General features: G+C 41.1%; 4 protein-coding genes across 5 annotated transcripts in view; 3 read left to right on the top strand and 1 right to left on the bottom strand.

Annotated features, from left to right (window-relative positions):
• LOC308378372 (coagulation factor XIII A chain-like) overlaps positions 1–11,066 on the top strand; it is an 11,609-nt gene extending 543 nt beyond the window's left edge. The window contains exons 2-15 of the mRNA XM_080855266.1: positions 75–264; positions 2,173–2,349; positions 3,418–3,660; positions 3,859–3,977; positions 4,275–4,382; positions 5,115–5,292; positions 5,824–5,962; positions 7,113–7,222; positions 7,356–7,444; positions 7,530–7,683; positions 9,218–9,493; positions 9,766–9,926; positions 10,123–10,259; positions 10,603–11,066. Coding sequence (XP_080711392.1) covers positions 99–264; positions 2,173–2,349; positions 3,418–3,660; positions 3,859–3,977; positions 4,275–4,382; positions 5,115–5,292; positions 5,824–5,962; positions 7,113–7,222; positions 7,356–7,444; positions 7,530–7,683; positions 9,218–9,493; positions 9,766–9,926; positions 10,123–10,259; positions 10,603–10,744 — 2,199 coding nt within the window. The 5' untranslated portion in view covers positions 75–98 and the 3' untranslated portion in view covers positions 10,745–11,066. The remainder of the gene's footprint in view (positions 1–74; positions 265–2,172; positions 2,350–3,417; positions 3,661–3,858; positions 3,978–4,274; positions 4,383–5,114; positions 5,293–5,823; positions 5,963–7,112; positions 7,223–7,355; positions 7,445–7,529; positions 7,684–9,217; positions 9,494–9,765; positions 9,927–10,122; positions 10,260–10,602) is intronic.
• Positions 11,067–20,903: 9,837 nt separating this feature from the next.
• nrn1a (neuritin 1a) lies at positions 20,904–24,760 on the top strand (the record flags this gene model as incomplete). The annotated part of the gene is made up of 3 exons (XM_080855673.1): positions 20,904–21,036; positions 23,304–23,448; positions 24,532–24,760. The coding sequence occupies 3 exons, from the start codon at positions 20,904–20,906 to the stop codon at positions 24,758–24,760; spliced, it is 507 nt and encodes a 168-aa protein (XP_080711799.1).
• A 58,312-nt stretch (positions 24,761–83,072) lies between these two features.
• Positions 83,073–128,125, bottom strand: fars2 (phenylalanyl-tRNA synthetase 2, mitochondrial). 2 transcript variants are annotated; one of them, XM_080855629.1, is made up of 8 exons: positions 128,110–128,125; positions 120,188–120,286; positions 115,170–115,823; positions 114,830–114,992; positions 114,538–114,669; positions 105,323–105,483; positions 100,768–100,919; positions 83,073–83,724 (listed from the first exon to the last, which is right to left on the bottom strand). In XM_080855629.1, the coding sequence occupies exons 3-8, from the start codon at positions 115,803–115,805 to the stop codon at positions 83,586–83,588; spliced, it is 1,383 nt and encodes a 460-aa protein (XP_080711755.1). In that variant the 5' UTR covers positions 115,806–115,823; positions 120,188–120,286; positions 128,110–128,125; the 3' UTR covers positions 83,073–83,585. The 2 variants fall into 2 exon arrangements, with proteins under 2 accessions (XP_080711755.1, XP_080711756.1); XM_080855630.1 differs by having other exon boundaries at positions 83,073–83,721.
• A 247-nt stretch (positions 128,126–128,372) lies between these two features.
• Positions 128,373–143,969, top strand: lyrm4b (LYR motif containing 4). Its single transcript, XM_080854909.1, has 3 exons — positions 128,373–128,470; positions 137,791–137,911; positions 143,115–143,969. The coding sequence occupies exons 1-3, from the start codon at positions 128,385–128,387 to the stop codon at positions 143,181–143,183; spliced, it is 276 nt and encodes a 91-aa protein (XP_080711035.1). The 5' UTR covers positions 128,373–128,384; the 3' UTR covers positions 143,184–143,969.
• Positions 143,970–144,179: the final 210 nt, after the last annotated feature.

The following is a 144,179-nucleotide window of genomic DNA, read 5'->3' as shown; positions in this document are numbered from 1 at the left end:
CTGCTAGCAAATTGTATCTCCTCACACTTTTGTAACAACAAATTTCATCTTACTTGGTGTTGACTCTTTCCTAGATCCTATCCTGCACAACTGCTCCCATGTCCACCATGTCACATCCCGAGCCCAAGCCTCTTCCTCGACCCAGCATGACCTACCGTGGGAGAAAGAATGTCCCCATGGGCACCTCTGATGTTGACCCGGAGGATTTGCCTGAATTTGAACCTTTTGAAGGGGCTGTTCCTCGTGGACCACTAGATCGGGGCGGTATGCCATACTTTATAGAGCATGTTTATGTTTCTGTGTGGAACAAAAAGTTGTCTGAGAAAAGGAATGAAAGATATGGTAGCACTTTACCGCACTAAGTGGCTAGTATCATGGCAACAAATAATCGGTACAAAGTAGACACAACTCATAATAGCCCACAAATTGCTCTAAGGAGCAGTAAGTTAATGTGGTCTATAACTAGCAAATTAACTACCTAAAAGATAGTTAAAAAAAACTTTGAAAACAGCCCAGATGATAAAAAGCGTTCTAACATGGTTACTGTTTTCTTTTGGCTATTTATTTGGCAATGTCTTGCTGATGTCATGCAGAGAGGTACATAGTGTATATCCTGGAGGGCTAGTGGGCATGACGTGTTCATCTGCCCTTCACATGACTTCACTTATTCATCTGCCATCCAAATCAATTTGAAGGACAAACAGTAATAGCAATTGTTATGGAATCAAGACTAATAAAATGCTAATAACTTGCAGGTGATATATAAATATTAAACAACTGCCCATTTACTTAACTGCTTAATGTCAAGGAATATGTCAGTAACTTGCAGCAATATAATGCAGTCCATGGAAGATTAAGAATAGGGTCATTTTTAAATGTAACCTATACAAAACAGTTCAGTCAAAGATTGTATGTTGTATTGAAATTCAGGATTTTCCTAGTCATTATCCCGAAACAAATTAACTACGTTTGAGGATATAACATGGAATCAGGGCTGTAAAATACTGAATGTCCTGTTTATATTTCATTTCACTCATTTCTATGTAGTTTGAAGAGACAGTGCCTTATATGTTATAGCCTAGTTAAATGGAATTACAGCGGTGAAATGCAAACCTTTTTCCATTTTATTTCTCCGTTATCGTATCGAACATTGGATTTACGACCTCAATACCATGTCATTCCCACATAAGTAGTTATTTTGTTTCTGGGTAATGATACAAATATTATTTTGTAACATTTAAAATGTAGCCTAATCTCGTTATCAACATGTTTCTGTTAGGCTATATGACCAACATAATAGGCTTCTACTGCAAATGGCAGTGAATAAATAAATAAGCTCTAAACTAAATTGCGTGGATTTAGCCATAGTGGAATAGAATGGACACATCTGCATCCCGTAACAGTAGGCTACCTCCACCTCAACACCGTTGAAGTTATAGGTCTGCGTTTACTGGACTGTGTGTTGTTATGTGCAGTTTAAGTGAACTGCATTACCCAGAATGCACTAGGCATACAGGCTGTAGACGTGATGGTTACATGTTGAAATTCGCTCCAGTAAAGTTCGAGCAAAGTAGTATTATAAAATGCACTATACGGCATAGCAGACCGGTGTCCGCTTTCCGCGTAGACATGATTTTGATCAATCTCAAGTTGCTTTCGCGTTGCCTGTGGATTCTGCATAGGCCTTATAAGGAGCTGGCGGGGCGTTTATCCTACATGTAAATTCAGGTGTCAAAGAAACGCGCGTTCAATTTAAGAACCAGTGCCCTGGTTTTTGGAATGAGTTTGCATTTAGTCACATTTGATAGAATAAGGAATTGCCTGTGTCAATTGGTCTTAGGGATGCTTTAAAAAAGAGGATGTCTTGGTAATTTCTTAGCAGTAGCGATGTGTGGTAAATTGAACAGGGGATGCCCGCCTTCTCACTTTCTCCAAAAATGCAAATACCAGCATATGGTAATACGGTGCTAAACATAGGCTACAACAATACATGTGTTTGTCTAATCACTTCACAACACGATTGTTAGATGTTCAATATAATACAGTTTCAGTTTCATTGTCCAAATCAATTCGTAACTTACTATAAAACATAATAAACAGTACTGCCATATCAATTATTCATTAATTTATTGAGAGTTTTTTGTGTAAGCCTGTTCTATTCTTCATCTCCAGATACATTGGTAGTGCAGAGTGTGGATTTGCACATGGACCAAAACAAAGCAGCACATCGGACCAACCACTTTAAACATGACGCCCTCATCATACGGCGGGGTCAGGTGTTCACCATGACTGTCACCTTCGACCGTGCGTACACTCCAAAAGATGAGGTTGTCTTGGAGTTTACAATTGGTAAGTTTTGTTGTTTTGCAGCTTGTGAAAAGCAGCACAAAGGGCGAATTCTGATAGTGCTTTACTGCTTAGAATACAGTTTTGACTAAAGACCTTTTTAAAAATGTAAAAAATTAAATCAACGTGTATTTTATATTTAAATTTGTATTTTAATTTTATGACGAGCATTTGTCTGATGAACCGAAAAGGACAACTTTAGGTTGGGATGTTGAGTAGGCTACACTGGAATAGAGTTCACTTTACGTTGGGATCTTGAGTAGGCTACGCTGGAATATAGTTCACTTAAGGTTTGGATGTTGAGTAAGCTACACTGGAATAACGTTCGCAGGGTTGGGATCTTGAGTAGGCTACACTGGAATAAAGTTCACAGGGTTGGGATCTTGAGTAGGCTACACTGGAATACAGTTCACAGGGTTGGGATCTTGAGTAGGCTACAGTGGAATAGTTCACAGGGTCAGGCAGCAGTGCCTGTTTCATGAACATTTGTATGATGAACTAGAATAGTTCTGTTTAGATAGACTGACGTCTGGGCCCAATATGATTAGCACATAATGCTAATGCAGTCATACATATGAAGACATCCTCCTTAGAGCTCCCTAAATCTAGTGAGAAACATGACCAGAAAACAATGATAAGAAGTCCTACTTCCACTTTCAAGTAGTTCCATCTGCTGTAGGGGCAGTGTGATTAAGGTGTGATCATGTGATTAAGGTTAGAGATGCATGTATGTATAGTTTGCTATTCAGCATATCGGTGGGTCTCTAAAGACAGTTATGATTGAGAAGAGAGGGAGAAACAGAAAAGGGCTAGATGAATAATGCACGATTTCACCCTCTCAGGCGAACCCTTATTAACCCTCATACAAATTCAAATAGCTTGGTAGAATTGTGGGTAGACATTTGTGATTCAGGTGTTGTATCAAATATCTAATGCTCATTTTAGGCTGTCCTTTACTTTTAGTTACTGTCACAGATTTTTACGCTCACTACATTAAGAAATCATTAAAGAAATTGAAATGCCTTTGAAAAGTGCAAATTAATTTGAATGTCTAGCCTTGTCCTTCCACAGGTCATAACTTCCTCTCTGACAAGGAGACTTACATCTCGCTGAATCTAGGAGCCAGTACTGGGAATAAGTGGGAAACCAGGAAAACTGTGAACGGGAACACAGTAACCGTGGACATAAAACCTGTAGCAGACTGCATTGTGGGAATGTATTGCTTCAATGTGATCGTGATAAGTATGGGGGTATTTCGGACCAAGAGAGACCCCAACACAGACTTTTACATGCTGTTCAATGCATGGTGCCCAGGTAAGATTCAATGACAGCATGTCATCATTACATTACATTACACAGTTTAAGTACAGCTAAAAATATTCATCACAATTGTGACCGTGCAAGTTTAATGCCACACACAGATCATAAAAGAAATTAAAAAAGCAAAGAGCACTTCAATACTCTTCGTTTTCTGCTATGCTATAATCATACACTGTTTTTCCTTTGATATAGAGGATGAAGTCTTCTTAGATAACGAGAGTCAGAGGACAGAGTACGTTCTCAATGAACAGGGAATCATCTACAATGGAGAAACTCACAATGTGTCCCAGAGGCCATGGAACTATGGACAGGTGAAAAACAGAGAACCATGACACACTGTTATTATCATTTGTTTTGATGTTCAGTATCAGTATTCAGTTCGGTACCACTTTTAAGGGTGGATGGAACTGAATCAAATTGATTTTAATTTACTGCGGATGACTGGAGCTTAACTATAACGGAATTGGGTGAAGACTTCAAAGGCATTTCACCACAATTTTCACTTGCATTTATATTTAAGAAATGGATTGTAGGTTTTGTATTGATCATGCCCTACACAATCTTTGAATGTAGTCTGCATCTCTAAAGCAAGTGATTCTCTTGAGCAGCACAAACGTGGTGTTCTGGAGGCCTGTTTCTTCGTCCTGAACGCAACAGAAATGCCACTGGATAACAGAAGATATGCTTGTAATGTCGCCCGGAGGGGATCTGCAATTGTAAGTATGACCTAGATTTCTCAGATGTATAATAATGTCAGGATTTAAATGTGCTTTCAGAGTTGGCTGTTTACTTCTAGTTTTAGGCTGTATTTTGTATGGAACAGAAAAAGATCTAAAAAAATATACCACCGGTTATCAATACTCCTAGCGCACATCACCTTTGCCTCATTATTCATTATTACACAATAGTCTTTCACATCAATATAGAATCACTCTTTCAGTGCAAAGACTCTTTAGGGCTGTGGAACAACCTTTGTGTGGTAGAGTCAGCTGCACAATTCCACTTAGAACATATAGACCTTACCAGGCTTATGGTTGTATGGCACAAAACTGAAGACATAGTTTTGAATTGACATTGTTACTTGTCATTAATACAGAAGACCAGGCAATTACAGTAATTACATAGGGGGAAGGATTGAAATTACTGTATCATCACTGCCTGATGATGACACCATGGGATTGTTCCTTTCTGTACATCCTTTTTTGTGTTTTATTTCTTTTGACACTAAAGCTATCCGACACAGATACAATAGGGCCATCATTTTACAGCACAATGAACATTTAAGTGCACTCTTCCTCTTCTACATACTGAATGTTGTTGCTGTCTCTGTTATATGATATGAATGGGTACATAATAATGTCAATTATCAATTATTTGAATTAGTCACCGTTCAATTATGATTGTTTGTTAACATGTTTTAAATCTGCTGACATAATATACTTGCACAGATGAACTCTCAGGATGATAACGGGGTGTTGGTGGGTAACTGGAGTAGTGACTATTCCATGGGCACAGCGCCCACTTCATGGACTGGCAGTGCAGAGATCCTTCTGAAGTACAAACACCAGAACGGCATTCCTGTGAGTTTTGCACAGTGCTGGGTGTACGCTGGCGTGTTGAATACCTGTAAGTTTGAGAACTGACTCCATCTCTTGTCTCTATTGTGAAACTTTACACAATTTATAAAAAAAATGTCAATACGGACAACCAAACAAACAAAACAGACATCCAGGAACCGGCATGCATTTCCTAAATTCGTATAGTATTTCAGTATTACATAATTTATTCCTCATGTACTGACAGTTTTGGGGTTTAAAAAGAAACAGATTCTCTAAATGAATGAATACAAATGCATGTTTGTGGGAGCCCCCTTGGATAATATTTTCGCCCCCTCAGGGTTTGCTGTATTAACTGTATTGTTTCAGGTGTCTGCAGGGCAAGTTGTTGAGGTGTCTGGAATTTAGCTCTCTGGTTTCAAACAAAAAAGCTAAAGATGTTAAAATCCAGGGGAGTAAGGATGCTTAAATCCATGGGTCCTGGAGTCAGTAATATACCTCCTCAAGTAATAAGTAGTGAGGTTATATTTGGCAAAGGCTACATATAATTTAAAAAAAAAATCTTAGCAGCTCTTTTCTATATGCTACTTCTCCTTCTCAGTTTTTCGGTGTCTGGGGATCCCATCCAGGGTGATCACCAACTTCAACTCTGCCCATGACAACGATGGAGATCTAAAGACTGATATCTTTGTGGATAAACATGGAAGGATGGACAGGCGCCGCACTCGAGACTCAATCTGGTGAGAACATTACATAGAATGATTATGCTGACACATGGCCAATGCTGTGTTTCATTGTATCCAATTAGACCAGTTGTTTGCAAAGATTACAGGGTGATGCAAAACAGTGGAATGGCTTTCTCAACCTTAAATATATTCAATTGAATGCACTTCAGTTTTATTAATATAGCACCAATAACAATTGAAATTGTCTCAAGGCGCTTTAGAGGAACCCAGAGCCTGAACCCTGCTACAGAGAACACTAACGGCACAAACATGCCAGCGACAGCAGCGGAATTCTAAATCCCATTAATTTCTTGTAGAAGAGCGACTTGGGCTAAGCAAGCAAAGAAAGTTGGGGAAAGTTTAATCCTATGCGAATGAGGAGCGTTTTAAAACTCCATTTTAATGGTAGAGAACAGGTTAATAAACAGGATAGACACAAAAAGACATTTCACGTTGCACTGCCTAGTTAACTAAACATCAATTTTATTATACTATGGCATACCACAGGCGTAAGGGTTGGGGGGGTTAGGGTTGAGAGTCCCCCTTTAAACCTTTCCCACATAAAGGCTTTTTAACTTATAACAGAGGTTCTCCCCTGGAACAAGCAAACACAGTAGGTTGATTTTGTAAGAACCACTGCTGGCCATTGCTAACAGCTACCTGTCCAGCGGCCGAAGGTCAATGCATGATTTGTCTTGTCTGGCACTCTGATGAAACTGCTTAATTGCCAAAACAATCTCTTGAGCAATTTGACTCCAATTTTGTTATTAATAACCACCACTGATATGCTTGTGGCTTGTCATGACTAAAATGATAACTAAACATTGTAATTCAATGACTTATCTGAGTTCACAAACGAGGCACTTACATCTACGCAAAATAATATACATACAAATGTATATTGCTAATGCTAATGTGAGTAAAATGGCCTGGTAAAATCAAAATCATTAGACTCACGCCCTATTTCTTTCCTTCTTCTTTCTGCACCATTCCACATGAACAAGGAAGAGGGAAACCCCACTCCATCTTCATATTCCAAAAGATGGTCCTCTCAAGCCCTTAAATCCTGAATTTACCTATGCTATGCTTCTAAACCAGCATGTCCTTCAACGCTATTTATCTACTGTGTACAGAGCTCATTCTAGAACTGTGTCTGTATCTAAAGGAATTACCACTGCTGGAATGAGATCTGGACGGCAAGGAGGGACCTGCCTGGAGTTTGGAAAGCTCGGGTATGGCAGGCGGTGGATTCCACACCTCAAGAAATGAGTGACGGTGTGTATTAATCTTTTTGTCAATTCACCAGTATTTCCGAATACCTTTATCAGAAATGTACACTCTAAATACTGACTAAGGCAGGTAAAAAATGTACTATATAATGAAAATATAATTTTTTCTAATATTTCAGGAGAATTTCGATGTGGCCCAACCTCTGTTAGAGCCATCAAAGAGGGAGAGCTGTGTATGCCTTATGATGGCTCGTTTGTCTTTGCAGAGGTGAAAAATGTATTCTACTTTAGAATTGCTAATCCTTACTTTCAGAGATCTCTCCTTTTATCTAAAACGCTTCTTTCCTCATCAGGTGAACAGTGATCTAGTGTACCACAGCACCAACCAGTCTGGACAGACGGAGATAGAACGAGTGGACACGGCCTATGTAGGGACGAAGATCTATACAAAAGCAGTTGGTTCAAATGGGTTTGAAGACATCACACTTACCTACAAATATGAAGAGGGTGAGTTCAAACAATGTTATACCCCCGTGACAAAAAATATTGCAAATGTACAGGATACATAAACATGATTTGTATTAGCCTATTTACTATTAATGTTAAATGCAGAAATCTAAATATAGAGTAGTATATGAAATATTGTGTATATTAAATACAGACAAGATCACTCATACAAGGGGAAACTAGTGCAGTAGTTATACTTCTGGCACGACCCCACTCAGATTGTTCACCTTTAGTAGGCCTAATCACTCCACGTTTGATATTCTTGTACAATGTCAACTTTCCGGTGATTCAAAGTGAGAGAGCAGAATGGCAGGCAGAGACTTTACAAGGTTACAATTGACAGTTTTCAAGAGAGGAAAGAGGGCAAATGGGGTCGGGGAATGTACAAATTGACATGTATTGTGACGATAGATGAGTGTACAAATTAAAGTGCACAAATAGCCTTTCTGACTCAAGTTTGCTGCAAAGTGACAGTATGTGTTGCTGGGCAACGCTTGACACTGAAAACGCTGGTTGGAACTATTTGGGGTGGAGAATGAATGAAACTAAATTAAAGTAGATGAAAGAAACCCGCTGGAGTGCTTTCACGTCTTATGCAGAGCAGTTGCCATAGCACACGGAGATGCAGTTTGTGAGTATGTGTGTGTGTGTGTGTGTGTGTGTGTGTGTGTGTGTGTGTGTTCGAGAGTATATGTGTGTGTGTGTGTTCGAGAGTATGTGTGTGTGTGTGTGTGTTCGAGAGTACGTGTGTGTGTGTGTGTGTGTGTGTGCGTGTGTGTGTGTGTGTCAGAGTATGTGTCTGTGTGTGTGTGTGTTTGAGAGTATGTGTGTGTGTGTGTGAGAGAGTATGTGTGTGTTTGTGAGAATGTGTGCGTGTGTGTGCGTGTGTGCGCATGTCTGTGTGTGTGTGTGTGTGTGTGTGTGTTTGTGAGTATGTGTGTGTGCGGTGTCTCTGTGTGTGTGTGTTTGTCAGTATGTGTGTGTGTGTTTGTCAGTATGTGTGTGTGTGTTTGTCAGTATGCGTGTGTGTGCTTGCGTGCGTGTGTGCCTGTGTGCGTGTGTGAGTATGTGTGTGTGTGTGTTTGTGAGTATGTATGTCTGTTTGTAAGTATGCTCTCAACTTTAGGAGGCCATCAGTATCCTGGGACACTGGTGAGCTTTGTTAAGGTTCTGTATGTAAATGTACCTCGTTCAATGGACACAAGGAAATCATCAGCTGAAATAAAGGCTTGAATTAATTCACAAGCAGGGAGGGTTAGGGTTAGGGAGGGGAGAGAATCAGAAACATGGCAGACCTCTGCTGGCAACTGCTGACACCATCACCAAGTCTATCATGTTCATCCAACTAAAACAATTGAATGAAATGGGAACCACATATAGATCCCAATGTTTAGATAGGAATCCCATATAGATCCCAATGGGAACCACATATAGATCCCAATGTTTAGATGGGAGTTAAATAAAAGCTGGACATCTACCAAAAACGAATCCTATTCTGTACCTTCCAATAACACTTTTTTACTACAACACACAGGAAGTGCCGGTAATCTTGCAGCCATGGAACGGGCAGCAAACTTAGGTTGTGTAGGATACCGTTCTACCCCCCAGCCAACTAATCTGACAATTGAGATAGTGGTACCTGCTGTGCAGCTGGCACAAAACTTCAACCTGATCCTTGAAGTTAAGAACACAAGCACGGAACAGCAGACTGTTGATCTGACTGCAACCTGCAATGTCACCTACTACACCGGGGTCAGCAATGGCACCTTCAAGGAATACAGACAGACTGTCTCTCTAGGGCCATCAAGCAGTGAGCAAGGCATTTGTTTCTTATTGAATGTGGTAGACACATGTTTATAAAAGTTGTAATGGCTATCTATCACTAGATGTGATGAGATGGGAGAAATGTATCTTTATAAAGTAAGCTCCCTTTCTAAGAATCCAGTAGACAAACCTTTATATAATATCTTTTAATTATCATTGTGTAATATCTTTAGATTTTAGTTCTCATGTCAACTATTAGGCAGATTTAAGGATAGCCATGAAGGCATTTTTGTCTCTTGTGCCACCAATCTTCTGCAGTTGAACAGGTGACCATCGAGATCCTGGCAGTTGAGTATATGAAGTATATGGTGGACCAAGGCACCCTCAGCTTCACCTGTGTGGGCAAAATCCAAGAAAACAGCCAGGTTGTTACAGCATCTAGAGTGGTCAGGCTGGAAGTCCCATTTCTGAGTTTAAAGGTTTGCACATCTACCAATCTTCTCATTAGGGTATTCAGCCACATTTTGTTTGCACAAATAGTTGTTAATAAAATATTCCTAACGCATGACTATATGGTGTTTCATCCATGCTCGAACAGAAATGTAGTGTTTCTATTTATTGGCATTTGAATGTAAAGAAGAAAGATGTATTAAAGTTAATGTATCTGTCGTATAGATTGATGATAAGGTAAGGGTGGGCCAGGAGATGTCTGTCACCTTGCAGTTCACCAACGTCTTCCCCATCACGCTTACAAAAGTGTGGCTACGCATGGAAGGCCCTGGTGATAGCGGATTTAAAACCAAATATTACAAGTAAGCACAAAACTAAACACATTTAACATTTACACAAATACCATGCATTTTACCAATCGTTGCACATAAATGAAACTTTCAATTCAGGATTTTTTGACTTGGGTCCTATTTTCCCCAAATTTCTTCGAAATTGGCCCAGTATTGAGTTAGAATACTATAAACGGCAACCACAAAACAATGTAATTCCATGGGGCAAGCATCTGTGTCTGGGTAAACCACTTTCTGGCTCATAATGTTATTATAAGTGTCTGACAACATGGAAAGGACCCCTACAGAGACTTGTTTCTGTTTACCAAACTGTAAGGAAATAAACTGAAATGTATTTCTCTCTCTCTCTCTGCAGTACTATCAACTCTGGTGCCTCTTTAACATGGAACGAGTTGTTTGTCCCTGATGTGCCTGGAGAAGGGAGAGTGGAAGGCTGTTTGAACTGCCCCCAGCTCTCACAGGTCTGCGGCATGCTAAACTTCTATGCCCAGCCTTAAAACAGCCCTGCAAACAGCAATCAAAAGAAGATCCCTTGTATACATTTAACTCATATTCTAATCAACATTTGCCATGCTTAACTTTTATGCCCAGCCTTGAAACAGCCCTGCAAACAGCAATCAAAAGAAGATCCCTTGTATACGTTTAACTCATATTCTAATCAACCTTTGCCATGCTTAACTTTTATGCCCAGCCTTGAAACAGCCCTGCAAACAGCAATCAAAAGAAGATCCCTTGTATACGTTTAACTCATATTCTAATCAACCTGTGCTACTTTGTTTGTTGTCAAATACGAAATAAAATTCATAACCAGCAAACCCAGTCTGTCTCCTCCAAACTTTGTCAATAAGAGTTTCCAAATGATTTGGAAATTGTTGATATACTAAAGAGATTGTCTTACGTGCTTTTTAGGTAGGCTACGTATAGCGCTATAGCGCTCCATATTTGTGATATCCTTAACGATCTACAACAATGCCAAAGGTAAACACCATGTAGTGAGTTACACTTTCTTAACAATAAGGTTCTTTCTTCTCAAATGCTAGCTCTTTTCCTGTTATTAGCTTAAATTATATTAGGACTTGGAGTTGGCTTAAACTAACTAACTAACTAAATAAATATGTAGTTCTGTAATAATCATACCTACGATATGCATAGATCGGGCGGTGTGCTGGTAGTCAGTTAATATTGTAATAAATGTAGAATGCCAACCCAAACCCACATGCAAGTTGAAATAATGCCACCATAGATCAAGTAAACAAATCACTGTTACCATGTTACCAAAAGAGTATCCAATTCTGCACAGACGTATAGGCCTAATACAGAGCTGGTCCAAGGAGAAAACACATGCATATAATATATTCAGTGAGACTCTTCACACTCATAGGTGGGGTTCAAGCCTTACTAGTTGAGTACCTGTAAGGTATGGTGCAAGACAAAAAAAAAGGAAAGTGTATGGCTTTAGAAGTGGTTATTATCAGGTAATTTTCATTTTATAAATGAGGAAAATTAACGTAAATGACATTACATACGTAGTATAGCTCCCTGTAAATTGCCTCAAAGTACTGGCCTATGGCCTGTAGACTGCCATGGGACACTGAAGCTGCCTTGAAAATATGGGGAAAGTGAACTCTGAGTAAGCCAATGTCTTTCTGGGAAATATTATTTTGGGAATCATAATCATATTGAACTATTTGATTGTGACCAGTTCTCAATCGAACATTGCAGCATAAGTGGACCTCCGTCCAACCCAACCCTATGACACAGAACCAGATCCTCCCAGGCCACAGACAACACGCATGTTTTATCAGTTTATCAATTTACCCAAGGAACACAAGATTGTAGGCACAGAGCCATTGCATAAAGAAAAAAGCCCACTAGGGGGCAGTCATCAAACCCACTAACATCCAACCATTTCCAATACGATAACCTGTCAGGAAAAAATCCTGAACTCTGCTAAGTTGTTTGAATTACTTAGAATAAAATGACACCACAAACCAGAGCAAAGTTTTTAACAGATCTATTACGCTCAGCGCTAGAGCGGAGAGGATTTTTATGCCCTCTTGGCACCTCTGAGCTCTTGCTCCTGGCGCAAGACCTTTTATTAGAATTCAGTGCATAGGTTACAAAATACATTTTAACCCCTCCCCTGTCCGGAGTTGCCATCTGGCCTCTGTCCTTCTAAGATAAGAAACCTTGCTTAATTAAAAACCAACAGTCACGAAAAGTTTAACAGAACACCTGGCCTCATCAATCGCCATTGCAATCTCAATGTAAACATTCATGACATTAGTTTCAGTTTCACAATAGTTGGTTTTCCCAGCGTTGGAGACGTAGTTGTAAATACCTTAACTAAACAATGCCTTTCTAAGATAACTTCAAACAACCCCCTCTCTCAAGAGACAGCATTCCATTGAACAAGACAGAGAAACAGGGCACATAACCAACAGCACAGAACACTTTAGAAAATAGCAGTTATAAGAATTTCCTTTAAGTCTAACACTTCATGATAATATTTAATAATTTCCTTCACATAACCCCATATGAACATGGCAGAAGAGAACAGGCCTTCCCCCAGGAATTAAACAGTATGCAATCATAAATCCAAGCCCTACCAATACTGATTCCACAGCAAAGGTATCCAGCAACACGTCAGTACACACACGAAAGTTGGGCGCCCTCACTTACTAGACATTCACCAAATATCAGTAGATGTAAACCTTAACCCTAACCCAACCCAACCCACACACAAAAGAGTTCCAAACCCTTCCCCAACAGCCTGTAGCAAGAAAGAAATAGGTACTTGTTACTCTGTCCCAACCCAACCATTTATAAAATCCAATGTTGAGGCAATTCTAATAAAACAATGAACTTGAACTATTCAGACAGACTCAGTGGCACGCCCAAGTACAGAGGAACACAACACACACAAACAGCCACTCGGACTGGCTTACGTCTTCATTAAGCGGCGAGGTCCAATGGCAACTCAAGGAGCAGGATAATGAAATAAAGAACCTCCCTTTGACTGGCAGCAGGAGAGCATTGAATAGATAAACCTGCAACCAGTTCATGCAATGCACTCCTCAATAGTTTTTCATATCGCGGCCGAAGCAGCATCCAGTGGCCTTCCTCAGCCAGTCTTCAACCCAGCTGCAACACAGAAGCGATCAGAACACAGTAGGTCAAGAACACACATATCCCTGGGAATACTTAGTGAGCGTTGAGTTGCAATCCCCAGTGTCGTTTGAGCAGATCCTAGCTCCTGGTCGAACTTCCGTGTTTCATTCCCCAGTCGATGCCTCCATCCCTACTCGTCAGCTTAGATTACCCTCTTAATATATCCCAACCAAACTCCCCACTGAAGCCCATCAAGCCAACTGTGGCGTTATTGGTAATTAGACACTGGGCTACGACCTAGCATACGTTTCCCAAGAGACCATGTGTGCTGTGAGCTCACGTTTTCAAGGCACATCCAGTGACCGGTGAACTGCCATGAGACACTGAAGCTGCCTTGGAATGTGTGATGTAGGTTTATGGGGGAATTTAACGTTCTAGATGCCTAATCTGATTTGGTTTACTAGACTAGTATGCTCAATCCGAGTCACTTTATTTCCCATTTACAATGACAGGAATGTGTTCGAATTTGCAGGCTGCACTTTTAACCTCAGACTGTGTATTTACAGATTCTCAGTCCTGACATTTGGAGAATAAGCCCCAACCTATGTAGTGTTTTTCCTGTAGCTCCACTCCAAAGGAATGTTTCCACACAGTTGTTTTTGCATCTCTTTATTCCGGGAGATCTGCAGTTCTGCTTAATCAGAATAAAGAAAAAGTGGATATGGTTTCATCAATCAGATATTCCAGCTAAAGGATATGCAAAGCAAAATAGGAGTCCCTGTTCACCCAACACAAACTGCTTGGCAGGACAAGTCAGTATACGGAAAAAGGATGAAACGGGAAATTACAACTTATTTACGTTTAACAATGACGAAATTCTTAGAAATGTGCCATCAATCACTGTTAATAGTGATGGCATCTCTAAATTCGTCACTATAAAAGTCATTGTTTATATACAAATTGGGTGTTATACAATATAAGTAGTCAATCATATTAAACTGGCACAAAATCTCTATCTAACTTTTTCATATTTCATGTAAGTTACTATTACAACAGCTTTTTCACTACTTATGACTGGATTTACGAAAATTAAGAGATCAGTTTCTCTGGTTTTACTATTTATTGGTAAGTGTTTGAGTAAAATTTACATTTAATTTTTATTCTATAAACTGCTGACAACATTTCTACCAAATTTCAAAACGAAAATATTATCATTTAGAGCATTTATTTGCGGAAAAATTATAATTGGTCAAAAGAACAAAAAAGATGCAGTGTTTCCAGATGTCGTATAATGCAAAGAAAACAAGCTCATATACATTTTTAAACAACACAGTACACATGTTTTAACTTAGGAAGAGATCAGAGATCAATATTTGGTGGAATAACCTTGATTTAAAATCACAGCTTTCATGTGTCTTGGCATGCTCTCCACCAGTCTTTCGCATTGCCATTGGGTGACTTAATACTAATCCTGGCGCAAAAATTCAAGCAGCTCGGCTTTGTTGGATGGCTTGTGACCATCCATCTTCCTTTCGATCACATTCCAGAGGTTTTTAATGGGATTCAGGTCTGGAGATTGGGCTGGCCATGACAGGGTCCTGATGTGGTGGTTCTTAATCCACACCTTCACTGACCTGGCTGTGTGGCTTGGAGCATTGTCCTGCTGGAAAAAACACTCCTCAGAGTTGGGGAACATTGTCAGGGCAAAAGGAAGCAACATTTCTGACACCCAAATTATGATTTGATTAGCTTTTGATTATGATTAGCTTTTTAATTACCTTTATTGTTAACACTCACCATTCGTAACGACTGTCTTGTAGTAAGTTTTAGACCAAACTTTTATTTTGACATGTTATCAACCACCATACCCAAAAACCGGATATCTTTTTAGGCTGAAGTAACGCTGCTCAGACACTGGTGTCACTACACGATGGTAGTCCATTACACAATGGTAGTCGCGCATGCTCAGTTGCTCACTGCATGATGGTAGTTGCCAGCCGATGGTAGTTGTGCATGCGTCACTTTGCTTGCTACAGCTTGTGGAACTTCGCAAAAGACGATATACTTTAAGAAGCTTGGCCATGTAGCTATACAACTGAAAGTTCTTAACGTTTGTAAAATAAAGAAGTTAAAGATATATTGGATATCCCAAAGTCTTTTGTTCTCCCTGTAAAGTTAAATTGACGCTAGCACATCAATGCTTTAATTGTTTTACCTACTGCTATATTTTCTCACTTCTTCATCATACAAACTATTTGCCTTTTACCCTGACTCCGTCTCCACACTTTTAATAATAAAACGTTTCATTAAATATACCCACATTATGCATTAAGACAACCCCATCTGTTGACGTTGAGTCTTGTGCCATAAACCGTTTGTGTCTGAGCATGCGCAGCATGCGCGACTACCATCGTAGTGGACTACCATCGTGTAGTGGACTTCCATCGTAGTGGACTACCATCGTGTAGTGGACTTCCATCGTAGTGGACTACCATCGTGTAGTGGACTTCCATCGTGTAGTGACAACTGGTACCAAAATCGGTCAGACACCACCCACTAGTACACTATCTTTACAGTACTATTCTTCCAAATCACTACAAAGCTGATTACTAAATAGTAGCTAGCTAACATTAAAATAGTCCGCCTAACTTGTGACTGCATTAGGGAACTATGTTAGCTACAAAAACATGCCAAATAACTTATGCTGCACTGCATAACTGCAATGACTGACAAGTGACAAGTGACAACCAGCAGGCAGCAGTAGGTGACGGTCTCACTTAATGATAGAGTTACAAATATCTTCTCTTATCGCCATTGGAAATTCGATATTAATTGAATTCATCATCATAGTCATCATGGCAAGAAACACACTATCTCTCTTCGAATCCCGGGTTAATCACAAAGCTACTCCATACTTACTGCTTCAACTCCACTCTCCCGTCATGCTCACTCTGTCCCTCCTCGACATCCCTGTAATATTCCTGTTTCTCTGCATCTCAGCAATTGCTAGAGGTCAGGTACTGTAGATGTTGAAGCTACTGATGCCCCTGCAGCAAACATGATTGTTATTTTTTCACATTTGGTGGCATTGACATTTTTTTGGCCAACAACATCTCCCACCGCCTTTGCGCTGTTGTGTATCCATTTTGTACGTCCTCGTCCATCCACAGATTTTACGCTCTGAGCCACAGCATCTCACATGAGAAACAGAGGAGGAGGGTCCTAGTAAGAGATGTGCTTGGGGCAGCCCAGTGTCAGAATAGAAAATGAACCAAAGACCTGCTGCCCCTGCTTTATGGGTCTGTCGTTGGCCTTTTTTTATTATTATTAAAGTAAATGAAATTATATCCGGCCCAAGGTGCGTCGACTCTCTGGGAAAGTGCCCGACTTTAGGCATCTTGTTGTTGTTGATGGTATAAGGTCATGTGAAGGAAAGATGAACACACCTGTCGTTCCTGCTAACAACCCAGGCTAAGCTATGTAGGCCTAGTTCTGTAGGTCATACCACAATCTAAAAAATGTAAGAAAAAATGTTCACAGCATGAAATGTCACCAAAAGACACCAGTTTAGCATTCTAGCAAGCTTTTACCATTACCAGCTGTGCTGTTGTTAGTGTTTGTCAGGTTTTGAAATGCCTTTTATGTAGTTAGCTTGTTAGACCAGGACTCCTTCCTGCTGCTTTAAGTAACCTGTAATTCATTTTAGAAGCACAATGACTTCAAAATCTAGTTTTTATGTTGTTATTTGTAAAATGTTTGTATCATGATTTCAATCATGTTCAATGCAAAAAATCTAGCACTTCACTAGCCAATACTTTGTCGTTTAATAGGTCAAAATTTCTCAAAATTTGACATGCTGAATCACTACCACCTTCTTTGAATGCACAACTAATTTTATGAAATGTTGTTCATAGGGGACACTGTAACGTCAGAGCGAGCTTTATACGATGATGGACAGATGGCTTGAGTTGAATTAACGGTAGATTCTAAATCGTACCAAGATGGCGGCGTCTCAATAGTGGGAGCCCAATAGTGGGAAATATTTTATGTGAATTAAGCTATCTACACGACTTTTTTATGTTTACATTGACTCGGTTAGTTGTGTATGTGCAACACGAATGTTGCAGAGTATTGTAGGTCTTAACTGGAGCTCTCTAGACCATTATTGTTAGGTTATTGCTAACGCTTAGACCAAACATCCATTAAAACACATAGTAGCTAGCTAGCCTCGCTGCTAATAAGTATAACGTGTGCATGCATAGCTCACAGATATTGACAGCGCATTCATTTTGAAGAGGAACAGAGAAACGCGATTAAGGCATTTGTCGATCGAAAAGATGTTTTTGCCATCCCTCCTACGGGATCCGGTAAAAGTTTAATGTATCAGATGGTCATACTACGTTGCTCTGATTGGTTCCAGGTATCCAATTGAGCGAAGAGGCATTTTCTTTCCTGGTTCGTTGAAACACGCCCCATAATCACAGCTCAATGGAGCCGTATCAGACTCATATTCTGACTAGAATTATGAGTATGACATCGTCAGGCTACCCTAACCCAAAATGAAATCCTAAATTGATAATTGTCCTAATTTAATATGATAAAAATCGCCCTTTCAAAAAATCAACCATCAGTCTCAGTCATCAAGCGACAAGCTACATACAGACTGGAGCTGTAGAGCTGTAACCTTCATTTTCAAAATGTTATTAGCGTACAGAGAACTCCCAGCAAGCTCTGACAGTCCACCTCTGTCCGTGTCCTTTTCTTACTATCTAGGGACACAGGCTACTTTCCCACTGGCGCACAAAAACTATGAACTACGAATATGAATACCAAACTCTGATCTCTCAATCACTGACAATGACATCATTGACCAATAACACACAAAAGCACAAGATAGTGCCCTGCCTTCCCTTTCCACACACAACCACACAATACAGATCTGATTTGCCATGTAGGAAAAAAAAAAATTAGTATGTGCCTACCTGAAGCAGTGTTGTGGGTGAGTCACTAAACCACGAGTCCGAGTTACCAAAGAAGAGTCAGTCGAGTCCCCATTACCTTTGTTCAAGTCCGGGTCATCAATAAGCTATTACATGGAATAATCATGAATAAAGATAATGTGCCCTTCATTAAATAAAATAATGTGTGGAGAACATCACACTGCCTAGGCTTGTTTACATTGTCAATTTAAATGGCAAATCTGACAGAATTTGAAATGCTTCTTACGGCAAATTCATTCATTTAGATTAATTCATAATTAATCATGCAATTAATTAGATTTGTTTTAAATTGATTGACAGCCCTAGTATTCATATAACTATCAATATCTTATGCCAAAAGTCCTTGAGTTGGGGATGGGCCATATGGATACAAAATCATATCTCCGTATTTTCATGCTGAATACTATACTAATTGTAGTAGAAGATGCAAGCTATGGGCAAGGTGAACCTCATATGCAAGTATTTAAACACCCAATCATTGTTTCATGACTTATAAAAGCTTCACTTCTTTTACAGATCTAATGGTGTGGTTACCAATATTAGTGTAGATGCACCTTCTTCTGTTAAACGAAAAGCATGTTTGTTTTAACTAACCCTATAACACCTGTTGTATCAGATTTGCTACATGAGTTTTTGAGATGTCTACATCATCAAGATCAATACTTGTCCTGAAATCCTGTCCTTTATCCTGAAAATCCTGTTTTATACAATCTCACACATGTCTCCTGCCATCTGGTGGATTATCCGTGCACTGTAGGCAGCAGTGGGCCGTTGAATGCTATATCCAAAATGGCTGTCTTCTTGTAGTAACTCACAAGTATTTGGCAGGAAAAAGCTTTGGCAATTTTTAACAAGTTACTGTACGAACAACCTTTAGGCTATATTGTTACTATTCGAATATAAAGATGTACTTTATAGAAGCAACTTATAATTACAAAATATGTCATACTGTATTTTATAGTTAAATAAATATGTTTGTATAAAATATATTATTATTTGACTTCCTAGTTTCACTTAATTCTGTTTCTCCATTCTCTCCCTTTATGTGGTGGTCATATTGTGCGTCTCATAATATCCGATCGCTACAAAGATTACAGGAACGTTGTTTGGCTTAAATGGACACTGACAACTAAATTCACACCGATAAATGGTTTAAAGTCGAAGCAAAATTCGATTTTTTTTTTTCTGGAAACTAATCGTTAATAATTCATGTTTTTGGATTGAGCTTTCTATTGCCAGGGAAACTTTTCAGAGATCTCTGAGTAGCCATTAAAAGCGCAGGTACGCCTTCAGCAAAAGCCCAAGGAAACTTCTTAGTAGGCCTATTCCGCTCACAAAGCCAGGAGTGGCTTGGGAAGAAAGAGACATCAGACATTAAAGTCATCGGCTCGCTACAGATTCTGCTGACGTCAACGTGAAACTGGACAATATATAGGCTAGGCTATATTTTTATACAGAGCGTCATTCATTATAACGACCATTTCAATGTTCATCGGGGTGTAGGACTTCCCACCAGCTCTGAATTTTAAACACATCGTCATCAGTCTTATAGACTATGTGAGCGATTTCAATTTTCAGGGGGAAAACAGGCAAAACCCCATCCCTCAGTGTCACGATGTTCAAACAGTACGAGTAAGAAACACCCAAAAGAGGTGTGTGTGTGTGTGTGTGTGTGTGTGTGTGAGAGAGAGAGAACGAGAGATGAGATGAGATGAGTGTGGGTATAAGACGTTGTCATTTCGCATATGAATCGTGCCAACAGCTTTAGACTTGTGCTGATGTAATCTCTTATCTGCAGGTTCCTCGTAGGCTACTATGTCCTGACTTCACACTGAAACGCCCCCAGTAGGCTACAGTAGGATATATTTCGTGATCACATATTTGTGTCCTTGGTGTAGGCCTATGATAGGCATAGAATACATTTGGAGTGAAATGTGTAAATCACACCACAATGACCGCAAACAAAGACCCATTGCTCTTATCAATGGTTAGAAAACTAGATGAAGTAGAGGCGAACACAGAGGTCGAATTGGACTTCGTTTGTTCTCCACCATATAAAAAAATCATAAGGGCAAGACAGCCGAAATGTAATGAACACAACTCTACAGTAGACAGTGAGCCACTGCGTAGCATTATAGATTGTGGTCACCGCAGAGTCGAGGCTTGCACCTGAGACTGCAGTGAGGTCTTCGGTGTTCACGCATGCCTGTGACCTAGATGCGGGTAGCCCCGCAGTCTCTTTAATCACCGCGGTGTGTGCGTGTGTGTGTGTGTGTGTGGGGGGGGGGGGGCTTAACGGGTTGTAGGGGGTTCTCTTGTCTAGCAAGTGAGAAAATGGAGAAAAGGGGAGTCCAACAATCACTTTTACGTCAACCGTGCGATGTGCGATGTGGGCGTGAAGCAGAGAGAGTAAAAAAAACGAGGCATCACCGCCCCCGCTTTACGGGGTGCACCACTTCCCTCCTCTGTGCCTCAACGTGTAAAAAGGAACAGAGGAAGGGGACGACTCCGTGAAACCACTGCTCGAAGTTGACAGCGATGTTCAATGTTGGGTCTTGGCGATCATTTTTCCTCCCAACTATTTAAGATCGGTATACCGTATAATGGTTTTACATCACGTAGGATGGGATTAACTTTGAGGGGAAGATATATTTTGTTGTTTCTTGCTGTCCAAATAGGTGAGTTACTGCCATTTCGATACTTTGCTGATGGCACTGACAATGTGGGCAACTATAGGTTACGCTATTTTGTAGAAACGTGGAAGACTGTTTTGCTGTGAAAGACAAATGAACCGGCATTTCTCAAAATTATTCGCAGTGTTTAGGCCTAGGATGATTGTTTTTCATTCGTTTTAAATAGGCCTACGGTAAAATAACGTAAAGCTATGATCTACTCTAGTGAATAGGTGTTCAACGAGGGCTTCTTATGCGAAAATCGAACGGGCTTTATTTTGTCACAGAAAGCTCTATCAAATTCCTGCATACCTTGATGATAATCCCTTTTACCACTCATTTGAAAGTGCGACTGTACCATGCTTAAATTGGTTTATTTTATTATTCTATATCCGGGGCCGATTGGGTGTCCTGTCAGTCTTTACAAAACTGGGACTCTCCTTCTAATAATGCACGACCTATTGCTGCTGGCACGGAATGCCTTCCCCTCTCAATAATCCGAGGGACGTGGCTTGGGAGGCATCAATTATTCAAACCACAACGTCCATTAGAAGAACCTTCCATTGCCCTAATAATAAATTATTTGTGAATGAAAAATGTAATGTCAGAAATACTAACAGCGTCTACCACGGATAGTAGGCTACAGGAAATTAAATGTGTCTCATTCAGTGATTTTCAGATATGATATGTTCGGATTAAAAAAAAAGTTTGACAATCTAGCGTTTAAATGTCAATATGCGTTTCGATAGCCTAGACACCACACCTAGATAAAATAGTGTTGCCTATATGAGGCGAACGGTTCACGTCTTGCAATTTTTTTCCAATGTCAAATCCTTTCCCCTTTAGATCCACTAGCCTTCTTTCACGACCTTAAAACTGTCGCAAGTGTAGGCTATAGCCTATGCTCAATAACTGCGATGATAGTGATATTGAAATTTTGAAATTGATTTTCTAAATGTAGGCTATTTTTTTGCGCTGATATAGCCTACCGTTGAAAATATTTGTGTCGAAGGTTTTTTTGTGTGCCATAAATATGTATGATGTAGGGTGGTTTGTCGGCTATGCAACGGTCAGCATACCCACTAGCACAATGACTAAGTTTATCGAAATATTAGGCTACATTGTGTTAAGTTGACTTTCTCTAAATAGGCCATGGACACCAATTCAAAATGGGTCTATTGTGTTAAATATGTAGGCCTATGTGGAGAAAATACACTATTTCCAGATCCTTGCAGATGAAGGCACTATTCTTTATATTCCTCAATTGACATAAACATAAAAAAAATCTTCAGGAATAGTTTTCCGTGGAAATTGTCAACGCTGTCATGAGTTTGTTAAAAAAAATCTAAAGCAGAGACAGAACGATCACGGCCCAATGTTACATAAGAACTATGCCGCATATGCTCGTAGCGTAGGCTATAGTCTGCATAGGCTACGAGTGTGACATCATGCAACAGATAAGATGAATGATGCCAGTTAAAGACAGAGAGTGTCTGTTACATCTCAACACTGTACAATGAGTGTATGCTTCAACACAGACAATATAACGTAATTGTCGTAAGAGTTTTTTAATCGTTCCATGTATTAGCATATACCTTTCAAATGCAAAATGTCCTGTTCTCTATTCTCTATAAAGAAATAGGCCTAGATCAGTCAAACCAAGAGCATGATTCATCCCCCCTATCAGCGCTATCGAGTGGAGGACTTTAAACAGCTGTGTACAAGCTTCATGCTTCGCAGGTTACTTAAGTAGACAGCACGGTCGCTCTGACCAATTGACGGAATCCTTTGCTTAACGAACCACCCATCTCCTCAAAAAGACAGAGCATCTTCAATGTCTTTTTGTGTGCAAATGAGCATGTCTGAAACCGTCCCTATTTTGGAGATGTAGACATCGTATCGCCCATTCAAGCACGCACTATGCGCGCGCGTGTGCACACGCATACACACGTGAGGCTCGAGCCCACCCTTTTTACACAACACACTGGTCAGAGTATTACCTCATTGTCCATGTGGCTGGGACTGTTAGTCTGGATTGAATTTAATTTCTATATATATATATACAAAAAATATCAATTTATTAATGTGGGCTATTGGGCAATATGGTAACCGGTAAATTTGCGTAAATTAAAATATTGTATTACATAGGCTATATGAAAAAAATAGTGTTTGATTTCACAAAATGAGCCAAGGTACCACGCACAACATTTTTAAAGCTATCCCCATTTCTCCTTTTCACCTCCATCGTCTTCCTCAACATCTTTTTTTCACAGCATATCTACTGCAGGCAGTAAGGGCAGCAGGGAAATGTGAAACCGTATTCAAAGGCTTCTCCAACTGCCTTCTTGAACTTGGAGAACACATGGCCAACTATCCACAGGAGTTGGACGAGCAGGAGAATATCCAGAAAATCTGCGGGTGAGTTGAATATTGAAATAAACCCAACCGAATTAGATATGAAGTAGGCGGGGGTTCAAGAGCGGGAGTAGCCAGATGGCGTCAGGAAGCTACAGTGTTCTTTTCGACAGCGCTTGTATGCAGCAGTACATACTGCGATCCTAATTAACAGCAAAGGAAGCAGGTTGTGTGACGGATTTGGTGTCCACGGAATACAACACCATGATTTTTTGTTTGGGGGTTGTAAAACATGACGGATTAATTTCAGTATCTCTCTTACTGAGATTGCTTATTAGTAGCAATGCGATATGCAGGCTATTGGTAGAGCGTGCGGGTGTGCGTTTTGGGGGCGGGGTTGGGTGGGGTGCGGGTAGCGTGAGGGAGAGGAGGCGGAGGGAGAGTGCGGAAAAGCCACATGATGCGAGAGAATCTCTCAGGAACACCCGTTAAGGGTTTCCCGTGTCCCTACCCTCTGCCTGCGCAAGAGGACAGTGACAAAATAAGACAAGTGAGCCTAAATTCCACATATGACCACCAAAACATTTAAATGTAGGTAAGTATATTTTGGTTGACAATATGCGATATTTTTTGGTGACATGGTGATCTAGAATACACAATAGCCTTCAAATCTGTTTATAAAATCTGAATAGAGGCAGTAAAGAGCAGAATTCGTTTTAGATGCTTCATTTCATGAATCATTACATGCTAGCAATTATGTAGGCTAGCTAATAGATACACTACAATATATAAAGGCATCTTGTAATGCAATATTTAAATAAAATAGACAGATCAAGTGCGTTTCCCCAAATGTTTGAATCCTGATGATTTTAAAATTGCGTCAGATAGCCTACCTAATGCCTGTTAACCGTTAAATGCGGCATTTAATTAAATAAACCTAGGCCTATTTGACGTTCATTCTTTTTCTTATATTTCTTCTTGTTCTTTTTATTGTAATTATTATTTAAAAAATACTATTATATGTTGCTAGTAAGCAGGCCTATCTTGGTCTTTGGAATAATGATAATTTGGCTATTGTTATTTGAATAATAATCAGTCGTGAAATCGAGGTGTGTGTGTGATCACTGCCTAACATTTGGCTTACAGATTCTGGGATGGTTTCCATTCGTGTGCTACAACTGCGCTTGCAGACTGCCAAGAGGGAGCGACAGATCTCTGGGAGAAGCTTAAAAAGGAGTCAAGAAATCTGGAGTTCCGAGGGAGTTTGTTTGAACTCTGCGGTGGCGCGAACGGCGCGTCCACATCAACCATACCTTCCGGCCTTGCTATACTTCTAACAGCCTTTTCTACCCTGGTGACATGGCTTATATTCTAGCAACCACCCCCCACCCAAACAAAAAAAGGTAAAAAAAATAAATAAAAAAAAAACAGAATTAACACGACAGAATAAATGCAACCAAGAAAAAGAGTAAAGATTAACACAACCATCTCGGAAAAACGCTGATGAGAAGACAAACTAACACGCAAATGGATATCTACATCTTGCAGAGGTGACGGCCGGATTTTGCGTGACAACAACGTACCGCCTCCACTGAGTACTCCAGCATACTTGCATCAGCTACAGAGGGGGACAGCGTATCGACATGGGCACACAGCCTTATTAAATATTCACCGAGTATTGAGTTGAAATTATTGAATTTTGATGGCCTTCGCTCGCACACGTCGTGGAATCAACATCAAGTCTACAATTAGACTATTCGTGTAAGCAATGGCTTCATCGAGGGTCTAATAGCACATTTGAAATAACACATGAAATTACAAGCATGCCTGTACTAAAATTTGAATCAGCATTTTGCTTTCGGTCGGCATCCGTATCAATTCCTTTGGGTTTCTTGAAATATGAAATATTCAAATTTTGTATGGTTCTGTCAAGCCAAGTATAAATGGACATGATGTGTTGAAGATACGACGTATGGACCTGATGTTATGTTCATAAGGTTAATAGATTGTAAGAAAATACCCTTACATTTCTAAATCTGTCTAAAGCTGAAACTCAGGAAGGACTACATTCACATGATGAGGGTATAGGCTACAGAGCACCCTTTTCATTGGGACTATGAAGGTAGAGTTAATGGTTGGGAATTATATTTATGGAAGAAAAACAGTTGGCCTAACTAGTACAACACTACATTCAAATTGACCTAAAGCCAGACCTGCATGGGCAGCTGTGATGGGGTATTTCTTTTGTCATTTATGTTCTAGCACAATTCAACTTTTCAGAGAAAACTGAGTAGGGGTACCCTTCATTTGAAATGAGTCTAATACTAAACTACTTCCAAAAGTACCGTAGCAGTATTCAGATCTCAGCACATTAGCTGACAGAAGTAACAATTTGCTGGATATATATTTGATGTTGCCAAGGCATAGATCCCGTTTCACTGCCTTCAGAAGATATGTGTATTTTGTTTGTATGTTCGTCCATTTGTTAAAATACAAGTAAATAAGAGACAATGTATGTGAAATGAATTTAAGAGAGATTATTTAAAAAGGTTTTAAAACAGTCATTAGCTAGCCTAATAGACATACACAGGTATAAAATCAGATTCTTAAAAATAACAAGATTAAATAAAAACCATTACTGTTTAAAAGAAGTGTGATGTATTAATTTAAGCCGTCTGATCGACTTAACATGTATGATAAGTAACCTGTTTGAAATATGTTGTATGACTATAAAACAAGAGATGTTGCATTTGCTATCTGGCAGGACTCGGCTAATAAGCGAGTATGTAAATGTAAGAGGCACGTACACAATTGCGCGTGCGAATACTCGCGCGCACGCACAATCCTAGAGAGAGATTCTTTTTTTTTTTTTTTTTTACTCCTCCAGTCGTTTCACATTGATCGAATGAACAAGAAAGGTGTTAAGCTTGTATTAAACCTGAAACTTAAACTGGACCTTCTTTCCAGTTCCCTTAAATATTCGACCACATAATCTGAGAGGAGGCGATATCAGTGAGTTCGTTTAAAAAGGCCAACAGACGCAGGTTAGCTACCGAGTAGGCCTATTCTAGCCCCGACATGCAACCGGGTGTAACGTCTTTGAAAAAATACATCTATACGACATCCATAAAGAATTAAAAGAGCAAAATCTGAGATAGCATCTTAAACCATTAACATGAACACCTTAGACTACATTAAAATCCATTATATGTATTTTGTATTAGCCTACTTTTTTCCTTCGATGCAGCCTAATCACGGAAATTGCTCACTCATCAAGGGGAAAACAACTTCTGACGCGGCAGATCTTCGCAGTTTTTTTTTTTTTTACTATGAAGAGGAGGTATTGTCGCTGCCAAATGTGAGGACCCTGCCTGATGTGAGTCCGCCGCTGCCTGATGTGAGTCCGCATGCGCAAACACAAACGGTTTACGGCAGAAGGCTCAGGAGCAAACTATCCAAGACGTGCATGCTCATACATGGTTTAATATCAACGTATCTGGCTTCTCTTAACGCATAATGTAGGTTTATTTAACGTAGTGTTTTATAATTTTGTCAACGGTTTACAGCATAAGGCTCAGTGTCAACATATGGGGCTATGTTGTATTACTGTTACTAGTAGGCTAATGAATGCACTGCTTAACTAATAATTCAAAAAACATGAAGCTTAACATCATAAACCTTGGTGGATTTCAAACGTAAACAAATTCGCTTGTCATTCCACTTCATGCTGTAGCCTACACCACCAGCATTACCTGGCTCGTTGTACTACAATAGTGTCGCAAAGTTTGCGCATGCGGACTCACATCAGGCGGGTCCTCACATTTGGCAGCGACAAATGGAGACAAACATACCTCCAGGTATGTTTGTCTCCATTTTCCGGCACATCGGCCGCGCTTAAGGACCACGCTGCTATCGGTCAATCTGCAATTGCGGCTTCCGGGTTAAAAAATAGCCGCATTTTCAGCACTTGCATCAAGTTTCACTCGATAAAATGGTACACAGTTAGTCGATAAAAAGGTATGTAATGACAAGAAACACAACTAGTAAGTTTCGGTCGTTTACATTTATTCATTCAGCAGACGCTTTGGCACTGTGACCAACTGACACACAACTAGTACATAACTTTCAGTCATTCTAGCAGACGCTTCAGCAGGGACACGAACCTACAATCTTCTCATTACTAAACTGCTTCTCTACCCACTACACCACTGTCGGTTGATGATAGTGGAATTATTTATTAGGTAATAATTGTGCGGCCCATAAAATTAATTATTATTTTTTATTATTAGTTAAGGCACTGCACAGTTGATATGGGCATGGCCCTTACATCTACGGACCAGTTAAGGCACTGTATGGGTAATATTGGTATGGCCCTTACATCTACGGACCAGTTAAGGCACTGTACAGGTAATATTGGCATGGCCCTTACATCTACGGACCAGTTAAAGCACCGTACAGGTAATATTGGTATGGCCCTTACATATATGGAGCAGTTAAAGCACTGTACAGGTAATATTGGCATGGCCCTTACATCTACGGAGCAGTTAAAGCACCGTACAGGTAATATTGGCATGGCCCTTACATCTACCGACCAGTTAAGGAACTGTACAGGTAATATTGGCATGGCCTTTACATCTACCGACCAGTTTAGGCACTGTACAGGTAATACTGGCATGGCCCTTACATCTACCGACCAGTTAAAGCACCATACAGGTAATATTGGCATGGCCCTTACATCTACGGAGCAGTTTAGGCACTGTACAGGTAATATTGGCATGGCCCTTACATCTACGGACCAGTTAAGGCACTGTACAGGTAATATTGGCATGGCCCTTACATCTACAAGCTTTCTGCAGGTATCGCGATCAGCACCAAGGACAGTGTAACACGCCCTAACATGCATATTATACTGTACAGCTTTTAACTTGCCTACTGGTCAGTAGATGTAAGGGCCATTCCAATACAACCTGTACAGTGCCTTAATTGCTCCGTAGATGTAAGGGCCATGCCAATATTACCTGTACAGTGCCTAAACTGGTCGGTAGATGTAAGGGCCATGCCAATATTACCTGTACGGTGCCTTAACTGGTCGGTAGATGTAAGGGCCATGCCAATATTACCTGTACGGTGCTTTAACTGGTCCGTAGATGTAAGGGCCATGCCAATATTACCTGTACAGTGCTTTAACTGCTCCGTAGATGTAAAGGCCATGCCAATATTACCTGTACGGTGCTTTAACTGCTCCGTAGATGAAAGGGCCATGCCAATATTACCTATACAGTGCCTAAACTGCTCCGTAGATGTAAGGGCCATGCCAATATTACCTGTACAGTGCCTTAACTGCTCCGTAGATGTAAGGGCTAGGGATGCAAATGATTAATCGACTTTAGATTAATTGTCGATTAAGAGGTTGCTCGATCAAAATGTATTAATCACGATTAATCGCTAGAGGGCGCTAGCGCGATAGACCGGTTGGAAACAAATGTTCTCTGTGTAATGCGGTATTGAAATACATTAGTTCCACTAGCTCACTCAGTTACCATTTGAACACCGTGCATGCTTCTGTCCTGCATGGCACCACCAGTTCACCTGGTCAACCTAAAAATCACAGCTACACTGTATTATACCTTCTCTCGCTTACTGCCGCGAGTTATGGCTTATAGTCTTAAAACTCAGGTTAGCTAATAGCTCGTTAGCGGGCTAGCTCACTGAGACTTCATAGAGTTAGCTACCTAGCTCGTTAGCGGGCTAGCTCACCTTGCTATGAATGTGAATATCTCTGTCTACTCCCGCGCTAACGTGTGCCCGCGAGTTTGGCTCATGAGAGTAAGTAAGTAAGTAAGAGTTGAGTTGGCTATTTAGCTTGATAGCGGACTAGCTCACTCAGGCTTAATGATTAGATACCTAGCTCGTTAGCGGGCTAGCTTACCTTTGCCTGATGGTTTGTCATTAAGAATGTAAAGTTACTCTATCCCTCACTACCGTGAGCGCAAGTTAAACTTCAGAGAGTTGTGTTGGCTATTTAGCTAGTAATAGCCTAGATGCAGTTTCTTCATAATCTATAGGCTCAATAATATTCTGTTTGGCTCTATTTAATTTCTTCTATTCTTTTTTGTTTTATGTCTGTTTCAAATGCAAGAACTGAGCCAGTCCATAATTTATTTCTTTTTTTTTAAATTAATGAATGGATTTTGTTATACCATAAAAAAACTTTTCTGCTTTCTTTTCCTAATGCATAATTACTTGAGGAATGTATAATAGAATATAATAGAATTATCATAATGTAATATAATAATAATAGGGCCTATTTTTAAAGGCCCTATTGAAGCACTGAAACTCAGGTGAAAAACGCCGCTTATCAATTAATCGAAAGTCGATCGATAAGATTATCAACTAATGATTAATGAATTAATCGATAATTTGCATCCCTAGTAAGGGCCATGCCAATATTACCTGTACAGTGCCTTAACTGGTCCGTAGATGTAAGGGCCATGCCAATATTACCTGTACAGTGCCTTAACTGGTCCGTAGATGTAAGGGCCATGCCCATATCAACTGTGCAGTGCCTTAAATAATAATTCATTTTATGGATGCACAAATATAATCTAATAAATGATTGCACAAACATCAACCGACAGTGGTGTAGTGGGTAGAGAAGCAGTTTAGTAATGAAAAGATTGTAGGTTCGTGTCCCTGCTGAAGCGTCTGCTAGAATGACTGAAACGTATGCACTAGTTGTGTGTCAGTTCCTCTCCCTGCCAAAGCATCTGCTAAATGAATATATGTAAATGTAAACGACTGAAACTTCCTAGTTGTGTTTCTTGTCATTACATACCTTTTTATCGACTAACTGTGTACCATTTTATCGAGTGAAACTTACTAATTGTGTTTCTTGACATGCAAGTGCTGAAAATGCGGCTATTTTTTAACCCGGAAGTCGCAATTGCAGATTGACCAATAGCAGCGTGGTCCTTTAGCGTGGCCGATGTGCCGGAAAATGGAGACAAACATACCTCTGAAGAGGCGGCATACCGGAGAGCTGCGTTTGACAACAGACAGCAATGAAGCTTCCTTGTACCGGACTCTTTGGGAACTTGGAGACATTTCAGGCTTTTAGAGATAGACCTATTCCCTTCTAGATTTCAACATGGTAATTAACTAAAGACGCAAACACAAACGATAAACATATTTGAACAGTTTCCGAACCTACACACACAACTAGTACATAACTTTCAGTCATTCTAGCAGACGCTTCAGCAGGGACACGAACCTACAATCTTCTCATTACTAAACTGCTTCTCTACCCACTACACCACTGTCGGATGATGTTTGTGGAATTATGTATTAGGTAATAATTGTGCGGCCCATAAAATTAATTATTATTTTTTATTATTAGTAAAGGCACTGCACAGTTGATATGGGCATGGCCCTTACATCTACGGACCAGTTAAGGCATTGTATGGGTAATATTGGCATGGCCCTTACATCTACGGACCAGTTAAGGCACTGTACAGGTAATATTGGCATGGCCCTTACATCTACGGACCAGTTAAAGCACCGTACAGGTAATATTGGCATGGCCCTTACATCTACGGAGCAGTTAAAGCACTGTACAGGTAATATTGGCATGGCCCTTACATCTACGGAGCAGTTAAAGCACCGTACAGGTAATATTGGCATGGCCCTTACATCTACCGACCAGTTAAGGCACTGTACAGGTAATATTGGCATGGCACTTACATCTACCGACCAGTTTAGGCACTGTACAGGTAATACTGGCATGGCCCTTACATCTACCGACCAGTTAAAGCACCATACAGGTAATATTGGCATGGCCCTTACATCTACGGAGCAGTTTAGGCACTGTACAGGTAATATTGGCATGGCCCTTACATCTACGGACCAGTTAAGGCACTGTACAGGTAATATTGGCATGGCCCAATGTAAACGACTGAAACTTCCTAGTTGTGTTTCTTGTCATTACATACCTTTTTATCGACTAACTGTGTACCATTTTATCGAGTGAAACTTACTAATTGTGTTTCTTGACATGCAAGTGCTGAAAATGCGGCTATTTTTTAACCCGGAAGTCGCAATTGCAGATTGACCAATAGCAGCGTGGTCCTTTAGCGTGGCCGATGTGCCGGAAAATGGAGACAAACATACCTCTGAAGAGGCGGCATACCGGAGAGCTGCGTTTGACAACAGACAGCAATGAAGCTTCCTTGTACCGGACTCTTTGGGAACTTGGAGACATTTCAGGCTTTTAGAGATAGACCTATTCCCTTCTAGATTTCAACATGGTAATTAACTAAAGACGCAAACACAAACGATAAACATATTTGAACAGTTTCCGAACCTACACACACAACTAGTACATAACTTTCAGTCATTCTAGCAGACGCTTCAGCAGGGACACGAACCTACAATCTTCTCATTACTAAACTGCTTCTCTACCCACTACACCACTGTCGGATGATGTTTGTGGAATTATGTATTAGGTAATAATTGTGCGGCCCATAAAATTAATTATTATTTTTTATTATTAGTAAAGGCACTGCACAGTTGATATGGGCATGGCCCTTACATCTACGGACCAGTTAAGGCACTGTATGGGTAATATTGGCATGGCCCTTACATCTACGGACCAGTTAAGGCACTGTACAGGTAATATTGGCATGGCCCTTACATCTACGGACCAGTTAAAGCACCGTACAGGTAATATTGGCATGGCCCTTACATCTACGGAGCAGTTAAAGCACTGTACAGGTAATATTGGCATGGCCCTTACATCTACGGAGCAGTTAAAGCACCGTACAGGTAATATTGGCATGGCCCTTACATCTACCGACCAGTTAAGGCACTGTACAGGTAATATTGGCATGGCACTTACATCTACCGACCAGTTTAGGCACTGTACAGGTAATACTGGCATGGCCCTTACATCTACCGACCAGTTAAAGCACCATACAGGTAATATTGGCATGGCCCTTACATCTACGGAGCAGTTTAGGCACTGTACAGGTAATATTGGCATGGCCCTTACATCTACGGACCAGTTAAGGCACTGTACAGGTAATATTGGCATGGCCCAATGTAAACGACTGAAACTTCCTAGTTGTGTTTCTTGTCATTACATACCTTTTTATCGACTAACTGTGTACCATTTTATCGAGTGAAACTTACTAATTGTGTTTCTTGACATGCAAGTGCTGAAAATGCGGCTATTTTTTAACCCGGAAGTCGCAATTGCAGATTGACCAATAGCAGCGTGGTCCTTTAGCGTGGCCGATGTGCCGGAAAATGGAGACAAACATACCTCTGAAGAGGCGGCATACCGGAGAGCTGCGTTTGACAACAGACAGCAATGAAGCTTCCTTGTACCGGACTCTTTGGGAACTTGGAGACATTTCAGGCTTTTAGAGATAGACCTATTCCCTTCTAGATTTCAACATGGTAATTAACTAAAGACGCAAACACAAACGATAAACATATTTGAACAGTTTCCGAGCCTATAGCTACTTCCAGTCACTTGGTGCAGGCTATCAATAGGGTAATTAAATAGTTTAGATTTAAATAGCATGTTCAATAGCATAAAGGGATTAAAAATATTTTCACAGTCAGGTCAGTCAGTCACAGGTATTTTTGAATTTCAGTGATGAAACTTGTTCAAGTACGGAATGAGGACATCAGAGCTACCAGAATTAGACCATTTGTCAGCAATTTCACTAGGCCATAACGTCATAAATAAAGCTTAATAACAGGTAGGACGGACTCCTTTCTTCTAGCATCAGATACACTCTTTATGAAACTGTAAAATAATATTTAAATGTAACACAGAGTGTTAAATACTGAAATTAACTAGAGAAGTCTTATAACCCGAGGGTTATTCAAATTCAAGTTTCAGGTCTGCAAAATTATACTATCACAATTTCACTTCCTGCATACTGAGAGGATTCCCTGTCATTGATATGGTCACTGTTACAATGAATGAGATAAATTGTTTTGATTTCTTATGAAAATGAAAAAATACTACTCTCATTGTGACTACTCTCATTGCCTGAAACCCCTTTGAGAATTAGTAGCCAAACCAAGGCGCCTTTAACCCAGGAGGTCATTTTGTAGTTGTCAGACTTTGTCTATAACCAAATGTGTTATCGCCAGTTTCTAACAGTGCTTGTTTTGTCAGTGAATTAGCAGCACGATTAGCTTGCGGTGTGCATGGTATGTTCTATGACAAGCCATTACTATTCAGACATTTAGCCCAATCAGACCATGGATACAACAAATTCAGAAAGGGATACGATGAATATATGTAAATGTAAACGACTGAAACTTCCTCGTTGTGTTTCTTGTCATTACATACCTTTTTATCGACTAACTGTGTACCATTTTATCGAGTGAAACTTACTAATTGTGTTTCTTGACATGCAAGTGCTGAAAATGCGGCTATTTTTTTAACCCGGAAGTCGCAATTGCAGATTGACCAATAGCAGCGTGGTCCTTTAGCGTGGCCGATGTGCCGGAAAATGGAGACAAACATAACTCTGAAGAGGCGGCATACCGGAGAGCTGCGTTTGACAACAGACAGCAATGAAGCTTCCTTGTACCGGACTCTTTGGGAACTTGGAGACATTTCAGGCTTTTAGAGATAGACCTATTCCCTTCTAGATTTCAACATGGTAATTAACTAAAGACGCAAACACAAACGATAAACATATTTGAACAGTTTCCGAGCCTATAGCTACTTCCAGTCACTTGGTGCAGGCTATCAATAGGGTAATTAAATAGTTTAGATTTAAATAGCATGTTCAATAGCATAAAGGGATTAAAAATATTTTCACAGTCAGGTCAGTCAGTCACAGGTATTTTTGAATTTCAGTGATGAAACTTGTTCAAGTACGGAATGAGGACATCAGAGCTACCAGAATTAGACCATTTGTCAGCAATTTCACTAGGCCATAACGTCATAAATAAAGCTTAATAACAGGTAAGACGGACTCCTTTCTTCTAGCATCAGATACACTCTTTATGAAACTGTAAAATAATATTTAAATGTAACACAGAGTGTTAAATACTGAAATTAACTAGAGAAGTCTTATAACCCGAGGGTTATTCAAATTCAAGTTTCAGGTCTGCAAAATTATACTATCACAATTTCACTTCCTGCATACTGAGAGGATTCCCTGTCATTGATATGGTCACTGTTACAATGAATGAGATAAATTGTTTTGATTTCATATGAAAATGAAAAAATACTACTCTCATTGTGACTACTCTCATTGCCTGAAACCCCTTTGAGAATTAGTAGCCAAACCAAGGCGCCTTTAACCCAGGAGGTCATTTTGTAGTTGTCAGACTTTGTCTATAACCAAATGTGTTATCGCCAGTTTCTAACAGTGCTTGTTTTGTCAGTGAATTAGCAGCACGATTAGCTTGCGGTGTGCATGGTATGTTCTATGACAAGCCATTACTATTCAGACATTTAGCCCAATCAGACCATGGATACAACAAATTCAGAAAGGGATTCGACAAATTGAGTAAAGGATTCGACAAATTGAGAGATGAGAGAGTAAGAGGGACAGATTTCCCTTTTACACAAATGTACAGTTTCCAATTTAACATATATTCTATATCATAGTGGAACTGACTTGAACTTGGTCAACTTTTGCCAAATACAGTGCTGATCACTGGACAATACTTCCATTTGAATGGGGGTCAAGTCCAGGAGGCCCCCCTGTTGAAACATGGCAATTCTGCCAAATTTTACAAAAAGCCCGTAAAACAGCAATCCTTTTGAAGTGCTTTTGTGAGAAAAGGTATTCAATATTTTCAAAATTTGATATCATATTTGGAATATTTGATAGCTTTTAAAACAAAATTATCAAAACTAGTAAATCTACTGTTAATTTTTTATTTCTCAAATTTGGTTGGAGTAATGCGTCATGAAACAATGACTTAATTTCATTCATTTGTTGTCACATGATCTGCAAACTGTTTTAATAAGCAGTTGATATGGAATTGTATTATATGATGGTCAGTGTGTGCTGCTGTGGTTCAACGATTTGTTGAGCGTAGTTAATGATCAATCGCAAACATGGACATAAAGTTGGTGGTTGGAACTATTTGTCTCAACCTATGCTGGCCATCTGGGTTCCCTAAGCGGAACTGTTTGGGGTGTTGAGGGTGTTTTTAGTTCATCAGTATGTGTTCATCGCACATGAACTTAAATGCTGGCTAGAGTCAGCTTTTTGTCCCATAGACTAGGTCACATTAAATCTAGCCTATAAGATATTAAGATTTCTAATCATAGCTAAACTTTTCTTGCCTGGTATGCATGCATTCCTGATGCGGCTAATGTTCCAGTGTTGTAAGAATTAACATGTTCAACAATACAAGATGTCGAAGAGTCTTTTTCTTTTTCTCTTCGGCCCACGTTTCCTAAAGCCACAGTTCAAACTATCAAGGTGACTATGGCGGTAGGGACCATCAGGTAGCGGCACAGGTGTGTGGGATCATTTCTAATAAGTAACACAAGGAATATATCATCAGGACTCTTTCTAATAAGTAACACGAGGAATACATTATGAGGACTGCGCAGGATTGGGTGCTGGCACAAATAATTGGTGCCACAGATTGTAGCACGAGATACAGGACAATAACAGGAAAACATCACAGATTGTTGCATGCGATACAGGACAATAACAGGAAAACATCACAGATTGTTGCATGCGATACAGGACAATAACAGGAAAACATCACAGATTGTTGCATGCGATACAGGACAATAACAGGAAGACACCACAGATTGTAACTTGAGATACAGGACATTAACAGGAAGACACCACAGATTGTAACTTGAGATACAGGACATTAACAGGAAGACACCACAGATTGTAACTTGAGATACAGGACATTAACAGGAAGACGGAAGGATCCGCTTGGTTTATTATTTTTGTTAAGCACCACTCAAGTCACCACTTTTTTCGAGTCTTGATAGAAATCAGCCCAAACAGGTTTCGGTCATATGCCTGTATCAACATGTATTTCAAAGAAACAATGGGATTGTAAGTGTGATACGTGATGAGCTTGTAATAAGAAGGGGCATAGCCCCACAGAGCTTTGGATTTGTTACTTGAACCTTGTGTTGCTTGAAACTTTCCCTGCTGCAGTGAATAAAGTTGCTTTCTCACACCTGAGTTGCCTGAAAAGTTTCTTCTGTAATGTTTCTTACGGACTTTCTTACGGACCAACGTGAGAAAAAGATCTGGGCCAGATTCTTGAACGCCTGAAAATGTGTTCTTACGAAGTCGAAGTGTTCTCAGCTGTGCTCCCCCAAATGAGGTTTCTTAAATTGAAATCGTGTTCTCGTGCACTTTGCATACATACACTCCCGGCCAGGTCCTTATAAGTACACGTAACTGTAGTGATTTGTGCAGTTGGAATCAACCGAATCCACGCGAAAGCAACTCATGAGAGTCATGTCATAGCAGAAAGCCAGCACCAGTCGAGTAAATGCAGATCTAACGTCACCGTTGCAGAGGTGGAGGTACTGTTGCAGGATGTAGATGTGTCCATTCTATTCCACTATGGCTATATCAACTTTTGAGTTAAATTGAGTTTAGTGCTTATTTATTTATTCACTTAACTTTGCAGTGTTCGTGTAGTCCTTTTATTTATTTTAGGCAGGGCCGGATTAAGACAATGGGCTTTAGGGGCTGCAGCCCCGGGCCTCGCCACCAGGGGGGCCTCAGGTTGTCCGATGTTGAGTGAGTCAACGTCACCGCGCATAACATTAGAAACATTCAGAGTGAAAAAAGGTATAATGTCTGGTCAAAGAAAGCACGAGAGTGGGGCCAAAAAACTGTTCTGTGGACCGTGACCCTCTAATCGCAAGTGCAAAGTAAGACCGAAGAAGATAAATTCACATTTCTAAACTTTGCTTTGGTTGGCACCACATCGCATTAAGACAGGGATAAACGCTTTTAATAACGTGCTTTCAAATACGATGATGCAGGTAACAAGCCAGGCATCCCGGTTCCATCTAAATAGGCCTAATAAAACGTAAATTCTTTCAGCAATTGAAGATGTATGAGTTCTTATCCTCACGCATATCGCTGCAGATTAGGCTAATTCATTGAAAATTGTAGACACATTATTTGCAAGCCAGTTAGACATAGCTAAGTGAAATGTTTTAGCTTAGCTATAGAATCTTCCATTTTCGCAGTCATGGTCAAATATAAGTGTAGAGGTTTTCACTGAGGTTTTTTGTCAGATCAGCAGGACTGAATAGGTTCTACGCTCAATCCAGTTTGTGAGGTATTGCGTAATCTGAGATCAGGCACAGCTCGTCGTTGCCCCATCGTCTTGCTGTCTTCTGTCTGTTTGACCAGGACATGCGCAAATTCAGCGATTTTGATTATAAAACTGCTCGAAATGATTGGAATCATGCAGAAAATACATTTATATCACAGACCAGTAGAAAATATTTATTTCCTTTGATCGTTATTTGTTTTTTTACTTTAATGATGACAGGTGAGGCTCTGCGTGGGCGCGGAGTCAAGCTGTTGCTTCACTGAATAGGCATATGCTTAATCAATTTGTTATTTCATTCCCTGGCTATTTAGCCTTGTTTTTGCTTTTGAATGAATGGAAATATGTATACATTTACATCATTGGTTTATTATTGTCTACAGTGTAGTCTACTTCACATTGAATCGAATCGTACTGAATCGTTTTTTATCAACATGCATCTTTTCTTGTATCGTATCGTGAGCATGTATCGAGATACGAATTGGATCGTCTTTTTCATTAGAGTTTTCCAACCCTAATTATTATTATAATGATTTAAATCCAGATGTCTGCAGAGTTGATGTGAACGCTGTAGTGTTCTAATGCAGTCATTCTCAAAGTGTGGTCCGTGGACCACTGGTGGTCCGCCAGTGCCCCGTATTGGTCCGCGACGGCCAAAAGCAAATTATTGCGACATTTCTAACATACAACTCAGAACGAAGAGAACACAGCCAGTAGCCTAATCTAATAAAGAGTTGCCTAATCTATTAACAAGGTCATGGATTGGTGGCTTAAGACAGGGACTATGAAAAGACAATTAAATGAGAAAGCCTCTGACACAGACAAGGAGAAGGTGCAACGACGAGATGGTTCAGCCTTATTGGGCATTGTCCTGGTTCAGCCTTATTGGGCATTCAAACAGCGTTTTTTCTCCAGATGCGGAGACAACAAGATGATAACTATATTCTGTGTTGTGTGACGTTGGATAATGACAGCTCTATATTCCGAAATGATGTCTACTAGGATGCATGTATTAATTCCATTTAATCCATAGGCAAGAACATTCATCTATACTGCTATTAAGTTCTTAACCCCTATGAAATACAGTGAGGTAAAGAGACATGTAACCTAATTTAGAACAGGTAAGTAGTGCATCTGTCTGAAATAATAAACACATAGGTATGCAGAACAACTCAATCTTTTAACTGTAACATTACTGTGCAATTTAACTCAGTGCAATCAATACAGTAACAGTGTATCAGAAGAAATAGTGCATATAATCAAGTCATCAATCAACGATCATCGAATCAAAGTACAAGTAACCAATTGTATGCATCACAAGAATCACAGTGTAGTATCACATTCTTAAGTATCAAAGTCTTTCAGCCAGGTAGGCTGGCGAGTACGTCGCAGGGGCCCAGGCTCAGGTGTTTCGTCAGGGGGTTTAGTGTCCTCGTGTGTAAGTGTGTGTGTAGTGGTCGGAAAGTCAGGAAGGTGGGAGGCATTCCAGGTATTTTCATTACTCAGTCTGTATGTACCCTCACCAAGCTTCTTACTTATTGTCAGTGGATCAGTGAACCTTGTGTGTCCTTTAACAACATGTAGTGGGTTTCTCACCCGCACTCTGTCCCCTTTTTGAAAGGCAGGAGGACGAGCACCAGGTCTGGCAACAGTGTATGTCTTCATTTTGTGCTGACGTTGGCTGACCCTGTGCCGTATGTCCATGTCAGTCAATGTAGGAGCAAGCGGTGTTGAAGCAGGAGGCAGGAGTGTCAGCTTTGTGCGCATTGGTCGTCCATGGAGAAGCTGGAAAGGGGAAGTCCCAGTTGTGGCATGCGGTGTGGCATGGTAGACATGCAGAAAGTCAGTCACAGCTGGTTTCAACGGCTGATGTTGTTGAATGGCCAACTGTCCAGTCTGTTTGAGCACTCTGTGAAATATCTCAATTTGTCCGTGGCAGCAGGATAGTAGAGAGATGAACGGTGATGGCTTATTTGTCTTTCTTGTAGGAAAGCAGCAAAAGCAGCAGAGGTGAACTGAACACCATTATCTGTAACGATGCTCAGAGGATTGCCATGGCGGCTGAACACAGTTGACAGGAAGGTGATCACAGCTTCAGTGGTAATAGTATGAGTGAAGGCAACCTCTGGCCATTTGCTATAGTAGTCGGTCAGTGTAATTGTGTACCTGCATTCTGGAGGAGCAATGTCGAATGGCCCCACTATGTCCAGAGCCACCTCCTGCCATGGACCATCTGGCAGAGGCACTGGTTGCAGTGGAACTGGGCGCGGCTTAGCTGTTTGGTCATTCAACTGGCATAGCTGGCAGGAGCGGATGGCACTGAGCACCTCAGCGTCCATCTTTGGCCACCAGTAGAGTTTGCATAATCGTTGTTTAGTTTGTACCATACTGTGATGAGACTCGTGTGCAATGGCAATCAGGTCAGGACGTAAGACTATAGGCACAATCAGTCGAGAGCCACGAAAAATTAAAAGTTCTTTGACTGAGAGTTCCAAGAGCAGCTTGTAGTATAGAAACAGGTCAGGGTCAAGGCCTTTGGGTGAAGGAGGCCATCCACGCGTGATCTGGGTGCAAAGTTTTGTGAGCTCAGGGCATGTAGCACAAGCTGAGTCGAGGTCAGTGGCAGACAGAGTGTGACGGGCAGTAGTCAGGAGAGCAACGTAATCAGGAACAGAGTCGTCACAGTAAACAGGAGCAATGGAGTCATCAGGTGTAGGTGTGGCGCATTCCAGCACAGAAGCAGGAGAAGTAGAGGCATCAGGAGCAGGAGAAGAAGAGGCATCAGGAGCAGGAGGAGTAGAGGCATCAGGAGCAGGAGAAGTAGAGGCATCAGGAGCAGGAGAAGTAGAGGCATCAGGAGCAGGAGGAGTAGAGGCATCAGGAGCAGGAGAAGTAGAGGCATCAGGAGGCAGGATCCTGTCGTGCGCTATGCGAAGCTGTAGTGCTGTCATGAGGTCTCTCCCCAGCAGTGAAGTCCCATTATTCACAATGTAGAATGTGCATGGAGCTGTGCGGCCATGTAGGGACACATTCGCAGACAAACAGCCAAGAACAGGGATGTGCATTTTTGAGAAAGACACAAGCCTGACCTTGGGCTGAGTCAGCTGAATGTGGCTGAAATGGCGCACGTAGAGGCGTTGTGGCAGGATGGATACAGAAGACCCAGTGTCGACGACTAAGTCCACTGTACAGGGTTGTGAGTGATGGTCATTTCCACTATGCATGTAATTTTTGTAGTACCACTTGCATCATGGTCTGTGTATAACACTAACACTTCAGGGAGTTCAACTTCACGCACTTCAGTATGGGGCTCTGTAGAGAAGTGTTTAGAAAAATGTCTTGTCTTGTTGCATTGCCTGCATGTTGCTGTTGCAGCTGGGCAGTTAGCTGCATTGGCTTAAGCTTAATTTATGCTCAGAGGTGCAAGCGCAGGCGCAAGACGCCCTTGCAAGCCCCAAGCACGTATTTTCACGTCTTGCGTGCGTCGGCCGATTTTTCTAGACTCTTGCCAAAATTTACACAACATTTACACAAGCCTGCAAGGCTTTAATTGGTCTGCCTGTCGGTTGACTATGTCCTGTCTGGATGTCAGTAACCCATCGCAGTGGCGATTTTCGCCTGAAATTTCTGGTGGGGCAAATTTGTTTGACGTGATGACGTTGTCTTAATAATAGAGGTAGCTGATTTTTATAAGCAGTAGGCCTATATAGACCAGTAAGATAAACTATGGGCTACATTTTGAGTGCCAGCAGGGAGCAGAAATCCTATTTCAAATACATTTCACATGCTTTAGCGCTCAGCGCGACACAAAGATGTTGCCTATAATACAGCATTAAAGTAAAATGATTGCAACAAATTAAAAAGATTAGACAGACACATAGCTCAAATAACTTGCATAATTTATTAAGCTTGTGGCACACGTGTGGCATACAAAAGGCACAACTGAAACAGATAACAGCAACAAAACATGCTGCTGCTAAATGAACAAAACTTTTCCATCAGCTCCCCAAAAAAAAGAAGGTTTGACTCACAGAATCGTGGTGTCTTTTTAGCCTGGTGTCGCCCTCGCACATCTTCTCAAAGTTCGCACTTCCCACAGAGCTTTATGCACGATATCAGCCTCCCCAGTACATAACAATGTTCAAAAATGTTCCGCTGATATGCACTATCTACCTGTGCCATGATGTTGACCTGCCCAAATTTCAGGGAGCAATTCATATGGGTTTTTCAGCTTTCTGCCAGATGCTCCTGGTCTTTCAATCCACCCGTTGTCCGAACTGAGTCTGCATGAGTACCAATTCCAAACAGACGGCATGGGAAACAGAACAGTGCTCGTTTTGATGTGATAGCAGTTAGCCATGTCTTTCTGTCATATCATTCCGTCTTGAAAGTTCAAGTCGCTGCAGTCTGACTGGCCCAAAACGTTTAATTTCGAATTTCTCTTCCAACGAAAATGTATTAAATTGCCCTCTCAACAAATAGTCTACATTATTCATTGTAGTCTGAATTGGAACACTTCCAAAATACTCAACAACTAGCGATAGCTAACTAGCAGTAACGTTACTGGCAAATGGTCTGTCTGATTGATATGATCTTTGACTATGTTTTTTTTTTCTTAGTCTCGGGGTACAGTTCTCGCGGGTTTCGCATTATCCCAGTCTATATTACGTAGAATACGTAGATTACGCAGTTTACGTCTAGGGGCAAATTTGAAATTGCCCCAGGTCTCAATGTTAACTTTGGCCTGTGTGGTTCGCGCTCATTGGTGTTTCTATGGTAACGGAGGGGCAGCGTGGGTCTTTGCCCTCCCGGAAACCGGAAACGGAATAAATAACGGAGACATATAAACGTTCATTCATGTCTATAATTCAGTTCAATTCAATTTTATTTGTATAGCACCATAACAATACAATTGCCTCTTGGCGCTTAACAGAGCCCAGAGCCTAAAGCCCCTTAGTGCATGCACAATGGCAACAGGGGCAAGGAAAAACTCCCTGTTAGGCAGGAAGAAACCTTAGGCAGAACCACGGCACAAAAGGGGGGACCCATCTGCTTGAGGTCGGCCGGGTGGAGACAGGAAGGGGGGAAGGGGGAGGGTTGTGTGGCAGAAGGGGAAAGGAAGCAACATGACTGTGTGGCAACACACAGTTCCAACATCATCCTGAAGTTTGCAGACGACACTACCATCCTTGGTCTCATCTCTAACAACGATGAGACCGCCTATAGAGATGAGGTAAGTGGCTTGGCAGAATGGTGCCAAGACAACAACCTGTCTCTCAACGTCTGCAAAACCAAGGAGATGATCATGGATTTCAGGAAGCTGCAGAGGGGGGGTCAGGACCCCATACACATCGAGGGAGCTGAAGTGGAGAGAGTCTCCGACTTCAAATTCCTCGGTGTGTACATCAAGGATGACCTAACCTGGTCCATGCAGGCAGGCTCAGCAGTCAAAACTGCACAGAAGCGGCTATACTTCTTGAGGAGACTCAAGAAGTTTGGCATGTCTTCTAAAACACTAACAAACTTTTACAGATGCACCATTGAGAGCATCCTCTCAGGCTGCATCACTGCCTGGTATGGTAGCTGCTCCGCTGCCGACCGCAAGGCCCTGCAGAGGGTGGTGAAGACAGCGGAGCGTATCACCGGCAGCCATCTCCCCTCCGTGCAAGGCATCTATAACACTAGATGCCTGAGGAAAGCACAAAAGATTTTAAAGGACAACAGCCACCCAGGCTACGGACTATTTTCATTGCTGCCGTCTGGTAGACGCTACCGGAGCATCCGAACACGGACTACCAGACTCACAAACAGCTTTTCCCCCCTGGCTGTAAGGCTTCTGAATCAGCAACACTGACCCACTGAACAGTCGCCACCTCCACCCTGCTCCCCCACTCATACAATACAATTCACTTCCTAGATATATTTGCACAATTTTAAAAACTTTTTAACTTATTCTTAACATGCCTCAATTCACACTTAAACTGCTGCTAGCCCTTCTACTGTACTCTTAATTGTTGAATGTTAATGCTATATTGTTATAATGGCATAGTGTTACAGAGCTATATGTTGTTCTTTAAATTGTTGTATGTTAATGTTACATTTTATATGTTTTATTGTCATAGTGTTATAGAGTTTTATGTAATTGTTTTGGTATATGTTATATGTATGACGTCTACTGCATGCGTAGATGAATGATGCTTGCCAAGTCGTACGAATTTTGCTGTGCTGAAGCAATTTGGTACATGCAATAATAAACACACTTTGACTTTGACTTTGACCTATGGTAAAAGCCAATAAGGACGTCACACAGCTCCGACAGAGGCATGTCAAGATGGCACCTGTTCAGTACAACAACTCCATCCGCTCTTTGACAGAAACTTCTTTTTATTCAGAGTACTAATGAAGTTAAATTGACCAAAAAAACAATTAGGACTAGACCAAATGTATCCATTCAACAGGTTTCTATAAAGGGAGGGAAATTGGAACGAAAGAAAGTCGTGGTCGTGAAGTGGCTAACGCGGTCTGTATTTCTATATACCACTGTCACTTTTCATAGGTTTCACAGTGTGAACTAAGTATGAATAATTTTTTATGTGATGACTTATTTTGCTTTTGTAAGCCAATACTTTCAAGATCAGTCAAGACATATTGTTGGTTTAGACGTATGTTGCCCCCTTCTTTATGTTGTTAGTGGACATATCATGTGTCCTGTTCAGCTATGTTACATCATACAACATTTGAGACATGTGGATAATGAAAAAGTGGGATCATTTAATGTGGAGCCACATCATGTTTGCTTATGAAGGCTCCTGAATGTAACTTTCTTCCATAGCGTTCCAACTGTAACTTGCTACTCTAGCTATGTTGAAAGAGGGGAAATATTACTGCTGGTTGGTTGCTGCCAATAGTGGACAAAAAGGTATTGCTGTATGAGTAAATCAGCTAACTTAATGTACCTACTGAATGGCCTTAATCATTATAAAAAAACTTGCCCCCCCGATATTTTTTTCAGGAAACGCCACTGCTGCTGGAGTATACATTATACCTTATTTATTGTATTCTCGTGTTTGCATTAGAGTGATAATTATGCTCACAAAACAATTAGTCTACCTCAGGCAGGATTTAAATCCTTTTACTACCAAGGTGCAACTTCCTAGGTGTGATACAATATGCGTGTTAGCCTACTAAGGGACAGAACTGTAAGCTATTCGTGAAGGCCCATAAACGTTAATTGACTGCAGACAGCAATTTTACGAGATAAGCCTATTTGAACAAATTAATATGTTAGATGACCTAGGAATTTCGAAGAAAAATATTCATGGATGAAATTGAGGTCTCTCAACTACTATATGTTTCCCATTGTGATAAGTAAGTTTGAACCATGGTAGTTCTTAACTTGGTTAATTATGTATTGAAGCGCATGGACTGTCACACCAGCACATATTAAAGAGGGGCAGATCACTGAGACTAGCGATACCCCAATTTCATCCCGGAATCATGTCTTTCCCCCAAAGTCCTAGCATATTCATTTGTTTATATAGGCTTGCATTGTAAAATTACTGCATTCAATTAACCTGTAAAGTCCATTAACACATGCCATGGGTGTGCCCGGATAAGCTTGTGCCATCTAAATCTATAGCTGCCACACCCAGCATGGTCAAACAAATGTTTGACATAGCTGCGAATTTAAAATAACTCTTAATATTATTTCTTAGACTTTTGAAATGAACAGGAAAACTAGATTAATGGACAGAGAGACCTCCTGTCACTTGTGATCAAAGGTCAAAGTTAAAATGAGTGTGGGGTAGTATTGGTGCAGGGATTGCCTTTATGCTATTCAGTGAGTCAGTGCTAGATCACAGCAAGCTGTTTCAAACTATGATAGTGTGGGATGTAGCTTATGTTACTCCTTTGTAGGAACTGAAGTAATAATTTGGGAAACACTTGAGAAACACCTTCAGAAGGTTTGAGCCTTTGTACAATGTTCAGGTATGTCTGAACTGAGAAACATAACCTCAGGTATGTCTGAACTCGGAAACATAACCTCACATAACCTGTTCAGGGCTCATAGCGTTGGATGTCCAGTGCTCATAGTGTTGGATGTCCAGGGCTCATAGTGTTGGATGTCCAGGGCTCATAATGTTGGATGTCCAGGGCTCATAGTGTTGGATGTCCATGGCTCATAGTGTTGGATGTCCGTGGCTCATAGTGTTGGGCTCATAGTGTTGGATGTCCAGGGCTCATATTGTTAGATGTCCAGGGCTCATAGTGTTGGATGTCCAGGGTTCATAGTGTTGGATGTCCAGGGCTCATAGTGTTGGATGTCCAGGGCTCATAGTGTTGTGCTCATAGTGTTGGATGTCCAGGGCTCATAGTGTTGTGCTCATAGTGTTGGATGTCCAGGGCTCATAGTGTTGTGCTCATAGTGTTGGATGTCCAGGGCTCATAGTGTTGTGCTAATAGTGTTGTGCTCATAGTGTTGGATGTCCAGGGCTCATAGTGTTGTGCTCATAGTGTTGGATGTCCAGGGCTCATAGTGTTGTGCTAATAGTGTTGGATGTCCAGGGCTCAAAGTGTTGGATGTCCAGGGCTCATAGTGTTGGGCTCATAGTGTTGGATGTCCAGGGCTCAAAGTGTTGGATGTCCAGGGCTCATAATGTTGGGCTCATAGTGTTGGATGTCCAGGGCTCATAGTGTTGGATGTCCAGAGCTCATAGTGTTAGATGCCCAGGGCTCATAGTTCTGCAAAGGAAATAAAGGCTGTCCTGAAGAAAACACAGGAAGGCTACTGTCACAGAAATATTTATTGATGGTTTGGTTACTAAAGGAGTGTGTGACAACATAGTCTGCATATGGGGCTGCATACCAGTCAGAGTGCCTATGCTGACCTCTATCCATTGAAGAAAGTGCGTATTACAGGCACAGCACATCATGGGAACCAGACCTAGCATAGTCTGTTTTTGGTAGGGTAAAAAAGGTTTGTACACAGTCCTGGCACTGTAAATGAGAAATATGGGACCCAGCCATAAACAATTCCAGTCAATCAAGAAGTTGCTTCAGGAGCATGGAAGGGGAGGGGTGTAATACAGGGGTGAAGATCCCATTTCATTGTAGGGGGGGACAATACATGGTCACATTTCAGAGAGTAATTGGGGGGGGGGGGGGGGGGTGCATTAAATGCACTAACACGAAATATCTACTCACTGACAAATAATGTCCAAAGTTCAAGATAACTTGATGCTCAAAATAAGTTATAAAACAGCTCAAGGGCGCTTCAATAGGGAATTGAACTAGCAACCTTCTGATCACTACACGACCTCTCTACCGCCTGTACCACTGTACCCATGCATTTGTTTCCAGCATTGCTCATGGACGCAAGAAAAAATTACATTAATTTACCTTGGGTTAATTAAACTAATCTGGAGAGGCACTGAGATGTAGACCTACGTTTATTAACTAGCATTAACCTGCCCCTGACAGGACAGTGTCCTCCTAACCATAGACATATATACATGTCTATGGTCCTAACTGTCTAGCTAGCCATGGTAACGGTGATAATTACCGGCATGCGTGTGTTATGGCAAGAGTTCACGTTGTCATGTCAATCCATTATTAAACTTCTGTATACTTACAGCATATCGATTGGAACTTCGTAAATGAAGTTTAGAAAAACTTCTTCTTTACATGTTCTTACTGTGTTCGAGAATGAGGAAACATATCGTGTTTCATAGCGGGAGTGACAGGGTAGAGAGGAGAAAACAATCTCACAACCTGACCGTGTACTGGGCAGATTGACTTAAACACAGAGCTCTCGGTAGCCCCGCCCATTGGAAACAGCATGTGAACCAAACCACTTTGAGGAATAGGGGGATCATGATTTTTCCACACTTAAAAAGCACTTTGTTTTATGTTTATAATAAGCACCGCTTGTGTCGTTGTGCGTTTATTTCATATATCTATATGTAAAAAAAAAAAAAAGATATTTTTTCCAATGTTTGTTGGGGGGGGGGGGGGCAAGGACAACTTTAGGGTAGGGGGACAGGTCCCCCCCGGGATCTCCGCCTGTGGTGTAATATGATTGACTGTTGAGCACAAATATCAACAAACTTCAGATTGAATTGTAGATTGCATTGTACTATAGACTATTGAGACGTTTTGAGTAGATGTATTAGATTAATGAATCATTAGTCCATATTGGAATGAGGTGATGTACTTTGAGAACAGGAATAGCTGTCAAAAGCAACAGTAACTGCTGTTGTTACAAAGACAACTAACTCAATAGTGGACTCGGCAAGGGTGGTGTTGAGTGTGAATGGGGCCTGTGTAAAGTTTGAATGGGGCCTGTGTAAAGTTTAAGGCAATAAAGACCAAGAGGGAAACTCAATGACATCAAATGTACCCCATTTATGTGGTTACAGCAACATTGAAATTTTGAGCAGATGCTGAAACACTCTGGGGAATACATGAATTAAAATAAACATTTTTGTAGTTGACTGTGAAAAACATTAGATTTGTTTTCTTTAATCAATCAAACCACCAATGAACTATGCATGTACAGGGAACCTTGGTAAATGTGTTGGAGGTTGTATTTGTAAACTTACAAGCTTTCTTGGAAAACAAACATTAGAGAAGATATAACTACAATGAATTACCTGTCATCCTGCTCTTTGGTGCATAGAAAGAGAGAGAGAGAGAGAGAGAGAGGGAGAGAGTTCTCTCAGCTCCAAAGCACAACTAACAGCTCATTGCCTGGGGAGTGTGCTAATGACTTTATTAAGTTCTGCCTTCAGAAAAATAATTGAATATATCAATCAAATTATTGTCACAAGTACACCTTTTAATAGAGGAGCTGCCTCGTCAGCACATTTCACATAGAGCGGTGGGATGGAGAAAGGTCATTATGGTGAAGAAGCAAGCAGGTGATTTGCACTGATATGATTGTTAGAGACTGATGTGTAGATGTTCACCTCACCCGAGAAATATCAGATACAATATGAACATTTCCCATATTACTTTTTGTTTAATAATTAAATAAACACCTCTATATGGAGAGTAACTCTTTCTCCTTTTACCTTTATCTTTCAACTTTGTGCTGATAACATAATTGTACATCATTTGTTAACTCAATATAATGATTGCCTTTCATCTAGTCTTAGGTCAACACTGACCAAGATTTGACTTACATTTAGAGACAATAGTGGTGCAAGCTTGTAATTTTTTTCGGTAAAATGTCCGCTCCATTTCCTGTTTCCTGTCTGTGATCCAGGGGGCGGGATAGATTTGGACATCCCAATCTGCCATTATCAGGATCACTCTGATCCAATCCGGCAAAGTTTTGAAATACCGGGATAGATCAGGTTGATCCGTGGCTGAGGACAGGGGGATTTGGTTATCCGGATCATTCAGATCTGTATTACAAGATTTGAAATACCGGCCCCTGACGACCATTGAATTAACATGTCCAAGAAGGGCAAGGGGGAGGGGGACCTTACCGCCCTTCATTCACTACATTGCAATCAGAGCCTTTGCTCCACTGATGTCCTATTATTTCTCTCAGGATTGTTTAATGTCTTTCTGAAGCCATTTAAGCTAACTAGCTAAAGGGAACTTTTATATAACCTTAAACGGTTTAAATGGCAGCACTGTCAGAACATATGACTGAATATCAAAAGGCTACCATTATTAAAACATAAAGTATTAGCCCTGGTTGGATATGGCAGCTTCTGTTGTGATTTTCGTCATATTTCTGTGGATGTTGAGTGAGTACTGAATGTTAGCAACAATTGCAGTAAGCTAGTTAGCTGATTCATAAGCATAAACAATAGCTTCAAAACATTCTCTCACTTTATAGTGCACTTTATAGTGCACTTTATAGTGAATTAGCCAATTACAATTTTCTGAAAATATCTGTTGCAAGCACAAAAACACATTTGGTGGAGACAGACCCTATATGATTACAGACCCTGTATGATTTCGGCAAGAGAGAAGTGACATTGACGAGTTGATCAGTTTTCAACGGAAAGTGCCGTGAGAGGAGCGGAAACAAACTTGCTACACTGAGGCCATTTTTCTGCTGCACTGAGCATTGTCTTCACTGCTTTACAATTTTCTGAAAATATCTGTTGCAAGCACAAAAACACATTTGGTGGAGACAGACCCTAACCCCAGATTCATTCTCTCTAACTGCCAACACAAATTCTCTCTTTATTGTAGGCTCCAATATGTCTGCCTGATTTATTTCCAGTTTGTGACTCTACATTTATTAAGGTAGTCATTCCAAAAATGAACCTTTGTGGCATAAACGTCACTTATCTCAATATCATCTTGGAAACCTTTCTTCTCTCTTGCTCTTTTAGGAATTAAAAAGTGACTGTTTTGCCACAACAGCCCCTTTGCATCTATAACAAGAGGAGGTGACCAGTATTGTAGCTGTCTTAAATGCATATGGGTGCCTCCTCTTGAATGTGCAAAATTCAGGGTGAATTTCAGGGTGAATTAGAGTTTATTTATGAAATAAAATTATTTAAACCTGATTGTCGATTGTAAAACGGTGTCATATTTAGGGCTGAAACTATTGAATGTTTTTGGAATCGATTATTCTATCTCTCTTATATTCTATTTTATCTATATTATTTCATCGTGTAATCATATAAAAAGTACTTTTGCGCTTTTAAACAGTAATATCAACAGTGCGTTACACAACATGACAGGCCTGGAGACAAGGAGTTAGAGTGTGTTATCTACACTTAATTTAATTATCATGTTGGAGGAAAAGTTTTAGACAACTGTCAAGTCACTCTTAATGTTCAATGATAAATAAGCCATGTAATTCCAGTAGGAACACAGCTATTCGCCATCCGCCATTCCACTAGGAACACAGCTAGGCTATTCGCCATCCACCAATCCATTAGCAACACAGCTATTCGCCATCCGCCTTTCTATTAGCAACACAGCTATTCGCCATCTGCCATTCCAGTAGCAGCACAGCTATTCGCCATCCGCCATTCCATTCAGCACTGAGCCATCTGCATGTCACCACTGTCCTTTTCTGTTGTGCTGTCGATAGTTCTGAAATCGCTTTTGAATTGCCATTGTGTTACCAGGGACTAGGGACACTATATCAAAACTGAAGCAGCTATATTGTGTGAAAACTAGGGACACTATATCAAAACTGAAGTAGCTATACTGTGTGACACACAATATCTTGTTTACCTTTAATCAAGGTCACCCTAAACTAAGGGGAGCACAGTTTCCCCACTTTTTCCCTTTCTTCAAAAAAACTATGGCATACAACATTTCATGTAATAAAACATTATTGACAATAGGTATTTATACTTTTTACATTTCGATGATTAGAGGTGTTGGTAGTGTAGTGTGTCTTAGGTTGAACTAGAGATTTGTCCCATGTGTTTTGCTGACTATTCAAAGCCTTGGCAGGTTTCCTTCCCTGAATTGGAGATGCAACTGGTAGGGTACATCACTGGGTCAGCAGAAATTTACTTTGGTTCACTGCAAAGTGGTGCAGCGTTTAAAAAATCCCTCCTATGTGGGCAGAGGAAGAAAATGCCAGTGCAAAAGGGGAAGAAAGTCTCCAAGGTGAGTTTGGAAAAGAAATAGAAGAATGGACTATTACATGAAACATTACATTGCAAAGGACTCTTCATCAGATGAGAACGAGTGTTTCTGCCATGTCTGTGTGGAACCGTTTTCAAACAGCCAGCCAAAGAAGACTTGGATTCAATGTGTGAGGCGCAGCAAATGGCCCATGCTACATGTAGGCCACCCCAGGAGAGACTATTTATGTTGTGCCAGAAGTATGGCTACCAGTTACACTGGCAGACCACAGGTCTTTGACTTAGATTTAGTCTGCCATGATTATTTATAGTGCCTGGATGATCTGTCATATTTAGTCTGTTGTGAATATTTTTGCTGTCCGGATGATTTGTCATAATTACAGTAGTCTGCCATGATTATTTTTACTGTTGGGATGATTTGCCATATTTATTTAGAAATGTTTTTGTTGGTGTTGTGTTCACTTTTCGATATGAAATAAAAAAAGCATTTACATATACAAATAATTAAATGTTCTTATTTGTTTAATAATACAATGTGACTTCTTACCCCCTAAATGGCAAAAATAATGAGTATTAACTGATGGAAACAATGACCTCACAAGTCGATAAAGGCATCATGTGGGGTTTCGGTGTCTTGACTGCCTTGAACACACTACAGTTAAAACTGCATGGTGCTTCAAACTGCAGTGGAAAGCTGAATTACTCTCACTGGCCCAAGATCCTAGCATTTTCATTCAGCATCATTTAAAAGAGGGGGAAACTGTGAGAAAAAATACATGCAAGTTAAGGCATGGGGACAACTTGGTTAATCTGTCTGGATGTCCTGTTTTGTGATTGCGAGAGGGTGTGCATGTTCTGTTTTGGGATTGCGCAAGAGTGAGCATACAAGCTTTAAAAAATATGAATGGATTCAGTTGCAAGCACAAAATAAGCACTGGTTAGGAAAGGAATTTGAGGTGGAAGGATCACACCTGTACTTTGCAATGTCATGGGCTGTGACATTTATTGGATGTATTTGTTTGATCTTAACTTTTACTGATAAAATGCCTGTCAAACATGACATCACAGTATGTTAAGTGTCAGCTTTTGCCCTCTCTCTGTCTTTCAGTCTCCATTTCACTATTTTTACAGCGAAAAAGTGCAGAAGGTTTTCATCATCTGATCAAGCATTTGTGTGAAGGTTGAAACATCTTCATTCATTTGTGTCAGGGTTGAAACATCTTTATTCATTTTTGTCAGGATCTGCAATCAGACATCCTCAGATGCTTTAAGGCATGCAAATCTTTAAAGGACTGCGATGCACCAGTTTCTAAAAATACCTGCCCTAAATTTGCAAAACTAACAGAGAAGGGCCACCAGAGACCAGTGCATACAGGCCTTCACCAGGCAGCTAATAACTCTTTCGGTAGTGATCTAAAAATATTTTGTAATAACAAACACTTATAATAAAATAATAAAGCTTTGCAGAAAATGCATGACATCATCTAAATGTACATCAATCCAAAGACTTAAACACCAAGAAAACAAGCAGGATGGTCAAAATTCATACTCTTTAAAAAATGGGTACAAAGGTAGATATCATGTAGTAGAGACTGATTCAAAGACGATTTTGTGATATTTTACTGACTGTCCATAAGTGATTTAGCTATAGTATTTCCTTTCTGAGTTAAGGAAGGTTTTGACAGCATATTGCTTTAACCTGGATTAAAACTCAGGGAGCCATCTTGAATTTGCCAACAGAAATACTCCCAAGCAAACACATCTGTCCTGACCCAGCATGGGTCCAGTGTAAACTCAAAATTGGGTCCCATACAGGCATGGGAATGAAATATCGGACCAAATTGGATCCAACTGGGTTTGACAGTGGGAACATCAAGAGTCAACCACCTTCGATCCCATGAAGGCAGTCAAAGTGGTTTGGGAAAAAGCCCTATTTGGGTTGCCAAAAATATATTGGAACATGAGCCCTGTGTGAGGGATGCCCAACGTCACGTTGTTCAGTGAAAAGGTTTCCTGAATTTGTATCAGGGTTTAACCACAGTGTTCATCTTTTTGTTTATTGTAAGACGGCCCAATGTCTTGTGTTTGATCCACATTGGGCAGTTTCAAATCACTTTCATTCTCAGCGAACTCACAACCACCCATAGTGATGTTGTTCAACTGTCTTTGGGTGTGTGGCTGTTTTGTGCATCGGATTCGAAAATGTGCATGTCGCTGGTTTTACAAACCTTAGGTAGCTCTGCAAAATATATCTGTCTCGAAGTGGACCATTTCAAGTTTCTATGGTTGGCTTTATAAATGTTCCTATTCCTTTCCTTCCGATGGGTGCAATGACAAGAAACACACTTGTGTTTGAACCAATCCCAACAGATATTGAGTCGTTAATATGTTCTGAATGAAAGACAAAAAGTCCTGAATGGACATGAAGATAAAGTTTGAATATTGCCTAAATATGATCATCCTTTTTAGCTATATGTTGGTGACCGTACAGCCCAATATTGTTGTGCATGCTATGCTATGCTATGACAATGGTGTATTTCCTTGAAACAAAAAAAAACATATTTCAGTGTCTAATTGTAAACAATGGCCTCAGAGATCTAACCGATCAACTGCTGATCAAACAAACCAATTAAATATGATCAATTAAGCACAAGACGCAGCACTCCACTATGTCATGTTTGTGATATCTGATCAAACACTGCCGATTACACACTGCAACACAGGGTTGTGTGGCAGAAGGGGAGTGGAGACAATAATCTAATGGACTATTTGGTGTTACATTGTGGGGTAAGGGCACTATGAATTAAAATTGGAGGCCATCGGGTATGGAAGGGGGTCAATGCCTTAATGTACTACAATGACACCAGTGGCTCAACACATTGTTTTTCTGAATGAATTCGCCAGAAAAGTGCCATAATGAAAAGCAATGGCCTCTATTGCATTACCATGACGCTACCTGAAGTGTTTGCTGAAATACAATCTGCTTTTTCATCATAAAATGCAGAACCTTCTTGAGGCGTCATTGGCCTTAAACACGGACATAGGAGGGTGCCCACCTGACCATGCCCGTATTAAGACTTCATGGTGCCCCTGGGCAACATTGACTTTCTGGTGCCCACCTACCCCCACCCTGCAGAACACAAACCATACCTACCCACAGGGGTGTATTGGTACTTGAGTAGAAATAGTTTCTTACTGCACTCAAGTATTATTTATCTGAGTATCTATACTTTACCTGATTGTTTTTTTTACACATACTTTTTCCTTAATACTGCTCCACTAGAGTTCCCATACATTGATGTAACCTATGTAAGGAATAATGCACTGGGAGCAATTCAGTTGCTACCGTTTACCCCCCTGAAGTGCGGTTATTTTCCATAACTCACTTGCTCCCAGTGCATTATCCCGCTTATATCACAGCTAACTTGCCAAAGTAATTCATTTATATGCTCTAAATTATGTTTAATGTAAACTTATGTTATTAGAAATCATGACTTAATATCAGTTAACTTAAATCTGCTGACATCACATAAACGCAGCCATGTTTTGTTAAGACAGCAGCCAACATGGCGTCTATATTTAATGCGAAAAGATGCTTTAATGCTTGCAAAACGTCTATTTCGTCAAAGGGTTTGAAGTTTGTTGACCTATTCTTAGGTTTGTTTTTGGTTATTTGTAAATGTAACATACATACTGTATATCAGTGGTTCTCAACCGGGGGTACGTGAAGGTAGTCCAGGAGGTACGTGAGATTTAATTTTTTTTTTTTTTTAAATTAGCCTCCATTCAAAAATTCTTTAAAAATAGTTTTTATACGGCTCTTCTGAATGTTCCAAAAGTTCTGTTGATTTGTATGGGCCATATGTGGGTTAAATGTCTGTGTTCGCAGGTTCTATTTCACAATGGGACTATGCTAGTCACAACTAATGGGATATCCTTCCACGTGCGGCAGGATGAGTCGAGGCAGAACTTCAGAGTATTTCAGATTTTATTTCAGAATTTCAGAGTATATCCGTGCAACGGATTTTTCCCTCGGCTAGATGAGGTAAGTAGGCAACGTAGAGTATTTAATTGTTGTGTTACTCAACTGGGTGAAGCTTGCTCCTCCCAAGAGTAGTCTGTGTTGTTTAGTTTTCAGACTAACTACAGTTCACCGTGTGACGAAGGTGAAACAATTTAACATACTGTTTCACTGCGTAGAGCTTGTCTTGTTAGTGCTTCATTACTAGCTACGTAGCTTGTGCTAGTGCTAATTCATTACTTACCACCTGTGACGCCCCGGCTCTGCTATGCCGTTAGGGGTTACACCTCTTCCTACCACTCTGTGGTTCTATGTGGTCATGTCAGCTTGTTATGCTATGTTCAACCTGTAGGAGGAACTGGAGAGCACAAGCTGTTGATGATGAGGGGCGGGGCTCCATGCCAATGGCCATCCCTATATAGAGGTGTCCCGGGAACCTCACACCAGAACTCTCTTCTACTCTAGCTGGACGTTGGAGCGCTGTCTAGATGTCTGATGAAGGATTCTCATTGCTTTAGTTATATGCATTACACATAGTCTTCCGTACTGACTTACATGACACTTTACTTTACCGTCCATCTCACTTACTGACTATTGTCTTGTTGTTAATAAATGTTAATTGTTTAGAACGTACCCGATGGTGTCCTGTCTTCCCTGTGTTATGGCTACTCTGAGCTAAGTAGTCATCACAGGTGGGGGCTCGAGCCGACTTTTAGGATCCGGTAATTTTCTGCTTCATGCAGTGTTGAAATTGTCTGCGTAATGCAGTGTTAAGGCCATGTTGGCTGTGATAGCGACATGTGGATATAATTCTAGACTATCCTACGGTCTGTGGTGACGTGAGGTGAGTAGGTCTAGTGGTAACTCGCGAGTGTTTTTTGAATGAAATTGTAGTAGTAGGCGTGGTTTGGGCCTTCTGTTTACTCGCTGGTTTGTTTTGGGGAGATCCGCACTGTCGGGGTAACGTTAATTTAAGGCATATAAGGAGAGAATATTGAAAACTCTGATCTAACATCAATATTCACATTTTTGTGGGGTGCAGTCGTGGGTTTTTTCGTAGTAGGGCAGCTTGTTACGAGAGCGAAAAGCTTTCCCCATTTAGAGCGCTTCCGCGCTGGGTTTTAGGTTCCAGTGACGGGAGTCTGGGCCGGCGGGCACCGCCGCTGATTAAGGCTGCATCGATTTGGTTCGGGATGGCTGGCATCTGACGGTATTGGTGAGTGTTCATTTATTTGTTCACTGATCCCCGGTTCTTGGGCTCAGTCTGAAGCTAGGTCAGTTTAGTCGGGGGGTAAATGTTTAGGGGGAATGCTCCGTGATTTGTTGGCCCTGCTGTGTAGCCGCGTTTTGCACCTTGCTGATTTGTGTGTTTGAATATTTGTTGTTTGGTTGTGAGAGTTAACTCAATAAAACAATAGTGAATTGTTCAGTGCTGTGTTGCACTTATGAGCGCAGTGGAGACATTTTTGGATGCTCCTTCGGAGAGCTTGTTGCTGCCGCTTACGGTTAAGGAGTTAATAAACGTAGCTGACTACTATGAGATTGAGATCACACTGCCTAAATCTACAAGGAAAGAACAGTTGGTAGATTTCATTCGGGAGTGTTTGAAAGCAAAAAAGGTCTTGCCTTTTTTTTGTACACCGGTTAGAGGACCAGATCAAACGCCCGGTCATAAGTTGAGTGCTGAGGCGTCCGCTATGGCGCAACCTACACTGAGTTTCGAACAGCAGAAAGAGCTTTTGCAGATGCAGAATGAGCAAAGGCGGTTAGATGCTGAAGAAAGGGAAAAGGAGCGTGTTTTGGAACAGGAGAAAATGCAGTTCGACGCTGCTGAAAGAAATAAGGAGCGTGAATTAGAGCACATTCGTCTAAACCTGATGGCAGCGGGGAAATACGGCAATTCAAAACAGCCAACCAGTCTGTCAAATATGGTTAAATTTCTCCCTAAGTTTAATGAACGCGACCCAGATGTCTTCTTTTCTTTGTTTGAAAGTGTAGCGAGTGATCTGGAGTGGAGTAACGAGGACAAAGTCTTATTGTTACAGACGGTTTTGCATGGGCATGCCCAGGAAGCTTTTGTCGCTCTGGGTGCTGGTGATCGAAAAGATTATACCACTGTTAAAAATGCCGTGTTAAAGGCATACAAATTGGTTCCAGAGGCATACCGACAACGTTTTCGAAACCAGCAAAAGTCGTATAAACAAACGTTTGCGGAGATAGGCAGGGAGCTGTCCAATTTGTTTAATCGCTGGCTTGCAGCTGAGGCTGTGGAGGATTTTGAGGCATTGTGCGATTTAATGATTGTTGAGCAGTTCAAGAACATCTTGCCTGAAAGGGTGGCTATTTATGTAGGCGAGCACAAGGTGAAAACGGTATCTGAGGCTGGCTCCCTCGCTGATGGATATTGTCTAACGCACAAGACTCATTTCCGTGAATTAACGCCGCGTAGAGATTTTTATCAGCGGGAGCAGCGCTCTAAACGTGTTAATACTGTCCCACGGTTTAATCCTGGTCCTACAGTGAGATATAACACTGCGTCGGGGGGTAAAGGGAATGATGGCAATGTTGACAATGTGTGTAATAAATGCCATAAGCCAGGTCATTGGAGACGTCAATGTCCTGAGTGGTCCCGTAATAGGCCTGGAGAAGGCATGGGCGGTACCAAAGGCGCAGGTTGCGTGTCTTCCGTTCGTTTTGATTGTGTGAGAAACGCACAAAACGTAGTTGGTAGGAATGCCTCCCCGTCCAAGGGTTCTATTTCAGGGGGAAACGAAAATTTTAATGTGTGCACAACTACTCCTGACGCTGATTACACTCCGTTCGTGAGTGATGGCTATGTTTCCTTGGTTGGAGACTCTCGTAGAGTGCCAGTTAGGATATTGCGCGACACTGGCGCCTCTTAGAGTTTCATTCGTCAGTCTGTTCTCCCCTTTTCTTCGGCATCTGACACTGATACTGTGGTTTTGATTCGAGGAATTGCGTTACATTCGTTTCCCGTACCGCTGCATAGGATTGAACTGAGTTCTGGCTTTGTTAACGGCGAAGTGATTATTGCTGTTCGTCCATCGCTGCCGATGGATGGCATTGATTTGATAATGGGCAATAATCTGGGACATGATTGTGTCGTTCCTTGTCAGTCTCCGCCACCCCCTGTGGTCAGTACAGGGGTGTTACTGTCACCTAAGGGGGACAAATGTCTTGAGGATTTTCCGGAGGTGTTCACTGCCTGCGCAGTGACTCGTGCTATGGCTCATGCACAGGTAGAGAAACCGTCGGACGATACAGGGACGTTGTCTAAATTGTTTATTCCTAATTTACCAGCACCTTTATCTGTAGATCAGGTAATTGATGCGCAGGTAAATGATACCACGTTGGAAAAGTATGTTGCAATGGCTACGGATAATCAGAGTGTGGGTCATGGTTATTTTGTCCAAAATGGGTTGCTGCTTCGCAGGTGGTTGCCTCATGCAGGTACTGATGTGGCAGGTCAGGTACTGCAGGTGGTAATGACCAGATGTTTCGCCATGAGCAGCTTTCAACACCAACTCACGGTACACTGTGGGCATTACCACCTGCAGTACCTGACCTGCCACATCAGTACCTGCATGAGGCAACCACCTGCGAAGCAGCAACCCATTTTGGACAAAATAACCATGACCCACACTCTGATTAGCTTGTGCTAGTGCTAATTCATTACTTACCACCCAGCTATGTAGCTTCACTGGTCGCTCTAGGTTGTGTGTGTGCCACCTCAACCGCGACTCTGTGGTCACGTTAACATTCCGTCAGGCAAGCTCCGTGTCAATATTCCATTAGCTCGTGTTGCTGCTGTATAACTTCTCAGCTGCGAGTGGAGTCTTCTATTCTGAACATACTGTGCTGAGTTTTACACTACTGCAGGTTCGCTAACCCACAGCAGGCTGGACAATGAAGGTTGTTGCACCTTTTGTCTAGATTATTTACTGAGCTTCTATCAGCTGTGACCCACGCGCTGCTTGAAGAATTCAGTAAGCCTGAATTATCCTGTTTAAGGCCCAGTAAAATACATTGTGTATTTGCCTTATTGTGCATATTATAATATAATATTCTTATTATTATAAATTATGTAAATACTAGGTAAGTATTGTTATTGTTGTAAATACTAGGTAAGTATTGGGCTAGTTTTAGGCTTAATGTGCAACTATGCCTTATATTTAATAATAATAATAAATAATACATTTTATTTGTATTGCACTTTACATCATACAGATCTCAAAGTGCTACATATTCACAACACAAAAACAACAACAACAATGAACATAATTAGCAGAAAGCTTTTGAAAAAAGATAGGTTTTTAGGCCTTTTTTAAAAACGTCAGTAGACTGTGGGGCCCTGAGATGGTCAGGGAGGGCATTCCACAGCCTTGGGGCAGCAGAGGAGAAAGCCCGGTCACCCATGGTGCAGAGCTTAGTTCTGGTGGCTTGAAGGGTGTTTGCAGATGCAGAACGGAGGGAGCGTGAGGACGTCTGGGGGGAGAGGAGTTCCCTGAGGTAGGGGGGAGCATGTCCGTATAGGCATTTGTGGGTGAGGAGGGAGACCTTGAACTCAATTCTGAGTGGGACTGGGAGCCAGTGAAGTGCTTTCAGGGTGGGGGTGATGTGGTCGTGTTTACGCACCCTCATCAGGATCCTGGCAGCGCTGTTCTGGATGTATTGCAGTCTCTGTATGCTCTTGCCAGGGATCCCAATGAGGAGTGCGTTACAGTAATCAAGTCTGGAGGAGACAAAGGCGTGGACCAGCTTCTCTGCATCTGCCAGGGTGAGTGATGGACGGAGTTTGGCAATGTTCCTGAGGTGATGAAATGAAACCTTGCAGAGGTGTTTGATGTGGGTGTCATAAGTCAATTCAGCATCCATTTTTACACCCAGGTTGGTAATTGATTTGGAGAGAGAGATGTTTTGGCCAGAGAAGGTAATGTTAGTGATGGAGGAAGAGCGGAGCTGATGTGGTGTGCCGACCAGTATGGCTTCCGTTTTCGAACTGTTCAGCTGTAGAAAGTTTACCTTCATCCACGCCTCAATCTCCTCCAAGCAGGTGGTCAGAGTAGATGTTGGCAGAGGTGCAGCAGAAGTGGGTGTTGTCCTAATGTAGAGCTGTGTGTCATCAGCATAGCAATGGTAGGAAATCCCATGCTTGCTGATGACATTACCCAGGGGGAGCAGGTAGAGGGAGAAGAGGGTGGGGCCTAGCACAGAGCCTTGAGGGACGCCGCAGGTGACGTTGTGGGTGTAAGATTTGTTTTTGCCCAAGGCGACGTGCTCAGTTCTGTTGGTTAGGTAGGAGGTGAACCAGTTTAGCACATTGCCTGAGAGCCCAATGGTGTATTGTAGGCGGTGGAGGAGGATGTTGTGATCCACTGTGTCGAAAGCAGCTGTTAGGTCCAGGAGGATGAGGAGAGATGGGGAGCCAGTGTCTGCTGCCATCAGGAGGTCATTGGTGACTCTGACCAAGGCTGTCTCTGTACTATGGCCAGTACGAAAACCTGACTGCAACTTCTCAAAAAGATTATTAAGTTTGAGGTGATCTTGGAGTTGCGCTGCAACAGTTTTTTCCAGAACCTTTGATAGGAAAGGAAGATTGGAGATGGGCCTGTAGTTGGAGAGGACTTCAGGATCCAGAGAGGGTTTTTTCAACAGTGGTCTGATGACAGCAGTTTTTAACAAGTTAGGGATATGGCCGGCCAGGAGGGAGAGGTTAATGATCCTGGTGATGAGTGGAGAGATGGCAGAGATGTTGGTTTTCAGCAGGGTTGAAGGGAGAGGGTCCAAGGCACAGGTGGACAGCTTCATTTTTCTGATGATAGCCTCCACCTCTTCCTGCGTGACATCAGAGAAGAAGCAGAGGGGCGGGACAGACTTTAACAGTGGGTTGGCAGTTGTGAGAGGCATGGCAGAAGTGGTGGAGAGGTGTGAGCGGATGTTCTCAACTTTTTGTCTGAAGAAAGTCATGTGCAAGTTGCACCTCTCTTCAGTGACCTCAGAAAAGGATGGTGAAGGGGGTTTGAGAAGGTGATTTATTGTGGAGAAAAGTTGTTTGGAGCTACCAGGGCTGTTGTTGATGATGGTAGAGTAGTACTTGGACCGTGCATCCCTCAGAGCATCTGCATATGCCCTCCTGTGTTCCCTGTAAGCTTGATTATGAACAGTCAGTCCAGAGGCCTTGAGCCGCCTTTCAAGGACACGCCCATTTGTGGTCAATGTTCAGTGGGATTGGCCTCAGCTGATGCCCATCCCACCTGTATGTGGTGCCTTGGCCTTGAGCATGCTGCTCAGGCCGTGGAGTCCCCTTATGAGTGCATGTACTGTGCTACTCTGGGACCGCGCCTCTGTGATGCTCGCTTGGCCATGATGCGCAAGGTTGCCATTAAAGGTCGAGCGAGCTCAAGTGCCCCCAAGCGCACTTTAAATCCCCTCCACAGGAGGCGAGCACCCTGGCTAAGAAGCCAAAAAGGGATGGCAATCAAACTTTGGATCAGCTGGAGGCCCAGGTTGCTTCACTGACCCAACAAGTAGAATCTCTGATGACGTCAGCCACGGTGATGACGTCAGCCACGGAAGTGATGCGATTTCCATTTATGCTGATGATGATTTTGATGAGAGGTCAGTTTCTGAGTCAAATAACTGTGGTTCAGATGGAGCCTCTGAGAAAGAGAGTGAGGGCTCCACTCCAACTGATATGCGAGAACTCTTATCTAGAGTTTTAAAAGCTCTGGATATACATACGGAGGAGGCAGGTATACCAGGCAGGATTAACATGCCCCAATGTCCTCAGTTCTGTGCAGCTTTGAGTCAGACCTGGACTAAAGTGAACGAACGCTTTCGTCTTTCAAGTCGATGTAGATCCTGGACTTACATGTCATCCCCAGAGTCACTGGGGCTCGACCAGTTTCCACCCATGGACCCTATAGTTGCAGCTATGGTCCTGCCAGACAAGGAGATCATTGGAAAAGTACCTAGGTGTCCCCCAGGCCCCTATCGTGCCGGTGACGAGCGCCTAAGGAACACTTAGATGTCACTGACCATACTGGCTCGGCTTCTGAATGCATCCACTCTGCTTCAGACTTATCTAGACCTCTTGATATCTCGCCTGTCAACAGACTACGACCAGTCTTTAGTGGATGACATGAAGCAAGTGTCGTCACTGCTCACTCATCTGCACACAGAGATGGCTCGTGCTACAGGTAAGAGCTTAGCGGGGGTGATTTCATGACGCAGACAGCTCTGGCTCTAAAATGCCCTCGCCAGCTCAAAACCCTTCCTGGACCTTCCTGTGACTGGTGGCCACATTTTAGGCCCGGGAGTTAATGCTATTTTGGAGCAAACCACAAAATTGCGCAAAGATCCGGAGACCCTACAGACTTTCATGGGCCCTCCAGCGATGCGGGTCTCTACCCAAAGTCAATGGAAACCAAGGTTCCAGCCCCCCCCCCCCCTACTGCAGCAGGACGTATGGGGTTTACACAGAAGCAACCTCGCCCTTTTCTGCCACGCCAGCAGGCTCAGCAAGCCCCTAGACAGCAGTGGCGCCAGCAGCAGGGCCACGTTGTCCAGCAGAGACAAGGGAACTGGCGTAAGGGTTCCAAGGAGCCTGGGGCCCCGGCAGCCACTCAGTCTTCCTGACTGTAGGGGTCGCTGGCATGGGACGCTACTCCCTCACGCAGCGAGAAAAGTGGGAGGAGCTTGTGGAGTCCCCCTGAGTACTGCAAACTGTACTGCAGGGTTACAGGCTCCAGTTCCGTTGCCAGCCACCAGCCTTCAGGGGTGTTCGAGTGACCAGGGCATCGGACCCTCAGAAGCGGAAAGCCCTTCAATTAGAAATTTAGTCCTTACTGGCGAAACAGGCAATACGGCCACTCGATCTATCCGAACAGCCCAGTGGATTTTATGCCACTTATTTTCTTGTTCCAAAGAAAGAAGGCGGTTTTCGGGCCTATTCTGGACCTTCGGAACCTCAACCACACCATAAAGGACCTCCCATTCAAGATGATGTCACCTTCGAGAGTCCTACAGTCAATAAGCCCAGGTCTTTGGTTCACAACCATAGACCTCAAAGATGCTTATTTTCATATAGCAGTCCACCCGGAACACAGGGAGTTCCTACGTTTTGCTTTCGACGGGAAGACTTACGAGTACCTGGTCCTCCCATTTGGCCTATCGTTAGCACCCCGGACATTCACAAAGTGTATGGCCCCTCTGACGACACAAGGGTTGACCATTCTGAACTACATCGATGACTGGTTGCTGTGCTCCCCATCTCAGGAGCAAGCAGCAGTGGATACTTCAACAGTTTTGAGACACATATCCAAACTGGGACTCCGTTTGAACCACTCAAAATCACGTCTCATTCCCATTCAGGTGGTGACCTTTGTGGGCATGCACATCGACTCGGTGCTGATGAGGGCCCGCCTCACTCAGGATCGTGTTCAAGCCATCATTGTTCACTTCAAATTGTTTGGACAGGGTCAGGGGGAGGTCAGCCAGTGGGACATGGAGCTCCAGCTGGGCAGGACTTCATTTCAATGTTCTCGAGTTAAGAGCTGTACAGCTGGCCCTACAGCACTTCCTTCCACTGTTACAGGGCAGGCACGTTCTGGTCCAGACGGACAACACCTCTGTGGTATCTTACATAAACCACCAGGGGGGCTTGGGTTCGTATCGTCTTCACTCACTAGCACACAACCTGCTTCTGTGGGCACACCAGAATGTGACCTCTCTGAGGGCTATAACATTCCAGGTGTCCTCATCACTGCAGCGGATATGACGTCCAGGAATGGCCCCCCGGAAGGGGAGTGGAGACCCAACACATGCGTAACACGTCGCCTGTGGGAAATGTATGGGGAGGCACAGGTAGACCTGTTCGCCTCTGCAGACAACGCACAGTGCCCACTGTGGTTTTCGATGTCCTATCCTCCCGGCCCACTTGGGCAGGATGCGCTAGCCCACGAGTGGCCGAGGATGAAACTATATGCGTTTACCCCCTTCCAACTGATTCCAGCGACCCTGGACAGGGTGAAGGAGGCACGTCTTCAGCTCCTTCTGATTCCCCGAAGTGGCCAAGACGCCCCTGGTATGGAGTGCTGTTGTCATTGGTAGTGGGAGCGCCATGGGAACTGCCTCACAGGCCAGATTTGCTCTCACAGGTACAGGGGAGGCTGTGGCACCCCAAGCCCCAGCGGCTCAGTCTGTGGGCCTGGCCGCTGAGCGGCGGAAGTGGTCTGGCCTAGAGTTGGAAGAGACTGTTTTGGATGTCCTGGAAAGAGCATGGGCACCCTCAACCACTGCAGAATATGACAAAAAGTGGAAATTATATAGCCGATGGTGTGGAGAGCAGGGGCTCTGCCCAGAGTCATGTGGCGTAAACTCAGTCCTTCTCTTCCTACGCGGACTTTTTGATGCTGGACGAGCTGCATCTACTCTGAAGGTATATGCAGCGGCAATCTCTGCCTGTCATGATGAGGGTCCGATGGCCCAATAGGTCAACACCGTCTAGTGACCAGGTTTCTCAAAGGTGTTCACCGACTCCGACCCCCAAGGATGCGTGTATTCCCTCCTTGGGATTTGTATATAGTTCTGGAGGCACTAACCAGGGCTCCCTTTGAGCCCTTGGATTCTATTGACCTGAAGCACTTGTCTCTGAAAACAGTTTTCCTGGTCGCGATCACCTCCACAAAGAGAGTCAGTGAAATACATGCCCTTTCTGTGAGTAAGGAGTGCTACCGCGTAGGCCCGGATAAGGCGAGCGTCTTTCTCCGACCTAATCATTCCTTTCTGCCCAGAGTTCTTCCCCAGGGCTACGTTAACAGGGAAATGACACTGACCTCTGTTCCCCCGTCACAAGTGTCTGAAGGGGGAGGTAATTCCCTGCAGACTTTGTGTCCAGTTCTAGCCTTGCTGCACTATGTTGACAGGACATGCAACATTTGCCAAACTGATCAGTTATTTGTTTGTTTTGGGGATCGTGTGAAAGGTAAACGGCTATCAAAGTAACGCCTTTCACACTGGATAGTTTAGACAATACAGCTTGCCTACAACTTGACTGGGAGACCCCTGTTATCCTCAGTGAGGGCACACTCTACTAGGGGTGTTGCTGCATCATGGGCTTTGCTGAAAGGTGTCCCTTTGGCGGATATATGTGCTGCTGCCAACTGGGCATCAGAAGGAACTTTTGCCAGGTTCTATCAGGTGAATGTCGCTGCACCTCAGGGATTGGGTTCAGCTATACTGCAATCCTCTGTGCTTTCTCAGCAATGAGTTTTGTATTGCTGTATTTGACTTGGTTTAATAAAGTTGTTTGAATCAAGCAAATTGTCTATGTTATTCTTCTAAGGGAACCAACTTACTCTGGTATTATCATCCCATTAGTTGTGACTAGCATAGTCCCGTTGTGAAATAGAACGAAGGTTACGTCTGTAACCACGGTTCTATGAACTAAGGGACTATGCTAGTCCAGCTGTTGCTCCCCTTATAGCCTCCCCTATAGTGGTACTGTTGGTGTTTATACCTGGGGGAGACGTACCACACCCGTTGCACGGATATACTCTAAAATTCTGCCTCGACTCATCCTGCCTCACGCGGAAGGATAACCCATTAGTTGTGACTAGCATAGTCCCTTAGTTCATAGAACCGTGGTTACAGACATAACCTTCGTTTGTAGTTTCTTGATATTTACTGCTGCGATAAGTTTATAACCGCTGTCATTGGCAACAGGCTTTGTGCTCCTAATTCACATCTTTCCGCAAGTAGTTCGTCATTCGACGTAACGGAAGGTGAATGAAACTTGAAGTCAGAATGTGGGTTGCTACGTATTTGCGTGAAGAACTATTTTTTTCTCATCGGAAACCACGAAACAGCAACAAACTTATTAAAAATAGGTATTCTGGAGGAATATCTTCTATCGTTTTGGCAAGTAACTTAATAAGCGCGATTTTTTTTCCGCAAAACCATGGGAGCTGAACACAGACAACTGCTGCTGCACACAGAAGTGTATTGGCTCCCTCGAGGGAGAATATTCAAACGGCTGTTGGAATTCTGATCTGAAGTAGACACCTTTCTGATTGAGCACAGATCTCCCCATGCCACACAGACTGGCTTGCAAATATGTGCTTTCTGGCAGATATATTCAGCAAACTGAACAAACTGAATATGTCTGCAGGGAAAGGACACCAGCATTTTAACCTGTATGACAGGTGGGAGGCTTCCTGCAGAAAGCAGAGCTGTGGAGAAGAGCCTCTGCACAGGGGGATTTCACCTGCTTTCCTCAGGTGGATGATTATCTCTCTAGTGAGGATGTGGACAGAGCTCCAGTCAAGTTAGTCATCGTGGGACATTTGACCAATTTGATTCCAAATTTAAATTTTCAATTTCCTACTTGCCTGACTACACTACTAAACTAAACTACACTGCTGGATTGGGTGAGAAACCCATTTCTCTTGTCCGAATGATATGGAAGCAAACTACCTGTCACTAATCAGGTAACACTCCTGGAAGTGTCATCTGACAGTGGCCTCCAGATGAAGTTTCCCAGATCCCAGATCCACGCTCACACAGTTTTGGATATGTGTGTAGCAGGAGCACCCTGAACTGGGAGAGAAATCTTTGGAGCAGAGAAACAGACTGTGCTGAGAAGAACTTGATCATATTTATATTTTATATTTAGCAGACGCTTTTATCCAAAGCGACTTACAATGTATACACATTTTATATTTACACTGATGGCACACTGCACATCAGGAGCAATTAGGGGTTCTGTGTCTTGCTCAAGGACACTTTGACAGGGAATCGAACTAGCAACCTTCTGATCACTAAACGACTTCTCTACCTCCTGTACCACTGTCGCCACGCAGCAGTTGCCTACCTGCCACCAAGACTGACAAAGATTTTCAGTGAAGCACAAACACAAGTTTCTTGCAAACACCCTCAGTTCAATGCAACAATGTTCAATGTTCAATCTTTTTTGTTGACAGTTTAATAAATCAGACAATGATGGCATAGCGCTGTGTATTACATGTTCTTTTCAACAAAAATGCTTTGCACTGGTTAGGGGGTACTTTGCTGAAAAAATATTTCACAGGGGGTACATCACTGAAAAAAGGTTTAGAACCACTGCTGTATATGCTGTGCATCATCTATTCGGAGAATATAATATAAAATTAAATTAATTTTTATAAACCCGTTTGTATTCTTTTTTTCCCCCTTGCTTAATATACAATAAGGAATCAGATCGATAAGCAGAATCGAAAAGGGAATCTGAATCGCTAAAATCGTATCAATTCCCATCCCTATACGTAGATGGTATGTGGTGACCCCTTTTTTTAGGAATCACACAATTATACCTGAGTTATCAACAGCCTAAACTGTTCACACCTACATGGTGCTTAGTTGAGTTGATGGGTAATAGTGGATATGTTTCTTAAATGTTCCTTAATAATTCCTTTAAGTATTTCAGTTGTAGTTTCTTTGTATTTACCTACTTATTACTTGTTGTATTTTCCAATAATATACTATAATTTTAGTATATATTTACCAGGTGAATACTTTGTAGTAAGGTTATCAGTAATTTTGAGGTACTGCTAAAATAATGCAAAATGTCAGATAAAATGTTTGAAGAGTAAAATAGTACACATAAAGTAACCTGAACCTGTTTTACAAGATGCCTGCAAAAAATGTAAACTGAACTGAAACCAAATATCTATGGGCAGCATATTTGCTGTTGGTTGGCTGTATCTGAGAGCCTGATTAAGAGGGGTAAACCCAAAGTCAGGTTTTTCAAGAACAGAGTTACGTGAATAAGTGAATCTTTTGTGGAATGATGTCTCATGCCTGTGTAGGACGCTCTGTTCCCTGCCAAACACAAGGCAGAAGAAGAGCATACCGTAGGGGTTGAGGACGCCTGGGTTACTGCTCTACTGGGTTAAGGTCAATGCTAAGAGAGGAGAGGGATGGACTAAAGTAGAAGCTAGCTAGAAGTTGAGTGCAAAAAGAACAGACACTGAAAGCTCAAGGGAGCAGAACAGGAACACATCCACTGCAGGGATACAAATCTGTCAAAACAGAGAAGAGACAATTCTCAAAAATAACTTCACCATCATCAGAGAACCAGTCTAAAATGAGGTGAGTGGATCAGAGCCAATGAGAACAGGAGGAAACAGACAAGGCCGACCGGCAATGTTCCCTCTAAGCTGCGCGCGCGCGCGGCCGCGCAGGCCAGTCGAAGAGCCCGCGCAATAGATTTTTCAAACCGCGCACATTTTCCACACCGCATAAACGATTTTTTTTTAGGGTTTAAAAATATGAGCATCAAAGGGGATGTAGGCTAGGTAATAAACATTTCAAATACTGACATGTCTGACAACCCAGCCGGATGTGCGTTAGAATGTTTACATACAACATTTCCTTTAGATCTCTTGCCAGTCTCTGCTCCAGCAGTTATAGGCTACCATGGCGAAAAGAAAGGCAGAGCAGGTGCCCCAGAAAAAGGTCTGCCTAACGTTTAAACATGAGCGGCTAGATGAAATAGTCCAAACTGACTCAGGTAGGATAAAACTTTCAGACATATTTACATATGCTCGGAGGCAAACGCGAAAAGAGTTTGCTCGTGGAAAACGTGCAGTGAACAAAAGTGACATTATTCTGTTTGTCCTTAAAATTTGTGAGCACTTGGATGCCCGCTTCCCTGAGCTGAGTGGGCTGCCTTTGAGCCGGACACGTTTGATCGTGCAGTTAGTAAATTTGATCATGGGCTGAATGACGTGACCAATCTGGCGAAAGGGTTCGAAGCGCTTCTGAAGGAAGCATAATGCGGTCCCGGGACGCATTTGTCGAATTCAAGTTCATGGTTATTGAAAAAAGGTGGTCGCTGAAAAGTGAGCATTTTCCAGATCTGGTAGGCCTACAACTTCGACATTTGTGGCACATTCCAAGCATCTAGCGCCGACTGTGAACGCGGTTTCAGTCTAATGAATGCCACTAAGACAAACTCGTGAGGCGAGAAGATTTGAGGTAGAAATTTCCAATATTTTCAATTAGACCTATTAGGCCCTATTCAAAGTGATCTTGATAACTGCAACATTTTGACATATGTTTAGTCAGAAAGGTGTGTCTTCCATAGGACTGCAGACAAGATGAGCCAAACAGCCAGATAGGCCTAGCTCCCTCAATGTAATTCAAATGACATGTTTTGTAGCTTAGTTTGTTGCAAACCACTCCAGTTATATATATTTTTTTTTTATAAAGGCTACCTTTAGGAAAAAGTACACTATAATTACTATATTTATTGTAAAGCACTGCATTAGCATTTTTCTTTCAATGAAGTTCAACTTAAATGTTGTACCTGCTGAGAAATGACTAAACACCTTGGATACTTTTATTTTGTGTATATATATATCATTATCATTCATAACCAGTGAACCAGTCATAACCTCCCTAAACCTTATTTAATTTCAACCAAAGATCCTTTAAGTTCAACTAAACTGACTGGTAAAACACCATCATTAAAATGTTCCAAAGTCCAGCCATTATAAAGGATTTTGAATAAATATCAACCTTGTAGACATATTGATGCATTTGCTGTCATCTTTTTTGGAAACCTATGGCAAACGCAGGCTCGTGGTCATTTTCGTAAGGTCGCGTGGTTTACGAATTGCTCACAGTGCTGAAATGTGCGCTCAGAATAAAAAAATATTTGCTCAGTGCTGAAAAAAATTAGAGGGAACATTGCCGACCGGTGAGGTGAGGGGTGGACCGTTTCTTCTGCCACAGATGGGACTATAAGGCACGTGCCTGTCTGTGGGACCCAACTCCATACTATACTATACCACTACTCCACACAATACACAATACTCCATACTAAATCCACACCACTGGAACTTGTCGGAACATTGGATTGATGAAGCAGTTTTCATGTCTGTGTTGTCTATGGAAATGTATAGAAATGCTACTCCTTCTTCTCCTAAACTTCTGGACACGGTATATCATAATGCCCACAGATTTATTACTTGTGATGGCTGTGGTACCCACCATTGTATTATTGTTTGTTTACTATGTTTCATTGTGTTGGTTGTTTACTATGTTTTATTGTGTTGTTTGTAAGGCTGTGCAACGATTACAAATTTTAATCACGATTAATCGCATGATTTCCCTGATTAAACCCGATTTGTCACATTTGTATACGCAAAATCCGATAATGAATTCAAAAGTAGTGTACAGCGCACTTTCATTTTAAATGTTCTGCCATATGAACGAAAGTGCCATAACATTTGCTGTGCAAACACTTTTAACATCAGCAGGTAAATAAAATATTCAGTGTAAATCTCAACTTAAACAATGTTATCAAAGCAAATACAAAATAAAAGCTTATTGCCACTGCCATGACATTAATGTTATCCTGTTCGTTATGAAACAGAAAAAAAACTGGCAACGAAATCCTGAGCCACAATCATTCACTAAAACAGGCAATTTCTAAGGTAACAGCAGAAACATTTTACTTTCATCAGGGAGCAGCATAACGAGTCTATATTCAGCACCAAATGTCCCTGTTAGAGTGAGAAACCAGAAAACACTTTCTGTGCAGTTTGTCAATTCGTAGAACTTGACACTGTTATTTTAAATGTACTGCCATATGAACTAAAGTGCCATAATATTTGTTGTTCAAACACTTTCTTTCTGCAGTTTCTACTACATAATTATTACTTAATGATTGTATTATATTAGTAATATTCCTATTATAAAAGTATACATACAGTATATCTCATGTTGCCATTCTGTATGCTGAGTATATTGATTATATATTGATTTGACATAAATTACGTAAATACCTTGTGCATGTGTGTATTTATTGCACCTATCTGTTCTGTTTAATGTTTTTTTCATATGAAAACCCATGGTTATATAATTATTCATAAGTATGCAGTGTCATAACTACATCTCTGACGTTCATAACAAACCAAACCGTTTAAAAATCGTTTGAAAATTGAGCAAGTTATGGTTATTTAAAAAGTACATCTACTACTACCAACACAATGATATGTGTGAGTGATCTGACTGTGGCAAGATGGCTGCCATGTGCGGACGTTCGACTCAGTTGGCCGGCAACGCGATGAGACTGTCGACACCGGATGGTAGTCGTCTACTGGATGGTAGTCCCACACATCGCGCATGCTCAAACACAAACTGTTTACGGCAGAAGGCTCAAGAGCAAACTATCGAAGACACGCATGCTCATACACGGTTTACAGCATAAGGCTCAATATCAACATATCTGGCTTGTGTAACAAAGGTAAATCGAGCTATTTATACCAAGGGATAAATACGAACAGAGAGAAAATAGGGCCAAGTGATAACGAGGTGTGACTTTTTCCACTACCATGTTTTTGGGATGCAAATATATCACTCTTTTGAACACATAATGTTTTGGGAAGAGAAACGTTTTATTTTGCTGGGTCTAGCAAACCTGCCGGACTACTTTCAGCTTGACCAAAGCTGGACGAGAACTCTGCTCACAGGACGCTGCCAGGGATAAGTCAGTGTGATTGCATGACAATGGTGATGGGGATGCCATACAGATTCATGTCAAAAGTCCCGAACTATCCCTTTAAGGACCAGCAAGAGAGCAGGGAAGATCATCGCTGATCCTTCACATCCCGGTCACCACCTATTTCTGAGTCTCCCATCCGGCATAAGGTTCCGGGCTATTAAGACCAAAACCTCTTGCCACCTGAACAGTTTTTTCCCCACGGCAGTTGGGCTCACAAACAAGCCCCCTGCATCACACTGACTCTGGGTTTACGTACTCAAATTAACTGTAACTTGCCCTTCATGTGCCCAAATTATTTATTATTATTATTTATTACTATCTTAAAAAATATTTGTCCTTTGTTCTTGTTTATGCTTTTGTGTTGTTATGTTATGTGTTATGTCTTATGCACCAACCACACCAAGTCAATTTCCTGTATGTGTGAATATACTTGGCCATTAAAATAATTCTGATTCTGATTTGTGGGCATAGTTTCCTCTCCTCAGGCCATCCGTCTTTGATGGTTCTTTTTAGCTGCTGTAGCTGTGTGTCCTTGTCAGTCTCTACTCTGATTTCTTCCAGCTTTGCATCACTGACTGGTAAGTTCCTGTACAGCATGTGTACCTGCATGTCCATGCCCTCTCTGAGGCTCTCATCATGGTCAGACAGAGACTTCCTGGATAAAGTATCTGCCACAGGGATGTCCTTGCCTGGTCTGTGTACGATGGTGAAGTCCTACCTTTGCAGCTGAAGGAACATGCGTTGCAGTCTAGGGGGTGCTGCTGCAAAAGGCTTGCGAATGATAGACTCAAGCGGTTTGTGGTCGCTTTCTACTGTGACGTGATGTCCATAGACATACTGATGGAAGCGCTTACATCCAAACAGAATGGCATAAAGCTCTTTTTCAATCTGCGCATAATTGACTTCACAGTCTGTGAGTGCTTTTGATGCATATCCAATTGGTCTGCCCTCTTGTAATAAAACTGCACCCAGTCCATATTTACTGGCATCGACTTGTAGTGTGAGCTCTTTGCTGGGATTGAAGTATGCTAGGACAGGACCCGGTTCCCGTGTGATTAGCTCTTTAATTTTCTGAAAAGCATCTTCATGCTGCGCATCCCATATGAACTCACTTGTGTCTTTCAACAGGTGGCGCATTGATGCTTGCAAGACCTGGAGCAAACTTTGACAAATAGTTCACCATGCCTAAGATTGTTACTAGCTCACCTTTGTCTTGTGGCGATTTCATCTCCTTGATGGCTGCAATTTTGGCTGGATCTGGCTTGATCCCGTCTTTGGTGATGATGTGGCCAAAGTAGCTGACCTCGGTGGCGCAGACGACACTCTTTTCAGGGTTGAGTTTCACTCCTCTCTCTCTGGAGCGCTGCAGCATGGCACGGAAGTTTTTATCATGCTCCTGTTTACTCTTGCCATGTCGTTTGATTGCCTTGTTCAAGTTTTTAGGGTCGAGGCATATCCTTAGCTTGCCTGTGCGTGGTTTTTCAGCTGCCACCATTGAGTTGACCCATTCAGTTGGTTCAGTGACTTTCACAATGATCTTTTGTTTCTCCATGCTCTGTAGTTCATCCTGCAGGCGATCCCGAAAAGCAACGGGGACACGTCTTGGTGGGTGGATAACAGGCACTGCATTGGGGTCAATGTGAATGGTGCACTCACCAGGGAACAGTCCTATCCCCTTGAAAATTTCCGCAAACTCCTCCATTACAGACACTTCTTGTGTAGTGGACACAGAAAGAATGAGCTTGATCAGTCCAAAATGTAGGCATGCTTTGTGTGTCCACAATATGGAATGTCAGCATTGACTGAATGTTCTTGTACGGGCATGTCATGTTGTATTTGCCTCTAACTGCTAGCTGTTCTCCGCCATAGCCATAAAGTGGTAGTGTAGAGGGCTGAAGTGCACTTTGAATTCCTAATCCCCTGAAAACACGTGAGGGAATGACATTGGCTGAGGCCCCGGTGTCTAACTTGAATTTGACTGTGTTTCGATTTAGCCCCACTTGCAAATTTGCAAAAGCTTACTCAGTGTCTTTTGAATTGTTACCTTGTGTAACTACATCAATGAACATATCCTCACCGTCTGCATCTTCATCTGGTTCATTTCCACTGACTGTATGGACTTCTTTCCACTGCTTGGAGCGAAATACTTTTGCAAAATGGTTCCATTTGTTGCACATCTTACACTGTTTCCCTTTTGCTGGGCAACTGTCCATCGTGCCATGGGCCTTGTTTCCACAGTAGCCGCAGGGCTTAGAGTGATCACGGTATTCCACTGGCTTGTGAGCATCAATTCCTTTTGTTCTTTCTTGGCGCACTTTCCAGGCATCTCTCTTCAGATACTGTTTGCCAATTGCATGAACCGCATGTTCTTGTGAACAGTTTCTGCCATCTATTGTCTGAAGTTGCACTCACGCTATTTCATAAGACCTAGCCATGTCTTTTGCTTTGTCTAGCGTCAATTCAGATCCGATATTAAGCAGCTTCTCACAAACTTTATGTGAATGTACTCCGAACACTACACGATCCCTTCACTGTGAGCATATCCACAGTCCTTTGCAAGCAGTTTCAATTCTGTGACAAACTGTTCAAAAGGTTCGCTAGCTCCCTGTTTCCTCTCATGGAATTTGTAACGTGCATAAAGCACATTCGACTTCGGTAGTACGTATGCTTCAAAGCGGTCTTAATATGACTTTAAAACTTTTGCTTCTGCCTCTGTTAATATCCATGCATAATAGATGTCTCTACCTTTTTCTCCGACCCACAAAAGAAGATAGCTGCACTTCTCCTCTTCTGTTCTCTTCTTAAATGGACCCTTGAACATCAATTCCACGTGAAGTTTGAATTTTCGCCATGCTACGGGCAGGTTGATGGAATCCCAATCCATATGAGGTGAAGGAACTCCAGCGACGTCCATTCTGTTCTTTTCCAAGTTTACTCTGACACCATGTTTTGATTCGTACTGAATGCAAATAAAAAGGAGCACACCGAATACATCAAGCACATCAAATAACCAGTCCCTTCATTCCCCCTTTTTAAGAAGTTCTGTCTGAAACATTAGATATTAACTATATTTTTCTTCTTTATCTCGGGTGAGTGGCTTTGTTCAATCTCTGTCTCACAAATGGGGCATAGTATTCTCAGCAGTAATAAATACATGTACAGTACATTATAGCCAGCAGGGAAATAAAATTAAAAAGTGAACCAAAAGCTTAACGAATCAAATCACATGAATCCTAACTGAAATAAGCTAACAAAACAAACAAAACTAAAATGTTTAGGATTAAACAAAAGACAGAAGTTTTACAACATTTTAAAACATTTCCTTTCTGGTTACTAAGTGGTACATGCCATGTAGAATTTCTTCATTATAATGTGGGTTGAAGGTTTAATACACTGTTAGTGTCCGTGTAATCAAGTGTCCGTGTGTGTGTGTGTCTTGTGTCAAGTGTCCGTGTGTGTGTGTGTGTGTGTCTTGTGTCAAGTGTCCGTGTGTATGTGTCTTGTGTCAAGTGTCCGTGTCCGTGTGTGTGTGTGTGTGCGTGCGAGAGTCCGTGTGTGTGTGTGTGTGTGTGTGTGTTAGTGTCTGTTTGAGTGTCTGTGTAAGTGTCTCCATTCTTTGCTCCATATGGGGTCGTCCAGCCTATGCACTCCTATATCAGGAGATGGCCTTTGAGGGTTTCCTTCAGGGTGAGAGGTGTTGATCGTCTTTGATGCTTTGTTCAAATGGTCCTGCCGTTCCAGAGGGGTTGATGTGTAAGAGTCCCGTCTGATGGTCCAATGGTTGTTTTCCTCCCCCCTTTTGTTGCCTTGGCGTGATGTGGCTTCCCTTTGTCATCGTGACGAGGCTGAATGGGTCTGCTGTCCTTCCTCTGTTGATTTTGTGGGATGGTCCCCCTTTCGACATCTTTCATGATGCTGCTTAATATTGTCATCGTGAGGAGGCTGAATGGGGCAGTTGTCCTTCATCCGCTAATCTCTATATTCTGTAACGAGATTTGGGGGGAGATAATACTGGACAACACCTGCATGAGGCAGGAAGCCTCTTAGCATACTCCACACATCAGACAGTAGACATTTGGTATTGGGTGTGAAAAACTGTTGACGGTATGTCTGCGCCCAGATTCGCCATTGGATGTTCATGAATGTGGCGCCCTTGTGGTTAATCTCAGACAAAAGCAGGTTTTCAGGAAGAAACAGCGTTAGCAAATGTCATTAAAAAAAATTCACAAATATCCTTTAGAGCAAGACGTTGAATGTTTGAAAGTTAATCAAACCATTTCACCTGAAAACAAAAGCAGTGGTCACATGTAAGTTAACAGTTCTGTAACTTAATTAATTTGATGGCTGGCCAGCCCATTCACACACAGATTATTACGCTTGCTCAGGAGACAATGTTTCCATTCCTAAAAGAAAAGAAGTAAGTTTAGAGTTCCAGTTACAGTGGTTATCCATTTAGTTAAAGCATTATGTCATAAAACCCTTCTTTCATCCAGATTTCAGGGGCCAGTGAAATGCCAAACCATCTAAGGCATTTAATTAATTCAGCGCTCCTGGCGTCATTTTTAGTGAGGTCAGAATTCAGCAACTAAGACCTGCTTAGAGACAAAAACGCATTTTGCAGTTATCATCTTATCAGGGTATGCATTACCTATATTGCTTTGAAGCTAAGCCTCATCTCCCCCCTTTTGATATTACAGCACTTCTGTTGCTTTAAAACCATTACTCAGGGATATGCTTGCAATTGTTCGTAATTTTAACACTTCATACAATGATTTTAACTTGGGTTAAATCAATTATGTGTAGGCATAAGGAAAATGCTTAGTCTTGTGGCTTGGGTGTGGTCAGTTCATCCTGATGGGCCATTCAGGGTCACAGCCAAGGCTGGACCTGACGTGTGAATTAAGTGTAAGCGTGAAAGCTGTGTGTAAGTATTTTGTGAATAGTTACAGTCTAAAATCTAGCAGTCTAAAATCTGACATTATCAAAAGCATTGTGAAATCTGGATTTAGAGAATCTTATGTCTTGAAACATGACTGGTCAAATCCAGGAACTGAATCTCCATAATTTAATGTAAACAATGTACACATTAATTTAGATTAATCTCTAAATTCAAAAAAGATCCTGTCCTCAAACACCGTTTTGAAACACAACACTTCTATTCTCTTGGGATTAAATATAGTTGCCAAGATTCTGTCTGAAACTTCTGGTTCGAACTTACTAAAATCAAGGCTTCTGGCGAGATTCTGTCTGAAACTTCTGGTTCAAACTTACTAAAATCAAGGCTTCTGGCGAGATTCTGTCTGAAACTTCTGGTTCAAACGTACTAAAATCTATGGCACTTATCTTCCCAAGAGAAGGTCAATTTACTTACCAAAGTGTTGCATTACAAACAGGGTGAAGAGAATTCTTTACAGCAAAGTCGAATCAGCAAATACAAGAACGTATCTCTCGGTCCGGAACCTCCATTGATAGAAATTAGTTTTCTACTATATGGGCCATTCTACCGAATTGATGCAAAGTCATGTCGGATATATTTAGAATTTTTGTATGTTTTTTTCCCAAAACTTTGTCCGTATGTATATTGTACCATATCTAAAGTACACATATCTAGTAAAAGAACTGTCAAGTTTTATATTGTATTTTCAGAATGTGTTTCTTCCAAAAATTGTCACTACCGAAACATCACATTTACTATAGTAAAAAAGTATTATTATTGACCTGTTCAGATTGTGTTTCCTTCCCTTCTCTGAAGAGTATTTTTACAAATATTTCTTGAAGATTTTCACAATGAAATCCATAGAAATGAATTTTTTACCAAATTTTCAAGGTCAATTTATCTGTTTCGGTAGTGACTGCACTGTTTCGGTAGTGACTGCACTGTTGGATGGATGTTCATTTCTCTCCCAAAATCATCCAAAAGGTGCTCTGGGCCTCCCTTTAGTCCACACAACACATTTATTTAAAAATTATGGGATTGAACTACTTGCCATTTCATTTTGTCACTACCAAAATCATCTGGTCACTACCATATGTTTCGGTAGTGACTGTTTCGGTAGTGACAATTCTAGCTAACTTTAAGCATAAATAAAGAATTCTAGCAAGCACACGGCTTGCAAACACATCTTTGAAGAGGTGTACACACATACAAACATAAGATTTTCCATGAAACCCCAAAAGATTTACTTAATTGAAGAAAACATGCGTTTCGGTGGTGACAATTCTTAAGGTTACACGTCGATTTTCAGACTTTGGAACACATTTATATAAAAACTATGGGATTTAGCTACTTACCATTCAACCATGAGGGACAGAGATGCAATGTCACTGCATGGTCAAAAATGCAGAGTCGTGGCTAAAACACAGGCTCAGCCAATGGACTAAAACTCTTATGTTTCGGTAGTGACATGAAAACTAGGGACATGATTTTTTGAGTATAGTAAATTGATTTAAAAATTAAACCCACAATAAATCTAAATATTCCAAGTTCTGTTTCAACCCAATGAAAATGAAAAGTGTTATTTAAAGGCATTGAAATTTAGATGTCAGGGTTGGGGACAGCTACTTCCCAATAGAAAGTACCCTATAAATGATGATTTTGTATATATTTAGCTTATCACTATCTCATGTAATGCATTGGGTTTATATAGACCATAACATTTTCTAATTTAATATCTATGCCTAAATACCTTATTGTTTTGTAAATAGATGTTATTGTTGAGGGACTGCATATTACACGAATTCGGTAGAATGGCCCATATATTGGAAGACACAGTCATGGATTTTGTCAGTCATGATCACGGTTTATTCTTGAACAATGGTGGCCTACCATTTACCTCGTTTCCACCGGGGCAGGCCCGGTGCCGGAGCCGGGCCGCTGCCCAATCTGGCACCAGTTCTTGTGTTTCCACCGGGGCCGGGCTGGTGCCGGAGCTGGAAATCGGGCACCGGCCCGGCTCCCTGGAGGAGCTGGGGCCAGATCGGGCACCAACCACGTCACAGAGGTGGGCGGAGTTAACCCACCAGAAACAGAAATTTCCGCCGCCATTTTTTTTTAGCCATCAACCAAGATGATGAGTGAAAACGATGAAAACATACATGGAAAATCGATCCAGTAGTGGACCATGGATTAAATAAATACCTCGATAGCAATTTATCCATCAACAGAAATGCAAGACAGTCAGTAAGGAAAGCTAAAATATATGAGGTAATACGAGGAGAGTCTGAGATAGCAGGGTTCAAAAGGACAACAGACCTAATAACAAACACATTAAAACTAAAACTAAAAGAAAGCTTTGATCCATCAAAATGTGTTGGTTTGTCTGTCTTGTATACATTAAGTCTTTCAACCTGGTCTGTTGTTTTTGTGTGATATTACACTTGAAATTAGTAGTTGACTAAGCAAGTTCTTGTAGCAGCTAGCTAACTAGCACTCGCTGCTAGCTGTCGTGGGGTACTACAGTTGTTATGCTAATCAACTAACTCCCATCATGAGCTGCATTGCCTGCTCGTAGAAACCCCGTAATTGCATCATTAACTGAGACCGTGATGTAGTGCTGGTTTTGTATTGTGTGTACTGTAGAAGACGTGCCACTTGAAAACGAATTAAAAAAATAGCTCTTGACTAAGCAAGTTCGTTAAGTAGCTAGCTAACTAGCACTAGTTAATGAGTGTGTTCCATGTCGACCACTTGAGCCCTTCGAGCCCCGACTTTCAGGGGTTAGGGGGCCACACTGACAAAATCAGCAGAATGCAGGGCACTGAAAATGCCCGTATCATACCCTGAATTCGGTCGATTTATGTAGGGTTATTTGATGGTCACTACTCGCCCTTAACGGCTACGTACGGAACAGGAGGAGCCAAAGCTAGCTTTTCATTTTATAACGATAACAATGGCGGACATGATGGTTAGCGGTGGCTAAGGTGGCAGAGGCTGTAGATCACCAGGCTACAGACCGTAAATGTAGTAATTAAACAACTGTACTGATATTAAATGTACTACTAACATGCCATTATCAAATTAAAGCCAGTGACATCAGTATTTTGGTTGATTTCACGATGTATAGGCTACCGACAGTTAGCATACCAAGCTCGGTAGCATTACCATTCGAATTGCATGGCAGATATGCTAAGCTATCGGGCTATTCCCCCACCCAGTGCCTGTGGCTAGTCCGAAAAAAGGTGCATCTAAATAAACGACAGATGGTTATGTCAGTCATTGGACAGTGTTAAACAACTGTACTGATATTAAATGTACTACTAACATTAAAGCCAGTGACATCAGTGTTTTGGTTGATTTCACGATGTATAGGCTACCGGCAGTTAGCATACCAAGTTAGGTAGCATTACCATTAGAATTGCATGGCAGTTATGCAAGATAGCTGGCTATTTAGTTTTCCCGGGAATCGCGAGCAGATTTGCGTCCGTCACTTCCACCAGGTGCTTCTATTTGATAAAGCACCCCCTGAGCGATGAGGAGTGCACTGTAGATGTCAGGGCCCTGTACTTCAGGTCCCTGTATTACAGGGGTTAGTGCAAAGTGTAGGGTTGGAACACACTCAATGTAAGGTACTGCTAAGATTGTTATGGCAACTGGTTAGTATATCAGTGTAGTAGCTAGTCAACTCCGGTCATGAACTGCATTGCCACTCGTCTGATCTACGTGAGAAAATAAACCCGTGGCCAAGTAAACAGAACTTTAACTTTAGGTCGTATGGTACTACATGGTATTAAAAAGTTAAATATAATTAAAGTTTTTTATCAAAATGAATTTGCCTTCTCGCTGGAAGAAGACCACTCGTGAATAACTCACAACTGTAACCATAAGAGCATGTCATAACATTCCATGACGTTTAATGTTGGTGCTGGAACCGGCTCCGGCGGTGGAAACGCAGGCCGGTGCTGAAAGGAACCAGCTCCGGCTCCGGCTCCGGCTCCGGCACCGGGCCGGCCCCGGTGGAAACGAGGTAATTGTGAGACAGAGCCTGAGCTCCACTCCCCAGAGCTTCGCCTCAAGATTATCTGCCTACTCCTTGTGAGAGAGTGAGCTATATACACCAATATTAAGGGGTGTTACCATGATATTCAAATAGGCCCTTTTGTCTCAACCTGGGGGGGAAGGGTGAGAGCAATCTCACACCTTTCCACCAAGTCAAACCAGAGAGTCCTAATTTAGGTATGCTTTGCATGGTAAAAAGTAATATGCCAATAGGTATAAATACTAGGTATAAATAAGATGGAATTATTGACTATGGCATATCCTTATAAACAATGATCATCAAATAACCAGTCCCTTCAGGTCCAAGTAAGGACACTCAGGGAACTCCATAACTTACTCTGGTGTGATATTTATTCACAGGTCTACGGTTAGTAGCATGTCTTTCTGAAGTAATTTGCATTTCAGCTCAGCATGTTTGCAGTTGGCTGTTGGCAACTGTCGATGCTGCTGGTTGGTGGCTTGCCAACATGTCCCTCCTCCTGGCAGTTGCATGTACGTCTTGTTACTGGGTGCCACTGGCATGTACTTCCTGAGGCCACATGGCGATTGAAAGGCTAACCCCCAATGATGGTTTCTTGCAATTTCTTGGATGCAGTAGCCTTTCATTTCTGAGTTTCGTTTTTTCTGCATTTTCTTTCTGACCATTTTTAGACAATATTTAAAACCTATTGAAAAGTTGGTACTCCAGACATTCAATTCACCAATGTCATTACAGCCTTAAATAGCAAAATTGCAAAAGGGCTTTCTAATGAAGAATTAGCCTTTTTAGCATAATAATTATGTGCCATTGGAACACAGGAGTGATGGCACACTATGGGCCTTTTACAGCAGGTAGATATACTATTCAAATCAGTTGTTACTAATAGTCATTAACATCATCAACATTGTTTACAGTATGCTTCTAATGAATATGAGGTTATGACAATAAAAAAGTGCGATTTTCAAAGACATTTTCAAAAAACAAAGACATTTCTCAGTGATTATAAACATTTGAATGGCAGTGTATGTAGAATCATGAAGTCATGCAATTCAATAACAATGGGCACACCACAAATGCATAAAATTAGTGAACTATATGGGACCTGTCAAGATAAAAAGTGACCGGGGGCGAAAAAGAGCCCGGGTGACGTAATGTTGACTTTCGAACGACTCTTGAGTGACAGTTGCTATGCCAACGCTGCTATGCCAATCACCGTGTTGGAAGGAGTTCTCTGTTTGATTCAGGCCCCATTGTGGATACCTCTGGTCACCTGTAATGGATGTCAGTCCCCTTCTTTGTTTCTTTTGTTGCTAGTTCTCGAGTGAGACTTCTCTGATCCTCTGTTGTGAGGAAGTGTTGTGTGAAGGGTTGGCTAAATAACATCTTAATTTCGATTAATTAATTTTTGAAAAATTACGTAAACAATACCCCCAAAAAAAACAGTTAAGGCTGATTAATCGCACTCTACGAAGCCCCTTGATCCCATATCCAAAGCTTTCAGTGTCGACCGTGTAGGATGCACTTGAATGGTGGACTGCCTTGTGGTAACAGTTTGTATTTCTCCCACTGGGTGCTTTCATATGGAGCAAGCATTAGTATAAAATAGAAAGATTTGATCATTGCTTTAGTTGTCAGTGTAGTCTGATGTTATTTCAGATAGTTTTAGACAAACTATGACATGGGTTAATCAGGAATAAAGAAAATGTGTTTTTCATGAAATGAAGCTCATATGTTTGCCATTAATGTGTGGTGAACATTACACTGCCAAGCCAAATCTGACAGATTTGTCAATGCTTCTCACGGTAAATTTATATATGCGATTCATTTAGATGAATTAATCACAAAGCCTGTAATTAACTACATAAATTTTTTTAATTGCATAACAACCCATATATACACAGAGCTGTTAATAAAGGAAGGCTTGCTTTTGTTAGAGCAGTGGATTGCTAAGAGCCAAGGACATCCTTTACTTTGAAAGAGGTGACCCAGGAAATGGCATTGTCTATATTTAGGAAATCATAATACAATTAAAATAATCACACAGGTCTGCTGTTTTTCAAAAAAGTAGTTGGTTTCAGGTGTGCTCTGAATCGAAATGCCTTTGAGAAGGCTAGTGGGTTTTAAAGTCCTTAGGATGTGTTTAATTGTACTTCAAAGGATGGTAAATACATAGAGTAAATACATAGATTTATTTAAAAATGAATTAATATAAAAAAACACAGACACTAGTAAATTATGCAATTTATTACAACTCATAGTATATGATAACAATTTGCTACATAGCAAAAACCAGCTTTCCTAGTTCAGAAGCAGCATTAGTGAAATGTTCCTTCGAGAAAGGTATTACAGCAGAACAATCTGCATACATCACATATCCTTAAGCAAAGTGCAACATGGAAACAGATGTGTGCTTTACTGCATTTCTTTGTATTTTCCTCTCCTCACCAATTCAGGCCTTCACAGAGAACCAGCAGGGTTGCATGTGGAACTCTAATATCCCCTTTCAGCAACAATGCAACAAATTGAATTATTACAACACGTGGTGACTGATGAAAGCTTAATCCAAGGTGTAATGTCTGTATTGTAAATGTACTGTGTGGTAATATCCTTCCAGTACGCTGTACAATGGCATCTCCTTCATGATAATAATAGTCTGAAAAGATGACTATCAATCATACACAAAATATCTCATAGGACAGTTCGGGGGTCAGAGATCTTGAATATACCTTTATGGAGTGGAAAGAGAGTCAGTACCTCCCTTCCCCCCCCAACTGTTGTTCGACAGCCTGTTCAATCTCCTGATGGACAGTCCGCACCTCCTCTTGCGTTAGAGTCCTGTCTGTGTGTCGGTAGGTGATGCGGTAGCAGTGGCTGGTCCTTTTGCTTCTGAAAATGAGAAATCAGTTGAGACATCACATGATTTAATGGGCACGTTTTGCGTCTCTTACAATGTGGTATTTCATACAGACAATACACTCAATACATCACAAACTTGAACCATTCACAATTGAAAAAGAAAAACACAAATCTAGTTATTTCAAGGTAAAGGTAATCTAGGGACACTTTTATCCAAGCGAGAGTGGAATCACACTACCCGGCTCGTTTAGGGTTAGAGTATTTAGAAGACACTCTTGTCCAGAGTGACTCACAAAACATTAAAAACAGACATTAGAAAATGAATAAATATATATAAAAAAAAAAAAAAAGGCAAGTAGTACTTGCATAATGGTATTCATAATTGGGAACTGGAAATTGGAAACAAAATGGGATTATACGGGAATTAACGATTATAAACTGGAAATTTTGGGGTTATTTATACTAACTGTATTTACCTTGTCATATATCACAAAACATGACAAAACTTGTCAATCGATAATGGATACAGCGTGCTTTCTCGGACAAGAGTACTTCGGACTTTCATTTGATCATGTCAGGTTGAGAGAAAATTTTTAAAACAAACACATTAATTCTGTCAATTTGGTTTACAATAGCTAGCTACATCCTTTGCAAAGAAACACAGCGTGTGCTATATTCCATACATCTTTGAAATAGAGTTTTGAATTACGTTTTTATTGCTCAGCCTTTAATTTGCAGCAATTACTTTTATTTTTTCAATAAGTTGCCCAACTCGCCCTTTTTAACACATCCTACTCCTACTGCTGTAAAAAGTTAGCCTAATGTATACAAGTATTCTTGGTAGGGATGCATACCTAAACCCACGTTCAGGTTCAGGTCCGAATTAGAATCCACAACCCATGGCATATTTGAATATATGAACTTTTTAAAGTATACTATTAATATAAATACATACAAAACATTTGGCTTCAAACTACAGCTTTTTTTTTTACACTTCAAACTATGAACCTTATATTAACTGTAAACAACAGTTTATAGTCTACTTAAATAAATATAAATAAGTACAACCAAACGGCTCTCATGCCCATTTCCCCTCAGGGCAACACACTGAACTAGTTCACAGTTGTTTGTTTACCTTTCGGTATTTTCTCTGTTAAAAGGTTAATGGCTAGCTCTGTTTGTTCTTGTTCTTTGAAATGCTGCCTGCTCTTCATTGTCATAAGACTGTTGCTATGAAAACACCAATGAGCGACACAGGACAAAGTTTATAGTGGGAGCTAGGGAAGTTGTAAATGTGCCCCACGAAATCTGCCTGGCAAAAAAATACAAAATAATTCATACAGATCATACTTACACCACTAACGTTACTGCTAGTTAGCTATCGCTAGTTTTCTACTGTTTTGGAAGCAGCCCCTGTGTTTCATGTTTCAGCCTGAAATAATTCCTGTTTATAAGACAACATTTTACATAAGTTTTCAAGATTTAGCTGCATGATTTGTTGCTGTTATTTATTTAAATCGGCTCAGGCACCGAAACTCTTCAATGTTTCATGTTTATAATGTTAATGAAAAAATACTTTTCATACCTTAATCCTTTCTTGATGATCTTATTCTTTGAGTTTAATTTTTTTTTTATAAATTCTTGTTAAAGGCATCATTTTAGCTGCTTTTGCTACTGGGAAGATAAAATAGTATGGACTTCAGATGATACATACTGTGATTTAATACTGATACTGTCCATACAGTCAGAAATACTGTGATAAAAATGTTAGTCGATATCGCCCACCCCTACCCCCCTGAACAACCAGTATCTCCGTGTCTCCAGTACCTCAGATGCCTCCCGTGTGGACTTGTGTCAAAGGGCTAGAAGGCAATGCAAATGAGGTCCTACTATAAGATTTTGCACACATTTGAAAACATTTCCTCTTTTAACCCGAACTTTTACTACCCCTCACAATCCATCTGCTTTTCTTTGTTTTTGTCGGCCCAGAGATATTTTTTGGGCCTCAACCTTTTTAAAGTAGCAGAGGAAGAAGAAGGCAAAGTATTTGAGGAGGCCAACTTTTTGCCAAAGGTGGAAGATAGAAATCGATCTAGTCTGCTCTCCCTCTGCACCAGTGGGAGGGGATCAGGATGATTTTATACCAGGGTGTCCTTGAGATCCTCCGCTGTAAGATGAGTTTATGCCAGGGTGTCCCCAAGATCCTCCGCTGTAAGGTGACCTGCACTAAGGGGCACATGCAGGTATCTTGGAGACTCTCTGCCGTAGAGATGAGGCTAAAATTGGCACAATCATTAAGATAGGGTTACAAGGCTGTTGAGTGCAGAGACAAGTGACGGAAATGGACCCTGTTTATATTACATATTCATATTCATCTTCATATAAATATATATAAATATAATAGTCTATTAGTCTGCCCTGTGACCTGAGAAGGTTAAAATCAAGAGCATGTGAGAGGCAGCAATCCAGTCAGAGATATCTCATTGAAGAATCCAATTGATTGGCACTTTTGCTGTTTATCAAGTATACACCAAATATCCTTAATTAGCTGGCTGGTGAATAAGGTGGGAAGAACTCAGAAGTGTTGGGCTTAGCATAAATCATGCTAATGGGTTAAGGATGGCTGCCAGACAGACATGAAGCTCCTGCCATGAGCATAATGAAGGTATATTGTTTCTTATTAGCACATTTAGCTGTCTGTGCCTGTCTGGTGGTGTGATCTATTTAAAATGGATCCTAGGGGCACTTCAGTAATTTGAACATGTTATATTTCAGAGGGCCTCTTGGAGGGAGCTAAATCAATACCTCTTATCTCTTAGGTTTGGTTAAGTTAACGCCAAGTCACTTTGTGTGTGTGTGTGTGTGTGTGTGTTATGGCATGGTACAAAAATAGAGCCACCAGAGAACAGCAAGTCAATAGTCAAGCAAGGTTCTTAAACTGGCTGGAACAAAATAAAATAATGAAAGGCTTTGGCTTTGAATAAGCTCACCTTAATTTTTGCAAAGAGAAAATTGTACAGGTTTGCATGACACATATCCCTAAATGGCTTAATATGAAGTGCAAGTGTATTATTATTTGCAAGCACAAATCATATACACGCCAACACTCTCTCTTTTCCCTCTCACTGTCAATGTCTCGTCCAAGCAACCAAGTCTGTTAAATACTGCCTACTATTAGAAAAACATGAACTAGCATCAGGTTTGATAAATCCCATTGAGTATGTGACCCAGTCTCCACTACGAATGTGGTGCCTTCAGAAAACATTCATTATGTCCCCTATTGTCTTGTTAAACCTGTTAGTAAACTACAACAGGCACTTCTTAGTACAGTTTTACAGTAACAGTATTAGTAGTAGTTGTAGTAGTAACAAACAGAAGTACTATATATGTGGCCCATGAGGTGAGTGAGCTCAAGCTAGGACAGCACAAGGCAGATTCTGAGTCACTAACTTATGGCAGGAACATTGATACATGCTCCAGCACTGATGCTGCTGGGCCAAAGAGATGGGTAATGTCCTTTAATGTACCTTTGATACCTTCATAGTATCAACCTGATAACCTGCTGTATGTGTGCTTTGCTGCCTACATAAAATGATACATTGAATGAAAGCAGTCCAGATGTGCTGTTGATCCAATGACAGTGACTGTGTCTCATTCGCTTATTGAGTGCTTTTGTGAAAGTAAATGTGAGTCTGGCTGCATGTCCATCACCTCGGTTATGCCAATAAGAAATGGACACAACTAATCTCAAGGAGTTGTGAAGAGGTGTGGGTTATAGACCCGAGGTTGTCTTGGGCAATTTCAACTAAAACCACAAACCTCATGTTGATTTGAAGTAACCCCATTATATCAACCTTAGTTCCATTTTACCCTATGTGAATCAGGGGTTAATCCACCACCATACGGCTAAAAACGTTCTTATTTGAGATTTTAAAAGAATTAAAATTTCAGGATGTCTTATTCTTAAAATGTACATCAAGCCACTGGATGGAAACCTAGCTATTGTAGTGTGGAAGAGGCAAATTCAATTTCTGATGAAGTTGTTCAGCTAACAACATACAAACACAACGATGTGTTACCACCAGTGAACAATAAAAGCATTAACCTTAATTTAATTTCTTAATGATATTTGATATTTCATCACAATATCCAAAAAAAGCACTGTTTACTTAACATACTTTGTTCTGCGTTCTATTTCACTATAATCAATGTATTTGCCTTTAAATGGGAATGGACTCCATGAGCAAGTTTTGCAGGAAGCTGGTTTTAAAAGATACACTGATAGAGAATTGGCCTCCTCATCCAAATACTCACTGATCTTAAGGTCATGAGAATAAACATTTCCCCCCTATGGACTGGGTCAAAATACATCAGAGGTGCTGAATTTAGTTTCCATCATTAGCCTGCAATGGCATTAAATCTATTTTAAAGCAGCAAAACGGATCAATAGCTATTCGCTAACGGCATGCTAGCAGCTAAAACTAACGAAATCTCTTGAAATGTGCTGACTTTGACATTATGACAAACTCGTTACTCAACGACTGTCCTTACACAGTCAAATATCAAGCAAGTGCGATACAAGACAAAGTAAGACGGCAAATAAGCTACTTACTAGATCTGCAGAAAGTCAACAAGTCAGGGCGGCGGGCATCGGCAGGTAAAACAACAGAACGCAGTTATATGCCTAAGGCCCAATTTACACACAGGTTTTCTGTACACCGACAGCTTTATTCAGCGTCTAAACACAAATGTAACTGTCGGTGTGCCGATGTCGGCCGAATTTCAGCCGACAGCCCCGTACCATTCGCCCGACAGCCCATCGGGAGTCCCCGACATCTTCAAAGTGCGTGTAAACGCGACCCGACATCTGTAAGGCATGTTACAGACAGTGCTGCTAGGCAACATCGCTATCAACAGAGGCAAACTGAGAAACTTCCTGCGGTGTGTGTAAATGCGCCCCGACATCTACGTGCAGATGTCGCGAAGATGACGCCGACATCGCGAAAACCTGTGTGTAAATTGGGCCTAAGGACCCTTGTATCGCAATGGCACGGAGGCGATTCTCCATATTAAAAGTCATTGTAGCGACCCAATTTTTTTTAAGCTGTTATTTTAAGGTTAAACTGCTTATCCTAACCCTAATTCTGAAGTATAATTGTTACATAATGGGGCTTTAATGTGAGTTTTCACTGGAAAACATAATTCAGGAATGAGAGAATGTGTTGCTGTAGAATGTTGAATGTGTCAGAGCATTTTTGAGTGAAATAACGGCCAAAATCAGTATGGAAATCAATCCATCATTTTGTGAAATTTTGTTTGAACCTTTATGGCACAAGATAGTGGCTAGTAAAGCGCTGGATATTTGCATTGAACATTATTCGCTACTCCACAAATTAGTCAAAGTGAACAAGGGTCATGCACCTCATATACCCCTTTTCCACCAAAGCTGGCTCTGGGCTGGTTCTGGGCTGGTGCTTATGCGGTTCGGTGCTGGTTCTTATCTTGGAACCGGCTTGCTTTTCCACCGACTGAGAGCCAGAGTAGGGCTAGCTACGTCTTTAAATCACGTCATATGCCTCCGTTGTCCTAACTGAACATTTTCGAATGTTTTGACGTGTTACTGGTTATTCACGAGTGGTTTTCTTCCAGGGAGAAGGCAAATTTCTGTAAGTAGCCTTACTCATGGTCCGTGTTGTGTGCGGTGTTAAGTAGCCTCACTCATGGTGCGTGTTTTGTGCGGTGTTGAGTAGCCTTACCATTTGTGATGGGAGTTTTACAGGAGGCAAGAGGTGTAAAATTGGGAGGGCATTAGAGTAAAGCTCTGAAGGCATTATCTGCCTCTTCAGATCTGGGCAAAACAAAGTTGAACATAATGATTTCCAAACAGCAAATGGCTTGGTCACTCACATAACAAACACAGTTAGGCTCACACTGTAGAGCCAGTAATCACCACAAATGATGAGTTTATTTCCCAGTAATGTTCGTGTAGGAGATCAATTATGTTAGTGTAGGAGATCTAGGCATAAGAAGACCAAAGCCAGAGACCTTGTACTGCCAGTACCCAAGTGGAGTTGGTGGCAGTTGTGATTTAAATAACAATGCAGCCTTTATGGTACACGGATCGTATCAGACACCGTTGTTATAGTTCTTTTTTTTTGTTTTTTCACCGAATTCTTGTTTTGTTTTTTTGTCCCACAGAGTATCATATTCTTACTTATTTTTAAGGCTACTGAACACCGCACACAACATGCACCATGAGTGAGGCTACTTACAGAAATCCTTACAGCTGGAAACAAAATACATCTAGCTGGCATACATCCTTAAAATGTAGGTGCCATCACACATATGTATTCGAGAGGACATTTTGCCTTCAGAAAGAACTGACTGTATGAGAGCAGTGCCCTCAAGGACCTGAGATCCAATCAGCATTAGTGTCTCCTGCACACCACCCCTCAAGTCCAATCACTCTGATTGATACCATGGACTTATTTTGCCCATCATTAAGAGCAGTGCCTGTGTGAGAGGCCAGGCTTAGGAACTTCAAGGACAATCTTTTGTGTGCCAACTGGATCAAACTGCTGTTTATTTGTTTTGTACATGTTCATTTATTTGACTGTTCTGTGGTTTGGGTGTTTTAAATGAGTAAAGGCAATAAATAACAAAGGATGAAGTGTTGAGATACAAATTGCTTCCACAGAATTTAAAATGAGCAATGCAAATCATGTTGCACATGTCATTCAGTGTAAGAAAGACTCAGGGCCTGATTTACTTACATGCGACCGCTGCTTAATCTGCGTTCGCACATTAACGCATTGTGTTTTTGGGCATCTTCCGTGGTATTAATCAAACCAGATATGCGCTGGGCAAACTGTGTTTACTCCGCCCTATATAGGGCCTGATTTACTAACATTGCGACCGCTGCTTAAACTGCGTTCGCACATTAACGCACAGTGTTTTTGCGCATTTTCCGTGGTATTTATTTAGGAAGAGAAAATGAAGCTTCAGCGAAGTGGAGATAGATATATTGGTTCACGTTCGCTCAATCACTGAACCTGATTCAATGTGTGTGCTGCTATATTGTTGTTCTGCCCGCCATCACCTACAGCGAGATGTTTAAAAGAACACGATTATAAAGAATATGCTATTGGTGGCATTAATGCATAAACTGTCTATTATAACAATATAGATGTGTACATGGCGAGATTAATAATTTCTACAAGGGACATGGGTTCACTACAATATATATGGACGTGGGTGCAATCGATGGTTCATATTACGTTCGGAAAGTTTGCGATTTCAAAAAAAGTCCTGTTTGATGTCTCTAATTTCAGCTGTGGCAGTGGGGAAATGTATTGACCAGTGCACCATAGCAATGCGTCGAGTACCTGTGTGAATATTTGGCTGAATGAAGGCTGAGATTTACCAACTGCTGATGCTATAACTGTTTGAAATGATCCGATGCCAATATTTGCAATGTTGTCCAGAGTTTACCAACTGATTGAATGGAATGTGATCTCCGGTTGGAGGGTTAGATGTCGTCTGTGATCTGGTTCAGTAATTGAAGTATTGCGTGGCTGGTTAACCTGTACCGTCTAATGATTTGTGGTTCATTTAACTGAAAATGTGTTATACGAGTTGAAATTTTTTTTCTGTGCGCTGTCTCTGTCTTCTTTCTTCGCCTTGCTCTTATCACTGCTGCCATATCAACGTTTTCAGACTCAATGGAAATGCGCTTCCTGGTTAAGACGTGCTTTTATGAGGCGGAAAATTAGCGCGCAAATCGGAGACGTGCGCTCGCCAGGCAGTTTAGTAAATACCACGCAATACATCATTAGGCACACTCCTCCCATTAAAGTGCGCTTCACACCTACGTTACCACCCACGTCTCCGTGCCATCCCACCTGTTGGCAGGTACACACCCTCAAAGAGTTAATATGCGACTCTACTCAAATGCGCCCCCTTAGTAAATACCGTTTTATGTTTACGACCGCTATTTTACGCCAGAAATGGGCGCAATCCTGTTAGTAAATCAGGCCCTCAGAGTCATCCAGCTTTCATTGTCAATAAAGTAATTATTATAGAATTCTACTGATCTACCCCCAGTTGTCTAGCATGACTTATACATCTGATCTCCTTTCTCATAACTCTTCTCACTTTCAATGCCTGGATTTATCAACAGCGTTGGCGAAGTTACTCAACGAAAATAATCCAGTACAAATTACTCATTCACTTCTCACTTCTCTTAAAATGTTATTAGAATTCTTTATGTGTTACTCTCTTGTAAAAGTAATCACATTACTAATTATTTAACTTTTAATTACTTCCATAAGATAGCAAGCAAGGTAAGAAAGGTTTTAATCCTTAGTTTACTATTTTATCCATCTTTTCTTTCATTCCCTCTCTCTCACTCTCACTGACCACCTCCCACTCCTGCGGTTCTTTTAGATCTTTCCTCTTTTCTCTCACTCTCCCCCTCTCCCTCTGACACTTCAATATAGATCTTTCTTCCCCACTCTCTCTCAGCTCTGACAGCTCTATTTGAAGTCGGTTGACCTGACAGAAAAGAGGATGCTTGTACAGTTGACAGGCAGCTGATGAGACTCTCCACCTGCTTTGGTGGATCTGCAATGGCAGACAGTACTGAATGATAACTGCACGCCTGTCTATGGATGAATACTCTACCCACACAAAGCCTAATTCTGCTGCCACTTACTGACAGATACCATTTCTGAAAGATGAAGAGATTCCCATGTTGACTAAGCATGCACACTTCTGAAAGATGATGAGTTTCACATGTTGACTATGCATGCACACTTCTAAAAGATGATGAGTTTCACATGTTGACTATGCATGCACACTTCGACCGCATATTTTGTGTGAGATGATGCCAAAACAGATGAGTAAATAAATAGATGTTAAACTGTCCTATGACTGCAGTGTGTATTAGTTTAAAGTGGATACTACAATTCTGTAGACATTCTATAAGTAATTCCAATATTCACTTTTACACAACATATCCTTGACAGGACATTGGTTTGAACATTTTGTGACACCTCCCTTTACAGCAGACACGCTCGCATACACACACCTATGCAGACTCATATCCACCTTTACTGCACTCATGCTTGCTTGCACACACTTATGCAGACTCATATACGGCAAACACTGCACACTGCTCCTCAGCTCCTCAGGGGACTGCAGGGCAGGCAGAGCACGCTCACCCTTCTGACCTCTAATCTCAATTACACATAGATTACCCAGCATTCTCCACTCCAGCTTGTCAACACCTATACATCTACAGGGCAACCTAGGAGATCTTAATACGATCAGGGCCTGCCTGTTTTAATACACCCTGCACTGTGCCTGGCTGCAGGTTAACATGGAAAGGAGCTAACAAAAGACATCCACCACACATATAGAATCCCACAAAGCTGCTCAAGAACAACAAATGTACATGACTTCTGTCTCAATGTTCTTCGATATAAGAGCAGTCCTGGATTGGACCTGCACTCTAGTTGCGTGGACTGTTACAAATTTTACTGTCACATATTACACTGCTTCTTTGTCAAAGGACATTCGTTAAATTGCATTTGCCAGCATCAATCCACGAGATAATGAATGTACATTTAGTCAGTTTAAACAAATTGTCTTGACAGAGAACTATGAGGAATAACACTTTTGTATCATGAGGTCACTGCGATTTACAAATACAGTTCCAATGTCACAGTGTTCTATAACCCTAGCCATTTACAGTCACAGTGTTCTCTAACCCTAGCCATTTACAATCACATTGTTGACTAACCCTAGCCATTTACAGTGTTCTCTAACCCTAGCCATTTACAGTCACAGTGTTCACTAACCCTAGCCATTTACAGTCACAGTGTTCTATAACCCTAACCATTTACAGTCACAGGGCGCTATCTTGCACCCAGCGCAATTGACATTGTCACCGACGCATGTATCATTCCTATCTTGCACCCGGCGCACAGCGGGATTTTCCCTCCAGAGGCGCGCTTCGAAATAAACTTGCCCCGACATGGGCGGGGGCGGAACAGAGAAGGCGTTTCTCTGGAGCAAGTGGTATTGTGCAGTTTCAAAACAACGCCGTGCGCCGTGCACTGTTGACCAGAAAAAAGCTAGTCTAATGTCAGAGGCGCATTGTCTAGAGTCTGTGGCGATATTCAGACGCTATTTTAAGGACGCGTGCTTGGCGGCACAATAGGCTACACTTTACTTCTCTCGTCTACACGAGAGATTTACACCAATTTTTTGGCAAGCCATATATAATTTCAAGGAAAATAAAGTATTTACCACATGAGGAAATCATTGTGATATCCATATCCAAGATATTTAAAAAATAGGCATACATGTAGCGTAAACATTGACCCAAATGATTCAGGTTAATTGTAATGGCAGTGTTGTACCCGATTCAGCACCCTCCGCGGCAGATGCACCCCCTCGATATTTAGTCTTGTGAAACGCTGTGTCAAATACATTCAACTTGCTCAAAGGAAAATTAACTTAATTCATTTTGTAGTCATGGCTGGGGTAGGCTATATATTTCCACAGAACAAAAAGGTGTTCTTTTGCGTTCGCTATTATCCGAGGTTTTTGGAAGAAAAACATTGGTTGTTTGTACTCTTTAGAACAGTTCTAAAGACTGTAATCACTTGTGTTCTTCTCTTCCATCTCTTTCACAAATAATGAAATCGTAGTATAGTATTTTTCCCTGCGTTTGTTTAGGCGAACTGCTTTCCTTTCCGATCAAGCGAGTGGTGCGCGCTCCGTCGAGGGGGTGCATCTGCCGCGGAGGGTGCTGAATCGGGTACAACACAGGCGTTCTGGGAGAAGTATGGGTTCCCTGGCGTCCTTGGCGCTATAGACTGCACCCATATTCACATACGTGCCCCCTCAACATTGCCATGAATCATGGATGTGTCAATGACATAAATGAGGATAGATTAGAGGACTTTAGAAGACGTGAGGTTAAACTGCATGTGCCGATGGGTGCAATATTATTACCATGCATACATAACCTAGTGATTCAGTGAGGGTGAACCCAAAACATCGGAAAGTATGTTTTTGTGACTTTTATTTCAAATATGTTGCCACCAAAAAACGAATGCTAGTAACTGAAAAAATACAAACGAGAAATGAAAAGTAGAAACATTTCTCCAAACAAGCATGGGAAAATATTGCCGTGATTGTTTCTGGTAACACACGTTCTGGTGGCCTCACGGTCTTCCTCCAGGTAATTCCGCCATTATAATAACAAGCCACTATGGAATATGCGCTCCTCGCTCTTAAAGGGTATGTGAGATGACGCTCTGATTGGTTTATTGCATATTACGCCCCAAACCACACCTACGGCTGAGTAACCTCCTTTGGACCAGTCCATTTGACATTTGCGCTGGGCGCAACTGTGTTTTTTCCGCCGTTATAATGGCAAATGCGCCATAGAGCCGCCCACACAGCTACTTGCGTTTGGCGCTGTCCTACTTGCGTTTCTGATCGTTAAAATAGGGCCCACAGTGTTCTATAACCCTAGCCATTTACAGTGTATATAACCCTAGCCATTTACAGTGTTCTATAACCCTAGCCATTTACAGACAATGTTCTATAACCCTAGCCATTTACAGTGTTCTCTACCCCTAGCCATTTACAGTCACAGTGTTCTATAACCCTAGCCATTTACAGTGTTCTCTACCCCTAGCCATTTACAGTCACAGTGTTCTATAACCCTAGCCATTTACAGTGTTCTATAACCCTAGCAATTTACAGTGTTCTATAACCCTAGCCATTTACAGTCACATTGTTCTATAACCCTAGCCATTTACAGTGTTCTATAACCCTAACCATTTACAGTGTTCTATAACCCTAGCCATTTACAGTCACAGTGTTCTATAACCCTAGCCATTTACAGTGTTCTATAACCCTAGCCATTTACAGACAATGTTCTATAACCCTAGCCATTTACAGTGTTCTCTACCCCTAGCCATTTACAGTCACAGTGTTCTATAACCCTAGCCATTTACAGTGTTCTCTACCCCTAGCCATTTACAGTCACAGTGTTCTATAACCCTAGCCATTTACAGTGTTCTATAACCCTAGCCATTTACAGTGTTCTCTACCCCTAGCCATTTACAGTCACAGTGTTCTATAACCCTTGCCATTTACAGTGTTCTATAACCCTAGCAATTTACAGTGTTCTATAACCCTAGCCATTTACAGTCACATTGTTCTATAACCCTAGCCATTTACAGTGTTCTATAACCCTAACCATTTACAGTGTTCTATAACCCTAGCCATTTACAGTCACAGTGTTCTATAACCCTAGCCATTTACAGTGTTCTATAACCCTAGCCATTTACAGTCACAGTGTTCTATAACCCTAGCCCGGGGGGGGGGGGGGGGGGGGGGCACATTTTTTGACTTGCGGGCCACAATGGGTTCTAAAATTTGACAGAGGGGCCGGGCCAGGAACAGATGGATGGAGTGTTTGTGTGAACTAATACAAATGACATGTAAACATTTGGCCTTTAACAGGTAGCGAAGCATTTATTTGCAAAGCAATTTAACAAATTGCACGAACATGAACAATACAAAAACATGTCGTAACGTGACTGATCAAACATCATGAAAACATCCCTACCCTAACCCTAGAGGCCTGCGCCCAAACCAATTACCTTACTTGAACTTCTTTATTATTTACATTAACAGGTTAGAGCAGCCACGCAGGCTCTGTGCGGCATAGAGCAGCAACGATTAGTCGACCAAATCGACAACGTCGATTGTGAAAATGGTGCTCGACATTTTTTTTTTTTTGGGCCAGACGCTAGCGGAGCTACCGGTAATTTCCATACGCCGTTGCAATGCACTATAGGAATTGCGAAATATTGCTTCTTTACCTAATAATAATTGACCATCATTGAGACAAATGGAACAGAATCTGCAAATAGCCTAGCATACAAATAAAACTACTGACAGAGAAGACAAATATATCACCTGCTTTCTATATTTTTATAGCAGTGAAATATAAACATTCAAATACATATATAGTTTTACATGTGCACAATTTGAAAATATGCATGACAAAGATCATGCACCATTTTCTTTACCCTCGTTCTCCTACCTTCATGTGCTGCATATCATAAATTGCTGACAGAAAAGCGAATTATTCTGAGATGGCTCATATTACCATGGAAACAATAAACAAAGCTAGCTTTAGTGACGGCTGATGTTGTACTCCTTGAAAACCGAGACAGTTTCTCGGCATATCAGGCATACAGCCTTAGATTGGAATCCAGTGAAAAAGTATTTTCTCCGTGTTTGGGCTTTGGGCATGAGCGGTTCAGAGCAGAATGGTTTAAGAAACATTGGGTTGGGTCTCAGAGGTTTACAGAATAAAACAGGTGCCCACACCCTCACATGAAAGAGGTTTAGAGCAGAAGAGATTCAGAAAGAGATATCACATTTTACATTGGGTGTTTGACAAGAGTAGGCCCAACTACTTGTAAAGAAATGTAGCCCTCCTCTTTTTCAAGTTGGCAAATCTCTCAATAACTCTCTGGTTAAAGTCAATCATTCCCTAACAACAGCCAGCATAGTCAAGAAGTTCATTCTGGACAGTTTTGGATGTTCCCTTTAACACAGTTGCGCTCTCGAGATGCTCTTTCAGTGCACTGTCAAGTGAGGCAACGACGTCCACCAAGCCATGGAATATCCCTGGGTTATCAGAGTTCTCGCTCTCATCATGAGGGCCAACTCAAATGCACCACAGAACTTAACACAGTCTATTATTCTTGAGAGAATGCGTCTGTTTTTCCCTACTTCCTCATTGTGTTTTCGAATGCCAATTCTGTACCCTTCGTCGAGCTGCTCCGCTATACTCAAGTCTTCCAAAGATGCTTAGCTTCAAGCTGTTAGTTAGATGGCTGCGGCAAGATTCGTGCTTCTTACATTTCTCAGTGAAGTGCTTTAGATCCCTCATCCGGTCATAGTCCAGAGTGTTTCAGTCCCAGGACTTTGGAACAGGCAGGGAAAACAAAAAAAACGCATCACCTATGAACAACCAGCTAACTAACTCCGGTTAGCATACAGGCTTGGTGAGTAGCTCCGGGTGTACCTCGTGGTCAGTGCTCGTCTGCTGAATTTTTAAATCCGGACGTTTGGGTCCCATGTCTTTCAGTCTCTTCTTATCGACATCTGATCATCGATTGAAAGGTGTTTCACGAAGAGATACTACAGAGTTTTCAGTCGCCATACTCACAGAATCAAAGTCTCTGCTGGCTATGTTGCTCTCGTAGATATGAGAGACTTATATGGGATGTGAGGGAATGATAAAGGTCTCTGATTCGACGAATAGTCCAGTCGCATTGAAATAAGAATTGCTGTCATTGGTTCGAACTGTCATCCGCCAATGCGAAGCTGTTTCTGCCCAGATTTAGGGCTCCCATTGACTTCAACTTGGCCGGCGCCCCACCACGGAGGAGGGGCTGTCGGGCAAGAAGAAGTATTTCCGCTGGAAGACGTGTTGAAACCTTCTCTCCGGTCTCTGGTTGGTTAAACCTTGTTATCTGACCTGAACAGAAAATTAATTAATTAAAAACTTCTTATTTGACACGGTGTAAACTTTTGATTAGCACGCTAACTGTGTATTTTGGTCATATAGCTACGTAAAACAAGTTTTAAGTTCAGTTAACAAGTCACTTGTGTGTTTAGTTGTATGACTTCGTAAAAGTTCGGTTAACAGTCAGTTGAGTATTGAGCTGTATATAACTTCACAAAATAAATAAATAAATAAATAACACGATCGCTTAAAGGTCAGGCGACCAACACAAGTTCTCAACGAAAAAGTAAAGGTCCTGGTATTAGGCAATTAAACGGAGTAAATCACCCACTTCCGGTTTCAATACGTCTTCTAGCGGCCACACGTCTTCTTGCCTGACAGGGGCTTCTCTCAGAGATATGAATGGCAATATTTTATATTTGGTCATATTTAAGTGGTTGTTGACAGGGGCTTACGGTCTTCCACACACATTTAACGCGTTAACACAGTACATTTCTTATTTTAATTATTTGATATGTATTTTTTTTTTTTTTCCCATCTCAAAATTTTAGGAGGGCCGGTGCCCTAGCGCCCTGTATTGATGCACCGCCACTGGTCACAACAATACATCTGATATGATTCTGGTTGATTCCTAACTACTGTGTATGTGTACATTGTCTCTCTTTCTCTATCTGCAGTATCATGCATTTTATACAGATTCCATATATCAGAAATGTGTCATGAACAATTCTCTCCATCCCATTTCTCCCTCTTCTGTCTCTCACTGTGGCTCGTTCTCTCTCTCTCTCTCTCTCTCTCTCTCTCTCTCTCCCTCGGCTTTCTCCCTCTTCTGTCTCTAACTGTGTGTCTCTCTCTCTCTCTCACTCTCTCCCTCCCATTCCTCCCTCTTCTGGCTCTCACTGTGGCTCTCTCTCTCGCTCTCTCTCTCTCTCTCTCTCTCTCTCTCTCTCTCTCTCTCTCTCACTCTCTCTCTCACTCTCCCTCCCATTCCTCCCTCTTCTGTCTCTCACTGTGGCTCAGTGGCAGCAGGAGGCATTAGCCTGCTGGCTTGTCTCGCCTTCCGGGAGGATCCCCAGAGAGTGCTGACAAAGAGGGCAGATTTTTAACAAGTCTGGCTCTTCATGGCTGCCTGCTGATGAGGAAAGCCATTTTTCTTGCTGAGCCTCTTTCTCCTTTTCAGAAGCCCATCTCTTAGTATTTCTCAGTTATTTGACATTTCTCAATCTGTCTTGCTTTTACTCCTCCCACATCTTTTTGCAATCTCTTACATATGCATATTTAATCTGCATTTGATATGTATATCACATGCAGATCACAATGCTGTACATTAAAGCAGTCCAACTCAAGTCCCTGCGCACTATGCTTATTTGTGACATTTTTTTTTATTTGTGACAGGTTTTATATTTATTTTTTATATTCATTTTTGGGCTTTTTGCCTTTAATTGGACAGGATAGTGAAGGTAGACAGGAAATGAGCTGTTCGATTGAATGGTCTTTAATGGGGAAAGCCTATGCTGACGTATGCATCTGAAAGGACACAAGTTTCTGTCATTGTACGTTAGCTGATAATTTGACCCGTTGAAAACCATGCAGATAACTCCAAGATCTTAAGATGTGATACTCATTGGTGTAATTAAGTGTATAGATTTTAATTTGAGTGATTAAGCTAGATAAGTTGAAACTAAAGGTTTGACCTTCATTTTTTTAACATCAGCATCTTGTGAAAATCCATGGACCAGCTTTGCTGCAGCACTGAAACAAGGAGCACCAGGGGGAAATTGAAAATAGTACCCATAATGTTCCAAACTCTGCACCTCATGGCTGTAATTAAGTAATTTTAAGGCATCTTTAAAGATATCTCTGCGTGTTATTGGGGGCACTCAGTTAAAAGAAAATGGTTTTTCTACTCATAGAGTACTCAAAGTGCTTTATAGATGAATGTCTCAGAGGACACTTCGACACTCGGTGAGGAGGAGAAGGGATCAAACTAGCAATCATCCAATTACTGAACGACTCCTCTACCTCCTGAACCACTATCTCCCCCAAAAGTAAAGACAACAGGGATTTTACAAATTATTGTTTCTTACTCTACAGTGTGCTAAGTTATTTAAACCGGCTTACTTAAAGCAGCATTATGTTAATTTGTATCTTAAAATAACAGCTTCAAGATCATTTCGGTGCTAAACTGACTCGTATCTCGTTTATGCCACTGCAGTATTCTACTTAAAGATTAACAGTCAGAAATATGAACGTCTAGTGGATATTATGGGCTACTGGTTGAGGATGCATAGGAAGATGGCGCTTTACACATTAACCATTAATAACTGGAAATCTAGTTCTCGTTCAGACTTGATAAAGCAATGTGGCTTCATATCAAAAATGTACGTCAGTCTCATTTAATCACCAGGTGCCTTCAGTGATTGAAGCAAATAAACATCCAGGTGTTTACTGGGAGTTTTAGGGAAAGTGAAAATACACATTTGAGGAGGCTTTGAGAGTCTTACTTTGGATGGGTAAACTTGTCCACCAGAGCCACCTTCTCAACCAAGTCACCCCCGATACTTCTCACAAGGTCATAGAAGTCATTGTCTGTGTAACCCTCGGTAGGAAGCCAGAAGGAAATGTCATTCCACAGGGGAGGGAATTTACTGAGAACCTGAGGGAGACAGAGAAAGAGTGAGAAGGAATAAAAGACAAAAGCGACAAAACGACCAACAACATTTTGAAGGTGACCTGAACAAAGTCAACTGAGGATGAGCATCAATATAACTACAGATGAATTTCAACAAAAAAATGTGTGGTTGCACCACAGCAGCAGTCGGTCTTTTCATCTGATAGAATAGGCACGGAATGCGTACACCATCTTAGAGAATAGGCACGGAATGCATATACACCTTACAGAATAGGCACAAAACATGTATACATCTTATAGAACAGGCACAGAACACGTATTCATCTTATAGAATAGGCATGGAACGTGTCTACATCTTAAGAATAGGCATGGAACAGCTTTTAGCCAGGTATGCGTCCGTGAGTCTTTCGGACGCACTGTTCTAAAATAATAAAAAACAGACGCCCTGAGTTTTTCATCCCGTTTTTCCGGTAACTTTGCTGAATGAATGCGATCAAAACTCGCAGAGTCCGTTTACCGCCACCCTATTTATCTACCGATGAAAGCTCGGCAAATCTCGCCTATAAAAAGCCTATTGTCAGTGCCGGCATAGTCACCCCATAATGCCGTGTGGCGGGCGCATACTTTACTGTGTGTGATGACCTAGTGCTCAACGATGTTCCCTGACAATGTTCCTTACTGTACTAATTGCATGTGTTTGTTCTGTGTTGGGACTGCATTTACACAGGTGCAAGTCTATTCGAGTCTATTCAAGATAATTTGTAACAGGGCATAAAGCCTGTGCCTTTTTGAAATTGTGTTGCGTTTAGTGTTTAGTGCAATAAAAAGCCTTATTATATGGCTCTTCAGCATGTTCCAAAAAGTACTATTGATTTGAATGGGCCATCCCTACGTCATAGGTCACATTAATTCCTGCTAACATACCGCTGCGAAAAGATAATGACCGCTGTCATTGGCAACGGGTTTTGTACTTCTAATTCACATCTTTCATATCATTCCGCCAGAAGTCCATTCATTTTAACGCAACAGTAGACAGTAATTAGAAGTCAGCAAGTAATGGGTTGCTATGCAACACCTGAAACTTCAAAGTTCTATTTGCTTGAAGAACTATTTATTTCTTAACGGGACTCATGAAACGGCAACTAAATCATTAAAAAGAGGTATGTTGGAGGAATGTCTTCTATCATTTTTGGCAAGTAAGCGTATAATAAGCGGGATAATGTATTGTCCGTCGGTCATTCTCCAAAAATAATTCCCCCGACGCGCAGCCGAAAAAACAGTACATTCATGTTGTCCAGGTACATTCATGTTGTCCAACAGTACATTCATGTTGTCCAGGCACGACAATAATATACGTCATCTGCATGTGAAAAATATGTCAAAACTCCGTCGCAGGGGAGGGGGCAGGGTCCCCGACGAAGTGTCATCTTTTCCACAAACTCAAATCTGGTCACCCTATATTAGCATATAATACACGTAGCATCTATATATAAAAAAAGCTAATACACAATACATGTACAACTGTGTGCTAACGGCTAAGTGTCTTGCACAAAAAATATGAAAGATTAACTAAATTGAATAAGTAATCACTAGTAAAGGAAGACTCTGGGACTAAGATATTAATAAACAGTAAAACTGTTCTTTTATTTGGGTCAGCCAAGTCTAACACTATGTTACTATCACCAGACCAGGAGCCCCCTGCAGCGGACCCCATCCTTGACCTAGTAGACAGTCGGTGGCAGTGCACCAATCATTTCATTATTTTATTTATTTATTTTATAAATTAAGTTGTTCTTTCTTCTTATTTAAGTTGTTCTTTCTTCTTCTTGTTCTTTAAATATTATGTTATTGTAAAAAAATCATATTGTTGTTCAACAGAAATATATACATATACAAGATGTACATGGCAGTTCTGGCTTGAATTTCTTCTGTGTTGGTATGATTTTTAGGGGTGGGAATCTCTTGGCACCTCACGATTCGAAATCGATTCAGAGGTCAACGATTCGATTTAAAATCGATTATCGATTATCGATTTAAAATCGATTTTGTAATTTAAAAAAAAATTTTTTTTTTTTTTTTTTTTTTTACACATCCATTTTATGTTGAAATGCAAGCTGCATCGACTATTGCATTGCTCATAGAAAGTCAAAATTGTGACCATTAAAAGCTTTTACTCTAATAAAGCAAATAGCGAAGGTAATTCATCTGTTGATTTTCTTCAATTTTTTTTTTTTTTTTACACATCCATTTTATGTTGAAATGCAAGCTGCATCGACTATTGCATTGCTCATAGAAAGTCAAAATTGTGACCATTAAAAGCTTTTACTCTAATAAAGCAAATAGCGAAGGTAATTCATCTGTTGATTTTCTTCAATTTAGACTCTGAGTTGCAAACTCAAATGATTCAATAGTCAAAATGCATCAATAATAGTTTTATCCGTTTCGAATTGATATTCGATAATCAATCGATAATTGCATTTCAACATGAAATGGATGTGTAAAAAAAACGATTATCAATTTTAAACCGATAAAACGATTATCAATCCATTTCGACTTTTAAAACATTTGAGTTTGCTACTTAGAGTCTTTGCTACACTTCCTACTTTGTGTTTGATAATTAAAGAAAATCAACAGATGAATTACCTTCTCTATTTTTTATGAAAGAAAAAGCTTTTCCTTGTCACAATTTTGACTTTCTATGAAGAATCCAATAATCGATGCAGCTTGCATTTCAACATAAAATGGATGTGTAAAAAAAAAAATATATATATATTTTTTTTTAAATTACAAAATCGATTATGAACTTTTCTGAATCGAGACAGAATCGTTTTAGAGAGAATCGATTAAAATCGAATAATCGATTTTTTCCCCCACCCCTAATGATTTTCAGATTGTGTGGTACACTGATCAGGGTTCATACACATTTTGACCAATGGATCCACAGGCCTTTAAAGATGCTGCCACAGAACGTAGAGGAAAGTTTTCGCACAAATTCAAGCACCCCGAATACTATGATATACCCAAGTCCATATTCAAGTAATAGTAACTGATTTTAAGCCTATAAAGTTTGAAGGAGCTGGCTTAAATACTTTTCCAGTTATAGCAATTTGAAAATGGCTCTACGGAAAACGCTGCTAAAAAAGTGTCTGAATATACACATAACTTAGTTGCTAAAACATGTTTCTGTGACAAAACTATTGGGAGTAGAAAGCTAATATTTGGGACTATACCTATTAAGAAGTGTATGAACATCATTGAATGGATGATCGAGTGGGGAGATTTTCCTCAATTTTGACGTTTGCCATGGAATGACTCCAATCTGGCTATCGGGGAACATTCGTCGAAATGGCAGGCTTGCATCTTCGAATGACTTTAAAGAACAATGCGAATTGGCCACATTACCTTCGCAGTTAGGACTTCATTTTTCGTTACAGAATCGGTTATCGACGCCTGCTTGGTAGCCAAGGAGAGTGGCGTGCTGCTCGGCGTAGCCCTTGCTGTGGTGAGAACGCCAGGTTGCTGTAGCTTCGCTAGCAGCAGCGCTCTGTTTACGTCCTTTGACATGGCTTGTTAATGGTTAATGCCGCCTCTTTCATGTTTGAAATGTCGCATGTTTTGCCACCACACAACCTACATTTTGCTGTTTTAACCCATATCATGTACTTTGCCATTTGTAGCCAAGCATGGTTTAATCTACACTTCCCTGGCATTACCCCGTCCGTTTCCGTGAGTTAAGCAAGCGCCGGCCTTTACTGTTGCTATGGCCACCACATGGTTTGTGTGTATGCCTGCTTATATTTTGAGCGTATTTCTTTTACATTTTAAAAGCAAATAAATTATTACCTCCCACCTCAAAATGCAGGAAATAGCATTTCAGACAGTTGGAATAAAAAAATTGACGGAGGGGGGGATGCCCCCGGACCCCCCTACAATATGCGCGTGCTCCACCGCGTTAGGTTCAATGACAAAATGGATCCCCCCTAAAAAAATCCTAGCTTAAAGCCTGATGGAACGCGTATTCATCTTATAGAATAGGCACGGAATGCGTATTCATCTTATAGAACAGGCACAGAACGCATACCAACTTATGAAAACAAGTCTTTTTATCTTATAGACAAGGCACTGAGCGCTTATACATCTTATAGAATAGGCACGAGTATACCAAGCTATGAAATCAAGAGTTTGACTCTGCTATTCTCTGTTGGATGAGCGGTACACAAAATGTGAAGAAGCACAGGGCAGCGATTCTGGAAGACCCTTGTGCTAACAGATGTGCAGCTTGTGTAGGGTGAGACACATTCCAACATTTTAAAACATGATTCGTAAGTCAGTCTAAATGAAAGTGCCAAACACCTAAAATCTTAACTTCTGTCAAGAGCACTGACTAGATGGTTCAGGTCAATGTGAATGTATAGGTGTGTAATTACCTGAAAAGTGACAGAGTGGTCAATACTGGGAAGGCAGAACTGCCTCAGAAAGCGCTCATCCTCGCTCCAGAAGATACGGATATCTGGGATGCTGTAGAGGACCATTGCAAGTCTCTCCAAACCCAAACCAAATGCCCAGCCCACTTTATCCTCTGCTCCAGCTGAACAAAGAGTGGTGATGTAAGAGAAGAACAGAAGGAGAGATGTAGAGAAAACAACAGAAATTAAATATACAAGCATATAGTCAGTTTCACTAACTCTTCAAGCTGCTCACTATGTAGTTTTGTGGTTCTGGGCATGAAACACCAGGAAGAGTTTTTGGAGCATGATGCTGTCAAATACATTTCCAGAAGAATTTGTACACCAGCTAGCTTTTGTCTGTGCCAGCTATATGCAATTTGTTTTGCCATACACGCCGGCTATTAGCTGTCTGGCTAGTTTTAGACAATAATTAGTTAATGATGAACATCTGTCATTAGTTAATTATGAACATCTGTATTCCAAATCAGGAACTGTAATAATGTACATATGACAACGAAGGAACAATATGGTTGGGAACAATTTCAGTTTAAATGCCATTTCTGAGTCGATCTAAACTGTGAATCTTAACTGTGAACTCCCATCACATAGCTCATGTCAGGCCCCGCAAGACTAGTGCAGCCCAATGCCAGCCCCATATCCCAAGATGGCAGAAGAGAAATATGATTACGTCTTACAAGTGTGAAGATTAAATATCTTCTTTGAAAGTAATTGGAGGTGTAATTTTTCCTTCTTGCCATTACAATTGTGTGCCTACTTTGTGCAAAGGGGGTTAGAGAGGAGATGAAAGATAGAAAGAGGGAAGAAACACAATGCTTGACATGGTAGTGCTGATGCAAAATTATAGTTTAGCTGTGTGTCAAAAAAAAAAAGAGTTTCAAGCTGCCCAGCGAATCAGCCAGAGGAGGTCACAATGCATGGTCACGGAGGGCCGAAGACAGAAAGCCACAGTAAAGACGGTGGAGGCTCTTCCTCCATCTGTGATACTCGGACCATCACCCTTCCTACAACAAACAGTCCCTATGGCAGAAATTGCTCGTCTAACTGGTGGTATTCACCTTGCCATGACTTCAGCTGGCTGTAATGGTCCTTGGCAGCGCCTGCTTTCGCAGCCTAATGGCTTGATGCTACACAACATTCATGTCCCCTCTCAATCGCTCTCCTTCTCTCTCTTTTATGAGCATCCCCCCATAAATCACACTACCCCCCCTTTTCATTCTTCCTTCTTCTTGCTCATCTCTCACCTACTGTATGTTATCTCACCTCTTCCCCCAATCTTTCCATTCTCTCTCCAGTCTTTCATCATATGTACCTGGCTTCTTCCTGTGCTCCCACTGTTATGCCTCCTTCAGTCAATCCTGTCTTTGGTTCCATCACAACATCCCAATTTTTTTCTCTGTACCAATTTGTTCCACCTCAAATTCTGACATACACCCAGATGGCTGGGTACAATACTGAGTATAATTATGCCATTAGAAACCTATGTTTAGAAAATGGTTTCAGATCATTTGGGTGGTCAGGCCATGAAGTCAAAGTCAGTAGCTGTTTAGTTGCCGTCTTGAACATCGCATATACATTGACACTATTGATGGTACATTTAAAACTATTTTCAAGGGGGCTGAATGTTCTCACATGGTGTCCCATTTTTTAAGTCAACCTTTAAATCAGACCTTTTACATGCACAAAAAGCTACATACAAACACAAATACCGGGAAAGCATAACTAGGTAGGTCATTTATAAAAGGACACTTTGGGATTTTTCATCCAGGTCCCTATTTTTAGATCCTTTTTTAAGTTCACATTTTCATTAAGGAAAAAACTAAAAATCGCTGCAATGTTGGGTTAAAACAACAAAACAGGTAAACAATGGAAACCTATGTAGCAAGCATTCACATCAGAAGAAACCGCTTGTTTGAACCACTGAGAGGCTCTTAACTTTTATTATAAGGGTTTGACTACTACTCCCTTCAGAGATACACCTGCGTCTGTGTACCTCAATAACTGTAAAGAAACTGTAGAAAATGACAGTCAGTGTTTTACCATTCTCTTTTTCCGGTCTCTGACATACCACCCCATTCAGTGCCTGTAGTTGATTATGGAGGAGAGGCACTCTCCTTTGAGTGCCCACACCAGCACCACACGTTAGGCCATCGACTTGGGCACTGAATGGGGTGGACCCATGTTGATTTCGAGATTTTCATTAAATTCTCATTTGTGTGATAAAAAATGGATGTAATGGATTTTCCAGTCTGAAGAGAATGGACAAAAAACAATCCATGGTTCTGTATTGAGCCACAGTGATGAATTACTTATGCAGATGGGATGGGTTTTTTGTTGTGTTCCTATATATCAATGAAAACACTGTAGTGTGCAAAACATCTGTGGGAGCTTTGATATGTAGTGTTGTCAAGAAACATATGGAAAATATGGAACAGGATCAAATGAAATAAGCGTTAAGGTTATATTATCATTATTATTATTTAAGACAAATAGACATTTTGCACATTTTGTCACTTTGGTAATTATATCATGCTCTGGTGATTAAATTATATATTATTATAAGTGCTGTCAAACGATTAAAATATTTAATCGCGATTAATAGCATTTTTGTCATAGTTAACTCAAAATTAATCGCGATTAAACGCAAATGTATTAATCGCAAATTTTTATCTATTCTTAATGTCCCTTCAATATTTTTTTTTTTAATGCTCTTATCAACATGGAAAAGTGGATTGGCTTGCTTTATGCAATGTTTTATTTTATTGAAAAACAACATTGCCAAACCGGGCGGTACAAAATAAAATTATAAAATGCACATTTCAGATAAACAAGGACTCAGCCTAAAGTGCAGTTAAACCATGGCTTATTATTTTCTTTTTTTCAAGTTTGCTGTGAACATAGAAGTCAGGCCACTTATTTCAAAAACAATGAACCGTAACAGTTAGGTTACCAATAAAAGTTAAGCCTACTACTTCTGTTCTTTCAGCCAGCTGCCTGTTGACATTTTCAGTGAAGAACAGTGAAGCTCGCTTTTTTTGCACAACACAACTTTAAACTTTCTATTCAGAAGCTTTTTATCATTCATTTCGCCGTATCGCGCTCACCATTCACTCAAACGTAACGTTAGCCTACTACACAGTTTGGGAGAGCAAAAAGAACGTTAATCTAACGTTTTTTTTTCTTTTTACAACGCGTTAATCTCGCGATAAAAAAATTAACGGCGTTAAAACGGGCTTGCGTTAACGCCGTTAATAACGCGTTAAACTGACAGCACTAATTATTATATTATATAATGGTATTTTCTACAAAGAGGGCTAAATGTATATCCCAACACCACTGTGGTGACAATGTTTTGCATTATTAGTGTATATAGGTTTTGAATTCACATTATTTTCTTCTTAAAATAATAAACCTATTTTAGGCATTTACATTGTATGCATAATATGATTAACAATATGTTCTCTGTATTTGTTGAAATGCCAGGAGCAAGCCTAGGCTGTAAACGCGCTCCTGAGAGAGAAAAGAAAATGTGAAAATGTGTTAACCTTATGCGCATTCAGATACCACATGCAATAGAATAGAATACACTCAAGGCATCACCATCTGAAATAATCGGTACACACAAGAGGATGAGGACGAGGAAGAGAATGACCACAATATCAAAGAAAAATAGTTTAAGATGATCCATACATAGATATAAGATGATCGTGATGAAGCTGGACAATGAGCGCTGTTGTGATGTGAATGCATTTTACAACTGCAACCATTTTCACTATAATTGAAAGCAATGCTTTAACTGCAATACATGTACTGTACAATGCGGTGAAGCTGTCGTGCATGTAAGGACCATATCTACACTTGGGACTTGCTCTCAATGTGTTTTTCTTTGATTCCGTGGTTCTGTAATGGGTGACATCAGTAACTGCTGAACTATGTTTTTTTGTTTAGGTTGAACTGATAGGCAGACTGAGGTAGGCAGACTCTACTTCTGTTGATGAGCAAGAGAATGCTTTTCAGTGCTCAAAATTGGTCATTACCAGCAATGCCAAAGTGCGGAAATTAAATCCAGGGCAACAAGAGGGCTGTATAACATTTTTTCATTCTTTTGTTTTTTTGGAACACACCTTGGGCACACCAGGATGTTACAGTTTAAAAGCAAGAGTCCAAAACATCATTATCACCGGCACCATTAAAAACGGATAAAAGGGCGCTAAGCAGGAGTCCCCAATGCACAACTGTGCAGAAGGATAACAGAATCTCTATTTTGAGAAACATGTGTCTCACAGGTCCTCACCAATCTTATTTTCAATGGGGAAATGCAGGTCTTCTAGAAAGGGTTTCAAAGAGAGAGACATATCCAACAAAGCACCAAGACTCAATGAAAGGGAAAGAATAAAATGCACAAAACACAATGGATGCTGGCCGGAAGATGATTGGAAAAAAAATGTTAGACAGACAAATCTCACATGGTGTTTGGATCACAGAGAAAAACTGTCATGAGGAGCGGAATAAAATAATGAAAGAATGCTGTAGAACTGCTTGATGCTATCTATCAAGAACAGAGGAACCAAGTAGGATTGTGTAGAACTGCTTGATCCTATCTATCAAGAACAGTGGACCAACTAGGATTGTGTAGAACTGCTTGATGCTATCTATCAAGAACAGTGGACCAACTATGATTGTCTTGGGGGTGCTTGATGTTATCTATCAAGAACAGTCAACCAACTATGATCGTCTGGGGGTGCTTGATGTTATCTATCAAGAACAGTGGACCAACTAGGATTGTCTCGGGGAGCTTTGTAGCTGTACAAGTGGGACAGTCGCACATAACGAAAGAAAGGCTATCAGTCTATTTTACGTCGCCATTCCATACCCTCGGAATGACACTTGGTTGGAGCCAATTTCATCGAGCAACAGGAACAACACTGCTCCAAATTATGTCAACCCTTTGTAAGAACCAGTTGAGCTGTAATGTGGCAAAGTTGGTAATTGCAGCCAATTACGTATTACTTGATGAAAGGAAAGGAGTCAAGCACAAAGGTGTCATCCATAGGGTTAAAGATCATTATTTCTGCTTGAAATGTCTTGACTATCTTTTCTGGATAAAAAGTTTTCTGTATTTTTATGGGTGATTCTGGGTGAACCGAACAAAAGTTGATTTAATCTCAATTACAAACAAAATAGACAGTATTAAGAAAACAAAATATGATTAACTGTTTTCAAATACAGTTACAATTTAAAGTGGTGGTAATCAGAATACAGTTACATCTATTCGCTCTCAAATTCAAATATTCCCATAATCCAGCGTTTCTAAAACCGGTTCCAGTCCCGTTGAAAAAATAGCTGGTCCACAGTGCCCTGAAAACTAAAATCTACTGCAATTTCAACCACAATTTATGACAATTCCTGCAGCATTGTCTTTTGTGTACCCCTGGTAGGACTGTCAAGTCAATACATGCAGGGGGAGTATAGGAGAAATATAGGTGGAAGGTTTATTGATTACAATAGGAGTCATAGTAAAGCTTATGGTAGCATATAAATGGGGCAAAAATCCACCAGGCAAAGCATACGCCTGTTAACTGGTATGTGGCTTAAGGGTGAAAGATTCTATTCTATTCTGACCATCGTCTGATTCATTCGTCTCCCCTCTCAATGTCTCCCTTCTTCTGTAGAGCCTGCTCGCTTTAATGGACAACATCTATTTGCCCATGTTGGAGCAAACCGCTGAAATGGAACACTGCACAAACAAATGTGTGCTCTGGCCATGCATACCCCAGAGACAGGGAGGTAACGGAGGCTAAGTTGACTGAAATAAATGTGAGTAGTGCGTAACAGAGCAATCCTGGCCTGTGACAGTGTGTTTATACAGGGATGGGAGTGGCGCTGAGCACATGTGTGTCTGGTGAGTGAATGCATGGGGTTAGGAAGGACCAGCTGTCTAATGCCCTCGGCCCACTAGTGATTACCTCCACTGGGACCACTGGGAGTGAATTTAGGAATAGTGAGTGCCAATGCGTGAGGGAGGGGGGGAGGGGGCCATCTCATTTCAAGATCTCTGGGTTTGAGATTGTTGATGGGTGGAGGTGTCTAATGACAAAATGGGCAAGGTCAAGACCTCAGCTGGTGACACGTGTAGTCTGTGTGTTCTCTGTTTCTTCCCACTCCCACTTTTACTATTACTGTTCCATTTCTACCATATTCCATTGTGCTACTTAGCAATGGAAGCTCAGGGAAGAGCTGAGCAAACTTGGCCGACGTCAGATGAAGACACCTAGAAGTGCTAAACAAGCGTGACTGGATCTGGCCGTGACGTGTCTGGATCTGGCTGTGCATACATACTGCTCGCAATCTGGCCTATGATTTATTCAACACATGTATAGGGTTGGGTTAAATAGGGAAGTATTGCTGATGGGGGGTTGAGGAATAAGATTAAGATTGAAAATGCCACCTGAACCACAATAGGAGCTCAGCTGGTGTGTTAAACCCCCAGCCTCATCTAAGCTGCCTCCCACCAGCACCCACCCTCCCCTCTTGTCCCCTAGAGGCCTAAGGCTGGGGGGCTGGAGAGCCGATAATTGTCACCAAACATGACTTTAATCACATTGGCGGGGCCCAGCCCATGCTTCTGGGCGTGACCAAAAACGCCCCTCACCTAGCCCCCCCAGGCCCTGGTGGCGTGTGTCATCATTAACACTGGGTCCCATATGTTGCTCTGGGGCTCTGGGGAAGGCTCCCTGCAACAGCATCCTTTGGACTCACAGAAATACACACACATGCACACTCGCACCGCACACATCAAAAAGGAATTGATTTGTGTGGAGATTACACACCAAGCCCTCTAATGAATAACTAAGGGGACCAGCAGCACTAATGGAGCTGCCTTCCTACCCCTCCCCTGCCATCAGCTCCCCCACCCACAGCACACACACACACACACACACACCCAGAAAAAACGTGGCACACTTCTGCCACGCTTCGCATATGGTGGTCACACTCTGGGGGGCGAAGGGGGATAAATAACCTTTCAACCTCCTCCAGTCTTTCTCCAAATTCTCCTTCTGTTACTATATATAACTGAACCTTCGTTTTCCTAACGATTCCTCTTTTTCTATTTTTCATGATAGATATTTCCTTCATATCCTCCCCTGCCCCTGCTTCTCCTGGCATCGGAGGGGCTTCTCTCCCATCTGAAGAGTCCCTGCTTCACGTTTCATTTGGTTGCAGTGCCAGCTATTGTATTGTCTTTCTTTCTGAAAGGAGGGGTGTGGGTGTGTGTGTGTGTGTGTGTGTATGTGTGTGTGTGTGTGTAGGGTATGAATGAGCTGTTGCCTAGGTAACAGAGCCACACTGATCTGCCGCAGTGAAGAAAGGGAGAGCAGGATAGAAAGAGGGAAAGTGAAAATAAGAATGACACAGGACAGTGGGTGGTGTGCATGTGAGTATGTATGATGTATGTGGGTGTGTACTTGTGTATGGAAATTAGTGGTTTACAAAAACAATGCAATAGTGACTAGAAATAGTAAGAGTGAAAAAATGAGTGAAGGTGAACATGTGCCCTTACTATGCAGATAGAGTTAACAAAGAAATAAGAAATGAGTCAGAGTGAAAATGTGCCCTTACTATGCCGATAGGTGAGGACTTAGACACATAGTATTGTAAAACTGTTATGCTTCAACATCAGCACCGGAACATATTACAGCAAGGTACATTTTCGTAAGAATGCAATAGTGAGCATTCTCTCGCTTGGTCAATCTCTCTGCCACAAATGGACACCATTCTGGTAAATCTTCCATTTTTATACTCACGCTTCTTGTATGGCATTTAACAGTACAGTATGTTTTACAAGAACAATCGCTCATGAGCATAGGTCAGAAAAGGTCAGGAAAGCCAGAGAGGGGAACCATTTTAGTCTTTACAATCTACAATCTACAACCTAACTCTTCATCAAACTAAGAGCACATCATTTATTTCAGTGTCATCCTGGTTGGTGGATCTATATAGTCAGCTTTGTAGAAACATGTGGGTGATAGAATTTAAGCTCAGACTTCTAAGTCAAATTCAAAATGAACAAGACATGGAGAACACACATTTCTTTGAAGAAAAAACTGAAAGAATACTAGATGGGAAACTACAAATAAGAATGGATTTTCAGGGAGAAAAATATGTATATGTTCATGTATATGTAAGCTAGATCTACCCTAAATAAATGAACAGGAAACACATACAAAGAGAGGGGGTGGGGAGGGGAGACACATGTCAGTATTTTGATTAAAATGGTCATATTGATTCTGTTTAACCAGTTAACAACTTGCAATCTTAATGGACACTGGAAACACACCTGATGTAACAAAATAAACGCCAAGCCAATCTCCCATTCAGGGAATGTGAGCAAACCTTTTACTGACATGTGCTGCAGTCTTCACACTCCCTGTAATCTAATCTTTTTGTGCTCATATAGGGGCATGTATCAAGCTACACACAAACACTTTTTTTTTTTTTTTTTTTTTTACAGTAGATGTTTATCTTGCAGGTCAGGTCATTTCAACATGGGTATTCAATAGACAAAGCTATACTCTAAGCACACTGCACTTTCAGAAGATTAAAACCACTTCAATTCCACATTGTCTCAATGTTTTGAGGTGAATTCTGGATCTGTTTGCATTCACGGAATTACAAAAAAAATAATGTCACATAAATACACAACTTCATCTACACTAGGGACGCCTCTGATGAAGATTGATGTGAGATTGGTAGGAACCTATACAATATTCACTATGTCATAAAGTTTAAAGTGCATTTGTTGAGGGTCGTACCTCAAATCACAGTACATCATAGTAAGATCTAGCAAAGTAAAAGCTGTCTGGAGTAGCAGCACCATCTGCTAGTAGAGGCAAGAAGAGCTGTCTAGAGCAACAACACCATCTGCTGGTAGAGGCAGTAAGAGCTATTGCATGAACCTCCTAAAGCACTGACATCATTTTTCTTCCTTCCATGTCTGTGCATTTTCTGTTGTGTGTGTTAACGGGTAAGACTGTATGTGTGGGTAACTGTGTGTTTCTGATGTCTTAACGGGTAAGACTGTATGGGTGGTTAACTGTGTGTTTGTGATGCATTAACGGGTAAGACTGTATGTGTGGGTAACTGTGTCTTTGTGACTGTCTCAATTGATGGCGTACCTGAATTGACTATTTCCTGCTCCATTACTCCACAGCCAAGCACCTCCAACCATTCGCCCTGGAAACGCACCTCCATTTCAAAGGAGGGATGAGTGAATGGGAAATAGCATTCCACCCAGCGGATTTCCAATTCTAAATGAAGGGAAGAGATGTGGAATACAAAAATGCACTGAGAAATGGATCTGTAATGTATGAAGGCCAGAGACTCTAATTGTATTATTCTTCAGTAGCATAACTGTATTAAGCACAGCATGAGATGATACAAAAAAATATTGGGACCAAAACTTCTCACCTTCCCCAAAAAGATGTCTGACCAGACATGTTAATGTCTGTTTGAGGTTAAACTCCACCAATTTCACCGCCTCCAGGGTATGGGACTCCTGTTTTTGAGGGGTACGTCGATCTCCCTTCTCAAAAAGACTCAGTTCCTCACCATTTGTCACCTTTGCAAATAGCTGTGTTGTATGAGACAATGGAGAGATAAATGAGTAGAGAGAAAGACAGATGTAAAGGCATGGACAAAAACATGTGAACTCCATTGTTTGTGTAACAGAGCTCCTGGATTCAAATGGTGGAAGTGTCATTATTTCCTTTGTCACTACTTCAATTCCAGTTGTTTAGAGCCTCCTTACTTCATGGTTGGAGAAGAGTCGTACCCCCTCCATCTGATGGAACACTGGGTAGTGGCTGGCATCTATCTCATCTCTCCGATAAACATCTCCCACCACCAGGAAGGCATCCAGCCCTGAGCGGACCAGCTCTCTCTGGTGAGCAGAGGTGTGTGCTCGCAGCATGGTGTTGTGGTTCAGGTAGTAGTTGTCCCCTTTCTTGCGACTAGGGTGGTCCTTTGGAATGAGCAGGCTGTCAAAATTCTGCTCCACAGTCACCACGGGATTCAGGTTGTCATAGACAGAGAAGAGTGGGTTGCCCCAGCGGCCCATGTAGGCACTGTAGAAATGGGATTTAATGCGCTCCTTAATAATCCAGAGAGGGTGATGTGGCTGGTTATGGAGGTTACGGCCTACTTTGGACAGAATTTTGGGGGTAATGTTTGTGTATTGGTCCCGGTCATATGTCTGGCCCAACACCTCCAGTGAGTTCTGCTTGACCTCGGACTGAGATGTGAGACCATCACTGCTCAGAGATCTGAGAGAACAGGGACTTAGGGTCACTCCTTGCCACCTGGCTCTGACGCAGTTATAGAGGCAGTGTTTGTACACAGACTCAGGCAGGAGGGACTGAAGGCAGCGTCTATGGTACATCCTCATTGTAGGTGGGTCATGGAGCTTAAAGAGGAATGAAAAAAACAGAGTTTGGGATCATCTTTTTATTTTATATCATTCAATTTTACACATTTTAATATGTTTCCAATACTTAAAGGTCTAGTCCACAAATGTTTGTTGATATTTGAGCTCAACTGCCAATCAAATGCCACCCCTCCCTTCCGTGCTCCAGATGCGATATGTTGATTGGCTGGAATTTGTTATGGCTTGGTCTCAGCCAAGACTTTGTACGAACACCCGATTTTTTTGAGCACAATCACAACAGGCAATGGATAGTTAGAGGACTGTGAGGAAAAATGTGCTAAATTTGACAAAAACAGTATTCAATTAGAATAGTGGACTGCATCTGTAAATAATTTCAGTCAAAACATTTCTGCTTAAAGTCAAACAAAATATTACTGATACAGGTTCAATGAATAATCCATCACAGAGAAGTGCAACACATTAGTCAAGATCTCAGACTCTCCATGTTTAATTCTTTGAATAGCACAGTGAAGCAACTCTTCAATCTTGAATGCTTCAAAAAGGTAATTTTTTGCTTTCTCCAAATCTGACTTCTCCATTTTAACTCACGAGGCGAGCTTCTCTTTTTTTTCTCATTTTGTCTGTCAATCTTCCTTTTCATAAGTCTCTTGGCCAATTGGTAAATTCTTTCTCCTGCTTTTTCACCTCTGAAAAATTATTTTATATTGGGGTCTCCCGTCCTCATTCCAATCTATTTCTACCTCATTCTTTCAGCTGCAAAGGTTTCTAAGTCAGGTTTTGGTGTAGTTACTCAGTTCACTGGCAACCACAAGGCAGAACCACAGTGTATTTATCTTTAGTAAAACAGTGTTGCTCTCTTCATCTTGTGCTCAAATATTTGCCCCAGGGTCAAAATACAAGACAGGTAGAAGAAATGATTCAACTTTTAAAAGATGTTTGTTCGAAATACAACAAAAAGTACATACATACATACATACATGCACAAACTCAACCACACCAAGAGCTGAGAGTTATTCAAAAACTTGCAGACACAGGGGCTAGCGGTGTTGCGCAGACACAGGGGCTAAGGATGTTGTGCAGACACAGGCTAAGGGTGTTGTGCAGACACAGGGGCTAAGGATGTTGTGCAGACACAGGCTAAGGGTGTTGTGCAGACACAGGCTAAGGGTGTTGTGCAGACACAGACTGAGGGTGTTGTGCAGACACAGGGGCTGAGGGTGTTGTGTAGATACAGGCTAAGGGTGTTGTGCAGACACAGGGGCTAAGGGTGTTGTGAACACAAAGGGGCTGAGGGTGTTGTGAAGACAAAGGGGCTGAGGGTGTTGTGCAGACACAGGCTAAGGGTGTTGTGAACACAAAGGGGCTGAGGGTGTTGTGCAGACACAGGCTAAGGGTGTTGTGAAGACAAAGGGGCTGAGGGTGTTGTGCAGACACAGGCTATGGGTGTTGCATTGCAGTGGCACTGCAGCAAACTGCTTACCATCATGAGAGCTTTGCTCTTCTTAGGGACTTTTATTTTGCAGTGGTCACCTAATAAGATTCAGGCTATAGAAACAGTGCGCTTGTGAAGCCTGCACACTTAACTGCCTCACATACAAATAGTACACACCTTTATAAGAACACAGATTACAACATGTGTAGTCCATACATGTTTCACAACAACATGTGTAGTCCAAACCATTTTTTTCAGAACATTCTTACATAACAATACATTGGAGGGCACGGCTCGGTATTTTAGGCAGACACCTTTGTCCAAAGGGTCTTACAAAATGTGACGAATTGTAATTTGTATTTTGTATTGTTATTTGTGTTTGCTTGACTATTATATTACTACTTATTCAATGTGATAAACAATGCCCTTCGCCCAGAACTAAGCTATTCCGCTGACAGTATATTAGAGAAGATACATTTAGCCTACAGAGAGCTAACTTGCCTCTTTGGCAACCGTCAGTACATCTTTCAGCCACTGCATCAGATCAAAAACGTAGAGGATGAACAGAGATCAAATGGAGGCCATTTTGGGGAACTGCCATGAAAACAGATAACAACAAACTCTGACTCTGGATTAAGACAGTTTGACCAAACCCTATAACCAGTGCAAATACACTGTTTGAATGTGTTTGATGTGTGTTAGTTCACTGAGCTCAGTTAAGCATGGCCATGAACCCACAACACTAGGCCCTTGGTGCTTTTTTATTATTATTGGTGTTATTATTGTTGTAATAATCAATACTTTTTCTTTAATCGTTTATGTTCCCAGGTTGGGACCTATGTTAAATCTGAAGTTGTGTTTTTTTCAGTTGTTGCTAAAGCATGTATACTGCTGCCCTCTGCTGTTTATGATGTGAAACATGCAGCGGCAGGGGCAGCAGTTGAAATGTGTCAAAATGTTCAAATGTTGTTACCATAACAATCTCCAGCAAAGGTAATCTCAACGTCACTTGTGTCAATAAATCAATTTCAGGGTAAAATCATTCACATCTTAAGCATTTTAAATATCAAATTTAATAGCAGATTAGTATTCCTCTGGATTTCTTTTTAAGAATTCCATACTAATTCAATGCAAACTTTTGGTAGCTGAGTTACGTCCCAAATAAACTTAAATACCAAATTGCATTGAAAGCAGGTAGTCTACAAACCAATGGCTGACAATTTAGAAATACAACACAGTTTTTCATTCAAATGCATTCAAAGGCACCTAGATAAAATATTAAAACACAGTAATAACTGAATGGAATGGAATCCATACTGTGAAAAATGAATGAGGTGGAGATAAAGTTTATTATGGGTAACAAAATAGACTGAGTCACTGCTCAAATGACTTGCACATTCATGACTTACATTTGTGTTCATGGGTGTTTTTAAACTTAGAGTTACGCAAGTGTTTTTTTAACAATTAAAGCAATAATAACAATCCCTGCAGCATATAGACATTTAAAAATAATAACTACTTCAAATGTTTATGCATTGTTACTTTTAATTGAACTTTAATTTGCCAGGCCTTATTGACATTAAGAATTGACAATTCCAGAGGATGATGAGCTATTTGATGTCCACAAAGCAGTAAAAGGCTTTAAAAGATATCAAAGCATTTACAGCTAACAATGAAGCTCTTCAGATTAGTATATGTAGATGGAGGAAGAAAACTGAATTGGACGGCTGGAGGATCCACCAGGGAATGAAGCAGCTCAAGGCAGTCAGTTGAAGTCCAGTGGCAGGTTGAGCACCAAATAACACAGGATAGAAGTACCCCTGCTACAGCTGTGTGTGTGTGTGTGTGTGTTTGAGTAGAAGTACCCCTGCTTAAGCTATGTGTGTGTGTGTGTGTGTGTGTGTGTGTGTGTGTGTGTGTGTGTGTGTGTGTGACAAATCAAGAATACTAGGAGGAAAAGTATAGAAACCAAAGGTGAGATGGCCAGTGGCTTCTGAAGTCAAGAAGTGGAGGTGTATCAATGAAGATTTAAAAGGAATTTTAGGGGTACAGCGTAGAGTACATTTGATCACATGAATAAGGTTATTATGGCATGGAAAGATATGAAGTTTGTCAGAAATTTAGGAAGGAAAAGCAAGGTCGAGCCAGACAAGACGACCGGTTGAAATAGAAAGGTTGATTTAAGAGAGGCAGTTGAAAATGCAATGGAAAGGAGGTGATGATGAACAGAAAGGAATGTCTCAGTGTACTGTACAGAAGTCATTAGTGTACTGCAGGCTTAGGTGAAGAGTAGACTGGCTACGCTAAAGAGGGCGGAGCTCCACAGACAAAGAACGAAGAACACAGAAAAAAGCTAGGACAGCGTTCAACAAGGATCCATTTAAGTTTGTGAAGTCTTAATTCACTCAAGAGAAGTAGATCCATTTAAGTTTGTAAAGTTGTTATTCACTCAAGAGAAAATGGAAGGTTTGAGAGCGGAAAGTAAGGACCTGGAGGAGGATCTTCAGCGGGTACATACTAGCAATCAGATACATGAGGAACGCTTACAACAACTGCTTCAGTCACCAAGTTGAGTGATAATCTGGATTGTGCAAGGATGAAACTGAAACCTTCTACCAAAAGTATTTGTGTATCTGTCAGCAAGGGAAAACTAGTAGAACAGATTGTTATATTGATGAGGTGAGGTGATTAATTCTATTGTAGAGAAACCAGTGAGGATCTTAGGCAGGTGGTACAGATCTATGTTGAGTGACAGAGGAAGTTGCAGAGAATTCCTTGTTAAGGCTATCAATACCACTGATAAGACCTTCTTGCCTGGTAAATTTAAATTGTGGTGCTGGCAACTTGGTTGGCCAAGGTGATCTTTGACTGTGTATGAAGTTGTTATTTCAGAGAATCATGACAGTTGTCCAAGTACAGTAGAAGTAGAATTGTATGGAAAAGAAATTACCAATGAGCAGCTTGGTGGAGGAGCTCAAATGTGCCAACACAAGCCTGGAGAGGACTTTGTCACAATATAAGGACCCAGCAGTCAGGAACACTGCTCCAACTGTTGAAACAGGAAGAAGTGGAATCCATGAGAAGTGGCTCAACCTGCACAGGGCACATTACGGCATAGGGATATCATTGAACAGGACCAGAGGTTATAACATATAGGGTTTGGGTTAGGTGACAGTTGTAAAGGGTGGCATCTCAAGTAGGGATGCACCGATACCACTTTTTTACAAACCGATACGAGTATTTTTATTTGTGTACTTGCCGATACCGAGTACCGATACCGATACTTCCAAGATTTGGTTTCCATGAAAGATTTTATTTTATCCTCTGCAGGTTATGTCAAGCCTATAGTACAACATTAACAGAAGGCTATCCCAAGCCAAAAATAAACAGAGCTTTCTGGTTTAAACAAAAAAAAAGAGAGTCAATATCATCACATTAGACAAAATGTAAATATAGACAGATGGCAATTTAATTTGCTGCATAGTTAACAACACCGTCTGCTTAACAAAAAGTGAACAGAACTATCCTGAATAAGAACATGAGCACAGTTCAGTTACAAAAGGATCAACAACTCTCTCCCTCCCCTTCTCTCTCTCTCTCTGTATGTGTGCGTGCGCGTTTTTTTCTTTTGAAAGACGTCAGTAAAGATTGGTTGCTTTGGTCTCTTGCGCCAATGGCATGAGTGAACTTTGTGTGCTTAGCACTATGGTGCGTCTTCAGATGTTTAATGAAATTGCTTGTGTCAAACGAAGTACTTTCCTTTCCGCCCCTCGACACTGTAACAGTGCAGATCTTACACTGTGCCTTACTCCTGTCATAATTTATCTTAAAATGAGTCCAAATCGCCGTTAAGGCAGCACAACGGTATAGTGATTTCTTACTAGAGTTTAATGTTGACAATGAACTGGGCTACGTTCTTGCACCCAAATTGACACTTGCTGATGTTTGACTGTGTTAGGGAAGTTGTTTGCAACCTAGCCAACATAGCTATCACAATAACATTGCAAATAAGTTAATGCAAGAGCACTTAATATTAGCATCAGGCGGAAAAACGAAGAAAAAAAAACTTATACTAGCATCAATGTCCAAGAGTGTTAAAACAACCTTGCTAACATCGCTAACGGGTTGTCTTGCTAGCGGCTACTTGCTAGCGGGTGTTTATGACACACTAGCAAGTCAACAAGATTCCTGAAACACAAGACAAGGCAGACGTCCTCTTTTACCCTCACATGTCCTCCTTTCGAGACCTAAATGCGTCCGGGTAAAAGAGGAGAAAACAAATACATTCCCGTCCCCGTCAATCAACCATAGCAAATGGCAATAATATGTTTTAGGCGCAGCGTCGCTAAAGACAGTAGGCTAGCCCCTACACTTTGCCTATGCAACAGCAGTTCTAAGTTAACTGCAAAACATAAAATAGCCGAAGATAGCACTTACCTTTACTGGAGGTCGTACGTGTTAAGTTTAAAATCTCTAGCGAAACCGTTAGCTTACGCAAGCCACCTCCACACATCGTATCCAAGCTGTTATTGAATTGATTTAAACTGCAAGTTCAACCTCAACTTATCTGTCTGCAATACCGCTCTCGGCCTCTATGCAACTCGGCGCTCTCACACCTGGCAGGCATAGACAGTAGAGGAGAAGAAAACACACGCGTTAAGACGCAACACTGGGTATCGGTTTTTGGTATAGGTAATTTAAAACGAGTACGAGTACGAGTATTTTAACGAAGTATCGACCCGATACCCGATACTGGTATCGGTATCGGTGCATCCCTAATCTCAAGCAAAGCTAGGACGACATAATGTTGAGAAGAGGGAGACACGCTTTAGAGAATAAAAAAACAAACTCTTGGTGTCATACTTAAAATACATTGGACAGGGTAATTTATTACAAGCTAGCTGAGTTAGGGTTTCAAGGTTGCAAACTATTGCCGTGAGATTGAGGAAGACTGATCAAACTTTTTGATGTGAGATGAATTTATTTGGATGCCAGCCTGAGATAGGACAGCCTGATGACTTTGGGCATCTGGAAAAACCTAGACTTACAGCCTATGTCGAATTCTTTCATAAGTAACATTGGCAGGGATGTTTATGATGAAAACTAGCGAGTCAACAACTTTCCAACAGAAAGAAGGCCAGCTCTGAATCTGATTTGCAACGGTTACTTCTTTGGTCTCTTGTCCGGTTACACTCTCACAAAATTATAATAGGACAAGGTAGAAGCCCTCAAGGTGCCTGTGCAGCTTTTCACAAGACTTCACACATTTTTCACACATGAACGTGAGTTCATAACACACGCTAGGAGCTGCCAACTGTGAAGATGGTTCCTTATGCTCAAGAAAGCTAGGATAGTTAAAAAGCTACGATAGGTAGAAACCCTCTGGGTGCCTGTGCAGCTTCATTTTAACAGTAGTTCATATCAAAATGAGATCATATTACGCACGCTAGCAACTACTAAGATGGTTCCCTAAGCTAGAGATAGCAAGGATAGTTCATAGTTAACTGGCATGAGACCTTGGAGATGTTAGAGCTCCGTAGCTAGAGCGTATCCCGTTAGATAGGCTAGAGTAGGTGGGAATACGCTCACCAGTTTCTTTATCATTATGGAATAATGAGTGGGAATGAAAATGAGTTCCATCCCATGTTGTTTTTACCTAATTCATTAATGGGATTTGTATGTGAAAGAGGGAGAGAGACTCATTCTAGTTACTGTGCGCGTAACTCACTCACTGCCAGGCAAAAGAAAAGGATTAGCATGTATAGACCACACCCGAGTAGTAACCACAAGGCTGCAGAAATACATGTCAATTAACCTGTATTACGTGAAGAAACCTATTGTCGCAAGATGTTCTGCAAGTTGGCATACTTTGCCATACAGGGCATGGGTATAGCTGAAGAGGCAATACTAAGGGCCATGTAAAGGGCATACGTATGGCTGATGATGGCATACTCTGAGCCAACACCAAATAGGCCTATCTATAGCTGAAGAACCAAGCTGGACTGGCATTCTGTCATGCTTGTTGTAGGCACGTCTCTCAGTAATGCTCAAGGTGCATCTTGATGTGTATCTGTTTTGGTCTCTGGCATTGACAGATGTCCTGACCCATCGTGAGTATGGAGGGGGATGTGGGGAGGTGGGTGTGAGATGCCAGACACCACTGTTGGGCCTAATTCAACTGAACACTGACGAGTAACGATGCCCACTTGAGAACCCCAGTGAAATGCTTCAATGCATGCTCAACACTTATTGGAAACTACGCATATCTCAAATCCGTGTACTTGGGGGCCCGTAAAAAAGCACTTATGCGTTAATGGAAGAATAAGGCCCATAATGTTACTGAACAGTGTAAAATATATTCATGAACTGGAATAAAAATAAGCCTATTTAAAAAAAGTTATTTTAAAAGGTATTTTACTTTCCTCCTTCATTTCCTCCTTAGGTAAACCCTGTCGGGAAACTCTGAATAGTGAACCTATAATGAACAACTAAATAAGCCATGGCCTCACGCTCTTGTCACACTCCTGCTTTTTTAAACAGACATTTGCATACACATTACATACATTAATATCAATGATACACATGATTCATATGTAAGAGACCCTTCCAAGGACAGAAAGTCTATATGACAGGGATTAACCTCAGGTGTAAATTAATCTACTGTGACTAGACTAATGGTGGCGTCTGACAGCATTGTGTTCACAGCAAAGGATGTTCAAGGTCAGGGGTGTATGAAATAGGAAGGGGACTAGCAAAGGGCTTAGGAACAAGGACAGCGCCTGACATCTGTCCTTCAGAGATTCAAAGAATGCATAACTATGCAAAGGCAGCCTTGGTTTATATCATATACACACAGACCTTAGGGTACCATAGACAATCCTGCTGAAATGAAAACGTAAAGAGAAACCTTTACTGAACTGAACTTTTACTAGCGACAAAAACAATCAAAATCAGTCCAGTATTAATTTAGAACACATAACAACACTTTACAATGTAATCCCATGGGGAATGTATCCGTCAAAGTAAACTGTCTGTTTTCGCCACTGACATGCTGACAATGTGATTATAAGGGTCTGACAACATGGTAAGAATCCCTACAGAGATAGACTTGTGTCTGTTTTTTGACTGTCAGCACAGATTTCTAGTATAGTTGATGACTAAACAAGACTCCTTCCTAGCATTCAGAGAACAAACACCAGCCTAGCAAGTGTACAGTTGTGCGTTATTGAAAAGGTCCCACCTTCAAATTCCAACCACTAAGGCTCTGGTATGTGCGCATAGAACTGTGGGTGCTTTAAGAACGCAGAGGATAATACAACTGCATCCTTGAAAAAGGAAGGATTCTGTCCTTGGAAAAATTTGAAGGATCCTAGACCCTCCGCAGGATTCGATGACGTAGCAGCCTTAAAACGCAGTTGTTAAGGATTCTTCGAGAAACACTCAGTAGGCCCATATACATGTGTCAGTGTGATCCGATCAGTTTATCGTATCGTATTCGTGTGCAGGTGTGAACATTTTCAAGGGAATCGGCTCTTGTCGTTACGTGTCTACATGTGCAAAATGTGATCCGGTTACCTTGCCTCGGGCATGCGCAAAGACGACGGAGATGTGCTCCCACCTGGTTTGTCTACTAATAACATCAACGTGGATCCGCATCGTGCACAGGCAGTGTAGTGGCTTAAAGTTCCCTTCTTTCTATCAGCATATAGTTCTTAATATTTCTTTGGATAACCACTCTCAGTCAGACGGAAAGAAAACTAGTCTACGCGTGATTGTGTTTCAACAACGGTAGAAAACTGTGTTTGCTCCGTCTTTTACTGAACTCATAATTATATGACAGTGGTATTAGTACAGTTGAGACATGGGTACAGTTGATACACCCGCATGCGCAGCAATCCTGAGACGTGATTTTTAGTTTGCACATGAATACTAACGTCTTCTTTGATCCCAGGAAATTTGATCACATAACCCATCTCCCTTACGGAGATATTGGCGAAAGTTGTTTTACCTACTTCATTGCAAACGTCTAGTTTTGCAAACGTGTCTAGTTTTTGTGCAGTAGTGAATAGAGTCTCAGTCTACTACACCATACATAGCATATCATGTTTGTAGAAAATGATTAAGGTGCAACAAATGCCAATAAGCATATTTAAATTAAATTATTCACATTGCAAGTAAAATGGTGCGGCTGGAGCACATACAGGAAGGGACAACGGTGACGCATAGTTTGGATGTAGGGGCAAACATTTCTGTGCTGTAACAAACAGTGTTAACCAGTATGTGAGTAACATGGGTTTTATTAAAGCATAGCGTGTGTAATGTGTCGCTATTATTCCGTTTCTTAACCTTTCCGGCTGTCTGTATTTACTAGCCAGCAGCAGACGTAAAGGAAAGGGAATTAACCCCGAAGTTAAAAACATGTAATTTACTTCGGCAGCGGAGCATTTTACTCCCCCGCAATCTCTCTACAAACTTCCATATAGACGCAGGATCAGCAGAGGAAAATCTACTTTCCTTTTGGGAGAAACAAGGCCAGTCGTTCCCACGACTACAGCACCTTGCAAAACGAATTCTATGCGTTCCAGCAACAAGTGCTGCGAGTGAGCGCTCCTTCAGTGCAGCAGGGCGCGTTATAGAAGCCAGGCGCTCTCGCTTGAATCCTGACACTGTAGATGCTATTTTATTCCTGCATAGTGCTAAGACCAATTCTAAATAAAACAAAGGTTAGGCATATCAGCAGAGGTATATTTTGGTTACATTAGGATGGCTACGTTTATAGCTTGCGTTTTGGGCGCACCACAATGCCAAGAAGTTTGTCGCGACTGTAATGGCATATTTCATTGTGGGGGTGATTGATAGCTTAAGGCTTACGATACACAGTGTTTTCCGATGTTTTACTGAGTCCTCTCTGTCTCTATCACTCACTCACTCACACACACACACACACACACACACACACACACACACACACACACACACACACACACACACACACACACACACACACACACACACACACACACACACACACACACACACTAACGGATGCAAAAAAGGTTTCAATTAAGTGACGATCCCTCAAATGTCGCGTCTCCTTGCAGCTCCGCAAACCTGCAAGCTATGAGTCAGCTGTCAGTATTGGAAGAAGCCTTAACGTCTCCTAGATAAAACTGCCTGAGTCATTGTAGCCTACCACTCGTGGAATAAGGAATTTCAAAGAGATGATGGAGTGATTTGACTCAGAAGTGACATTGGGCATTGGCAGCGCGAGATGTTCAGATCAAGTTAAACTTCTAGCTAACATCAACAGCTTAGAAAAACGGTAAGAAAAATAGTCGGAAAACTTTGATTTGCAAGGGAAGCAGGCAAGTGTTGGGGTTGTTACAGTATATAGCCTACAATGTGGTGAAATTTTGGAATTAATAGGCTCGAGTCTGCGTTTCCTTATATGCTTTCTTTCATTTTGCAAAAAACAGTAGGCTATATTACCATATTAAAATGGTGTACCAAATTGTGTTTTATTACAATGATAAAAAATTGTAGGCCTACTAGCCTATTGGATCAGTCTCCTTTCAAGAACAGGCAAGAACTTTCTAGCCTCCTGTCACCGCCTCCCCCATGGCACATCGGCCTGATTTGACACGCCCTTTTCTGAGCTGAACGATCGGTGTAAACCACCTCTCTCGAAAGGCTCAGACATCGGCGGAAAAACGATCAGATCACATCTAGGCCAGTGCTACATGAGGCAATTGTAACCGTATCGCGAGTTTCTATCGGAACAGACGCGATGTGATCGGATCACATTGACACATGTATAAGGGGCTAATGACTAAAACAGAGCAACGATTCATGGCACAACGTTAAGGCCAGTTAACCTAGCAATCTTACTAAAACTTTATGGAGCCATCTTAAAGCAACATTATGTAACAATTGTACCTAAAAAAAAATTGTGTTACACTGACTTATCTGTGCCACTGTCACAGCACGCCTGTTATAGCACAATGTAACTTTGGTAGACAGGGCGTGAGACCTCTTGCGAGAACTACTTAATGCTTGATGGCACCACCTCACGCAACAACAACTCCACGCATCTGCTAGCTTTAAGAGGAAGTCAGTCTACATGCTTCTTTGACTTTTGCCATCATCTTTTCTGGTTCCATATCCTTCAGCTTGTCAACAAATACACGTGTATCACTGTCTATTAGGGGTCTAGAAGCCTGATTTGTATTTAGGACAGCTATGCTTCACAACTTTCAGTGAGTTTAGTATACCAATTCTCGCGTAATCGGGCTTTAATGTAGGCAGTAAGGGGGCTAACGAAGTTGCACAGGCTGTGTTTCTACCTTTTCCTATATTAAGGTTACATTGAGGACACTGTAACGCTAGGTAACTCGGTATCATTCATGCGAATTTAACTCTGACACATCGTTTCAGGTTATTTTAAAGTTTCCCTGGCTAGCCTGCATAGAAAAACCAATTGCTGCAATGCCTGGAGTTAAGTTGAATTTATCAAAATCTGCTCATCAGTTAAAGACAGTCTTGGGTTCGAAGTGATCGTAAACAGTCGCAGATTATGTTACAGCGCTTTATACACATTAAACAACCCTGACAGAATTCAGGCAGGGGTGCACTCTGAATGTAGGAATCAATTAACACCTTTTAATGTAGCTGGGAATTGGGACCTAGCCTACCAGGCTAACTAGCTGGCCATTACTTGGGTCATTTCGGTTCAAAATTAACAAGTGCTCAAGTGCTCTTGGAAAGCAGAATACAGAGATTAATGAGCGCAGAGACTTGTGACACAGATAATATAATATCTCGTGTTTGAAAGCCATTACGCCAATCGAACAGCAACCCCATGGTAGCACTTACCTCTTGTTCACAGTCGAATGTGAGCCATAGCGGTCTGAATATTTGCCAGATGCCTTTTGGAACTGACACGCAATTTACCTGGGACGTCGTGAGAGTTTGCAACATAATAATGCACAGTTATTCGTAAAATTCCGTGTCATAATGACAGCAGATTGCCATATAAAGAACATAAGGCAAAACTTTTTTTTTTTTTTTTTTTACAGGCGCCTCCATCCACTTTGGGGTCCTGCTATGCGAAGGGCGCTGAGGCGCTGTGGTGCATTATTTCGCGCAAGATGGCAGCCTTCGGGAAAGTTCAGGTGCTGTCACTGTATCGAATGCTTCTACGAGAGAGTGAGAAATTTTCAGCATATAACTACAGGTAACGTTAGGTCTAATATAAGTACCATTCTCAGATAGGTTACACCAATAAATGAACGTCATCCTACTCTGGTCACCGATCTGTCTGTAAATGATTATGTAGGGTGATCATATTATAATTTTCACATAATCTGTCACATGCAGTTGACCGTTATTGCTGAAGTTACAGACCTCTGATTAGTCATTTCCATAGTCAGGTATTTTTGTTGCCAAACCTCTTCCCTCACTGTAGTTGTGTGTTTTGCGTATACAGACTGGCTTGTGTGAGCCTTTAGGGGTCATGTTATTTGCCATGGACTCATAAATACAAGCTGGATTAGGATGTCAAACAGTTTGCTTTCCATAGATCCAACCATGTCAGATTTTGGTACCATCTTCACATTTATTTTGATGATGTGGTCATGTGAATGAGTGATAAACACACCATCGTTTCCACCTACCCTGTATGCACCCACTACGTAGTGATGACGAATTGTCCGAAGATTCGCTGTACTATTCGGCGAATCGGCAACACCAAATCAATCGGATCTTTGTCATCTGTATTATGTTTTTCTTTCATCGTCGAAGTATAGAAATACAAAGCTAGTGGATCTTGAAGCCCAGTTCTATGGTATTTATATAGTCTACTGGTCCACTACCGCTGTACATTCCGCAAGCCATGTCACACCCACATTGTCTTTCCACATTTGTATTAAAGAATACAGTAGGTGGGATGAATGCCTTTGCAAACAAAGGCATTCAAAGTGACTATTCTATTTAATTCAAATATTCAAATTAATTTGATTTATTTAGTACCAAAACAACACAATTGTCTCAAGGCGCTTTACAGAGCCCAGTGCCTGAACCCCCTTAGAGCTATGTTATAACACTCTGAAGTTAGCAAAGGGCTCGATGTAATCCCGGTCTGATGGGCAGGGTGTCTGTTTACCTTTACGTACTCGTATGCAACAGACTGAAGCTCACACAACACACTATGATGGAGAGAGAGAAGGAAGGAAGATTAGGAGATATTGTTCATAGTGTAGTGTCTCTAATGACATATCAGTGCAGCATACACACTAGAAACCTAAAAGCATATCAGTGCAGCACACACTAGCCACCTAAAAACATATCAGTGCAGCATACACACTAGCAACCTAAAAACATTTCAGTGCAGCATACATACTAGCCACCTAAATACACTGTAGGCCTAAGTAATTCACAATTTGGAGGAAGATCATATCCAAGCCTAAGATAGTTGTATTTTTAACTCAAGCAACTAAGACTTCTACAAGTATTATCAAAACAATGGCATTACAAGACAAGATGACTTGTAAAATTATCAAATATTGGCTGTTATAAACACAGATACTGATTCAGCTTCAATTAGCTTATATCAGCTGATACTATCAGCATGCCAATGTATCGGTTTGCTCTAGATGGGCTACCCTATGGTATGTCTATGGTGGAACACTTGAATCAGTAGAACATGTATTGTTTCAATGTAAATAAGTACTTTAGCATACTTAAGCAATAAGGTTCGAGAGGCAGTACGGTATCGTCAATAATGTACTTGTTCGAGGGAGTTGTTAGGCAAACCCTCGAACAAGTACATTATTGACGATACCGTACTGACTCTAGTACCTTATTGCTTTTATAACACGGTTGCCAGCGACTTTATAAATATTAAGTACAATTAAAGTAAACAGTAAGCTGCCTTTCAGCACAAAAAAAGTTGTAGACACCAAACGTTGTGTATCGCATTTCTGTAGCCAAGAGAAAATAGTCCCCCTTTGTGTGGCTGTTGCTATGCAACAGACAAATAGCATTGGAAACTTCACGTCTGTTAGACCTAGCACAAAAGCTACGTGTGTTTCAATGGGTTTTTGGTCTAAGCGCTAAAAGTCACCTACAAATAATATTCGAGACTTTCAGTAAAGACTTTCAATACTCTGCAACATTTGCGTAGCACAGAAACAACTAACCGAGTCAATTTAGACATATAAAAAGTCGTATAGATAGCTTAATTCACATGAAACATTCCCCACTACATTAGCCACAACACGCCGCCATCTTGGATAGATATTTCCTTTTGAGTGCGCACTGATATGGAACGCTCAGGTAGATGAAAACAGGTCGTACAGTTACTATACCGTTGAATATAGCACACCCCGGAACTAACTCTCAGAATGGTGGATTCCATCTACCCGTGTTATAATTCCATCTACCCGTGTAATAAAATAATTTAATCATGGTGTTACCACATTCCCTCTTACATAATTAATGATAGAACTGTAGGGAGGCTAAGGGTTGGCTAAAATAATTTAAACAAACAGAATCAGAATCAGAATAGTATTTATTGCCAAGCAGGTTTACACCTACCTGGTATTTGCTCTGGTGTATAGGTGCATACAGTGAACATAAAACATACAAACACAATAAGTACTACACATAACATAAAACATAAAAACACACTAAGTACTACACATATAAGAAGTACTTCAGATAAAACACATTATATAGGATATAAATATATAAAAAATGTATATAAAAAAGTAAAGTAGAGCGTAAAATGCAAAATGCAGGGAAGGAGTGCAAAAGTAAAAGTAGACCTGAGGTGTGGGGGCGGGGGGATAAGAGTCCAAGTCAGGTGGGGGTCCCGGGCCTTGTTAATAAGGCCAACTGCAGCCAGGAAGAAGCTGGTTTTGTGGCGTGAGGTTTTCTGTCCTGATGTAGGGTAAACGTACCTATTAAGCCCACCAAATCTGCTTTTCAGACATTAATAATATATACCACCCAAATTTAAGTTTGAACATTTTAGTTCAAATGATAGTCTAATGTCTCATTTGAAGTGTCAGTAATTAATTTATACCAATTTTCAATGTTTATATTGTTTAATTTGTCAAAATATGTCAAAAGTCTGGCATGGGCTTAATGGGTACTTTATGTACCCTTTAAGCCCATGGGTGTTCCAAATAAGCCCACTTCATGATTTGTTGATAAATACAAATATATATTAAAAAGTACTAACAATCCAAACTTGTTCTATTGAAATATGCAATCTCTTAGCTCTCAATAGCTATTTTCATTTTGTCTCTACTCCTTTCCTCTGGCCTGCAAATGGCATTTGAAATAGGTGTGATTATGCGTGATCAGCCTTTTCAACACAGAAAAAGCTAAACTTACAACTCCTCTTCTTGGGAATGTAGCCAAAAAACTATTCATGAACAAAATCAAAATTAGAATGGAAATGTATCTTCAATACTTCATCTTTCAATATGTGTTGCCATTTTGTCTGTATCTCTATCCTACATTGTACTGTTGGCATTTACAACTGGCCAAAATTTCTGGTCAAGACAGCTGGTTGAAAGTGCAGTTGTTTTTATCTACATATCAAAAGACCTAATGACTGAAAGAAAGACAGTTTCCTGGTTCAATAGTAATATTCTAAGGTTAATAAATGAGTCAATTTCAGTGATTAGGTGAGGTCAAAGTTAGGCAAGAAAATGGTTCAAAAGTCAAAAGGGAGAAAATCTCCATTGAAACACAGCCAAGTGGGCTTAATGGGAGAACATCTCCATTGAAACACAGCCAAGTGGGCTTAATGAGAGCAGGTGGGCTTAAAATAGTATAATAATATATTCTGCATATAAAAAAGTAAACTATACATGCTTATCATGCTTTATGTCATGAACAATGAACAATGCTATGCAGCTTGTATTTATTTAGCTTGTAAATGTATGTTGTTCTGTCAAGTTTGCCCAGGATATTTTCATCTCTCCAAATTGCGATCAATGCGTCCGTTTCGGAATCCCTACTCTGTACATTTTCATCCATAATGGCATGACCAGTATCTGGCCTGTGCTGTGTGTAAAGAACCTATAATTATGATTAAACAAAACGGTAATTAGGTAGCAGGAATTAGCCAATGACGCAAAATCAAAGGATAAGCCAATGAAAATGTAAATTTAAGGAGTTCCCGCAATAATAGGTTGCAATATTTCCGCATATAAAAACACTAAGTCATGGAATTTCACCATTATTTGCGTTTGATTTCACTAAACTGAAATTAACAGCAATTTGTGCTAAATTCCTACATCAGTAACTTTTGACCTCAACAATTAAAACAAACCCTTGTAAAATTGACAATTAAAACAAACCCTTGTGAGATCTTGGAGGGCCTGTTTTAAGTGCTGTTTATACAAAGTCTAGTTTGTTTGCGTCCGATCTGTCCATAATACAGATACATGAAGCCTAGTTTGTCAAACAGATAGCTAATACAGATAGCCCTATCATTTAGACGAACACTCTCTATCCGCACACGGTATCCGCAACAATCCCGAATCGGGGGTAGAAAGTGAGTAGATTTGAATCGGTACGGGGGCTGGTGTTCGTCTGCACGGATTCACGCAACCTGATGACGTCATTGCCCCACGTGATCGCTTTGCGACTTTCAACCAATAAATACAGTGCCCTCCACAAATATTCGCACCCCTAGTGAATATGAGCTAAACAGGCTATAAAAAATATGTCTTTGCTGTTTATCCTCTCAGTCTTTCACTCGAAATATACACAAAAATCTTACCTTTTCATTGAAGTAAAATTATTAAAAGAAAAAAAAACATTGACATTAAATAAATATTTTTCCCCAAAACATGTGTGCCACAATTATTGGCACCCCTTAATGTAATGTTTTGTGCAGCCTCCATTTGCCAAGATAATAGCTCTGAGTCTTCTCCTATAATGCGTGATGAGGTTAGTGGACACATGGCACGGGATCTGAGACCATTCCTACATGCAGTATCTCTTCAGATCCTTCAGAATCTGAGCTCAACGTTTGTAGACTTGGCTACAGATCATCCCACAGATTTTCTATGGGGTTTAGGTCAGGGGACTGTGATGGCCATGGCAAAACCTTTATTCTGTGGTCGGTGAACCATTTTTGTGTTGATTTTGAGGTGTGCCTAGAATCATTAGGCCTCATTCTCGACCTTTTTCAGTAATTCTTCAGAAATGTTTCTTACACGACTTCGCAAAAACAACGTAAGAGAAACGCTTCCGCTGCATTCCCGCACGCTTGAAAATGTGTTCATAAGCAGCCGAAGTCTTCTCAGCTGGGTTCCTTCCGATTAGTTTCTTAGATTGATGCGCGTTCTCGTGAAAGTGGATTTGCATACATACACGCCCTGCCAGCTCCTTATTAGGAGACGCAATTTTAGAAACGTTTGCTGTCGCAATCTCCCGAATCCACCTCGTAACAGGTGTTCATTAATAAGGTGGAGATATTGTATAACGTTGAACGTCCGAAGTCCGTAAAACACATTTAAGTAGTCACTTTTTTTTTTTTGTATCGAAAAATAGACACCATGGGTGTGAAGACCGGTCCCAAGTACGAGTATAAATTGTAGTCCGTCCTACTGTTCGAAATGGCCACCATAGGGGTGAAGACTGGCCACCAGTAGTAGTATAAATTGCAATAAATTCTTGCCTTAATTTTAAAGATTGAGTTTAGTGTTTATTTATTTATTCACTTACATTTGCAGTGTTCATGTCATTCTCTTAGCAGACGCGGCCTTTGTCCAAAGTGACGTACAAGGGAGAGAACAGTCAAGCTACGAGCCATATAGACCTAGTGTAACAATAAACACTACCTCGTATAATTATGACTATAAATGTGAAACGTAATTGTTAATGATACAAATATTCTCGTATTTATTATTATCATAATTATTTTAATCCGAGGATGTCTGTAGAGCTGACGTGAAGGCAATCACCAACGGGTTCTCACAAATTCAACCGTTAACCCTTTTACTGTAATACGGAGTTTTTTCAAATGTCATTCCTCAACGCGATTCCTCAAATAACCACAAGATGGCCCGTGTAATCCCATTTGAGAAGATTCCGGTAGAGTTACGACTGCTATTTCGAGTTCTGAAAGTTGTCTGAAGTTCAGAAGAAAGCACAGAAGAAAAAAATAACGAGAATGCAAATGTTTTCATAAATGTTTCCGAAGTGGAGTTCCTTCTGAAATCCTTCGGAAAGTCTTCCCAACTGCTGTCGAGAATGAGGCCCATTGGGCCTCATTCTCGACCTTTTTCTGTAATTCTTCAGAAATGTTTCTTACACGACTTCGCAAAAACAACGTAAGAGAAACGCTTCCGCTGCATTCCCGCACGCTTGAAAATGTGTTCATAAGCAGCCGAAGTCTTCTCAGCTGGGTTCCTTCCGATTAGCTTCTTAGATTGATGCGCGTTCTCGTGAAAGTGGATTTGCATACATACACGCCCTGCCAGCTCCTTATTAGGAGACGCAATTTTAGAAACGTGTGCTGTCGCAATCTCCCGAATCCACCTCGTAACAGGTGTTCATTAATAAGGTGGAGATATTGTATAACATTGAACGTCCGAAGTCCGTAAAACACATTTAAGTAGTCACTTTATTTTTTTTTAATCGAAAAATAGGCACCATAGGTGTGAAGACCGGTCCCAAGTAAGAGTATAAATTGTAGTCCGTCCCGCCGTTTGAAAAGGCCACCATAGGGGTGAAGACTGGTCATCAGTAGTAGTATAAATTGCAATAAATTCATTCCTTAGTTCTTAGAGATTGAGCTTAGTGTTTATTTATTCACTTACATTTGCAGTGTTCATGTCATTCACGATCAGTCTCTTAGCAGACGCGGCCTTTGTCCAAAGTGACGTACAAGGGAGAGAACAGTCAAGCTACGAGCCATATAGACCTAGTGTAACAATAAACACTACCTCGTATAATTATGACTATAAATGTGAAACGTAATTGTTAATGATACAAATATTCTCGTATTAATTATTATCATAATTATTTTAATCCGAGGATGTCTGTAGAGTTGACGTGAACGCAATCACCAACGGGTTCTCACAAATTCGCCCGTTAACCCTTTTACTGTAATACGGAGTTTTTTCAAATGTCATTCCTCAACGCAATTCCTCAAATAACCACAAGATGGCCCGTGGAATCCCATTTGAGAAGATTCCGGTAGAGTTACGACTGCTATTTCGAGTTCTGAAAGTTGTCTGAAGTTCAGAAGAAAGCACAGAAGAAAAAAATAACGAGAATGCAAATGTTTTCATAAATGTTTCCGAAGTGGAGTTCCTTCTGAAATCCTTCGGAAAGTCTTCCCAACTGCTGTCGAGAATGAGGCCCATTGTCCTGATGGACGGTCCAACCACGGCCCAATTTAAGACTTCCTGGAGGGGGCTGTTAGGTTTTCATTTAATATCTGCTGGTATTTGATGGAGTCCATGATACCATGTATCTTAACAAGATGTCCAGGGCCTTTGGAAGAAAAACAGCCCCACAACATCAAAGATCCGCCACCATACTCCACATTGGGTATGGGGTGCTATTCTATATGGCTATCTTTCTGTCTACGCCAAACCCACCTTTGATGTTTGTTGCCAAAAAGCTTTAATTTGGTCTCATCTGACCATATAACTCGGTCCCATTGAAAATCTGACTTACATTTGGCAAACTGTAGGCGCTTTAGTTTGTTGTTGATTGACAGCAGATTCTTTTTTCTGGCAACCCTCCAAAACAACTTGTGGTGATGTAGGTGGCGTCTGATGGTAGTTTTGGAGACTTTCTGACCCCAAGACTCAACTAACCTCAACAATTCTCCAGCTGTGATCCTTGGAGATTATTTTGCCAGTACTACCATCCCCCTCACGGTGCGTGGGGTCAATGTAAAGACACGTCCTCTTCCAGGCTGATTCTTAACACCTCCTGTCGCTTTAAACTCCTTAATTATTTCCATGATAGTGGAAATGGGTATTTTCAACTGTTTAGAGATTTTCTTGTGTCCATTTCTTGATTTGTGCAACTCAACAACTTTTCGTCGCACATCATCACTGTGTTATTTGGGACTTTCCCATAGTGATGAATGACTAATGGAATTTGGCCTGTGTCACCTCATATTTGTAAGCCAGTGGAACTGGAAGTCTTGGTTGACCTCATAAGAGTTCCTTATCAAACAGGTGAACTTAAAAATGTAAAATATGACTGGAAATATACTTCAGTTAGATTTTAATTAAAGATTTTTCTAGGGGTGCCAATAATTGTGGCACACATGTTTTGGGGAAAAATATTTATTTATGGTCTCAGATCCCGTGCCATGTGTCCAATAACCTCATCACGCATTATAGGAGAGACTCAGAGCTATTATCTTGGCAAATGGAGGCTGCACAAAACGTTACATTAAGGGGTGCCAATAATTGTGGCACACATGTTTTGGGGAAAAATATTTATTTAATGTCTATGTTTTTTTTTCTTTCAATAATTTAACTTCAATGAAAGGGTAAGATTTTTGTGAATATTTTGAGTGAAACACCAAGAGGATTAACAGCAAAGACATATTTTTTTATAGCCTGTTTAGCTCATATTCACTAGGGGTGCCAATATTTGTGGAGGGCACTGTATAACACTTGTTCTCCCTCTACATCTCACTCGTGGTGGGTCTCGAATTCACTCTCATTAATCCAGCCTACTGATTTTTGTTTAGCCTCCTATCTTGATCTAATTCTTTTTATTCAGACGTTACATAACTTTCATGACCACAAATATAAATTGGCCAGCGATTTACTTTGCTTTTTTCTTCATATATTAATGTAGAATGGTCGGAGCAAAGCCTCATGGGAAATGCTCAAGCTCAGCCTCTCAATAAAGCAAAGGCATTTAAACAACTCACAGACATGTCATGTTGCACTGTTCCAAACTCTTTATTATCAATAGAAAATAAAATGTATTTTCGCATAACCTTTAGTCTGCTCTGACCACCGATTGTATTAACCACCATAATGTATTACTGTGCAGATTAAATGTAGGCTATGCGGTTAGGCTTAACGTTGCTAATTGTAGCTTGTCTACTGGCTGCTCACCCGTGTCCTCCTGTCTTCTTCTAAGTTTTTTCACGTTTTTTCAGTTGTCTGTAGCAGCGCTTAAGCGCCACCAACAGGCGTGGGGTATGTACTACAGTCAATTCATCCCAAACGGGTGTGTTAGTCTTTACGCAAATCTCTCGTTATCAGGCTCCATCCTTACGCAATTAAAAGATTCGATTTGTGTGAAAATGAATCGGTTCAGTGAATCTAGACTCCGTGTAAAGGGGGCCTTAGACTCTTAGAACATCTCCACTTCAGTGAAAAAGCACCCCCATGCTGCATTATCTTGACAACAAAGACCAGGGTAGCTAGCTTGATAACATGCTAAAGTTAGATAGTTGGCTGGTAGACTCATCGCAAATCATGCCTATATCTAGATATTTGTTTTTAATATTGTATGTATTGTTACATGTGTATATGTATTTGGTAGAACATATGCACTGCGTAGGGTGAAGGATGCCTTTAAGGAGAACAAGAATGTTGAAGACCCCCAAAAGCTTCAGAGGTTACTAAGCCAGGCCTGGGACAGCTTGGCCCTCATCCAGAGGCAGGTACTATGAAAACCTTTCTTGCACAGATCCATCGCATGCTCTAATTTTTATTTTGAATTAAAATTTTTGAATTGATTTGTACTGTGGTTAGCAACAGTATCGGAGCATAACATGATTAGAACATAACATGATTAGTTTGGATCAATTCAATTCAATTGTATTTATATAGCGCCATAACAATACAATTTTCTCAAGGCGCTTTACAGAGCCCAGACTCCCTAAGTGCAAGCACAATGGCAGCAGAGGCAAGGAAAGACTTACTGTAAGTCAGGAAGGAACCTTAAGCAGAAACACGGCACATAAGGGGGGACCCATCTGCTTGAGGTCGGCCGGGTGGAGATAGAAAGGGGGGGATCGGAGGAGGGTTGTGTGGCAAAAGGGGAAGGGAAAGTGTTGTACACAGCATGCATTTGGTAGATGAACATAATATATATACAGACAGCAGGTTGTATATACATGAGATATACAAAAACAGCTTAGTGGGTCTATGCGCATAGGGTTACTGTTACAGGGGTAAGGAGAGTAGGAATGTCGTTGGTGGCAATAATATATATTGCATAGAAATGCTAGCATAGGGTATGGGGTACAGTAAGTGTACGGCTATATGGTGGCGGTGGGTTCAGTGAGGCTCAGTGTTTCTACAGGTAGATCGGGATCACTTTTATTGATCAAAATCTTCTTCAACTTTAAAGCAGCAGCAGGGCTGGACTGGGACAAAAAAATCGGCCCGGGCATTTTGAACCAGACCGGCCCACTTAATTCGATAACACACCCTTTGGTCTCTCGAATGTCTACACACCAACCAGGCTTTTAGCTAGCAGGGCGTCTGCCCTATAGTCTACAAAAAAAATAAGAAGAAATGGGACGCCCTACTTTTAGGCAGGACGGCCCAAAGACGCCCTATTTTTCTCCCGTTTTACCTGTTAACTTTCGCTGAATGTGATCAAAATTCACCGTTTCAGTCGCTTCAGCGAAGTCTAGAATCATATGCCCTGCCAATTAGAAAATAGCATTGCTGTATTCCCGCTACAACAACGTTACATCGTGATTCCAACGAAACATTGATTCATGGGCTCGCAGAAGCTACAGAAGACAGCTGTCTCACCGCACGTCACTGAACCTACTACTTTATGAGTTCAACAAGAGTTTGTGTGTTAAGGTGGTGGTCTTAATTAATCTAAATTCAATACAATACAATATACATCATACACTTTAAAGCTTTGTTCAGAATACGGAGGTTTAAGATCGGTCGATATTTTCCGTCCTTTTTTGGAACCAGAAAATAGCGACTGAAGAACCCCCTGTTCTCGTCTACGAGAGGTACAGACTGTATTGCTCCCTTTCCTAGAAGGGAGTCTATTTCCTCCTGTAGGAAACGCGCTTGATGAGGTGGCACTAACGTTTGTACCACGCCCCTGAACTTCGGGGGGCAAACTGGAGCGTATAACGGGCTATCATAATTCGCTATCTGGACAAATTGGCATATTTTCGGAATACCAGGGTTTGGGAATACTGGGCTTTCGGAACATTGACATGGCACCGCGCACCAATAGGCTAAGGGGCTAGCCCACCACTCAAACACACAACATAGAGTGTAGGCTAACGGCTGGCTGTTTCAGAGTAGAGTAGGCTGAGGGCTAGCAACAGCTACAGACTTGTCTTGTATTTACAATGCAAACGAACTTGGCCATAGAACATAGGTCCTGAGTCAAACATATTTTAGAGACGTTTTAATTCATGATGAAAAGCTTACCGTAGGTCGTTGTATCGTATCTCCCTGGCTGTCGCCACCAGTATCACTTTCATCCACGGTACCTGATGATGGCCCTGCCGTGGCAAACATTTCCGATATTTTGGCACATTTGGCAGTGTAGGCTTGAAAAGCAAGCCTCTTCTTATCTCGCAGTTTCTCCGCACCCTCTTTTCGCTTTCTCTCCATTTTGGACTGGAGGATTCTAACGAAACGTGCGTTTCTGTGCACCGCCCAAGCCAAAGGTAGAAGATGTTTGTTGATATGATTGGACGAGCCCCTTGTCACTAAAGAAGACAGCCAATGGGCCGCAGACTAGCATGCGCTTGTCAAGCATGTCAAGGCCATGGGCCACTCTGAGTTTGTTTCCCGTCCTAATGCATTATGTAGGCAGGTCCAAACCAAAAGGGGTTGGTGTTGGGTCAGCCCAGGGGATGTGATTGGGCCAGCCCAGTGTCAAAAGGGCCGCTCATGAACTACTTTCGTGGGCCAGCCGGTCAGACCATTATATGTGATTTTTTTTTTTTTTTTTTAATTAAAAAAAATAAATTATAAATTCGGGACTCTCGGCCCATATTGCACCTCGGCCCACCGGGAAAACGCCCGGTATGCCAGATTGCCAGTCCAGCCCTGAGCAGCAGTAAAGAGTTTTGGTCTAAATCTAGCAAGCTAACTACCTAAAAGTCAAGTCACTGCACTTAAGCAACACATTTTATTTTTACAGGAGTAGAACAATACAGAATAATAGTGCTTTTTGGTCAAGGTATATAAATTGACAATATAAACAGATGCATGAATAAAGGAATATAAAAGGAATAAAAAAAACATAAAAGGAATAAAAGTGAAGCAAATAAGTGAGAAAATAGCAACCTTATATAAAAAAGACATGATTGATAAGCAAAAAAATAAAAGTAAATGAGTTAAAGAAATAAGAATTAAAGTAACATTATGCAAAAATTTGACCTTGAAATAACATACAGAGAATGACGTCTGTGCCACTGCCACAGCACGTCTGGTATTGCACATGTAACTTTGGGGTACAGGGCACGAGACCCTTCGCAAGAACTACATAATGCTTTATGGCACCACCTCAAGTAACAACAACTAGACCCATGCACTAGCTTTAAGAGGAAGCTAGCGCAATATTCTCTGTATGGACATAATGGCAGAGGAGACGAAGAAACCGAGGAAGACATTGTTGGAGGATAGGAAGAAAAAAAGAGAGAGTAACCGAGCAAGAGACCGTACAAGTAACCAATCATGTAAGATGCCGAGCTGGCCTTCTTTCTGTTGGACTAGTCAGTAATAACTTGTTAACTCTCTTGCTCTGTCTTGTGTTGCACTTGCCTGATGTCTGGCTGTGTTAGGAAAGTTGTGGACTCGCTAGTTTGTCATAAACAAAGTCAGCAAATTTCAACAGAGCTAGGTTTAGCTGCTAGAATCAAACATATCAAATCCACATAGTTTGTATGGCTACCTCTTGCATTGACCAAGACCACCGAGCACCGACTTCAGCTACTGAACCAGAACTATAGTTAGTGCACTATTGGTATGGAATCATAGATTCCTTACCAATAGTTTGAATACTTTGGGTCTGTTATTCTGCTGTTGGCATGGATGAATTTTCCATAGATTTCTTTCTGTTTATTCCCATTCTGTAGTATTATGGAACATGATGCTTGTCAGTGGCCTTCTCTCTGTTGGATAAGTCAGTAATAACTTATTAGCTGTCCTGCTCTGTCTTGGGTGGCACTTGCTTGATGTTTGGCTGTGTTAGGAAAGTTGTTGACAAGTTGATAAACTTCAACTTCTGCTGTAATGTAAATGTTATACATTCTTATGGGAGAAGGATTCACCCGAGTTGCAACTATTCTTCATTACAAATTAAACTAGAAAATGCATTTCCTGAAGGAAATACCAGTGCATGAAATGCAAAAGTTAAGAAAGAACGAATAAAAGAAAAGAAAAGTGAAAGAAGGAAGGAAGAAAGGAAAGAAGAGTGGAAGAAGGAAAGAAGAAAGAAAAGAAGAGTGGAAGAAAGAAAGAAGAGTGGAAGAAGGGAAGAAGAAAGGAAAGAAGAGTGAAGAAAGGAAATTAGAGTGGAAGAAGGAAAGAAGAAAGGAAAGAAGAGTGGAAGAAGGAAAGAAGAGTGGAAGAAGGAAAGACAAATGGAAGAAGGAAAGAAGAGTGAAGAAAGAGAAGAAGAGTGGAAGAAGGGAAGAAGAGCTGAAGAAGGAAAGAAGAAAAGAAAGAAGAAGAAAAGAAGAAAGTAAAGAAGAGTAGAAAGAAGGACAGAAGAAAGGAAAGAAGAGAGGAAGAAACAAAGTAAGGAAAGAAGAGTGAACAAGAGTGGCTCTGGATAAAGACAGTAAAGAGAGAGTGAAAATATTGAAAGAAGGAGAAAAAAAGAGCGAAGCAGAGAGATGGAGTGTGAGAGAAAGTAGAGTGAGAGTGATAGAGAGAAAGAAGGAGAGAGAGAAAAAAAGTAGAGTATGGAAGGTGTCTATTAATATTCCTAGTTATACAGTTGAATGGAGAGGTACAGAGAGAAGAGGACCCTTGGTGGCTTGCCGCAGGTGTCAGTGAAGCACAGGTGCAAGCCAGTTTAATTACCCTATTATGATGTCATAATGGCCCAATGTAAGTCAATGGGAACATTTAGATTCGTTTTTCTTTAATAACTTAAAAAATATAAAGTTTTGAAAAGTGAAAAATACATAGCATAAGTGTCCTTTACAAGACCTACGCGACAAAATTTGAACGAAGTTTCTAAGTTAAGCGGTTCGAGCTGAATTAATCGCAGAAAAAGGTAACAAGAATAAGAAGAAAATGCCTAGGAATAACAATACAGGGCATTTCAATAACTTTCTTCCTGTTTGTAACAAAAATGATATATTACGTTTGTGGTAGGCAACTGTTATTACGTTTGTGGGAGGCAACTGTTATAACGTTTTGTATTTATATTTAATTATGTATAACATTTGGCCTATGATATGTCAGTAGTATTTTGACTGAGAGATGTGATTTGCCATATTTTTAAGAAATGGTTGGTTACTTTTATGTTCACTTAAGAAAAAATCTGCATACACAATTGGGTGTTAATATTTGTTTTATAATCCAATGTGACCACTTACCTATTATTACTTACCCTTATTTCAAGGAATGGGTTGTCACAAATTGTCACAAGTGCACAATCTGAAGTAAATGACAAATAATTCTGCGCTGAAATATATGACCTAATGAAAAATAAATATGTTCCCAAGATTAAGGTCTTTCTTTTGTAAAAACATTTGTTCCAATTAGCTATGAATGGGTAGATGTCTGAGGCATTAATGTGAAAAGCTTTGAGTGCTTTATGAGTAGACAAGCGCTATATAAATGCAGTCCATTTACTATAAATTCAAGTGTCTTAGCCTACACAGTATATACCACCTTCTGCCCATGTCTTTGCAGGTGACCATAGGAAAGATGTACGAGACCCAAAAGACTGTAGTGGAATCTGGATTCAAGAAGACTCTCTGATATATACGTCCCATGAGTTCAATACAAACACAACAAGACAACCTTTTCTTGTGTGTCCCAAAGACTCATCCCACGCTTGCATACGTCCCTGATGCTGGATTAGGACTGCGCTGGAGTTGATGGGAAGGGAGTGATGGCCTTCTGTAAAGTTATTTGAGTTGCATTTATCATTTTAGGACATGTTTTTTTTGTCTGTGTTCATTAAATTCTGTTGATTTGATTTTGAGTTGATTTTATTATTTTTGTATATTTGTTATTTTTAATATATAAGGTAATGCATTCATTTAATTAGATTTATTCACATTCTTACTAGTGCCACAAAATGTATTTACATTTCTGCCCCCAAAAGCTGTTAAATGGTAGAGAAGTAGTTGTCATGCCCAATGTGAGCCAAACATAGATGAGCGGCACATGTGCAAGCATAAATTCTTCACGGCATTTAAGGTCCGCGCTACAATGAACAGCACTTCTGGTTTCAGTACGGTGTGAAAGAAACAGTAGCAGTAGGCACTTTGAATAGGTTTGTAAAGAGAACTTTGGACATTATATACACTATTTAGACATAAGAAGGGTGCTGTGCCAGTGAGTGTCCATTCCTCGGAGTGTGTGTGTGTGTTAGCTATCTTTCTTTATAACAAGTTACCAACATTAACTGACTCCTGAAAAAATGGGGTCAAATATTAACATTGTTGTTGTTTTTTTCTTTTCATTAGCAACTTATTTTCTTTACTTGAACTTGATCAACAACACTTTGGCATTTCATCTGTAATAAAAAGATCACCTTGATCTCCTCTGTCTTCACCTTAGGACATGTAGAGTGATAGTTTAGCATACTGTGGTTATGTCCTAAAATGTGCAACTCACGTCTACGTTTGACTCACATTTAGCAACAACAGTATTCATTACCTTCAGCAATGATCTGACCACACGACAAAACACTGATTTGACCACAGGGCAAAACACTGATCTGACCACATGTCACAACACTGATCTGGC

This window comes from Sprattus sprattus (genome assembly GCF_963457725.1).
Source record: "Sprattus sprattus genome assembly, chromosome: 17".
Classification (NCBI taxonomy): Eukaryota; Metazoa; Chordata; class Actinopteri; order Clupeiformes; family Clupeidae; genus Sprattus; species Sprattus sprattus.
Note: the sequence above shows the minus strand (reverse complement) of the source record. Positions and strands in the feature narration are given on the sequence as shown.

Excerpts from the sequence above, each read along its gene's own strand:
- fars2 (XM_080855629.1), bottom strand. The coding sequence starts at position 115,805 with ATGAGGATGTACCATAGACGCTGCCTTCAGTCCCTCCTGCCTGAGTCT. Across the intron at positions 105,484-114,537 it reads GCAGGAAATAGTCAATTCAG|CTGGAGCAGAGGATAAAGTG; the intron begins GTACGCCATCAA and ends CTCTTTGTTCAG. Across the intron at positions 83,725-100,767 it reads GACAAGTTTACCCATCCAAA|AAGCAAAAGGACCAGCCACT; the intron begins GTAAGACTCTCA and ends TCTCATTTTCAG.
- lyrm4b (XM_080854909.1), top strand. The coding sequence starts at position 128,385 with ATGGCAGCCTTCGGGAAAGTTCAGGTGCTGTCACTGTATCGAATGCTT. Across the intron at positions 128,471-137,790 it reads TTTTCAGCATATAACTACAG|AACATATGCACTGCGTAGGG; the intron begins GTAACGTTAGGT and ends TGTATTTGGTAG. Across the intron at positions 137,912-143,114 it reads TGGCCCTCATCCAGAGGCAG|GTGACCATAGGAAAGATGTA; the intron begins GTACTATGAAAA and ends ATGTCTTTGCAG.